Below are 144,179 nucleotides of genomic sequence, written 5' to 3'. Positions count from 1 at the left end.
GTCACGGTACAGGGCAGAGTACAGGTCACGGTACAGCGCAGAGTACAGGTCACGGTACAGGCAGAGTACAGGTCACGGTACAGGGCAGAGTACAGGTCACGGTACAGGGCAGAGTACAGGTCACGGTACAGGGCAGAGTACAGGTCACGGTACAGGGCAGAGTACAGGTCACGGTACAGGGCAGAGTACAGGTCACGGTACAGGGCAGAGTACAGGTCACGGTACAGGGCAGAGTACAGGTCACGGTACAGGGCAGAGTACAGGTCACGGTACAGGGCAGAGTACAGGTCACGGTACAGGGCAGAGTACAGGTCACGGTACAGGGCAGAGTACAGGTCACGGTACAGGGCAGAGTACAGGTCACGGTACAGGGCAGAGTACAGGTCACGGTACAGGGCAGAGTACAGCCCATACTACAGCCCACAGTTCTCACCGGTGCAAGTAGTGGCAGATGAAGGCCCCCAGCAGAATCCGGCTCGCTGCTGTTGCTCCCGCCGCCTCGCTATAGACGAGCAGCTGATACACCGGCACAGCTAAGGACGGCAGCTCCTGGATGAACCAGGCCACGCGCACCGGCACCGGCGGCCCATACGTGGAGCTGGAATAGCGTCCGTACGGCACCTGGATAAACCGGAGAAGAGCGAATGAGAGGACTCCCATCAGGACCATGAAGACAGCCAAGCCCTCCAGCAGCCGCCGCTCATCCTGGAAGTCAGAGACCTGCGGCATGTCGCCTCAGAGCTGCCGCCACCACTTGTACTAGACACCGGGGACAACCGCCGCCACACCACGCGAGCGACCCACACTGGCTGCTGGGTAACAGCCAATCACACATCAGCGGACTGTCAGTTGTCGGCCAATCAGACACGAGACTGACCGCCTGCCCACAAATGAACACACAACTAAAAGATGACATCTCGCCTGTGGCCCCGTGGGGGCGCTGTGCTGATAGTGCCGGCAGTTCTGGAGTCACGTGTGCTGCTGTCATATTATGTAGAGCGTCGCTGACAGCACCGGGCGGGGAGCTTGTACCGTCGGCTCCGGCTGTCACAGGGCCGCCCCTCGGTGTAGTAGTGAGGAAGACTTTCAGTTTGAATAGCCACAGTCATTGAGCCTAGTTCACGTGTTTCCGTGCGTAGAATGAGCAGACACCCCTTCATTACATGGACGTGTCCCCAAAGTGTTTTTTACACCAAGGAAACCCACTAAGACTGTACACAGAGTTTTTGGAGGAGTTTTTGGGGCAGAAGCCACATTTGGAGAAGCCTCTCCCTTTGGCTGTGTGCACACAACAGCTCTAATCTCAGACGAGGCCACGGTTTCCAGGCAGCAGGCCCTTCAGAGGTCACTGTTCATTCCTTTTCTGCCATTTTGTTTCCAGCCATCTCCTCAGGTTTTTCCTATTGTTATGCCAACATTGTTCTTTTGGAAGGTTTTTCACCACTGAGTGTGAAAAAAAATGTTCCGGTCTTTTTTTCACCCCATTGGATAATGAAGAAACCATTAATGCGTTTTTTAAGCGAAAACAATGACAAAAAGCTTCCAGTTATCTTCTTGGCACCTTCCGATTGGAAAAGGCCTGAAGAATGGATCAGTCACTTCTTTTATCTGCTTTTCATTTTTCGAAACCTGAAGTGGAAAAAGATGTTCAAAAACCTGAACAGAAGCACAGCAAGTTGTTTTTCCATAGAAATGCTGAGGTTCATTCTTTTTTGAGTTGTTTTTCCTGGTGGAATCTTCCTGAAATAGATGTTGTGTGCACACATCCAGGTTTTGCTCCAAAACCTCAGTAAAAAGACTTTGTGTGCACAATGAGAGCTGGTTTAATTTCACGACAATTTTGAAATCTGTATGAAAAAAAACTCTTTTATGGCAGTTTTTGCCGGCTACACCAAGAAGGGCATAGCTGAGGCTGGACAGAGGTCCAGCAGGGGCATGATGCCACAGGTCATCTGATTTGTGAGCTGCCAGCAGCAGATCTTGATGATTTGCCTGCCTCACATAAGGACACTGCAACCACCATATTTCACTGTAGACACCATGCATTTAGGAAAAGGAATTTAGAAAATTTCATGGTGCCTACAGTAAAACATGGTGGTGGCAGTGTCCATACAGTTGTGGCCAAAAGTATTGACAGCCCTGCAATTTTATCAGATAATACTCAGTTTCTTCCTGAAAATTATTGCAAACACAAATTCTTTGTTATTATTATCTTCATTTAATTTGTCTTAAATGAAAAAGCACAAAAAGAATTGTCCTAAAGCCAAATTGGATAGAATTCCACACCAAACATAAAAAAGAGGGTGGACAAAAGTATTGGCACTGTTCGAAAAATCATGTGATGCTTCTCTAAATTGTGTAATTAACAGCACCAGTAACTTACCTGTGGCACCTAACAGGTGTTGGCAATAAATAAATCACACTTGCAGCCAGTTGACATGGATTAAAGTTGACTCAACCGCTGTCCTGTTTCCTTGTGTGTACCACGTTGAGCATGGAGAAAAGAAAGAAGACCAAAGAACTGTCTGAGGACTTGAGAAACCAAATTGTGAGGAAGCATGAGCAATCTCAAGGCTACAAGTCCATCTCCAAAGACCTGAATGTTCCTGTGTCTACCGTGCGCAGTGTCATCAAGAAGTTTAAAGACCATGGCACTGTGGCTAACCTCCCTAGATGTGGACGGAAAAGAAAAATTGACAAGAGATTTCAACGCAAGATTGTGTGGATGTTGGATAAAGAACCTCGACTAACATCCAAACAAGTTCAAGCTGCCCTGCAGTCCAAGGGTACAACAGTGTCAACCCGTACTATCCGTCGGCGTCTGAATGAAAAGGGACTGTATGGTAGGAGACCCAGGAAGACCCCACTTCTTACCCCGAGACATAAAAAAGTCAGGCTGGAGTTTGCCAAAACTTACCTGAAAAAGCCTAAAACGTTTTGGAAGAATGTTCTCTGGTCAGATGAGACAAAAGAAGAACTTTTTGGGCAAAGGCATCAACATAGAGTTTACAGGAGAAAAAAGAGGCATTCAAAGAAAAAAAACACGGTCCCTACAGTCAAACATGGCGGAGGTTCCCTGACATTTTGGGGTTGCTTTGCTGCCTCTGGCACTGGACTGCTTGACCGTGTGCATGGCATTATGAAGTCTGAAGACTACCAACAAATTTTGCAGCATAATGTAGGGCCCAGTGTGAGAAAGCTGGGTCTCCCTCAGAGGTCATGGGTCTTGCAGCAGGACAATGACCCAAACCACACTTCAAAACGCACTAGAAAATGGTTTGAGAGAAAGCACTGGAGACTTCTAAGGTGGCCAGCAATGAGTCCAGACCTGAATCCCATAGAACGCCTGTGGAGAGATCTAAAAATGGCAGTTTGGAGAAGGCACCCTTCAAATATCAGGGACCTGGAGCAGTTTGCCAAAGAAGAATGGTCTAAAATTCCAGCAGAGCATTGTAAGAAACTCATTGATGGTTACCGGAAGCGGTTGGTCGCAGTTATTTTGGCTAAAGGTTGTGCAACCAAGTATTAGGCTGAGGGTGCCAATACTTTTGTCTGGCTCATTTTTGGAGTTTTGTGTGAAATGATCAATGTTTTGCTTTTTGCTTCATTCTCTTTTGTGTTTTTTCATTTAAGACAAATTAAATGAAGATAATAATCCCAAAGAATTTGTGATTGCAATCATTTTCAGGAAGAAACTGAGTATTTATCTGACAAAATTGCAGGGGTGTTAATACTTTTGGCCACAACTGTATGTGGGGTTGCATGAGTGCGGCTGGTGTTGTGGAGCAACAATTCATTGATTGTATCATGAACTTAAAGGTGTACAGCTCAATAATGTAAGAGAAGATGCTATCATCACTCTATGTTCTTGGTAGATGTGCACTTATGACACTATGACAGTGAATGAAAACACATATTTAGGCTATGTTCACACTTTCAGTATTTGGTGATTTCTTTAACCTCAGTAATTGTAAGCCAAAACCAGGAGTGGGTGATAAATACAGAAGTGGTGACGTGTTTCTATTATACTTTGCAAGACTAAGAATCAGTGGGCACCACTAATTCATAATTGAACAAAAGGGGTTCTCCTAAAGCATGCTGCATAGCAATGGAGAAAATAGAAGAGAAAAAGATGCATGCTAAAAAAATAGGGAACCCCCAGAAAAATATATAAAATTTGAACTTTATTAATGTAAATAATAACAAATCACGTGCAACAAGACAGACTCATAAAAACATTTAAAAAGCCAAAGACAGGTTCAATAGCTGGTTATGCCCTTGATAAGGCAATTACCCTACCTCCACAGAAATTCACAAAAATCCAAATGGCAGTATATTAGTATATAATACCAGCAGAATAATTTAATATGAACAAAGATTCATGAGAAAACAGAACATTGATATGTACTCTTACTGAATGGTTAAAAACATGAATCCATAGATGCGCAAAAAAAAAATATGCCTTAAGGCATTTCTGAAGAAGAACAGGGAGAAAGTGATACAGTGGCCAAGTATGTCTCCTGATCTGAATCCAACTAATAAACCTCTGGGGAATTCTGAAGAGACAAGATGAGCATTACTCTCCATCCAGTCTGTAAAAGAGGTCGATCTTAAAGAATGGAATAAGGCTGGTTTCACAAGTCCTGATATTTCCGGTACCGGAGATATCAGTGTCCTTGTGTGTAATAGTTGTGGCATATGTGTGGCAACCATGTGACCCATCATTACCAGACGTACCGGCACCAGGAAAGCAGCGGTACAGTAAGCGCTGTTCCCCGGCATCGGGTGCTGAAGATCTCTCTCATCGTTCTCTCCCCTGCTCTGCCGGCGATCAGGGGAGAATGTTGAGAGGTATATTCAACTGATAACAGTGACAGTAGGCAGAGGCTGATGGGACTATTACTCCCATCATCCAACACCTGCTGCCGCTAATAACAGTGAGAGCAGGTGGCGGCTGATGGGAGTGGGTTCCTCTATATTTTTGATAACCAGCCAGGCAAAACTGAGAGCTGCGGGCTGCAACCCTCAGCTGTCAGCTTCAGCAAGGTTGTTTATCAAATATAGAGGGGACCCCACTCTGTTTTTTTTAATTATTTACATAAATAATTTAAAAAAACTGGCGTGGGATTCCCCCATTTTTGACAACCAGCCTTGCTAAAGCAGACAGCTAGGGGCTTGTATTCACAGACTGGTAAGGGGCCATGGATATTGACCCCCTCCTCCTAAAAATAGCAGCCCGAAACCACCCGGAAAAGGCACATGTATTAGATGCGCCAATTCTGGTGCTTTTCCCGGCTCTTCCCACTTGCTTTGTAGCGGTGGCAAGTGGGGTTCATATTTGTGGGGTTGATGTCACCTTTAAAATAACACAGTCATACTCGCCTAACGCCCATTCCACTGAATTTCTCATTTCCTGTAATAAAACAAAAATGAAAAAACAACCATATCCCTAACCTGTCCAACTTTCTATCCCATGCCGTAATCCATGCATGGGGATAAACTGTTTTCATCCTGGTCCGTGCCAAGATGCAACCATCCAGGCTGAGAATTACTGAAGAATGAGCTGTGGTGAGTAGCGATGACCTCAGCACCATGAGAAAAGTCACCGCAGTTCAGTTCAGTGAATTCACCACAGGATTCATATTTTATTGACCGGATACTTCTTGGATCAGAGACACAGACTTTAGGATATTCTATAACTCAACAATGGTGCAATATTTTTGCCCGAGGGCTACACTAGTGGCGCAATATAAAGATCATGGTGCATTGTGACATTGCATCAAATGTTGCTTGCAAACTTACCCCATAGGTCTCATTACAACTCACATATGTGATTTGGTTGATTTTTTTGACAGCCACATCACAGCTGTTGTGCAGCCAGTTTCACCATGTAGCCCTTACTTTAAAAGGATTTTTTGGTAAAAACGTAATAAAAGATAACGTGTTGATAGGTGGGGACCAAGTACGGTGACCCGTATATGTAAGTCAGGGTACTTTGATCCCTCTTAGAAATAAATGTCAGTGCACATGCTTGACCGCCACTCCATTAATTCCCTAAGGGGCCACCGAGTATTGCGCTAGCAGATCCATAAGAAAATGAAGGGTGGACAGACGACTGCTCCATTTTGCATCAGGGTTAAAAAATATCTCAATCTGCCAATTGTTGCGGGTTCTAGTGCTCAAACTCCCACTGATTAACAAGCTATTGCCTATCTTATATTATCCTACCCACTCTAAATGAAATATATTAGAAAGTCCTTTTAATCTGGAAATTTATTAGGGTAATTTCATAGCTCCCAACCTTCCCGAATGCAGTGGGACTATCCCAATTTGAGGCTACTGTCATGGCAGGTTAGGGCTGTGTCCTGACTTAGGCCGGGGTCACACTTGCGAGAAACTCGCTCGAGTCTCGCATCTCAATATCCGGCACTTGGGACCGGAGTGTTCAGCTGCATAGAAATACATGCAGCCGCGCACTCCGGCCCCGAGTGCCGGCGGCAGTGCAGGGTATGGAGATGGAGACTCGTGCGAGTTTCTCGCAAGTGTGACCATGGCCTTACACTCACTCTCTGCGATGTCTTCACTCTTGCAGCCTTCATTGCTCCGTGGCTCCTTCCCCTCGCAGTGCTGAGCCTGCATCTCTACTCTGCACACAACTCCCATTTAATTGAATAAACAACTCACTTTTCTTTTCTTGAGATTTGATCTCACTGAGATTTGAACTCCCACTCTGCATCATTGTAGGCAGCAGCAAAAACTATGAGCCACAACCTGCACTTACAGGTAAGGGAGAATCTTCTATATCCGTTGTTTTGCCGAAAATACAGGCAAATTGTACTGATACATTTGTATATAGCAGTGTATTTCAACACGCCTAGAATTAGAAGGAAAATTAAAGTAATTTTTTTTCTTCCTAAAAAATCACTATAAAATAATTACAATAATAACATTTTTAATGCAATTTAAAAAATAAACATAAATCAGCAGATATCAGATAGATTTCGTGTTCCTGTAATTGTAGCTGCAAGTATAAGGCTATGTGCACACGGTGCGGATCCTCCCGCGGATTTTACTAAATCCACAGGTCAAATCACCTGCATTTTTCCTGCGGATTTCTTCCTTTTTTTTGCGGTTTTCCTGCCGTTTTTCTGTGGTTTTCCACTGCGGTTTTCCACCTGCGGATTTGTAGAATGGAGCAGGTGGAAAACTGCAGCAAAACCGCACAACAGAAGTGACATGCTGTTTTTTTCTTTTTCGCACAAAAGCTGCGCGGAAAAATCCGCAGCATATGCACAGCGTTTTTTTTTTACATAGGCTATAATGGTACTGTACATCACCTGCAGTTCTGCTGCAGATCCGCAGTAGAAACCGCACCGTGTGCACAGACCCTAACCCAACTAACACATTTACGGTGATTGGTAAATGGCGTAAAAAAAACACGGCGTGATTGGTTTTTTTGCTCCACCAAAATGCTGAGGCTGTGTTCACACGTAGCGTAAAAGCAGTGTTTTTTCTACAGGTGTCACACAATAACAATCTTCTCTGATTATTAAGTTTTTGCTGCACTTTTTATGCCTTTTCCTTCCTTATTGGATGCATTTTTCAAGTAGCGTCTTTAATAGTACAGAAAGCTTTGATTCTGCACTTAAAAATGCAACAGTTTTTTATACGTGTTTTTTTCCAAGCTCCCCATAGAAGCATAGAGAAAAAAATGCACTCAAATCACACAGTACAACAGTATGTTTAGACGCCCCGAGAGCTTGGACATTTAGGCCATGTCCACATGTAGCATAAATGCTGCTTATTTTCTGCTGCTGTTTTTTTTTTTTACAGAAATTCTGTTATGTTTAACTGTCTAAGCAAAGTGGATGTGATTTCTTGAAAACTGCGCTCGCTGTCCGACTAAAGACGCTGCTGAGCTGTGCAGTTTTGGTGCTTTTTAAATCTCTATAAGCTTCCACGGCGATCCTGAAAACAATGCATTGAAAAACAAGGTTGCTTTTTTAAGTTCAGAATCAAAGCTTTTTTTGTAGTATAAAAAAACACTTAGACCACGTGTACATATTGAGTATTTGGTGAGTTTTTTACCTCAGTATTTGTAAGCCAAAACCAGGAGTGGGTGATAAACCAGAAGTGGTGACGTGTTTCTATTATACTTTTCCTCTGACTGTTCGACTCCTGGGTCTGGCTTACAAATACTGAGGTAAAAAACTCACCAAACACTGATAGTGTGAACGTGGCCTTTAATTCTTCAAACGAGGCAAAAAGCATTAACCCCGTAAGGACCGAGCCACTTTCACATTAGTGACCGGACCTAATTTTTTACATCTGACTACTGTCCCTTTATGAGGTAACTAGATGGTGGCCCAATTCTATCGCATCGGGTATTCTAGAGTCTCTGTTAAAATAAAAAATAGTGATATACTCACCTCCCGACGGCCCCCGGACTCTTTCTCTCCTCTCACCACGCTCCCGGCATTTTCCGGTCCCAGTAATGCTTAGCGCAAAATGTACTCCAGTTACATTCAGAGCTGCAGTCACTGTTAAGATCTTACCTAATGTATTGTACTCCAGTTACACCCAGAGCTGCATTCCCTTTTCTGCTGTCATCTATTGTATTGTACGCAAGTTACACCAAGAGCTGCAGTCACTGTTCTACTGTTACCTAATTACCTAATGTATTGTACTCCAGAATATGTACAGGACTGTGCCTGTGTAATGAGCAACACAGCAGTGATGCCTTTAATGGCTGTAATGTGCCTGTACAATAAGCAATGCGGCCGTGTTGCCACGACGACTAAGCAACTGTCGCTAATTGGTCGCTGCCTAACTGCCACGACCAATCAGCGTGGTGGGATTTCAATTACAGACAGACAGACAGAATTAGCCAATTATATAGTAGATAACTCTGGAACGCTTCAACAGATTTCAGTGATTCTGAGATTGTTTTTTCGCGACATATTGTACTTCACGATAGTGGTAACATTTTGGTCAATATGATTTGCATTTAAAAATGAAAATATCGAACATTTGACAAAAAAAAATAGAGAATTTTGCAACTTTCAAACTTTACATTTTTATGCCTTTAAATCAGAGCATTATACCACACAAAATAGTTAATAAATAACACTTCCCATCAGCATCATTGCTGAAATATTTTTTTGTTAGGAAGTTATAAGGGTTAAAAGTTGATCAGCGATTTCTCATTTCTCCCACAAAATTTGCAAACAATTTTTTTTAACCCCTTTCTGCTATACCGCTCCCACCTGCTAACACTTTCTCTTCTCCTCCTTACTGCAGGTGATATTTCTCCAAATCCTGGTCCTCCTCAACACATCCTTACAATCATTTCTACCTCCCATCCACACTCTATCACAACTTTCCGTAACCTCTCTAACCTTGTACCCATTTGCCCGGCCCCTCGCTTCCCCAGTCCCACTAACAGGAGCTCTGTGGAACGCTCACTCTGTCTGCAACAAACTTTCCTACATCCATGATCTCCTTATTACTAACAAACTTTCCTTCCTCGCCATCACCGAAACCTGGCTCACCCCCTCTGACACAGCCTCTCCTGCTGCACTTTCATGTGGTGGATTACACCTTCCCCCACAGCAGCAAGCATGGTGGAGGAGTTAGTTTTCTCCTGTCAGATCACTTCTCCTTCACAGCAATCCCACTACCACCCTCTGTTACCCTGCCTTCCTTTGAGGTGCACTCTGTGTGCATCTACTCCCCCTCCAACTGGCTATCATTTACCACCCCCCAGGGCCAGCCACCACCTTCTTTGAGCACTTCACCACCTGGCTACTTCATTTACTCTCCACTGACATCTCCATTGACACTTCCCTCTGCCACTAAGCTTCTATCTCTCACCTCCTCCTTCTTCCTCATTCAATGGTCTTCTGCAGCCACTCACAAGTATGGCCACACACTGGACCTCATCTTCACCCACCTCTGCTCCTTATCTAACTTCTATAACTCACCTCTTCCTATTTCTGACCACAACCTACTTACAATCTCTTCCCTCTCCTCTCCAGGTCCACAATCCCCAATCTTACACACCCTTGCAGAAATCTTAAACACCTCGATCTACGCTCACTGTCTAAATCCCTTCTCCCTCTTACAGACATTAGTTCCCTACACAATGCCGATGCCACAGCAACTTTACATAACACCACAATAGCTGCAGTTCTGGAATCGGTTGCCCCTCTCACACATACCAAATGTTAGGAGTGGCAGAATGCACTAAATAAAAAAATATAAAGTGCGTTCGCCACTCGGGGTCCACCGTGCAGTAGATGTTTAAACCGCTGCTAGGTGGTGGCAGAGAAATCAGGCGGTAGTGTGCACAGGGCTCGATATCACCCAGGTGCACAAAAGCAATCTCTGTTGTACTCAAAGAGCTGCTAGCCCAAATAATAAATATAATTGCGCTGAGCCTGTTAGAAGCACAGAGACTCAGCGGCACATAAGCATTAAATGGTCACCGAAGTAGTTCAAGATGACGGCACTACATCTGACAAGACCTACCGTAAACACTCGTGTGCACAGCGTTGCAACTGCAAACGCACACTAAAGCTACTACAGTAGTGCGGCGTAGGACTTGCCGCCAGATAACACCGCAGTAACGCAGGCGCAATGTTGGACGCTAGCAGGTGTGCTTGTGGAGCGCTGGCGCTAATACTGGCTATAACTCATTCCCTCTCACAGACGTAATATAGGAATGGGGCTTCAAATGAGTCATTCACCAGATAATGCATCCATCAACATACACACAGCAGCAAGTATAACTATACTAGCGCATGGCGGAACAGCCATGCGCACTTTTTATAGCAAACGGGACCTTCCGGAAGTCTCCAGAACTCTGAGCTGAATCAATGGGATTAGGAGCAGGACCTGAGCACCTGACTCCCGAACACCAATGAGGACTCGTTCCACGAGCATGCTCAGAAGATGGAAAGAAGGACTTAGCCTCCGGAGAGAGTTGCTGCAAGGCAATCTCCTCTGCAATATCTTCTGCAGTAGACAATGAGCAGGAGAATGCAGAATGTGAGGGTCTAGATTCCTGCATAGTACGGGCAGAAATCTGACTCCTAACATTACCCCCCCCTCCTAGGGCCCCCTCCTCCCTGAGCCTTCCGACCTACCAACCTATGCACAACTGTGGCATAGGCCTCAGACTCGTCCGAAGATGAGCCTGGTGTCCTGGTAGGTGACACAGACAACCGGGACACACGGAAGGCATTAGGGGAAGCAAGATCACCAGGTTTCAAAAAGGACACCCGGGAGACGATGGGAGCGGGACTTACAGTGGAACGCCGCCGTGTGTCGGCGGCCGTCGCCACATTCCATCTGGGAAAGCTATCCCAAGCACATGAGGTGCATGCCCGACTACATTTTTTTACATCCCGAGCCCTGTGCGGCCACCAATACGACCCAGCCAGAAGTTTCGTGGTCTGTATATAGCCACGATGGCTGTCCGCACCGGACGCGTGTGCCCAGGCGAGAATCTTAGACCTAAGGAGAGGAGGAACAAAGGTCTCGCCGACCGGCACAGACTCTGACCATTGCGGAACGCTGTGATCCCGAGAAGCAGCGTGTAGACAGTGACAACCGCAAATGGAATCTTGAGCCAGGTGTGTCTCAAAAATGGCGCGAGACACCTCCATGGGCTCTGGGGATAGAACCTCTGGCTCGGGCAGCTCTAGAGGCTCAAAAAAATGGGGAGCCGGAGTAACTCTCCGTTTGGAGTGAGCACGCTCCATACCGCGCTCCGAAAAACGGAGGTCAATACGGGTGGAAATGGAAATTAACTACTCCAAACTGGCAGGAATCTCTCTAGTAGAGAGAGCATCCTTTACGTGCTCGGCTAAACCTCTCCAAAAAACAGGGATAAGGGCCTTATCGGACCAGTCCAGCTTGGACGCCAGTGTCCGAAAACGGACGGCGTACTGGCTAACCGAGAGGGATCCCTGGGTTAGAGCAAGCAGCTGCAGAGAGGTGTCGTGTGTGACCCGTGGGCCGAGGAAGACCTGCTTTATGGCTGTTAGCAGGTGAGCTGCGGTCCGAATCTCGGGGTCACCACGCTCCCATAAAGGTGTAGCCCATTCTAAAGCCTTGCCCGACAGTAGGGAAACAATAAATGCCACCTTGGCCCGTTCCGTAGGGAACTGCTCAGCCAGCAGCTCGAGCTGGATTGAGCACTGGCTGATGAAACCTCTACAGGAGGCACCATCACCGGAAAATTTATCGGGCAACGGGAGGCGGGTAACTGTCGGCGCGAGGGAGGACATGGACATGCGACCAACCGCATCTGAGTGCATTTACAGCAGCTTCAGTGGACTGCGCAGCAGAGAGTGCCCTCTCAAGAGTGGCCATGCGACCCTCTAGCTGGCGAATGCACTGTAAGAGTTGCTGCTGTTCTGCCACCACTAGCCAGACCCTGGCGCTAGTATAATGTTAGGAGTGGCGGAATGCACTAAATAAAAAATATAAATAAAGTGCGTTCGCCACTCGGGGTCCACCGTGCAGTAGAGGTTTAAACCGCTGCTAGGTGGTGGCAGAGAAATCAGGCGGTAGTGTGCACAGGGCTCGATATCACCCAGGTGCACAAAAGCAATCTCTGTTGTACTCACAGAGCTGCTAACACAAATAATATAATTGCTCTGAGCCTGTTAGAAGCACAGAGACTCAGCGGCACATAAGCGTTAAATGGTCACCGGAGTAGTTCAAGATGACGGCACTACATCCGACAAGACCTACCGTAAACACTCGTGTGCACAGCGTTGCAACTGCAAACGCACTAAAGCTGCTACAGCAGTGCGGCGTAGGACTTGCCGCCAGATAACACCGCAGTAACGCAGGCGCGATGTTGGACGGTAGCAGGTGTGCTTGTGGAGCAATGGCGCGCTGGCGCTAATACGGGCTATTATAATGAAACTGGGAAACAGAAAAGCGCAATAGGGTCTTATCTGGTGGTAATGAGATAAATATGACAAAGGTCTACTCACCCTTTCCAGGAGAGATATAAGCATATAAAACTGCCGTCAGCCTGCTGCACGCCCGAAGGTCCACTGCGTGACCTCCAATACGGATCCTTATGGATATAATGTTATTCTCGGGCTTACTGTGCGCTGCTTGACCAGAATGAAATCACCACAATATGAGAAATTTGACCATTTATTTCTATTTAAATGGTCAAATTTCTCATATCGTGGTGATTTCATTCTGGTCAAGCAGCGCACAGTAAGCCCGAGAATAACATTATATCCATAAGAATACGGGCTATAACTCATTCCCTCACACAGACATAATATCATAGGAATGGGGTTTCAAATGAATCATTCACCAGATAATGCATCCATCAACATACACACAGCAGCAAGTATAACTATACTAGCGCATGGCGGAACAGCCATGCACACTTTTTATAGCAAACGGGACCTTCCGGAAGTCTCCAGAACTCTAAGCTGAACCAATGGGATTAGGAGCAGGACCTGAGCACCTGACTCCCGAACACCAATGAGGACTTGTTCCACGAGCATGCTCAGAAGATGGAAAGAAGGACTTAGCCTCCGGAGAGAGTTGCTGCAAGGCAATCTCCTCTGCAATATCTTCTGCAGTAGACAATGAGCAGGAGACTGCAGAATGTGAGGGTCTAGATTCCTGCATAGTACAGGCAGAAATCTGACTCCTAACACCAAAGATGGCAAAATCAACAGGCGGCCTTGGCACACCAGCCTGACCAAAGAACTGAGACGGGTGTCCAGGGTTGCTGAGCAGAGAAGGAAAAGATCCCACTCCAACGAGAACTTCATCGCATTCAAACAGTCTCTCACTACTTTTAAGGCCACACTTGTCACAGCTAAACAAACCTATTTCTCATCTCTCATATCCTCCCTGTCTCACAACCCTAAACATCTATTCAACCCCTTCAATTCTCTCCTTCATCCCCAAGCACATCCTCCCTCTCCACTCATCTCAGCTGAAGACTTTGCCTCAATTTTCAAGCAGAATATTGATAACATTAGAGACAGTTTTGGTCGACAACCCCCAGAACCCTTCCTCCTAACTGTGCAGCCCTCCTCCTCCAAAACCAACTTCTCCACCATTACAGAAGATCGACTCTCCACTCTACTCTCAAGATCACATCTTACCACCTGTGCACTTGACCTGATCCCATCCCACTTCATCCCTGACCTCACCACAGTCTTCATCCCAACCCTAAACCATCTCTTCAACCTATCACTAACAACTGGTGTTTTCCCCTCAAGCTTTAAACATGCCTCAATCACACCTATCCTCAAAAAGCCCTCTCATGACCCATCCTCTGTATATAGCTATCACCCTACATCACTTCTCCCCTATGCCTCAAAACTACTGGAACAACACGTCCATCTTGAACTGTCCTCCCACCTCTCTTCTTGCTCCCTCTTCGACCGCTTACAATCTGGCTTCCGGCCGCATCACTCCACTGAAAGAGCCCTAACTAAGGTCAGCAATGACCTATTAACCACCAAGGCCAAGAGACACTACTCTGTCCTCCTCCTCCTGGACCTGTCCTCTACCTTTGACACAGTGGATCATTCCCTATAACTACAGACCCTCTCATTTCTTGGCATCACAGACTTGGCCCTATCTTGAATCGCATCATACCTAACAGACCAGACATTCAGCATTTCTCACTCGCACACCACCTCCTCACCGCGCCCCCTTCTGTCAGAGTCCCGCAAGGTTCAGTCCTAGGGCCCCTGCTCTTCTCCATTTCCACCTTCGGCCTGGGACACCTCATAGAATCCCACAGCTTTCAGTATCACCTCTATGATGATGACACAGAGTTCTACATCTCTGGACCAGATATCACCACCGTACTAACCAGAATCCCACAATGTTTGTCCGCTGTTTCATCCTTCTTCTCCTCTACAGTTGTGGCCAAAAGTATTGACACCCCTGCAATTTTGTCAGATAATACTCAGTTTCTTCCTGAAAGTGATTGCAAACACAAATTCTTTGGTATTATTATCTTCATTTAATTTGTCTTAAAGTAAAAAAACACAAAAAGAATTGTCCTAAAGCCAAATTGGATATAATTCCACACCAAACATAAAAAAGAGGGTGGACAAAAGTATTGGCACTGTTTGAAAAATCATGTGATGCTTCTCTAATTTGTGTAATTAACAGCACCTGTAACTTACCTGTAGCACCTAACAGGTGTTGGCAATAACTAAATCACACTTGCAGCTAGTTGACATGGTTTAAAGTTGACTCAACCTCTGTCCTGTGTCCTTGTGTGTACCACATTGAGCATGGAGAAAAGAAAGAAGACCAAAGAACTGTCTGAGAACTTGAGAAACCAAATTGTGAGGAAGCATGAGCAATCTCAAGGCTACAAGTCCATCTCCAAAGACCTGAATGTTCCTGTGTCTACCGTGCGCAGTGTCATCAAGAAGTTTAAAGCCCATGGCACTGTGGCTAACCTCCCTAGATGTGGACGGAAAAGAAAAATTGACAAGAGATTTCAACGCAAGATTGTGCGGATGTTGGATAAAGAACCTTGACTAACATCCAAACAAGTTCAAGCTGCCCTGCAGTCCAAGGGTACAACAGTGTCAACCCGTACTATCCGTCGGTGTCTGAATGAAAAGGGACTGTATGGTAGGAGACCCAGGAAGACCCCACTTCTTACCCTGAGACATAAAAAAGCCAGGCTGGAGTTTGCCAAAACTTACCTGAAAAAGCCTGAAACGTTTTGGAAGAATGTTCTCTGGTCAGATGAGACACAAGTAGTGCTTTTTGGGCAAAGTCATCAACATAGAGTTTACAGGAGAAAAAAAGAGGCATTCAAAGAAAAAAACACGGCCCCTACAGTCAAACATGGTGGAGATTCCCTGATGTTTTGGGGTTGCTTTGCTGCCTCTGGCACTGGACTGCTTGACCGTGTGCATGGCATTATGAAGTCTGAAGACTACCAACAAATTTTGCAGCATAATGTAGGGCCCAGTGTGTGAAAGCTGGGTCTCCCTCAGAGGTCATGGGTCTTCCAGCAGGACAATGACCCAAAACAAACTTCAAAAAGCACTAGAAAATGGTTTGAGAGAAAGCACTGGAGACTTCCTAGGTGGCCAGCAATGAGTCCAGACCTGAATCCCATAGAACGCCTGTGGAGAGATCTAAAAATGGCAGTTTGGAGAAGGCACTCTTCTAATATCAGGGACCTGGAGCAGTTTGCCAAAGAAGAATGGTCTAAAATTCTAGCAGAGCATTGTAAGAAACTCATTGATGGTTACCGGAAGCGGTTGGTCGCAGTTATTTTGGTTAAAGGTTGTGCAACCAAGTATTAGGCTGAGGGTGCCAATACTTTTGTGTGGCCCATTTTTGGAGTTTTGTGTGAAATGATCAATGTTTTGCTTTTTGCTTAATTCTCTTTTGTGTTTTTTCATTTAAGACAAATTAAATGAAGATAATAATACCAAAGAATTTGTGATTGCAATCATTTTCAGGAAGAAACTGAGTATTATCTGACAAAATTGCAGGGGTGTCAATACTTTTGGCCACAACTGTATATTTCTAAAACTTAATATATACACAAAAGAGAACTCATCATCTTTCCCCCATCTCACTCGACCCCCCCCAACGGACCTATCCATTAAAGTAAACGGCTTCCCACTCTCCCCAGTCCCACAAGCGCGCTGCCTCGGGGTAATCCTTGACACTGATCTCTCTTTCAAACCACATATACAAGCCCTTTCCACTTCCTGCCGACTTCAACTCAAAAATATTTCACGGATCCGTACATTCCTCAACCAAGAATCTGCAAAACCCCTAGTCCATGCCCTCATCATCTCCCACCTTTACTACTGCAACCTCCTGCTCTGTGGCCTCCCCTCTAACACTCTCGCACCCCTCCAATCTATTCTAAACTCTACTGCCCGACTAATCCACCTGTCCCCCCGCTATTCCCCGGCCTCTTCCCTCTGTCAATCCCTGCACTGGCTCCCCATTACCCAAAGACTCCATTTCAAAACCCTAACCATGATATAGAAAACCATCCACAACCTGTGTCCTCCATACATCTGTGACCTTGTCTCCCGGTACTTACCTGCACGCAACCTCCGATATACTCTTATTTCCTCTTCCCACAATCGCATACAAGATTTCTCCTGCGCATCCCCACTACTCTGGAACTCTCTACCACAACATATTAGACTCTCGCCTACCATAGAAACCTTCAAAAAGAACCTGAAGACCTACCTTTTCCGACAAGCCTACAACCTGCAGCCAAGCCACTACACGACCAGCTCTACCATCACCTATTGTATCCTCACCCATGCCTTGCAGATTGTGAGCCCTCGCGGGCAGGATCCTCTCTCCTCCTGTACCATGTCGTGACTTGTACTGTTTAAGAATACTGTACTTGTTTTTATTATGTATACTCCTCCTCACATATAAAGCACCATGGAATAAATGGCACTATAATAATAAATAATAATAATAATACCGTCCATGTAACCCGGCACAATTTGACCATGGATGGTATAGTACGTCATAGTGATCGGCCGCGCACACGGGTGGTGTGCGGCTGATCGCGGCTGAGTGTCACAGCTGACGCCTGGCACTAAGTACTGGAACGGTCACAGACCGCTCCCGGCACTTTAACCCCCGAAATGCTGCGATCGAACACGATCGCAGCATTCCGGAGGCCGGCAGAGGGCTGACAGCCCCTCTGCCTTTGGATTGGAGACCACGCAGCATGACGCGGGGTCCCGATCGCTGCCATGGTAACCCGATATCATCATAACAACATCCAGGTTACCATAACTAAGAATATTTTTGTCAAGCGCAGTGCATGATCAGGAAGTCTCTCAGGTTAGTGTGCACTGACGGCCTGCAAAAAAAGATTGTCCCATAGTGGGACAAAGTGTAAAACTTAGAATAAAGTAAAAAAAAATTAAATAATTGTAAAAATATTAAAAAAATAATAATAAAAAAATCAATATTTATTCTATCACTAAATAATGTAAATATTTGAATGAAAAAAAAAATCTCATCAATAAAAGTACACATATTTGGTATCGCCGCGTCCGTAATGGCCCGACCTATAAAACTGTTCCACTAGTTAACCCCTTTAGTGAACACCATAAAAAAACAAGGTAAATAACAATGCTTTATCATCATACTGCCAAACATAAAGTGGAATAACACGCAATCAAAAAGACAGATATAAATACACATGGTACCGCTGAAAACATCATCTTGTCCTGCAAAAAAAAAGCCGCCAAACAGCTCCATTACTGGAAAAATGAAAAAGTTATAGCTCTCAGAATAAAGCGATGCAAAAATAATTATTCTTTACATAAAATAGTTTTTATTGCATAAAAGCGCCAAAGCATAAAAAAATATAAATGAGGTATTGCTGTAATCGCACTGACCCTAAGAATAAAACTGTCTTACCAATTTTACCACATGTGAAACGGTATAAACGCATCTACCCCCCAAAAGAAGTTCATGAATTGCTGGGTTTTGTTTATTCTGCCTACCAAAAATCAGAATGAAAAGCGATCAAAAAAAGTCATGTGCCGAAAATGGTACCAATAAAAACGTCAGCTTGTCCCGCAAAACACAAGACCTCTGTGGGCCAAAATATGGAAAAATTAAAGCCCTCAAAATGTGATGATGCAAAAACTATTTTTTGCAATAAAAAGCATCTTTTGGTGTGTGACAGCAGCCAAACAGAAAAACCCGCTATAAGGCCTTTTTCACACGTCCTGATATTTCCAGTACCGGAGATGCCAGTGTCTGTGTAATCTTTGCAGCACACGTGTGGCATGCGCTTGCCGCATTAGTACCACACGGACAGGAGCCAGGGAAGAGGCGTTACAGTAAGCGCTGTTCCCCGATGCTGGGTGCTGAACACGGCTCTCATCATTCTCCCCTGCTCTGCCGGAGATTGGCACAAGCAGGAGAGAATGAGGAGAGCCATGTTCAGCACCCGACGCCGGGGAACAGTGCTTACTCTAACAATTCTTCCCCGGCGCCAAGGCGTGTCACATGGATGACATCCATGTGTGTTATGCATATGCACGTGTTTTGTGGCCCGTGCTGACATTAAAAAACGGACATGTCAGCGTGTTTTGCCCACGGACACACGGTCCGTGGAAACACACTGACGTGCTCAGACCCATTCACTTGAATAGGCAAATCGCGCTCCGTTCCTCCCGAGTCTCTCCGCATGGCTGTCCAATGGTATAAAATTCTGTGACACACTCATGGTGTCAATATGATCACTGCACCCCTAGAAAAATTCATTGGGAGACATAGTTCGTAAAATGGGGTCACTTATAGGGGGGGTTCTGCTGTTTTGGCACCTCATGGGCTCTCCCAGTGGGTCATGGCACCTGCAAACCACAACAATAAAATCTGACGCTCCTTCCCTTCTGAGCTGTGCCATGTGCCCAAACAGTGGTTTACCTCTACATATGGGGTGTCAGCGTACTCAGGACAAATTGCACAATAACTCTTGGGGTCCAATTTCTTCTATTACCCTTGGGAAAATAAAAAAAAAATTGGGGGCGAAAAGATAATTTTTGTGGAAAAAATATTATTTTTTATTTTTACAGCTCTACGTTATAAACTTCTGTGAAGCACTTGGGGGTTCAAAGTGCTCACCACACATCTAGATAAGTTCCTTAGGGGATCTACTTTCCAAAATGGTGTCACTTGTGGGGGGTTTCCACTGTTTAGACACATCAGGGGCTCGTCAAACACGACATGGCGTCCAATCTTAATTCCAGCCAATTTGGGGTTGAAAAAGTAAAACGGCGCTCCTTCCCTTCCGAGCTCTGCCATGCGCCCATACATATATGGGGTGTCAGCGTACTTAGGAGAAATTGCACAACAACTTCCAATTTCTCCTGTTACCCTTGGTAAAATAAAAAAATTGGATCTGAAGTAAATTTTTTGTGAATAAAGTTAAATGTTCATTTTTTTAAACATTCCAAAAATTCCTGTGAAGCACCTGAAGGGTTAATAAACTTCTTGAATGTGGTTTTGAGCACCTTAAGGGGTGCAGTTTTTATAATGGAGTCACTATTGAGTAGTTTTCTATCATATAGACCCCTCAAAGTGACTTCAAATGTGATGTGGTTCCAAAAAAAATGGTGTTGTAAAAATGAGAATTCGCTGTTTAACTTTTAGCCCTTCTAACTTCCAAACCCCAAAAAATTTTGGTTCCAAAATTGTGCTGATGTAAAGTAAACATGTGGGAAATGTTACTTATTAAGTATTTTATGTGACATATCTCTGTGATTTAAGGGCATGAAAATTTAAAGTTGGAAAATTGTGAAATTGTCAAAATGTTTGCCCAATTTCCGTTTTTTTTCACAAATAAATGCAAGTTGCCGTATATACTCGCGTATAAGCCAAGATTTTCAGCCCATTTTTTGGGGCTGAAAGTCCCCCTCTCGGCTTATATGCGAGTCATATACCGGGGGTTGGCCGGGAAGTGGGAGCGGGGGGTGTCAGAGATCATACTCACCTCTCCTGGCATGTTTCTGCAGCCCCCCGTGCTTATTCCATCTTCTCTGCGCTGTTCTTCCCGCTTTCAGCGGTCACGTGGTACCGCTCATCACCCTGATGAATATGCGCATATGTAATGAAAGACACCACGTGACCGCTGGAAGAACAGCGCCGAGAAGATGGAACAAGCACGGGGGGCTGCAGAGACATGCCAGGAGAGGTGAGTATAACGGGGGGAGCCATATTCACCTGTCCCCCGTTCCATCGCTCTGCTGTCTTGCTTCCTCTGGCAGTGACGCTCAGGTCAGAGGGTGCCATGACGTAGTTAGCAGGCGCCCTCTGCCTGAACAGTCACTGCAGAGCCAGCAACACTGAGGAGCAGCAGCTGCAGCAGCGACAAGGTGAGTATATAGTTTTTTGGTTTTTTTTAATTGAGGCAGTGGCAGCAGCATTGTAAGGGGCCACTAATCACCCTGCAGCATTGTAAGGGGCCACTAATCACTGTGCAGCATTACAAGGGGCCACTAATCACTGTGCAGCATTATAAGGCAACCACTAATCACTGTGCAGCATTATAAGGGGCCACTAATCACTGTGCAGCATTATAAGGGGCCACCAATCACTGTGCAGCATTATAAGTGGCCACTAATCACAGTGCAGCATTGTAAGGGGCCACTAATCACTGTGCAGCATTATAAGGGGCCACCAATCACTTTGCAGCATCATAAGGGGCCACTCATCACTGTGCAGCAGTATAAGTGGCCACTAATCACCGTGCAGCATTGTAAGGGGCCACTAATCACTGTGCAGCATTATAAGGGGCCACTAATCACTGTGCAGCATTATAAGGGGCCACCAATCACTGTGCAGCATTATAAGGGGCCACCAATCACTGTGCAGCATTATATGGGGCATATGTTATTATGGAGCATGTTATAGGGCCACCATTATTCACTGTGCAGCATTATTAGGCATATTTTTGTATGGAGCATCTTATGGAACCCATCATGAACTTTATGGAGCATTATATGGGGCCATCATGAACTTTATGGAGCATCTTATGGGGCCCATTTTATTTTTGAAATTTACCAGTAGCTTTGGCATTTTCCACCCTAGGCTTATACGTGAGTCAATAAGATTTCCCAGTTTTTTGTGACAAAGTTAGGGGGGTCGGCTTATACAAGGGTCTGCTTATACACGAGTATATACGGTATATCAAAGAAATTTTACCACTATCATGAAGTACAATATGTCACGAGAAAACAGAGTCAGAATCAACAGGATCCGTGGAAGCATTCCAGTGTTATTACCTCATGAAAGGACAGTGTTCAGAATTGTAAAAATTATCCTGGTCATCAATATGCAAACCACCCTTGGGGGTAAAGGGGTTATGGAACCACACTACATTTGAAATGACTTTGAGGGGTCTATATGACAGAGGATACCCAAAAGTGACACCATTCTAAAAACTGCACCCCTCAAAGTACTCAAAACCGCATTCCATTCAAGAAGTTTATTAACCCTTCAGGTGCTTCACAGGAATTAATAGGATGTGGAAGGAAAAATTTACATTTTACATTTTTTTTCTCACAAAAATGTCACTTTAGCCCTCTTTTTATTTTCACAAGGGTAACAGGAGAAAATGGACCTCAAAATTTCTTGTGCAATTTCTCCTGAGTATGCCCATACCCCATATACAGTATGAGGAAAAACTACTGTTTGGATGCACGGCAGGGCTCGGAAGGGAAGGAGCACCGTTTGACTTTTTGATTCAGCTGTCTGGAATCAAAAGCGGATGACATGTTGCATATGGAGAGCACCTGATGTGCCTAAACAGTGGAAACCCCCTACAAGTGACCCAGTTTTAGAAACTAGACCTTTCAAGGAATTTATCTAGAGGTGTGGTGAGCATCGTGAACTTACCGGTGATTCTTGGAATTTTAAAACATTGGACCATGAAATCTTAAAATCACGTATTTTCCCAAGAAATGTTGTTTCAGCCCCAAATTTTTCATTTTCACAAAGTAACATGAGAAAATGGACCCAAACATTTGTTATGCAATGTCTCCTGGATATGGCAATGATCCATATGTGTGTGGTCAAAAACTACTTTTTAGGTACAGTGCAAAGCAGAGAAAGGAATCAGTGCCATATCTAAGTGCAGATTAATTTGGAATGAATTGTGGGTGCCATGTCACATTGGCAAAGTCTCTGAGGTGTCAGGAGAGGAGTACCCCATAAGTGACCCCATTTTATAAACTACACCTCTCAATGAAATCATCTAGTGGTGCAGTGATCATATTGACACCATGGGTGTGTCACACAATTTTATATAATTGAGTGGTGAAAAAAAATAATAAACTTTTACCAATAAAAAGTTATTTTATCCCCAGATTTTACATTTTCACAAGGAGAAATGGGTAAAACTACCACACAATTTGTTACACAATTTCTCGTGAACGAGGCAATAACCCAAATGTAGCTATACAGTATTGTTTGGCCACACGGCGAGACTCCGGAGGGATGAAGCACTAGTTGACTCTTGGAGAACAAATTTTCGCAGAGTAGTTTGCGGAATCGATACACGTACAGAGCCCCTATGCCAAAAGATTAGAATCCCCCCTCAACTGACACCAATTTGGAAGTTACATCCCGAAATGAGTAGCAATGGATGATTCTAACTGAAAATTGCAAATCTGTTAGAGTAGTGCACGGTACAACTATGTACAGTTAACTATTGTGGTCGTTCTGGATGCGGTGGTACCAAATTTGTGTGCGTTTTTTTGTTTTTACATCATGCATTGCAAAGTACAAGAACTGCAAGGCATGAGACCTGTGTAATTACACAGGCAGATCGCATGGTACACCCTGCCTAAGGTTGGGTGTAACGGGTCACTGTGCATGGCACGCCAAGAAGTCATTGTTTGACTTTTAGGGTACCATAACAACCATTGGCTCCCAGTGATTTTGTTGATAGGATGAGAGAGGGAGCCCCTTCCCTCTTACAACCTTCCAAATGTTGCGATTGTGGCATCTGAAGGGTTAATCAGCCATGAGCAGCGCTGGTGCTGTCCCAGGCTGTTATAGCAGTAGCTCGGCTGCTAGCTGTGCTAAGCTTCTGCGGTGATGTCTGGAAGGTTGCTGATATCTCTGCACCTCCTGCGCAATTGGTCAGTCAAACAGACCGATCACAGCGATCTGAGTGCGGTAACTGATGACATGGGTTCCCGCACATCTCCTACTGCACAGCTGTCAGTGACCGCTGTCAACACAGAACTGTCACTGTGTATTTACACCCAATGACAGCTTTAATCCATGATGGACATTGCACGGCACAACGTGGGAACTGACTCCCGCTCATGACAAGCTGGGTCTGTCATTAGTCATAAAGGGGTTAAATAAAACGCAGCTAAAATGCAATAACCAGAGAAGATTGTTATTGTGTAGATTGGGGTGAACACCTGCAGAAAACAAAAACAAAACACAGTATTTCTGCAACGTGTGAACACAGCCTTACACACATGAAAAAGCCAAATGTCATATAGTGAAGCTTACATAAAAATGAATAAGCCATGGCTGGCACAAGCATAAATTAATAAAAGCTGGAATAAAAACAATGAGCAAATAGCTTGCAGTAATTAAATAGATAGTAAAAGGTTGAGAGGTATAGGCATTTCGGCTTCCAGAAAAGCCCTTTAAGCACAGTTTTTCATGTTTGCTCACAGTCTCTCCATTAATGTAGCTATTTCTGCAGTCCACAAATACATGAAACGTGAAAACCTGGAGGCTACAAATCATAAACTGGAAACTCCATAAAGGTGGCCTCATCAAAGATGGCCGCTGCAGGCTCCGTGTCCATTAGTTATGACGTCACTTCTGCGCTGTGGGCCACCGTAGTGACGTCATCAGTGCGGCCAGTTGTGGGAAAGCTCTGACTGCACGTGTTATCCTGTGTGTCACAGGCGCAGTTCGACCACAGCTCGGCACCGAGGACAGTGCCGAGATATTCACACGGCGCTGCTGCCAAGTACTGTGCGGGGTGATGGGGCGCAGAAACAGGCGCAACCGGAAGAGGGATCAGCGCCCCGCAGTGCAGAGGACCCCCGAGGAAGAGGAGGAGAGGCGCAAGGCAAGAGAGCAGGCGGTGAGGAGGAGCAGGGCATGGGCTGCAGTCTGTGTGGTGAGGACTTCCCCTCCCCCAGCCATGTCACCATATTAGGGGCGGCTTGGTCTGGTGGTTGTAGATGTCCCAACAGTAATGGGAAGGACTGGTAAAGTGGTGTGACCAGTCCACTGGTGGGCAACACCTCAGTAGCACAAAGTATAGAAAAGTGCAGCACTCCTGTGACCAATCGGCCTCCACCATTCCTTCAGCGCTGGCTACAGCTGACCAGTGGCCACTTATTGGCTGCAGAATTGTCGTGGCACTGTGACATCATGTGACCGGCGGGGACATCGGAGGAGCGCTGTGTGTGGCAGCAGACTAGAGCATTACTAGCTGTAATATCAGCCCCCACCAATCTGCAGATGTGGGCTGTAGGCGTGGAGGGGTGTGACCTTGTGCTTCAATGACCATACAGTCTCATTGAGGAAGTGATCAGACGTCACCTGTAGATAGGTGGTCATTCTGGAGAAAACCCCTTTAATGAGGACCCGTCTGCTTTACTGACATGTCTGCTTAAATATATGCATTACCTTACTAATGGCAAGTTTTCCTACAACTCTGCATTGTGCTGTTCCTCTTTTACCACTCCTGGAATTGTATAACGATCATGAAAAAGGCGGATACCATTCCTCTTTTCAGCAGGGTCCATGTACAGCTTGGCACTGTCGGCATTGATTGAGTAGTGTCACCCTGCTAAAGCGGGTCTGTCACCAGATTCACTATATATTATTAAATATATCAAACCTGATGAGACTGATTATTATTTATATAGTACCATTGGCTCCATGGTGCTGTTCATGAGAAGGAGTTACATACGAATTACGGATATCACTTACAGTAAACAAACTAACAATCACAGACTGATACAGAGGGGAGAGAGGACCCTGCCCTTTCAGGCTTACATGCTGCAGGATGGTGGGGAAGGAGACAGTAGGTTGGGGGGGTTGCAGCAGCTCCAGTAGTGGTGAGGGGGCAGCGGGGATCATTGCAGGCTGTAGGCTTTCTTGAAGAGGTGGGTTTTCAGGTTCCGTCTGAAGGATCCGAATGTGGTTGATAGTCGGACATGTTGGGGCAGGGAATTCCAGAGAATAGGGGCTATTCAGGAGAAGTCTTGGAGGCGGTTGGGTGAGGAGCGAATAAGTGTGGAGGAGAGAAGGAGGTCTTGGGAGGACCGGAGATTACGTGAGGGAAGGTATCGGGAGATTAGTTCAGAGACATATGGGCGAGACAGGTTATAGATGGCCTTGTACGTCAGTATTAGTAATTTGAACTGGATACGCTGAGGGAATGGGAGCCAGTGAAGAGATTTGCAGAGGGGAGAAGCGGAGGAGTAGCGAGGAGAGAGGTGAATTAGTCAGGCGGACTGGTGTACTTGCTTCGAAAATCCTTGTCAGAATGGCTGTATAATTCTGCTGTCGAACTGAACATTTTGATCTTAGACTTGTCATCTTTCAAAGAGTATGATACAGCCATTCAGGGTAAGTTCTCCTGCCTCGCCAGGTCTATTTAATATTGTATACAGTTTTTATTGTGAAATCTGATGACAGGTCCGCTCTATCATGGGGAAATCGTAATTCAATATGTGATATATTATCTCCATCTCATACAGGTTTTGTGTATTGCTGGAGTAAGCCTTTACATTATGATTGAGGAGAAAGGGGCAACCTCTAGGACCCCCCTACTGATCTTGAGAAGGTAGAAGGAAGGGGCTGTAGCCCTTTCACCGCTTTTACCTGCACAGTCGCAGTTGTGTCCACCCGCCATTCAGTGAACTGCAGGTGCCATCTTTTTACCCCGGCATCTATGTATGATAGGTCATTTGTTGGCTAACCTTGTAGTATTGCCTTTAGTATGTAACATGGACTTTGTGATTGTTTCTAAGGCCTGGGAAAGCGGCTATGCTGAAATCATCAAGGAAAACAAACTGTTTGAGCATTACTACCAGGAGCTGCAGATCGTACCAGAGGGGGAATGGGAGCAGTTCATGTCTGCAATGCGGGAGCCTCTACCAGCCACAATAAGGATCACTGGATATAAGAGGTATGGCATCCTGAGGTCCAATGTGCACTTGCCCCAAAGCCAGTATGGGGTGGGCGCTGACTGTGTTCTGGGTCAGGCTGCACCTCTGAGTTATAGTTTGAGCAGACAGTGAGCTGTGTTTGCCAGTGTCTGTATTTATTTCCCAGGTATGAAGTGTTTGCTTGGTAATCTGCATATTTTCTTGCCTACAAATAAATAGTTTGTTCCATTGAGAAGTACATCTGTGGTAGATAAATGGAATCTGTAACTAGGTTGCTGACACCTAATCTAAGAGCAGCATAATGTAGGTGCAGAGACCCTGATCCCAGCGATGTGTCACTGGGTTGCTTGCTGTCATTTTGATAAAGTCATTGTTTTATCAGCAGCAGATTATGACTGGAGGACTAGTAAACCTGCTGCCAGGTAGTCCTCATGTTTATGAGCGTTATATAAACCCGCCCCCACCACTGATTAGTAGCGCTCTGCCTATGCACAGTGTACGCAAAAAGCCGAGCTCAGCATTCAGAGAACTACTATATTTTATGAAAACCACTGAAAAACAACCCAGTGAGTGATACATCACTGGAATCGGGGTCTCTACATAATGCTGCTCACAGATGGTAGCAAATATCTGCTAAAGGGGTTTCTGTAGCAACTTCAGCAGGGTACAGCAACCTTTTTTTTTTTTTTTTTTTTTTTTTTTTTTTTTTTTTGGGCTTCCGACTGCTTGTATGTATGCGAGTCCATGATTAGTGTCAGCAAGGCTCCAGCTTCTGAGGTCACTCACTGATCCCTAAATGATGGCAATCTGTTCCTTTCTCCTACCCTGTAGATCTCTAGTGCTGTGTTCAGCATTGAACTAGATCCAGCTGTGCCCATCTCATCAGCGCTTTGTGAGCAAAGCGGCACAAATCTCTATACGTAACTTGTATCTAGACCTGATACAATTCTATCCATTTCTCAGCTTTTGTGCATGTATGTTGTTATTGCAAAAGTGGTAAATATCTTAGGAGGACAGTGTGTTTAAGAAAGGTCTTCTAAGTAAACTGAGAGGGGCGGACAGAGAACGATGGTTTAGCGTGTCCTTTACTTTATGAAGGACCCTACCTGTCCTTGCTTTACATTGCATTGATTTCAAAGACAGAGCCGGGAAAGCCAAATTCACCTCACATTCAGTAGTGGCTGGAGTTGGACCTAAGTAAAATATATATTTCAATTCTTTTCTGCCTATAAGGGATGTTCTCTTATTCATTAACCTTGTTTAGTAGTAGATTGTTGCTTTATTATGGTGTTAGTAGAAGCTTTAATGTATCTTTTTATATGAATATATTTGTCCTTTAAATCTGCACTTATAGTCATGCAAAAGAAATCCTGCATTGTTTGAAAGAAAAATACTTTAAGGAGCTGCAGAATATAGAGGTTGATGGCCAGAAGATCGAAGCCCCCCAACCGCTTAACTGGTAAGCCTTCTTTTGCTATGAGATTTGTAGCTTTGGCTATACATAACTAATAAAATGGCAGCACAATGAGATTTCCAGCTTTTACCTTTTCCATAGGATATACAACTCTGTGATCAGCTGGGTTCTGCTCACTGGTGTGCTCCTCCCCGATCAGAACATCAGTATTTCTCCCTCACCTCATTGGGGAACACAGGACCATGGGTGTTATGCTGCTGCCACGAGGAGGAGACTAAGAAGAAGCGCCGTCTTGTTCTGGTACTCTGTGTCATATAGCTGGGGCACGGGCACAGGACCTAGGGAAGCCGGTTCTCTGCGCTTAACCCCTTCACGGTAGCAACCGCTAAGCAGCATCATAATACGGGCACTATGTCACATTCAAGGACATACAAGAAAGCACACACAGTGGTGTATGCCTTAGGTGCCGCTTGTAATGCCCACACTATCACGCAGACGCCATATGTCAATCTGGACAGCCTGCAAACCCCCCATGCATACATGAATCCCCTGCTAATGCGATCCTAGTGGCCTTAGTCCGCCCTAAAGGGCCACGTCTCTGGCATCAAATGAATGGACTAGTACATGGCCTATTTGGCCAAGGCTATAGATCCTCTCGCCTCACGAGAGTCTTTCTCAGGGCTGGACTGCGCCAATGCAACCATGCCTCAGGCGCAGTGTGCCTACAGGTTTTCACATCCACAGTGCAGACTACCTTTCCCAGACCTACTCGTGCCTCGGCACCCGCAATCCTTGTTTCATGTTTCCCCTCACCAGGAGTTTGCACGAACATGACTCGGAATACGAGTCTTATGTGGCTGTAGACCCGGACTCGTTGAGTACCAGGAGTTTCTACATTCTTTAATTGATGTGGTTAATAGTTCCCTGAAAGTATAAGAATCACCCGGTACTGGTCCGGTTCACACCTGTCTTTCAAAAACCAAATAAGAGGCATAGAAGTTGCTCAGACAAGCGCTTTACAGGGCAACAGCCACTGGAAGCCAGGTACCCTTTTTTGCATCAAAGGAGGGGACTAAGTTCCCAGCAATGGATCCACCATATCACTGCGCACTTCCAAAACTATCCTGCCTCTCTCTGATGGCTCGTTCCTTAGTAACCCCTCTATTAGTAACCCCCTCTGATCAACAGACAATCTTGTTCGGTCAGTTTTTCAGCCTGTCGGAGCAGAACTCTTCCCTTCCTTTGCCGCCGCCTAGTGGCAAGGCCTATGGTAGCCTGGGCGAAGCCTCTAGCTAAGACCGGTCCAGACATTAACCTACTTCCAGAAGCGGTCAGTCTAGTTTACAACATTGCCTGAGCCGGGGATTACGTTGTGCATGCCTCCCTAGAGGCAGCTAACTGTGCCGCACTTGTAGCTGCAAACGCCGTTACCGTCAGGAGAGTCCTATGGCTCCGGGAGTACCGAGCACACTTCGCTTCCAAGAAATCTCTAACCTCCCTGCCTTACCAGAGTGGGCATTTGTTCAGGGATAAACTTGACCAAATTATCTTAAACCCTACTGGAGGAACAAGCAAATTCCTCCCTCAACTTAGGCTCAGTCGCCTCCTGTTGGAGCCCGCGCCAGGTTCACTACTGGCCTTATTTTGCAGTACGTTGAGCTGGTCATCCGCAAATGCTTCCTCTACCTCGGCCCGTCTTCTGCTCAGGGATCATAATTCTCTAACTTCATTCAGGCCCGCTCATTCCTGGAGAAACTGACCCTCCCGGTCTGGACACAAAGGTACCTCTCCCCGCAAGTTTTCTGACGGATTGAGCATCCCCCCATTCAAGAACTCCTCCAGCTCTGCTACATCTGGCTAGGAGGATAAGAAGAATGGACTTCGGCGCTGACTTAGGCACTGGAGTTGAGGTATGGGGTTGGGTCCTGCCCCTGGGAGAAGCGCTTACTTAGCGTCAGCGGCAGCGCTCCAGCGCCCCATCGCGGCCCCCCGCGCGCTCAGCATTTTCAGATGGCCCCAGAAATTTAGTCCCCGGCTTTCAATAGCGCCGCCCCACCCCCAGCGCCTACCGGCGGTAGACCAAAAATTGAGCCCCCTGCTTTTCCGGCCTACTAGGCCGCAATTTGAATAGCACCGCCCACGCTATTGCCGCCACCCCCCTCCTCTTGGCGCCTCCCGCTCCTAACGAGACGCGCAATTTTAATCTCGGGGGCCATGTCTGTTACCTCTGCTGCAGTTAACCTTTGCAGGAGCAGCCGAATACCGGGCGACGCCAAAGGGCCACCGGTTTTCCTCCCAGGGGACATAACACAGGACCGAGGGTAAGCTGCATCTGCCCTCAGATTAAAGCTTAACCACTTCCCGGCACATTCTCTGCAGCTGCAGCCAGTGTCTGCCGTTAACCCTTTCTGGAGCGCTATGCATATCTTGAACGAGACTAAACGGGCTGTTAAGAAATACATCGCGTTTTTAACCGTGTGTACCACTTGCAAGTCTGCCCTACCCAGTGCACAATCTAATCCGTTATGCACGGACCGCACGGCCTGCTCCCGACCTGCGCTCCAACGCCCCTCGCAGCGACCGCTGACAGGCTTCCTGCGCTTGGTACACCTGAGTGGGCTGCGCCCTGTCACGGTCGGTGGAGTCTCTGAACCAGGCTATTCTCTCTCCGGGAGGACTATTTAAGTCAGGAGCCATACTCGTCCAAGGGATGGTCAGGTCTCTGAAAAAGCGGACACATGGCGCTTTCCCTAGTCATGTTTGCGCTTCAGCATCAGCGACTCCTGTCTCTCGCTCGCCTCTTCTGAGGTTCACAGTGAGCATGCCTCTGAATTCGTATCTGACGCGTCAGCCCCTCAGAATCCCACAACTGATCAAGAGCCACTTGATTCTCTTACAGAATCAGTCAACAGGATTCTGTAGTTGAACGAGGAAATTATTCCCGCTCCAACACTCAGTCTCGTCTATGGAACAAGCGTGTGCGCTGTTGTTTACCAGCGTCCAGTAACATAGGGATTGGCCACATAAGTGGCTCACTGGGCAAAAGTATGCTCTGGCTAAATACTCCAGACCTATTGAAGTGATATTGATATGGCTAACAGAATGCGTGTGTCGTCATCTCATCTTAATTGTCTGTGGCCGAATTGGATCTCTGGCAGAGATTATACGTGCACGGAGAAAAGAATACACAAGACAAGGTATATCATGTCAAATGATTCTTCCCTACTTTTAATCAGAGATGTACAGTTTTTATAACAGAAATCGAGCTGTCTCATTGTGTTACATCATGGGTTCTTTTCCAAATTACTGTTTACCCCAAATAGCAAATTAGTATTGATCTCATATGATCTCATATGTCCTATATACGCTACATAATTATGCACATAATTATCGTTTTCTGGCCCGGTCCACCCTAGTCCACCCAGTTTCGATGAAGGCTAGGTGGGTTATACAATACAGAAATATGTCTTAGAGAACCAGAAATATCTTAAAGCTACATGATTCTAATATTCAGCAAAACGTCCATATAAACTTATAGGTTTGATTCTTGTATTTATTCATATGCCATGTATTCTCCCTTTAACAGAAGGATTGATTACAGTTCCCTCCGGTGAACCTTCCTGTACCGCGTCTTGCTTCTACAACGCTCCTATCTGTTTTCTGAGGGTGCCTCAGTCAGAAACCCCTCCGATCGTTAAAATTGACTACCTGCCGTTCAATATTTGGAAGCTTCAGGAGCGGCTTTTTCTCCATCCTTCTTGGCAGTTTAGGTCACCACGGCAATGGCCGCTTGGGCAAAAGTCCTGATTATTTCATTCCAGGGCACCAATCTTCTCCGCAGGCAACCACTGTCGCCAGCCAGATGATTCACGCAGCAGTCTTTGTAGTAGACGCTTCTTTTGATACCACCAATTGCGCGGTTCAATCTGCCACTAATGCGATCTCCATTAGAAGAGCCTCAGGGCTCCGCGACTGTTGGGCGCATGCCACAACGAAAAGATCGTTGACTTCTCCCCCCCTTTCAAAAGGGTCGTCCTTTGAAGAGAGACTAGACCAGCTCATTTGTGATTTTACCAGGGGGGAGAAAGTAAATTCCTTCCTCAGTAAAAGGGGCTGTTCGGCTGTTTTGCAACCAACAGCCGACACGTTTTCGATCTTCTCGCATCATTCGGACCTAACCGTTCTTGGAAACCCAGGCCTATGGATTCTGGATCTTGGGAAGCCAGATCTCATAGATCTACCCAATGACGGCAATTGGGTCAGGAGGCTGGTGTTCTTCGGATACAATATAGAATTTCTTCTCCCCCTTCAACCCGGGGGTTTTACTTTCCTTTTCCCCAAAGAGAAAGACAAGAGTCTTCCTTCGGGCTGTTCAGGCTCTGCTAAAGGACGGAGTCATCATTCCGGTCCCCCTTCACGAAAGGTTTAGTATTTTTTATTCAGACCATTTTTTGTGGTTCTAAAAGAAGACAGGACGATGCGACCCATTCTGGATCTCAAATTTGTTAGATCAGTTTCTCAAAGTACGGTGATTCCGAATGGAAGCTCTCCCATCAGTTACCGCTTCTATGGGAAAGGGTTCCTAGCATCCACCGATATCAAGGACGCTTACCTTCACGTTCTGATCTGCCCGTCCCTTCAGGAGTTCCTGCATTTTGCAACTCACGAGAAACACTTCCAGTTCTTGGCTTATCCTTCGGACGAGTTCGCCACCGCTCCCAGGGTTTTTACCAAGGTCATGGCGGCTGTCATGGCCATTCTTCACTCTCCCAGAGTGGTAGTGTTACTGTATCTGGACGCCTGCTCATCAAGGGTCCGTCCCTTCCAGTCCGTGAGGAATCTGTGGATAACAGTAGATACACTTTCTCGCCTAAGGTGGAAGACTGTGAAAGGTCTTTCCCAGGACCGGCTCGCACTTCCCGCGAGTTCACCACCCTCCCTCAGGAGAGACCCAAGCCTTACATCAAGCAGCGTGGTCTCTTTTTCGACCAGATTCTCACTCCATCCGTTTCACCATGGGAGTTCTCGGAAGGATGGTGACAGAGATGGAAGCAGTTCCGTTTTTGACCGTTCCACCTCCGTCCTTTACAACATGCGTTGCTGTTAGCTTGGAACGAGAACCCGTTCTCCCCAGATCGTCGGACTCCTCTGTCCCTGCGGGACAGGCAAGCCTGTTGTGAGTTCATTCTCTGGTTCACCAGTTGAGTTCTCCTTCCAGACTCCCTCTGGTGGTAACAGGAGGTAGTGAGGCTGATTTGATCGGTGGAGATCTGCCACCTGAGAATGAGGATGACGATTGGACCTCAGGAGTCTCAGATTTGATTTAAGACAGCCGACGCCCTATTCAGTTGCTGGTGATTCCTTCTGGCTTGTCAGCTTTTGGTTTTCAGCTCTGTTCCAGTCATCTAAAGCTAAGTTTTTCTGCTAATGTTCACACTTGATTTTGTTGGTCTATTCAGTTTTTTGGTGTGGTCAGCCAGGGCTGTGCTGAATTTCCACTCTTATTTATCAGTGTTTTGCCAATTTGCTTTTTGTCCCTTACTAGTTTGGTCTCTTTTTCCTCTGTCTCAGAATATTTCAGAGTGCTGATATAGTGGGAGAAGTCTAGTGACTTCAGGGTTAATTTTGCTATCAGAAGTTTTGGACATTATTTTTGTAGGGTTTTTTTGCAGGTTGCAGACCATGTCTTTCCTTTCCTTACCTCTCTAGTTAGTTTGGGCCCCATCGTTTGCTCAGCCTATTTTCCTGCCTGTGTTTGTGCCTTCATCTTGTTTCACCGTCAATACATGTGTGGGGGCTGTCTATTCCTTTGGGGTCTGCTCTGGGGCAGTTCGTTTTCCCCTTTTCCCCTTTTCATGTTTCAGGTTTATTTAGTCCTCCGGCTGTGACGAAGCGTCTAGGAACATCGTAGGTACGCTCCACGGCTGCTGCTAGTTGTGTGATAAGATCAGGGATCTGCAATCTGCATAGTTACCAACCTCTCTGGTTTTCTGTGACTTAGCATGTTTTGCTTTTTTCTCCTCGGTGACCCATTCATTATTATGATTATTTGTTATAGCGCCATTTATTCCATGGCGCTTTACTTGTAAGGAGGGGGCACAGGGTCATTGGTCAACCCGAGAGTCACGTCTCCCCATTAACATTTGGTGACGCGAACAATCACATTAGCTCTACGGAGTTTCCACCTCACCCCATCAGGTCTCAATCTGACAACGCCACGGTTGTAGCGTATATCAACCACCAGGGAGGAACCCTGGACAGGATGGCCATGCACGAAGTGAGTTAAATCTTCTATGGGGCCGAGACCAGCCATTCGCCCATCTCAGCAAGCCACATCCTGGGCTTGGAAAATTGGGAGGCAGATTTTCTCAGTCACCAAGGCATTGCCTCGGGGAAGTGATCTCTTCATCTGGAAATCTTTCAGCAGATTTGTCTTCATTGAGGGACCCCGGAGTTGGATCTCATGACCTCAAGACTGAACAACAAGATTCCTCGGTTCATTTCCCGATCGCGCCATCGGAGCGGACGCTCTAGTTCTGCCATGGCACTGTTTCCGGCTCCTGTACATCTTCCCCCCTCTTCCCTTGCTTCTGAGGGTCATCAAGAAGATCAGAGCGGAGGGAGTACCAGTGATCCTAGTCGCGCCAGATTGGCCACGCCGAGCATGATATGCAGAACTAATACAACTGGTCGCCGATGTCCCCTGGCAACTTTCAGATCGTATGGACCTACTCTCGCAAGGCCCGATTAACCACCAGAGCTCCGAGGCCTGGTTTTTGACAGCGTGGCCGTTGAATCCTGGTTTTTAACTCAGGCTGGGTTCTCTCACGTTGTGATCTCCACCATGATTGGTGCAAGGAAGCCTGTGGTCATGCGCATATATCACTGCACCTGGACAAACTTCTTTTTCGTGGGCAAGGTTCATGGTCAATCACCTCTGGTGTTTTCCATTCTGGCCATATTGGAATCCCTTCAATCTGTATTTAGATCAGGCCTCGTGCTTTGCTCACTCAAGGGCAAAATTTCGGCCTTGTCAGTGCTTTCCCAATTTGCCACCAGGCTTCAAGTCAAGACGTTCATTCAAAGAGATTTCCATGTGGTGTCTCCTTATAGAAGGCCACTCATGGGGCCTTAACCTGGTTCTCGGGGCCTTCTTTTTCGGACTGCTGCAGGACATGCCACTGACCGTCCTCTCTTGGAAGGTGGTCTTTCTAGTGGCAACTATGTCAATCAGACGAGTTTCGAAATTGTCAGTCCTGTCCTTCCGTTCTCCTTTTCTGCATTTTCATCAGGAAAAGGTAGTTCTCAGGATGTCCCCGTCCTTCCTGCCCAAGGTCCTCTCCTCTTTCCTTCTCAAAGAGGAATTTATTTTGCCTTCCTTTTGTTCCAGCGCCAGTCCATCGCATCGAGAAGGCCCTCCACACCCTGGATGTGGTTAGGGCGCTGAGACGGTACACCTCGCGGATGGTTCCCTTCCACAAGTCAGTTGCCCTGTTCATGCTCCCAGAGGGGCATAGGAAAGGTCTAGTTACGTCATAAGCAACGCTAACAAGGTAGATTTATCTTGGCGATTCAGGAATCCTACCATGTCAAGAACGCGCCTGTCCCAGCTGGGATTAAGGCGCACTCTACCCAGTCAGTTGGCGCCTCTTCGCCCATTCGGCACCTGGCCTTGGCAGACCAGGTCTGCAAGGCTGCGACTTTGTTCAGTCTGCATACTTTTTACAAGAAATTACAAAATTCATTCTCAGGCCTCTCCGCGAGGCTGCGACTTGGTCCAGTTTGCCTACCTTTACAAACATTGTCTAATTCATTCTCAGGCTTCTGCGGATGCAGCTCTCGGCAGACGCAGCCTGCAATTGGCAGTATCACGGTGTTAACTCAGTGGTACATGGGGTATTAGCAGAAATATGCTCCCTACTAAGGGACTGCTTTAGGACATCCCACGGGGTCTCTGTGTCCCCAATGAGGCGTAGGAGAAATAGGGATTTTTGTGTACTCACCGTAAAATCCTTTTTCTCCGAGCCAATCATTGGGGGACACGGGCACCCACCCTGTTTGGCCTATTGGCTCATTGTAGCATTTTTAGGTTTTGATAGTTATGATTGTCATTCGTTTAATACTCCTACTGCTTTTTTCACCGAACTGGGGAATTCCCAGCCAACGAGAGGGTGTATACTGCAGGGGAGGAGTTAACTTTTTTCTGTGTTTACTTAGTGTCCTCCTATTGGCAAGCAGCATAACACCCACGGTCTCTGTGTCCCCCAATGATTGGCTCGGAGAAAAGGATTTTACGGTGAGTACACAAAAATCCCTATATTCCCCACAAAAGCTTACAGCAGGTTTCTCAGTATGAGACATGACAAACGGTCCTTCTCACTGATCTCATTGCAGAGCTGTGTGTGATTTTTGACGTGCCAGGAGTAGAGAGAAGTGATAACCTACATCTCACAGTAGTGCAACAGAACTGAGCGATGTCTCATTACAAACACTGCTGTCCCCAAAATGACTGACCTGAGGTGAAACCCGACAGTCTGTGTAATCGCACTGATCTGTGCTACCTTCCAGCACTTTGTAGTCATAGCTTTACAGATAGACCAGTCTGTCATTACATGTTTCCCACTGACAAACCTGCTGTAAGCTTTTGTGGTGGTGTTTTCTTTTTCTACTTTTTCTCCTGAATGTTGCTGCCTACTTATGATTGGTCAACTTCATTAAAATCGAATAAAAAACGAATCTGAACTGAGAAAAGCAAGTTAATGTGTATGCACAATGTAGGTGCATATTAACACATGACCATTAACCAGAGAAAACAGAAAGCAAAAAACACAAATATCCTCAACTAAAAAGAAAAAATAAACTGCAAATAATGCATAAAGGTAATAATAAGGGTATTTAGTAAACCTCATTTTGATCAAAATAATGTACAAGCCATCCCGCCACGTCACGGCAACCCTTGTGGGACAGTCCCTACTCTAGTATTTAAAACCTTTTCACTTGCCAAGTGACGTGAATGTGAACAAGGATCGAGCGGCTGAACCGCTAGTAAAAGCTTAGGCCAGACAGGATGGTTTTCCCAGCTCAGAAAGAGGGCGGTCACACCCATATATGCACAATGAAATGAATAAAAAATGAATCTGAACTGAGAAAAGTAAGTTAATGTGTGTGCACAATGTACAGTGGGGAAAAAAAGTATTTAGTCAGTCAGCAATAGTGCAAGTTCCACCACTTAAAAAGATGAGAGGCGTCTGTAATTTACATCATAGGTAGACCTCAACTATGGGAGACAAACTGAGAAAAAAAAAATCCAGAAAATCACATTGTCTGTTTTTTTTTTTCATTTTATTTGCATATTATGGTGGAAAATAAGTATTTGGTCAGAAACAAAATTTCATCTCAATACTTTGTGATATATCCTTTGTTGGCAATGACAGAGGTCAAACGTTTTCTGTAAGTCTTCACAAGGTTGCCACACAATGTTGTTGGTATGTTGGCCCATTCCTCCATGCAGATCTCCTCTAGAGCAGTGATTTTTTTTTTTTGGCTTTTCGCTTGGCAACACGGACTTTCAACTCCCTCCAAAGGTTTTCTATAGGGTTGAGATCTGGAGACTGGCTAGGCCACTCCAGGACCTTGAAATGCTTCTTACGAAGCCACTCCTTCGTTGCCCTGGCGGTGTGCTTTGGATCATTGTCATGTTGAAAGACCCAGCCACGTTTCATCTTCAATGCCCTTGCTGATGGAAGGAGGTTTTCACTCAAAATCTCACGATACATGGCCCCATTCATTCTTTCATGTACCCGGATCAGTCGTCCTGGCCCCTTTGCAGAGAAACAGCCCCAAAGCATGATGTTTCCACCACCATGCTTTACAGTAGGTATGGTGTTTGATGGATGCAACTCAGTATTCTTTTTCCTCCAAACACGACAAGTTGTGTTTCTACCAAACAGTTCCAGTTTGGTTTCATCAGACCATAGGACATTCTCCCAAAACTCCTCTGGATCATCCAAAATCTCTCTAGCAAACTTCAGACGGGCCCGGACATGTACAGGCTTAAGCAGTGGGACACGTCTGGCACTGCAGGATCTGAGTCCATGGTGGCGTAGTGTGTTACTTATGGTAGGCCTTGTTACATTGGTCCCAGCTCTCTGCAGTTCATTCACTAGGTCCCCCCGCGTGGTTCTGGGATTTTTGCTCACCGTTCTTGTGATCATTCTGACCCCACGGGGTGGGATTTTGCGTGGAGCACCAGATCGAGGGAGATTATCAGTGGTCTTGTATGTCTTCCATTTTCTAATTATTGCTCCCACAGTTGATTTCTTCACTCCTCCAAGCTGGTTGGCTATTGCATATTCAGTCTTCCCAGCCTGGTGCAGGGCTACAATTTTGTTTCTGGTGTCCTTTGACAGCTCTTTGGTCTTCACCATAGTGGAGTTTGGAGTCAGACTGTTTGAGGGTGTGCACAGGTGTCTTTTTATACTGATAACAAGTTTAAACAGGTGCCATTACTACAGGTAATGAGTGGAGGAAAGAGGAGACTCTTAAAGAAGTTGTTACAGGTCTGTGAGAGCCAGAAATCTTGATTGCTTGTTTCTGACCAAATACTTATTTTCCACCATAATATGCAAATAAAATGAAAAAAAACAGACAATGTGATTTTCTGGATTTTTTTTTCTCAGTTTGTCTCCCATAGTTGAGGTCTACCTATGATGTAAATTACAGACGCGCCTCATCTTTTTAAGTGGTGGAACTTGCACTATTGCTGACTGACTATATACTTTTTTTCCCCACTGTAAGTGCATATTAACACATGACCATTATAACCAGAGAAAGCAGAAAGCTTTTTTACTTTTTAGTTCAGGATATTTGTGATTTTTGCCTTCTGTTTTCTTTGGTCAACTTCATGCAGTGGAATAATTACTTGTCCCCTAGGAAAAAAAAATCTCTGGTAATGCCCCCATGAGTTTTAACCTATTCTTTACAAGGTAACATCTCTGCAACAGAGAGGAGAACTAAAAACTATGGCTGTGATTCATCAAAACCTTTTACCCCAGAATTGCAAAGTTTTTGCTCTAAAATTTTGCTACTTATGGCCCTTTATGGTTAGCTGCATCAAAGTGGATGAGGCGTGGTGGCCACGGCTCGTCGAATTTGTCATGAGCGGCGGTATTCAATATTCTACAAATCTTACTCCAGCAAGGAATGGAGTAAGATTTGTGGTGGGACGTACACTGAGGTGCACGCCACTCGTCCAACACACCTGACTCTTTGAGGTGTTTGCCTCTTAATGAATCAGGAGCCTTGTTCTCCACATCACCCTCTCATCAGGACTGATGTGAAGATCGCTGGTTTTGATGAATCGGGGTTTGTTTTATTCATTTTTGCAGCCACTATTTCATGATTCAGCCAGTTTAACATGCTTAACCCCTTCACCCCCAAGGGTGGTTTGCACTTTCATGACCGGGCCAATTTTTGCAATTCTGACCACTGTACCTTTATGAGGTCATAACTCTGGAACGCTTCCATGGATCCCGGTGATTCTGACATTGTTTTCTCGTGACATATTGTACTTCATGTTAGTGGTAAAATTTCATTCAAATAACTTGCGTTTATTTGTGAGAAAAACGGAAATTTGGCGAAAATTTTGAAAATTTCGCAATTTTCCAACTTTGAATTTTTATGCCCTTAAATCATAGAGATACGGCACACAAAAAACTTGATAACTAACATTTCCCACATGTTTACTTTACATCAGCACAATTTTGGAACCAAAATTTTTTTTTGTTAGGAAGTTATAAGGGTTAAAAGTTGACCATCGATTTCTCATTTTTACAACACCATTTTATTTTTAGGACCACATCACATTTGAAGCCACTTTGAGGGGTCTATATGATAGAAAATACCCAAAAGTGACACCATTCTAAAAACTGCACCCCTTAAGGTGCTCAAAACCACATTCAAGAAGTTTATTAACCCTTTAGGTGCGTCACAGGAATTTTTTTGAATATTTAAAAAAAAATGAACATCTAACTTTTTTTCATAAAAAAAATACTTAAGGTTACATTTTTTTATTTTACCAAGGGTAACAGGAGAAATTGGACTGCAAAACTTATTGTGCAATTTGTCCTGAGTACGCTGATACCTGATATGTGGGGGGGGAACGACTGTTTCGGCGCATGGCAGAGCTCAGAATGGAAGGAGCGCTGTTTGACTTTTTCAATGCAAAATTGGCTGGAATTCAGATCGGACGCCATGTCACGTTTGGAGAGTCCCTGATGTACCTAAACAGTGGAAACCCCCTACAAGTGACCCCATTTTGGAAACTAGACCCCCCAAGGAACTTAACTAGATATGTGGTGAGAACTTTGAACCCACAAGGGCTTTACAGAAGTTTATAACATACAGCGGTACAATTAAAAAATCATATTTTTTTCCACAAAAATGATCTTTTCACCCCAATTTTTATTTTCCCAAGGGTAACAGGACCCTAAAAGTTTTTGTGCAATTTGTCCTGAGTACGCTGATACCCCACATGTGGGGGTAAACCACTATTTGGGCGCATGGCAGACCTCGGAAGGGAAGCAGCGCGATTTGACGTTTTTGGCTGAAATTGAGATCGGACATCATGTCGCGATTGGAAAACCTCTGATGTACCAAAACAGTGTAAACCCCCCACAAATGACCCCATTTTGGAAACTAGACCCCCTAAGGAACTTTTCTAGATGTGTGGTGAACACTTTGAACCCCCCCAGTGCTTCACAGAAGTTTATAACGCCTGGGCGTGAAAATAAAAAATTCGTATTTTTTCCACAAACATGATCTTTTAGTCACCATTTTTTTTATTTTCCCAAGGGTACCAGGAGAAATTGGACTCCAAAAGTTGTTGTCCAATTTGTCCTGAGTACGCTGACACCCCATATGTGGGAGAAAACTACTGTATGGGCACACGTCGGGGCTCGGAAGGGAAGTAGTGACGTTTTGGAATGCAGACTTTGATGGAATGGTCTGCGGGTGTCATGTTGCCTTTGGAGAGCCCCTAATGTACCTAAACAGTGGAAACCCCCCACAAATGACCCCATTTTGAAAACTAGACCCACTAAGGAACTTATCTAGATGTGAGGTGAGCACTTTGAACCCCCAAAGGCTTCACAGAAGTTTATAATGCCAGGGCATGAAAATAAAAAAATCATTTTTTTCCACAAAAATGATATTTTTGCCCCCAATTTTTTATTTTCCTAAGGGTAACAGGAGAAATTGGACCCCAAAAATTGTTTTTCAATTTGACCTGAGTAGGCTGATACCCTACATGTGGGGGGTAAAACACTGTTTGGGCGCATTGCAGAGCTTGGAAGGGAAGGAGCACCATTTGACTTTTTCAACTCAGAATTGGCTGGAATTGAGATCAGACGCCATGTTGCATTTGGAGAGCCCCTGATGTGCCCAAACAGTGGAAACCCCCAATTCTAACTCCAACCCTAACCCCAACACACCCCTAACCCTAATCTCAGCCCTAACCCTAGCCCTAATGGAAAAATGGAAATAAATACATTTTTTTTATTTTATTATTTTTCCCTAACTAAGGGGGTGATAACGGGGGGTTTGATTTACTATTTATGGCGATTTTTATATTTGGCAGCTGTCGCACGCTAAAAGACGCTTTTTTTTGTAAAAATAGTTTTTGCATCACCACATATTGAGAGCTATAATTTTTCCGTATTTTGACCCACCGAGTCATGTGAGGTCTTATTTTTTGCGGGACGAGTTGACGTTTTTATTGGTACCATTTTCGGGCACGTGACATTTTTTGATCGCTTTTTATTCTGATTTTTGGGACGCAGAATGAACAAAAACCAGCGTTTCATGAATTTCTTTTGGGGGGGTGCGTTTACACCGTTCCGCGTGCGGTAAAATTGATAAAGCGGTTTTATTCTTCGGGTCGGTACGGTTACAGCGATACCTCATTTAGGTCGTTTTTTTATGTTTTGTCGGTTTTATGCAATGAAAACTATTTTATATACAAAATAATTATTTTTGCATCGCTTTATTCTGCGAGCTATAACTTTTTTTATTTTTTCGCTGATGATGCTGTGTGGCGGCTCTTTTTTTGCGGGACAAGATGACGTTTTCAGCGGTACCATGGATATTTATATGCGTCTTTTTGATCGCGCGTTATTACACTTTTTGTTTGGCGGTATGATAATAAATCATTATTTTTTGCTTCGTTTTTTATTTTTTAAGGGGTTCGCTAAAGGGGTTAACTAATGGGATAGTTTTATAGGGCAGGTCGTTACGGACGCGGCGATATCTAATATGTGTACTTTTATTGTTTTGTTTTTTTTATTTCCAAAAAATGGATTTATTGGGGGAATATTTTTTTTTTTTTTTTTTTTTTAATTTATTTTAACACTTTTTTTTTTTTTTTTTTTTTTTTTTAACTTTGTTAAATAGTCCCAGGTGGGACATCACTGTCCTGTGACAGATCGCTGATCTGTCACATCACAGATCACTGTGACAGATCAGCGATCTGTCACAGGCATTGAAGCAGATTTCCTCATGCCTGCGCTTTGCAGGCACTGAGGAAGCCAGCTTCCTGCAGGCCCCCGAAGGTCCCTGTTGCCATCTTGGATCCGGGGACCTGCAGGGAAAGAGCCCCATGCAGCAGCGCTGCACATTTGCGCTGCCGTGGGGGCTCAGGGAAGCACGGAGGGAGCCCCCTCCCTGCCGATGCTTCCCTTTAACCCCCGGTACACCGCGATCGTGTTTGATCGCGGTGTGCAAGGGGTTAACGTGTCGGGGGCGGTCCGTGACCGCCCCTGACACATTGTGCCGGGTGTCAGCTGTGATAATCAGCTGACACCCGGCCGCGATCAGCGGCGCTCACCACGTGGGCGCCGCTGATCGCGGTAGACGTACTATCCCGTCCATGGGCATAGGGGCCCAGGTCCCATGCACGGGATAGTACGTCGGATGTCAGAATTGGGGACTAATTGATCATGTTTGTGGAAAAAATACGATTTTTTTTTATTTTCATGCCCTGGCATTATAAACTTCTGTGAAGCCCTTGGGGGTTCAAAGTGCTCACCTCACATCTAGATACGTTCCTTAGTGGGTCTAGTTTTCAAAATGGTGTCATTTGTGGGGGGTTTCCACTGTTTAGGTACATTAGGGGCTCTCCAAAGGCAACATGACACCCGCAGACCATTCCATCAAAGTCTGCATTCCAAAACGTCACTACTTCCCTTCCGAGCCCCGACGTGTGCCCATACAGTAGTTTTCTCCCACATATGGGGTATCAGCATACTCAGGACAAATTGGACAACAACTTTTGGGGTCCAATTTCTCCTGGTACCCTTGGGAAAATAAAAAAATGGTGACTAAAAGATCATGTTTGTGGAAAAAATACAAATTTTTTATTTTCACGCCCGGGTGTTTATAAACTTCTGTGAAGCACTGGGGGGGTCAAAGTGCTCACCACACATCTAGATAAGTTCCTTAGGGGGTCTAGTTTCCAAAATGGTGTCATTTGTTGGGGGGGTTCCACTGTTTTGGTACATCAGGAGTTTTCCAAACGCGACATGGTGTCCGATCTCAATTCCAGCCCAAAACGTCAAATGGCGCTGCTTCCCTTCCGAGCTCTGCCATGCGCTAAATAGTGGTTTACCCCCACATGTGGGGTATCGGCGTACTCAGGACAAATTGCACAATAACTTTTAGGGTCCTGTTACCCTTGGGAAAATAAAAATTGGGGTGAAAAGATCATTTTTGTGGAAAAAATATGATTTTTTAATTGTACCGCTGTACGTTATAAACTTCTGTAAAGCCCTTGTGGGCTCAAAGTTCTCACCACATATCTAGATAAGTTCCTTGGGGGGTCTAGTTTCCAAAATGGGGTCACTTGTAGGGGGTTTCCACTGTTTAGGTACATCAGGGACTCTCCAAACGTGACATGGCGTCCAATCTGAATTCCAGCCAATTTTGCATTGAAAAAGTCAAACGGCGCTCCTTCCATTCTGAGCTCTGCCATGCGCCGAAACAGTCGTTCCCCCCCCCACATATCAGGTATCTGCGTACTCAGGACAAATTGCACAATAACTTTTGCAGTTCAATTTCTCCTGTTACCCTTGGTAAAATAAAAAAAATTGAACCTGAAGTATTTTTTTTATGAAAAAAAGTTAGATGTTCATTTTTTTTAAATATTCAAAAAAATTCCTGTGACGCACCTAAAGGGTTAATAAACTTCTTGAATGTGGTTTTGAGCACCTTAAGGGGTGCAGTTTTTAGAATGGTGTCACTTTTGGGTATTTTCTATCATATAGACCCCTCAAAGTGGCTTCAAATGTGATGTGGTCCTAAAAATAAAATGGTGTTGTAAAAATGAGAAATCGCTGGTCAACTTTTAACCCTTATAACTTCCTAACAAAAAAAATTTTGATGTAAAGTAAACATGTGGGAAATGTTAGTTATCAAGTTTTTTGTGTGCCGTATCTCTGTGATTTAAGGGCATAAAAATTCAAAGTTGGAAAATCGCGAAATTTTCAAAATTTTCGCCAAATTTCCGTTTTTCTCACAAATAAACGCAAGTTATTTGAATGAAATTTTACCACTAACATGAAGTACAATATGTCACGAGAAAACAATGTCAGAATCACCGGGATCCATGGAAGCGTTCCAGAGTTATGACCTCATAAAGGTACAGTGGTCAGAATTGTAAAAATTGGCCTGGTCATGAACGTGCAAACCACCCTTGGGGGTGAAGGGGTTAAAGAGGATGAACATTCCCCTTTCTTTCGGTGCTGGTCTTAGCAGTCTGACCCCCATCGATCTATAATTTACCACCCCTCCCTCGGGTAGGTGGTTAGTTTTCTTCTCTTCACAATAGAACCCCTTTAACATTATGCTTTTACTATTGTAAATTGAGTTACTGCAAACTACATACTCCTCCTTCGCTAAAAATACTCAAATGCTATATAGGAGCAATTGTACTCTAAAATGTAGCGCGTCTGGTGGATGTCAGTGTATATGTGATGACTAATAACACTTATTGGGAGATATTGAAATTCCATAGTATTGTAGTGAATGGCCTTTAGGTTTAACGCCAGATTCATCGATCAGGTCCACTCTTTTTCCTACACTTTTATGTACTATATGTTCTTGTAGAATGCCGTAATTCTGTAGGTGTTGGTGGTACAGGAGTGTAATGCTGCATTGTGTACCCCATTAGCTCAGACTAAAAGTCCTTTACCCTGCACATAGGTACCCTGATGAGCTTGCCTGGCACACAAACCTGAGCAGAAAGATAATTCGCAAGTCCCCTGAGCTGGAGAAATTTCATCAATTTCTTATTAGCGAGACTGAGTCGGTAAGTTAGTAACCTGGGACCTTTTCTTATTCTGTTGCAGACTTTTTTTTTGTTTTTAAACTTTTAGAATTTTTTCTTTTTCTCATGTACAGCTTTCTCATATATACAAACTTCTTGTCGAGGCTTTAGGGACAGCCTCAACATAGAGATTGTCAAGTCGGATCTTCTAAATGGATTATTTCTATGCAACATCTTGTGTTTTTTAGGGTAATATAAGTCGCCAAGAAGCAGTCAGTATGATACCTCCTGTTCTTCTTGGGGTCCAGCCACATCACAAGGTAAGATGCAGTCAGGAAGAAAATAATGACCTTTCTCCTACGCCTCATTGGGGGACACAGAGACAGTGGGTATTATGCTGCTGCCACTAGGAGGACACTAAGCAAACCAGAAAAAAAGTTAACTCCTCCCCTGCAGTATACACCCTGTAGCTGGATGAGATATCCCCAGTTTATGCTTAGTGTCTGCAGGAGGCACTTGGGTCTGGTTTCAGACCCCACCGTTTTTATTTTATGTTTGAATTTTTCTGTAAATTTTTATTTTTTAATTAACGGAGTGAAGGGGGCTACAGTTCCTTTCTGCGGCCCGCTCTCCCCCGAACCAACAACAGGCAAGCACGTGGAGTAACCCTTCACGTACACTTTCCTGCGACGTTTTGGGGCTGATTCCTCTAGCACTGGCGATGATGCTTGCGTCCGGAGTCCGGTAATCCACGAATATGAGGGCAGGCGCACGTAACGGAGAAGACTGGACAGCGCTTAGGTAGACCCTGAATCAGCCCCATAGCTCTCCATCCCCCTATCATAGGGATGATCGATTGACCATGGCCCCTTTAAGAACTCCTCCAGCTCTGCTACATCAGCCCTGGAGGATGAGAGCCTGCATGAATGGCCGGACAGCGCTGAGCACTGGAGTAGAGGTATGGGGTCGAGCCTGTCCCCCGGGAGAACCGCTGATGTAGCGTCAGCGGTGGTGCACCAGCCCCCCTCCCTCGGCGCTACCGCGGGTAGCCCGAAAAATTTAGTCCCCGGCTTTCCGGCCTGCTAGGCCGCAATTTAAATAGCGCCGCCCCGGCCCGCCCACCAGCGCCTACCTTGGCTAGGCTCAAAAATCTAGCCCCTTTACTTTTCCTGCCTACTAGGCCGCAATTTGAATAGCGCCGCCCCCTCGCCTTGGCACCTCTCATCCTGACAAGACGCACAATCCTAGTCTTGGGGGCCATATCCTTTTACCTCAGCCTGCTCTGGATACGACCTGTGAGGCGAGCATTCTGCCGGATACCGGGTGACACCTCAGGGCCACCGCCATTCCTCCTGGGGGATACAGCATAGGACCAGGTAAGCTGCATCTGCCCTCAGATTAAAGCTTAACCCCTTCTCGTCACGTTCCCTGCAGCTGCATCAGACTCTGCCGTTAACGCTTTCAGGAGCGCTATGTCTCAATCTAAGGAAGCGAAACGGGCTGCTAAAAAGCACACTGTTTTTTACCGTGTGTTCCTCTTGCAAGTGTGCCTTACCTAGTGCACAGACTAATCCGTTATGCACTGACTGCGACCCGGCCTGCGCTCAATCGGGTCTCCTGCGTTTAGTACCCCTGAGTGGGCTGCGTCCCTGTCACGGTCGGTGGAGTCTCTGACCCGGGCTCTTTAAGCCAGAAGGCGTCCTTACCCCCTGAGGAAGGCTCTGGCGTCGAATGGGAACCGTCCACCAGCAGGGGCCGTACTCGTTCAAGGGATGGTCAGGGCTCTAGAAAGCAGACCCATGACGCTTCCCCAGCCCCGTTCGCGCCTCTGCATCTGCGCCTCCTGTCTCTCGCTCTCCCTTTCCTGGAGTTCTGAGCGAGCACGACTCTGAATTTAATTCTGACACGCCTGCCCCTCAGAATCCCCCAACTGATCAAGAGTCGCTTGATTCTCTTATAGAATCAGTTAACAGGATTCTGAAGTTGGATGAGGATAATGTTCCAGCACATCCTATTTCACTTAAGAAAACCAAGCGTGTGCGCAGGTTATTTACCAGCCATCCGGACTTTAAGGAAGTTGTCCAGCAACATAGAGATCGTCCGCATAAGCGGTTCACAGGGCACAAGTCTACTCAGGCTAAATACCCTTTTGACCCAGACCTAATGTAAGATTGGTTACAGTCCCCTCCGGTGGACCCGCCTGTATCGCGTCTGGCTTCAAAAACGCTTCTGTCCGTGTCCGAGGGTTCCTCGATCAGAAACCCCTCCGATTGTCAGATTGACTACCTTGCCTGTTCAATTTTTGAAGCTTCGGGAGCAGCTCTTTTTCCATCTTTCGTGGCAATTTGGGTCATGAAAGCCGCTTGGGCAGAGGTCTTGATTACCTCCTTCCAGGACACCAATCTTTCTCCGGAAGCAACCACGGTCGCCAGGCAGATAATTCACGCAGCGGACTTTGTAGTGGACGCCTCTTTTGATGCCGCCAATTGCGCTGCTCAAACTGCTGCTAACGCGATCTCCATTAGAAGAGCCCTATGGCTCCGCGACTGGCGGGCGGATGCCGCATCTAAAAGATCCTTGACTTCTCTCTCGTTTCAAACGGATCGTCTTTTTGGAGAGAAACTAGGTCAGCTCATTTCTGATGCTACCGGGGAGAAAAGTAAATTCCTCCTTCAACAAATGTGTGTCTAGATCTATTCTTTCGTTTCTTTATTTAACCGGTCAGTGTGATTTTACTGTATTGTAAAAATAGAATAGACGGCTTTTGGTAAAGGACACCGGGTGCGATTTTATCGCAAGTCACACATTTGGTCCGTTTGTCATCCCGATTTTTTTTTTCTCGCCCCCCCCCCCCCATAGACTTGCATTGGCGAGTCCGATCCGAAAATCGGTGACAATCGCAGCATGCTGCGATTGTCTCGGTCCGAGGAACGGATCCGACAAAAAAACGCATGATGGGAGCAGCACCATAGAATAACATTGGGACGAATGCAATGCGATTTTTTTTTTTTTTTTTTTTTTTTTTTTTTTTTTTTTTTTTTTTTATCATCGCATTGCATTCGTCCGATTTAAGCGCTAGTGTGACTCCAGCCTAAGGCGTTCGACAGTGTGGAGTGGAGGTATTTGTGGGCGGTAATGAGAACCATGGGATTTGGTGATCAGTTTGTGAGTTGGGTGCGTTTGCTATATACATCCCCTAGTGCTAAAATACGGGTTAATGGTTTGCTGTCTGAGAATTTCTCCCTATATAGGGGAGCGAGGCAGGGGTGTCCCCTGTCCCCCCTGCTGTTTGCGATTGCGGTAAAGCCGTTAGCGGCAAAGATTCAGGGTACTACGGATATCCAGGGATTCCAATATGGCTGCCACGTAGAGAAAGTGGCTTTATACGCGGATGATGTGCTGCTGTTTCTGGCTGACCCGAGCGACTCCCTGAGTTCGGCTATGGCAGTTATTGGTAAATTCTGCTCTATTTCTGGACTGACTATCAACTGGGATAAATCCGTGCTGCTCCCCTGGCGCTAGACCCTGGGACCCCTTTGAGGGTGGTTAGGGAGTTTAAATATTTGGGCATTGTGGTCTCGGCTAAATTGGAGGAATATGAACGGCTTAGTCTTACCCCCCTTATCAATAAGTTTCAACAAAAAATTGGAGCATGGAAGAAACTCTTCCTGTCTGTGGCAGGTAGAGCAAATTTATTAAAAATGATCCTCATGCCCCAGATCCTATATATACTTCATAATACGCCTGTCTGGTTGGCGCAAAGTAAATTCTACCGGATTGATTCTCTTTTCCGGGACTTGATCTGGAAGGGTAGTAGGGCACGCATTAAACTTGAACATCTACAGAGGTCAAAAGAGGAGGGGGGCCTGGCAATCCCAAACCAGTGGGTTTATTATGTGTCATCCCAATGTCAGCATATGGTGGGGTGGGGGGAGCCAACTCAATCTACATCGGCCGGGAAGATCATTGAGTTTATAGTGGGCAGAGGTCCGCTGCTGGCTAGTCTAGAGGCTGGTAGGTTCCGGGTGAACCCTAAAAGGCTCCCGACGATCGCTATGGTGGACAAGATTTGGCAAAGAGTTAGACAATGGAGGGGCATTACGGAGTTCACACGCTTTTCGTTGGTTTGGTTTGATCCGAGACTGGGGGAGTTATTATGTCTGAGGGGATTTGCTCAATGGAGAAGGGTCGGGATATGGTTTGTGTCACAGCTGTTGGTTGACGGCATGCTTAAGACTTTTGATGAGATCAGGAGGGAGTGCCCTTTGAGTCAATCTCTCTTCTTTCAATATCTGCAGCTGCGGCATGCAGTCGATCGACAGCTTAAAACATCAAGAATAGTGGTGCAATCAGATGTGATGGTGAATCTTATAGGGTCACTGAGGGGCACTAGGGGTTTCATCTCCCTCGTATATAGGGGTTTTTTGGATTCATTCCTAGTAAGGCACCTGGCTAAGTCCAGAGAAAAATGGGAGGATGACGTGGTACAAATCTCGGATTTTCAGTGGGAGAGCGTATTACAATTCATCCCTAAGGTCTCTATGAGCGAAGCCAGGAGAGTCTCACAACTCTATCTAATACATAGGGTATACAGGACCCCGGTCTGGATGAAGAGGGCAGGCCAGAGGGGAGATTCTTGCTGCCTGCGTTGCTTTGAGGATGGGCAGATCTCCTACATATGATGTGGTCCTGCCCTGCCCTACAGAACTTTTGGGTACAAACACTTAATTTGACTCGGGAGGTAATGGGAGTGGATCTTATAAGGAACCCGCTGACGTGTGTATTGGGATGCATGGAGGATATTGCAGTTGATGAGTGGGGGAAGCTGACCATAGCCAGAATCCTATATGCTGCCAGAAAGCTCATTGCCGCCCACTGGTTAGATGACAAACTGCCAGTTAGACAGGAACTGATTATTAAGGTTAACTTTATTATTTTGATGGAACAGTACGTATATGCTAAAATAGGTCAACACATGCAGTTTGAGAATGTGTGGGGTGGCTTGATGGAGCGCCCAGGCCTGGCTTCGGAGGCTCTTATGAGAGAAAGAATGCGTCTACCTATGCGCCCTTGACCCTCTGTGTTGGTACTTTAAACAGGGATCTTAAGTGACTGTCTCAAAAAAAGGTTCAAAATGTGACATGGTGTGTGATAAGTGCAATGATTTAAAGGGATGGGATTAGGGTGGATGGGGGGAGGGTAGGGAATTTAGGATGTAAGTACAGTTATATCGCCTGTCAGGTTGAGCATGGTTTATATTATATATTAAAGTTAAATGTATTGTCAAAGTTTCATGCTGACAACTTTTAAATAAAAATCATCTAATTTTTTAAAAAAAAAAAAAGGGGGAGCTGGTGTCCTCCGGATACAAAATAGAGTTCTCCGCTCCCCCTCCAACTCGCTTTTTCCTTTCCTCTCCGCCCAAGGGAAAGACAAGAGCCTTCCTTCGGGCTGTTCAGGCCCTCTTAAGGGACGGAGTCATCATTCCGGTCCCTCATCACGAGAGCTTCAGAGGATTTTATTCAAACCTTTTTGTGGTTCCAAAGAAAGACGGCACGATGCGACCCATTCTGGATCTCAAACTGTTAAATCAGTTTGTCACGGTTCGGCGATTCCGAATGGAATCTGTTGTGAGCTCATTTTCTCGTTCACCTTTGATGTCCGATGAACTCCCTCTGCTGGTGAAAGGAGGTGGTGAAACTGATTTGGATGGGAGAAACCTGTCACCTGAACAGGTGGATTGCGATTGGACATCCGGAATCTGAGTGGATATAAGGCAGCCGACGCCCTATAGGGTTGGTGGTGATTTCTCTGCTCTGAGCTCTGGCCTCCAATTCAGTTCCTGTCTTCTAAAGCTAAGTTTTGCTCTGTTATTGTTCCATGAGATTTTGTCTGTTTTGCTTAGTTTTGTGTTTTGCCAGCCCCGGCTGGGGCTCTGCTGAATTTCCATTTTTGTCCCTGATCAGTTAAATCTCTCTTGCTCTGTCTTCAGAATATATCGGAGTGTTGATATAGGGATTTTGAAGTCTAATGACTTCAGGGCCGTTTTTCCTATCAGACGTGTTGGGACATTTTTGGTAGGGTTTTTACGGATTGCAGCCAGCATCTTTTCTGTCCTTTCCTATCTAGTTAGTTGGGCCCCATCGTTTGCTCTGCCTGTCTTTCTGTCTGTGTTTGTTTTCATCTGTTTTCACCGACAATACATGTTGGGGGCTGTCTATTGCTTTGGGGTCTGCTCTGGGGCAGTTTAGATTTCCCCTTTCTTTCTTTAGGCTTATTTAGTTTTCCGGCTGTGAAGAGGCGTCTATGACCACAGTAGGAACGCTCCACGGCTACTGTTAGTTGTTGTGAATAGGATCAGGGGTCTGCAATCGGCTAGCTACCAACCTCTCCGGTTTTCTGGACTTAGCTTGCATTTTTGTTTTTTCCTCCTCCGTTGACTCATTCATAACAGGAATCTCTCCGGTCAATGGTCGCTTCCATGGAAAAAGGAGAGTTCCTAGCATTCATCGACATCAAGGAAGCTTACCTTCACATTCTGATCTGCCCGTCTCTCCAGCAGTTCCTGCGTTTTGCAATTCATGAGGAACACTTCCAGTTCGTGGCCTTGCCCTTCGGACTCTCTACTGCCCCCAGGGTCTTTACCAAGGTCATGGCGGCTGTCATGGCCATTCTCCACTCTCGGGGAGTAGTAGTGTTGGCGTATCTCGACGACCTGCTCATCGAGGGTCTGTCCCTTTCAGCCTGCAAAGAATCTGTGGAGATAACAGTAAATACACTTTCACGGCTGGGGTGGAAAATAAACTTTGCAAAGTCTTCCCCGAAACCGGCTCAGCAAATCTCCTTTTTAGGAATGATCTTGGACACTTCCTGCAGGTTGGTCATTCTCCCTCCGGAAAAGACGCAAGCCTTACAACAGGCAGTGCGGACTCTTTCCCGTCCAGCTTCTCACTCCATTCGTTTCAACATGAGAGTTCTCGGGAAAATGGTAGCTGCCATGGAAGCAGTTCCGTTTGCACAGTTCCATCTCCGTCCCTTACAACACGCGTTGCTGTCAGCTTGGGACAAGAACCCGTTCTCCCTGGACCGTCGGATCCTTCTGTCCCTGCGGGTCAGGCAAACCCTCAAGTGGTGGACTCAGGTCCTCCCTGAATCAAGGGAGGTCTTTTCTCCCAGTAAGATGGTTGGTAGTAACCACCGACGCAAGTCTTCTCGGCTGGGGTGCAGTCTTTCGTCGCCACACGGCACAGGGTCGTTGGTCAACCCGAGAATCGCGTCTCTCCATCAACATTTTGGAGATACGAGCGATCAAATTTGCTCTACGGAGTTTCCACCATCTCCTCGCAGGTCACCCTATCAGGATCCAATCAGACACCGCCACGGCTGTAGCGTATATCAACCGCCAGGGAGGTACTCTGAGTAGGATGGCCATGCACAAAGTGAGTCACATCCTCCATTGGTCTGAGACCAATCATTCATCCATCTCAGCAATTCACATCCCCGGCGTAGAAAGTTGGGCGGCAGATTTTCTCAGTCGCCAAGGCATTGCCTCAGGAGAGTGGTCTCTTCATCCAGAAGTCTTTCACCAGATCTGTCTTCGTTGGGGGACTCCGGATGTGGACCTCATGACCTCCAGGCTAAGCAACAAGGTGTCTCGGTTCATTGCCCGATCACGCGATCCATGCGCCATTGGAGCGGACGCCCTAGTTCTGCCATGGTTCCGGCTTCCGTACATCTTTCCCCCTCTTCCCTTGCTTCCGAGGATCATCAAGAAGATCAGAGCAGAGGGGGTACCAGTGATCCTAGTCGCGCCAGATTGGCCGCGCCGAGCATGGTATGCGGAACTAATACAGCTAGTCGCAAACGTCCCCTGGCGACTTCCAGATCGCTCGGATCTGCTTTCTCAGGGCCCGATTTACCACCAGAACTCCGGGGCCCTGTCTTTGACGGCATGGCCGTTGAATCCTGGATTTTAGCACAGGCTGGATTCTCTCTCGACGTCATTTCCACCATGATTAGTGCTAGGAAGCCCGTATCCAGACGCATCTATCACCGCACCTGGAAAATCTTTTTCATAGTGCAAGGATCATGATCGTTACCCTCTGGTGTTCTCCATTCTGGGCATATTGGAGTTTCTTCAATCCGGACTAAAATCAGGCCTCGCGCTTAGCTCGCTCAAAGGCCAAATTTCGGCCTTGTCAGTGCTTTTCCAACAAAGAATTGCCACCAAACCTCGGGTCAAGACGTTTATTCAAGGAGTCTCCCATGTGGTGCCTCCTCATAGAAGGCCATTAGAACCATGGGACCGTAACCTGGTTCTCGGGGCCTTACAAGAGGATCCTTTTGAACCGCTGCAGGACGTGTCATTGACCAACCTCTCTTGGAAGGTGGTCTTTCTAGTAGCAATTATGTCAATCAGACGAGTTTCGGAATTGGCAGCTCTGTCCTGCCGTTCTCCCTTCCTAAATTTTCATCAGGACAAGGTAGTTCTCAGAACGTCCCTGTCCTTCCTGCCCAAGGTCGTTTCCTCTTTCCATCTCAACGAGGAAATTGTTTTGCCTTCCTTTTGTCTGGCGCCAGTCCATCGCATTGAGAAGGCCCTCCACACCCTGGATGTGGTTAGGGCGCTGAGACGGTACATCTCGCTGATGGCCCACAAGTCAGATGCCCTGTTCATACTTCCTGAGGGGCATAGGAAGGGCCTAGCCGCGTCCAAAGCAACACTAGCCAGGTGGATTCGCTCAGCGATTTCAGGAATCCTACCGTGTCAGGAATGCGCCTGTCCCAGCGGGGATTAAGGCGGACTCTACCCGGCCATTCGGCACCAGGCCTCGGCAGAACAGGTCTGCAAGGCTGCGACTTGGTCCAGTGTGCATACCTTTTCAAAACATTACCAAATTCATTCTCAGGCCTCTGCAGATGTAGCTCTCAGCAGACGCATCCTGCAATCGGCAGTACCTCAGTCTTAACTCAGAGATACATGGGGTATTAGCAGATGTATGCTCCCCACCCAGGGACTGCTTTAGGACGTCCCACTGTCTGTGTCCCCCAATGAGGCGTAGGAGAAATAGGGATTTTTGTGTACTCACCGTAAAATCCTTTTCTCCGAGCCATTCATTGGGGGGGGGACAGCACCCGCCCTGTTTAGCCTACTGGCTCATTTGTAGCATTCTTAGGTTTTGACATAGTTCGTTATTGTTGATTGTTTAAGCTCCTACTGCTTTTTTCACTGAACTGGAGATATCTCATCCAGCTACGGGATGTATACTGCAGGGGAGGTGTTAACTTTTTTTCTGGTTTGCTTAGTGTCCTCCTAGTGGCAGCAGCATAACGCCCACTGTCTCTGTGTCCCCCAATGAATGGCACGGAGAAAAGGATTTTACGGTGAGTACACAAAAATCCCTATTTTTCTGCAGGTGCCAATTTTGATCTTGACGACCAAACATCATTTATTAACCTTTTGAATAATTAGTTATTCTCACGCTTTGAATGCTTAGACATTTAAACCAGATTGTCATACCACACAAAAAAAAAAAAAACATTTCCCATATGTTTACTTTACATTAACATCATTTTCAGAACTTTTTTCTTTTAGTTTGTTAGGTATTTGCCATTCAGTTTGAAGTGACTTTGAGGAATATATATATATATATATATATATATATATATATATATATATATATATATATATATATATATATATATATACACACTCACTGGTCACTTTATTAGGTACACCTGTCCAACTGTGTGTTAAGACTTAATTTCTAATCAGCCAATCACATGGCGGCAACTCAGTGCATTTAGGCATGTAGACATGGTCAAGACAATCTCCTGCAGTTCAAACCGAGCATCAGTATGGGGAAGAAAGGTGATTTGAGTGCCTTTGAACGTGGCATGATTGTTGGTGCCAGAAGGGCTGGTCTGAGAATTTCAGAAACTGCTGATCTACTGGGATTTTCACGCACAACCATCTCTAGGGTTTACAGAGAATGGTCCGAAAAAGAAAAAAAATCCAGTGAGCGGCAGTTCTGTGGCCGGAAATGCCATGTTGATGCCAGAGGTCAGAGGAGAATGGGCAGACTGGTTCGAGCTGATAGAAAGGCAACAGTGACTCAAATTGCCACCCGTTACAACCAAGGTAGGCAGAAGAGCATCTCTGAACGCACAGTGCGTCGAACTTTGAGGCAGATGAGCTACAGCAGCAGAAGAACACACTGGGTACCACTCCTCTCAGCTAAGAACAGGAAACTGAGGCTAAAATTTGCACAAGCTCATCGAAATTGGACAGTAGAAGATTGGAAAAACGTTGCCTGGTCTGAAGAGTCTCAATTTCTGCTGCGACATTCGGATGGTAGGGTCAGAATTTGGCGTAAACAACATGAAAGCATGGATCCATCCTGCCTTGTATCAACGGTTCAGGCTGGTGGTGGTGGTGTCATGGTGTGGGGAATTTTTTCTGGGCACTCTTTGGGCCCCTTGGTACCAATTGAGCATCGTTGCAACGCCACAGCCTACCTGAGTATTGTTGCTGACCATGTCCATCCCTTTATGACCACAATGTACCCAACATCTGATGGCTACTTTCAGCAGGATAATGCGCCATGTCATAAAGCTCGAATCATCTCAGATTGGTTTCTTGAACATGACAATGAGTTTACTGTACTCAAATGGCCTCCTCAGTCACCAGATCTCAATCCAATAGAGCATCTTTGGGATGTGGTGGAACGGGAGATTCGCATCAGGGATGTGCAGCCGACAAATCTGCGCCAACTGTGTGATGCCATCATGTCAATATGGGCTAAAATCTCTGAGGAATGCTTCCAGCACCTTGTTGAATCTCTGCCACGAAGAATTGAGGCAGTTCTGAAGGCAAAAGGGGGTCCAACCCCTTACTAGCATGGTGTACCTAATAAAGTGGCCAGTGAGTGTATATATATATATATATATATATATATATATATATATATATATATATATATATATATATATATATATATATATATATAATATTGGAAAATTCTCAGAAGTGATACCATTTCAAATACTGCTCCCCTCAAAGTAATCCAAACTGCTGTGAGGAAAGATTTTAATTCTTCTGGTGCTTCATAGGAATTAACACACAATGGAATGGAAAAAAAACAAACTTACACTTTCCCCAATAAAATGTTGCTTTAGCCCCAGATTTGTTTTATTTTCACAAAGGGTAAATGGATCCCACTATTTTGTTACGCAATTTCTATCGAATGCAGGAAAACTGCATGTGTAGTCAAAAACTGCTGTTTAGGAACATGGCAGAACTCAGAAGAGAAGTGATAAATGTTGCTTTAGCCCCAAATTTTTCATTTTCACAAGGGGTAATAGAAAATAGACCCTACAATTTGTTACCCTATTTCTCCAAATTGCATCAGTACCCCACAAGTGGTGGAGAAACTAATCTTTGGGCATGCGTCAGGGCTCGGAGGAAGGAACACCATTTGACTTTTATATCATAACTAGATGGTGGCCCGATTCTATCGCATCGGGTATTCTAGAGTCTGTGTTAAAATAAAAAAGTTATATACTCACCTTCCGACGGCCCCCGAACTCTCTCTCCTCTCCACGCTCTCGGCATCTAATGCTTTGCGCGAAACACAGCTGATGACGTTGTTCTCTTGCGAGAAGCTAAGCATTACTGGAACCGGAAGATGCCGGGCGCGTGATGAGAGGAGGGACAGCGTCCGGGGGCCGTCGGAAGGTGAGTATATAACTATTTTTTATTTTAACAGAGACTCTAAAATACCCGATGCGATAGAATCGGGCCAACATCTAGTGTATTATACTCCTGTTACACCTGGAGCTGCTGTCACTGTTCTGCTGTTACCTAATGTATTGTACTCCAGTTACAGCCAGAGCTGCAGTCACTGTTCTGCTGTTACCTAATGTATTGTAGTCTAGTTACACCCAGAGCTGCAGTCACCATTCTGCTCTTACCTAATGTATTATACTCCTGTTACAGCCAGAGCTGCAGTCACTGTTCAGATCTTACCAAATGTATTGTACTAAAGTTACACTCAGAGCTGCAGTCACTGTTCGGCTGTTACCTAATGTATTTTACTTCAGTTACACCCAGATCTGCAGTCACTGTTCTCCTGTTACCTAATGTACTCCTGTTACACCCAGAGCTGCAGTCACTGTTCTGCTGTTACCTAATGTAGTGTACTCCAGTTACACCCAGATCTGCAGTCACTGTTCTGCTGTTACCTAATGTACTCCTGTTACACCAAGAGCTGCAGTCTCTGGTCTGCTGTTACCTAATGTACTGTACTCCAGTTACACCCAGAGCTGCAGTCACTTATCTGCTCTTACCTAATGTATTGTACGCAAGTTACACCCAGAGCTGCAGTCACTGTTCTACTGTTACCTAATGTATTGTACTCCAGTTACACCCAGATCTGCAGTCACTGTTCTGCTGTCACCTAATGTACTCCAGTTACACCCAGAGCTGCAGTCACTGTTCTGCTCTTACCTAATGTATTGTATATGTACAGGACTGTGCCTGTGTAATGAGCGACGCAGCAGTGATGCCTTTAACGGCTGCAATGTGCCTGTACAATAAGCGATGCGGCCATGTTGCTGCGACGACTAAGCGACTGTCGCTGATCAGTGACGCAGGATTTCGGTTACAGACAGACATAAGACAAATATATATGTATATATATGTATATATATACACCTTGACCTACACTCATTCTCCGAATCCCTCCTCCCTCTTACAGATATAAGTTCCTTACACAATGCGGATGACGCTGCCGCTCTATATAACACCACAATAGCTGTAGCTTTGGAATCCGCTGCCCCACTTACACATACCAAAACTCGCAAAATCAACAGACAGCCCTGGCACACCAGCCTGACCAAAGAGCTGAGGCGAGCTTCCAGGGCTGCTGAGCGCAGATGGAAAAGATCCCACTCCAACGAGCATTTCATCGCATTCAAACAGTCCCTCACTACTTTCAAGACCACACTCGCCACAGCTAAACAAACCTACTTCTCATCTCTCATATCCTCCCTGTCTCACAACCCTAAACAGTTATTCAACACCTTCAATTCTCTCCTCCGCCCCCAGCACCTCCTCCCTCCCCACTCATCTCTGCTGAAGACTTTGCCTCATTTTTCAAGCAGAAAATTGATAACATCAGGGACAGTTTTGGTCAACAACCCCCAGAGCCCTTCCTCCCGACTTCCCAGCCCTCCACCTTCAAAACCAACTTCTCCACCATTACAGAAGATCGACTCTCCACTCTACTCTCAAGATCACATCTCACCACCTGTGCACTCGACCCGATCCCATCCCACTTCATCCCAAACCTCACCACAGTCTTCATCCCAACCCTAACCCATCTCTTCAACCTATCACTAACAACTGGTGTTTTCCCCTCAAGCTTTAAACATGCCTCCATCACACCTATCCTCAAAAAGCCCTCTCTTGACCCATCCTCTGTATCTAGCTATCGCCCTATATCACTTCTCCCATACGCCTCCAAGCTACTGGAACAACACGTCTACCTTGAACTGTCCTCCCATCTCTCTTCTTGCTCCCTCTTCGACCGCTTACAATCTGGCTTCCGGTCACACCACTCCACTGAAACTGCCCTTACTAAGGTCACCAATGACCTCTTAACTGCCAAGAGCAAGCGACACTACTCTGTCCTCCTCCTCCTGGACCTGTCGGCTGCCTTTGACACAGTGGACCATTCCCTATTATTACAGACCCTCTCATCCCTCGGCATCACAGACTTGGCCCTCTCCTGGATCTCATCATACCTAACAGACCGGACATTCAGCGTCTCCCACTCACACACCACCTCCTCACCTCGCCCCCTATCTGTCGGAGTCCCACAAGGTTCAGTCCTAGGGCCCCTGCTGTTCTCTATTTACACCTTTGGCCTGGGACAGCTCATAGAATCTCATGGCTTTCAGTATCATCTTTATGCTGATGACACACAGATCTACATCTCTGGACCAGATATCACCTCCCTACTAACCAGAATCCCTCAATGTCTGTCCACTATTTCATCCTTCTTCTCCACTAGATATCTGAAACTCAACATGGACAAAACAGAATTCATCATCTTTCCCCCATCTCACGTGACCCCCCCTACGAACCTATCAATTACAGTAAATGACTGCCCACTCTCCCCAGTCCCACAAGCTCGCTGCCTCGGAGTAATCCTTGATGCTGATCTCTCCTTCAAACCACATATCCAAACCCTTTCCACTTCCTGCCGACTTCAACTCAAAAATATTTCACGCATCCGTTCATTCCTCACCCAAGAATCTGCAAAAACCCTAGTCCATGCCCTCATCATCTCTCGCCTTGACTACTGCAACCTCATGCTCTGCGGCCTCCCCTCAAACACTCTCGCACCCCTCCAATCTATTCTAAACTCTGCTGCCCGACTAATCCACCTGTCCCCCCGCTATTCCCCAGCTTCTCCCCTCTGTCAATCCCTTCACTGGCTCCCAATTGCCCAGAGACTCCATTACAAAACCCTAACCATGACATACAAAGCCATCCACAACTTGTCTCCTCCATACATCTGTGACCTCGTCTCCCGGTACTTTCCTGCACGCAACCTCCGATCCTCACAAGATCTCCTTCTCTACTCCCCTCTTATCGCCTCTTCCCACAATCGCATACAAGATTTCTCTCGCGCATCACCCCTACTCTGGAACTCTCTACCACAACATATCAGACTCTCACCTACCATCGAAACCTTCAAAAAGAGCCTGAAGACCCACCTCTTCCGACAAGCCTATAACCTGCAGTAACCACCGATCGACCAAACCGCTGCACGACCAGCTCTACCCTCGCCTACTGTATTATCACCCATCCCTTGAAGATTGTGAGCCCTCGCGGGCAGGGTCCTCTCTCCTCCTGTACCAGTTATGACTTGTATTGTTTAAGATTATTGTACTTGTTTTTATGTATACCCCCCTCACATGTAAAGCGCCATGGAATAAATGGCGCTATAACAATAAATAATAATAATAATAATAATATATATATATATATATATATATATATATATATATATTGATTTGGGCTGGAATAAACTGCAGGGACCAGTTCACTTGTACAGCGCCCCTGAGGTGGCAGAACAGCAGAAAGTCTCCCTACAAGTGACCTATTTCAAACTAAACCTTTTAAGGAGTTTATCTAGTTGTGTGTAGAACATCTGGAACCCACATATGCCTTGCAGAATTGTATACACTGGGCTACAAAACAAAATAAATGCTTTTCCACTAAAATGTTGCTTTAACCCTACATTTTTTTCATTTTCACAAGTGGAAATAGGATAAAATGGACCCCACAATTGTGTTGCTGCATTCAGTAGAAATTGCATATGTAGTTGCACACGGCAGGGCTCCGAAGTGAAAGGCACCAATTTGATAGCTACACTTCTTAAAAATGAATCTAGGTGTATAGTGAGCATTTGAACCCACAGGTGGCTCAAGGGAGTTTAGAATATTGGGTCGAGCTACTCCAAAAATTTTTTTACCACTAAAATGTTATATTAGCTGCATATTTTTTATTCTCAAAAAGGGTAATGGAAGAAAATACCCCACTCAATTTCTTATGCTCACGAGGTGCTGCTGGGGTTAAAGAGGGAGCACCCTAATTTTAACCATCTACTGTATTTGCCTGTCGCTAGTGACAGCAGCATTTAGGGGTTAAAGGGCTATAATTGGTAGTAAAGCCGATTGTGGCCGATGGTTAAGGGTCAGCTAGATTATGCAACTGACACCCGCTACGTTTTCGCTCATCAGGGGGCACAATTTACTATATTTAGCACTGCACTTGTTACTGAGGAATAAGGCTCCTTAAAGGGGATGTCTGCTATTTTCATAAGAGAATGGTGGTTAATGCGTTAAAAACCTCCCTTTTTTTCCATTCTCTCCTATTGGAGGTGGTGTAGTAATTTGACATTTTGACTTAAAGGGGTTGTCTGGTCTAAATCAATAAGTGCAGTCACTTTGTGACTGCAGACTTATGAATCTCCCCAGTGCACGCACTGTGCGCTGGGGGATTTGGCGGTTTTTGAGTCGGGAATGGTGGTGATGTGAGTTTTATATACTCCCGGGAAGAAACTGTAGTGAGCGAGGCGTCGCCCTATCTAGTGACTAGTATGGAGTGAGGCGGTGCTCACTAGACAGGCTCTGGTCGGGAGCATGTATAACGCTACATACCGTCCAGTCCCGGCTCAGAAACCAGCGACTCCCCCTAATGCACAGTACGTTCACTGGGTGGGATTCATAAGTCTGGAGTCAGTGACTGCAGATGTATCGATATAAACCGGACAACACCATTTTAATGTCATTCTATTCTATAACTTGTTGGTACTAATGACTGTTTTTCACTCCTAGATCTTGGACATGTGTGCAGCCCCAGGTTCTAAAACTAAGCAGCTTATTGAACTGTTGCATGCCGACATGGACATTCCTTTCCCTGGTACGCCTAGCCTGCCCATCCTTTATCTTTACTCTACCTTGAGGTTGTTTTCTGAGTTGTATAGTTTAATACCTGCCTTTTCAGCCATTATTCGGTCACATTCCAGACTGTCTTTTAAATGGGAATACTATATGAGAGACTACATGCTGTAAGGAGGAGAATTGGGGAAACATGATTGGCACAGAGCTCATAGCCTCTGCATCCCACCGGGAAGAGCCCATCAAATAGAAATAGGAAGACTTAAGTATGTAAGATGTTGGGGAAAAAAAGATCCAATTAACCATTGTGGCCACAAGCTTTAAAGGGAAAGTGTAGGAAACGTCTATATCACCAAATCATTTATGTGTGTCATGAGTATGTCACGTTCTCCTGGGAGATATGGGGTTAGAAGATCAGTACTTATTGTGAATTGCAGATCTTCCATTTAGCCAGTGTTTTTGTGTCCCATATTAAATGGAATTGGTTTCCTTTGATGCGGAAGAGGTTAACAACACTTTCTAGGCTGGTCAGAAATTTGCAGCTACATTTTCAGTTGCTTCTGATCTGGTCATTACCTCTACCTCTAAAACCTGGCCAGATCGTCTGTCTTGCCAGTGAAAACTCTGTTTCCTAGCTCCATGGAGACGCTCTGCTGAGTAGGAGATCTTTGTTGCTACTGGAGATTGTTGCGTGCTGTTTTTGTATGTATGCTTTCCTCATTGTCCTATTCCCATTGCTTGGTACATTCCTATCCTTCTCTATATACCTATTTACCTTTGGTGAGTGTTTGTATGTTTGTTGCTTTCTATTATCCCTGTTTTCTCCTTGTGTGGTGTTCACATTATATTTCTGTTTCAGGCCTCATAGTGTGGGGGAGGGGGCAGATCAGGGTTTAACAGGAGCATAGTAATGTCAGAGACTTGGGCCACTCTACCTTCAAGAGTACCCCTGAGACAGGGATAGTTGGGGTTCCAGGGACCGTTTGAGGCCTCCTTTCCTTACCGAAGACCATCACAACTTGACAGTATGACCGTGTAGTCCTTTTCAATTATATGCAAGTTAATACTTGTATGACCCCAACGCTATGGTCCAGCAACGAGAAATTGCATTTTGTAGTTGTTTGTGTATATACAGTAATTCAATGCACTTCCAGACACGTATGTACAGAAATTTAAAAACACAATTTATTATTGCTGGAGCATTGCTTTGGTGGTCATAAAAGGATCAATGTACCAATCTTTTAAGGTGAACCTGTCATGTCGCCACACACTTTTATCCTTCAGAAATGGGGTTAATATGCAGGTTGATGGTGTTTTAAAGCTGCCCAGCTACTGCTCTGACTGACAACCAACTCTGTACTGATGCAGTCATGAGCTGGCTGTCAGTCAGTGCCGGGGTGTGATTACAGCTGTTGCTCAATCGGTGACGGAAGCCGCACCAGCTGCGCCTCTACGACTGAAAGACTGAGGCTGCTGTCAGAAGTAAAGTTAATTTGCTCTCTATAGTCAGGTATTCCGTGTGGCATTTACACAGCTTTAGAATGTTGTTAACTCACAGATTAACCCTGTCTGCAGGTTAATAGCATTTGGGAACATAACAGGTACCCTATAAAGGGCTAGACAGTCATATAAATGGTTTGGGGACATAGAAGTTTCTCAGGTTCCCTTTTAACTCCAGACTGTTCAGAAATTGGAAAGCTGGACACCAGTGACTGCCAGCCATGTCTGTATTTCCCATCAGTGTCAGTCACTCGCTACTGAGCGGGGAAGCGTTCTTGCTCATATGCAAGGTAAAATCTCTTAATTGGCAAAAAAAAAGCTATTTGGGGAGTGACCTTTTAAAGACTTTTTTGGTTCTGTATGTATTTTAAAGTGTGGCTTTCTATTTCAGAGGGGTTTGTCATTGCCAATGATGTGGACAACAAGCGGTGTTACCTGTTGGTTCATCAAGCTAAGCGGCTCAATAGTCCTTGTGTCATGGTTGTGAATCACGATGCCTCCAGCATTCCCCGGCTCCTGGTAGAAAATAATGGCGTTCGTGAAGTTTTGTTTTATGACCGAATACTGTGCGATGTACCATGCAGGTATTTCTAGGTTTCTTTTGTATGTCTGTCAGTTCATGTGACCAGTAACTCTGCTCATCAGTGGCATCAGCATTATCTAGATACATCCATGGTTATTCAGCTGCTGTCAGGGCAGTGGCACTGGGAAACCTCTGTGTATACCTGACGTTTCTCTTAGGCATTAATCCCTTGCCTCCACAACCAATTTTCTTTGTTTTTCCTTTTTCCAAAAACAACTTTTATGTTTTTCTGTCACCAAAGCTGTATGAGGGCTGATTTTTTTTTTTTTTGCAGGATGACTTGTAGTTGTATTACACCATTCATTCTACCTTATGCCACATATCTTTCCATCGTCCTAGACCTGTAACATTTCTATATTTCCGTCAATGGAGCTGTATGAGGGCTTGTTTTTACGTGATGAGTTGACAAAAAAAACTGGCATTTTTATTTTTTTTTTTTTTTTTCCCCTCTTTTCAGCTTTTGACATAGAGGCTTAAGTTAACACCAGGAAAGTAGTGCATATTGAAAGAGTGCACAGGAAAGGGTATATAAAAGGCTTAGAAGATACATCCATAAACATCCTTGCACATCCGAAAATTAAACTTTTATTACACAATCAAAGAAAATTAAACAATTAAACTCCCTGAGTTGTATACAGTAAAAGATTATATAGGTAGATATAGAACCAAAAAGAAAAGTATAGGAAAGAAGCGTCCCTGGTTACTCGGCAGGAAGGAAAAAAAAAGAAAAAGGATGTTACGTTACATCTTGTACTTTGTATTTTCTATATACCTTGTTACCCAGTAAGCATAATGCATAAGATTGCATTTCATTGGCCACTATTAAATCTTGGTGGCCATTTGAACATAATACATACAGTATACATGATAGTGAGGACGATTGGCTAGCCACAGGGGGAGGCGCGTAGGTCCGGGTAGCTCGTGTGTGTATATATAGACGGAGTCAGGATGGGGGAGGTAACCCTGATTAAGAAGGACGGAGTCCTTTGAAACGTGTCGGTAGTTTTCTGACCCTCCAGATGCTCCGTAGCAGCAGTGACGTCATGTGCTACCACACGCGGTCGGCCATTTTTTTTCCTTCCTGCCGAGTAACCAGAGACACTACCGGCTGGAGTGACCCTGGCTCTGTTCGGTTGTACACCGGCTCCGTACTCTCCCTCTGCATTGCACCGCGGGGCCAAGAACTGGATTTAAACCTCATCCCCCACATCTGTCGAGTGGGTCCAGACCCTGGAATTGGCAAGCACTGGTAACAGGGTAAGCAGCAAATCACGTTAATGGTACCGACTAATACATGTGCATACTGCTTATATTTGTATATTAAACTGCACACGACTAAGTATTACTGGCACTTAATCATTGTATGCATGAGGTATGCTGCTTACATCCTCAAGTAATATACGCCCTCCCAGTAACCAGCCCTAGTACATGCAAGCAGGTAAGCTTCTTTCCTGTACTTTTCTTCTTTTTTGTTCTATATCCACCTATATAATGTTTTAATGTATACACCCCAGGGAGTTACCTTACCTAAGAACTCAATTGGACAGCGCGGTTTCTTTTTCAGTTACATAATTCTAAGATTTCGTGAGAGTATTTGCACAGAATCTGTCTAGGTACCAGCAGCTACATTTAGTAACAGGGAGCGCCAGTGTGTTATAATATAATTCTGCATATATACAGTATTTTTCGGATTATAAGACACACTTTTTTCGACCCAGATTTGGGGGAAAATGGGGGTGCGTCTTAAAATGCGGATATACCTTACTGGCCGCGGTGGAGCAGGGTCCCAGGGTCGTGGCTGGAGGATGAAGGAGTGGAGCATTGCTGCAGGCTGGGATGATGGAGTGTTTGGATGTGCGGTGCGCCTCTGCTGCTGGGGCTCTGCTGACATTTTGTGAAAGGCCAGAGCTCCCGCAGTTCCATGGTTTCCTATGCGTTGGACTCCGGGAAAATGGCCGCCGGTCGCGGTGCATGCTCAGAAAGAGATCTCATTGCAATGTAATATACCGAAAGTGAAAGTCCCATGATGGGACAAAGTAAAAAAAAAAAACATTTTTTAAAAATATATGTAAAAAAAAAAAAATATTAAAAAAAGAATAAAAAAATCCCCTAAAAATACACATTTTTATGTAAAAAAAAAATAAAATAAAAAGAAATACACATGTTTGGTATCGCCACGTCCGAAAAAATCCCATAAAAAAACCCACAAAAAAGTTGCAAATTATACTTTCTCCAAATGGTATCATCATACAGCTTGGAAAAAGTGCAATAAAGCGTGATCAAAAAGACGGATATAAATAAACATGGTACCGCTAAAAACGTCATCTTGTCCCGCAAAAAACAAGCCACCATACAGCGCCATCAGCAATAAAATAGTTATAGCTCGCAGAATGTGATGCAAAAATAATTTTTTTCTATAAAAGTTTATATTCTGTAAAAAAAAAAAAAAAAAAAAAAAAAAACCAAAAAAAAAACCCAAAACATATAAATGAGTTATCTCTGTAATCGAAGTGACCCGAAGAATTAGGCCGGGGTCACACTGGCGAGGAATACGGCCGAGTGAGAGGCGTTAAAAGCACGCATTAGACACGGACCAATGATTCTCTATGGGGTCCCTCGCACCAGCTGTATATTTCTCATCCGTATTCTACGCTCCGTGCCAATCGCAGCTTGCTGCGATTGTCAGCGTACTACAGCCATAATACGCCAATGCAAGTCTATGGGTGCGCAAAAAATACTGACCGTATTTTGCGTTGGTTAGCGTGACCCCGGCCTTAAGCTTCCATACTAATTTTACCACACGCGGAACGGAGAAGAAAAAAAAAAATTCCTGAATTGCTGGTTTTTGTTCATTCTGCCTCCACAAAAATCAGAATAGAAAACGATCAAAAAACGTTATGTACCCAAAAATGGTACCAATAAAAAACGTCAGCTCGTCCCACAAAAATCAAGCCTGCACATGACTCTGTCGGCTGGAATATGGAAAAATTATAGCTCATTAAAAATCATTTTTGTTGAAAAAAAATGATTTTTTTTTTTTTATTTTCACGGCTCTGCTTTAAACTTCTGTGACGCACTGGGGGGTTCAAAGTGTTCACCACACATCTAGATAAGCTCCTTGTGGGGTCTAGTTTCCAAAATGGGGTCACTTGTGGGGGGGTTTCCACTGTTTAGGCACATCAGGAGCTCTGCAAACGCAACATGACGCCCGCAGACCATTCCATCAAAGTCTACATTCCAAAACGGCGCTCCTTCCCTTTTGAGCTCTGCCATGCGCCCACACATTGGATCCACCCCACATATGGGGTATCGGCGTACTCAGAACAAATTGCACAACAACTTTTGGGGTCCTTTTACCCTTGGACAATAAAAATTGGGGATGAAAAGATCATTTTTGTGGAAAAAATGTATTTTTAATTGTACGGCTCTACGTTATAAACTTCTGTGAAGCCCTTGGGGGTTCAAAGTGCTCACCACACATCTAGATAAGTTCCTTGGGGGGGGTCTAGTTTCCAAAATGGGGTCACTTATGGGGGATTTCCACTGTTTAGGTACATCATGGGCTCTCCAAACGCGACATGGCATCCGATCTCGTTTCCAGCCAATTTGACATTCAAAATCTCAAATGATGCTCCTTCCCTTCTGAGCACTGCTGTGCACCTAAAGATTGGTCTTCCTCCACACATGGGGTATCGGTGTACTCCAGAGAAATTGCACAACAAATATTGTGGTTCATTATGGTGCTTGAACCTCAAGGTTCAAGCAACATATTGTAATCCGATTTCTTATATTTTATTATTTATTCTACTTCTCCGCGTTTTCTGCACTCGGGGCAGAGACCCCGTTCAGGCGGCGTTTCGAAGCCCTTGGTGGGGACAGGTGTGCTATGTATTTTTGGAGTCGATCCGATTTGTAGTTTTTTTTTTTTTTTGTTTTTTTTTAAAAATCGCATTTTAAGCAAAAAATTTTCCCATAGGAATTAATGGCGACCTTTCCATGACCTCCAACTGACATGGATTGAAGCCACAGCGCAGGTGCAGTGACCTTACAAAGATGGCAGCTATGCAAATGCAGCTTCCACACATGACCCGTATTAGTTAATAGAAGCTGACAGATCGCTGATTCAAGGTCTTAAAGGCGCAGCGCGCCAATGGCTTCTGAAAAGCCCCACCCAGTGATGGCTAACCTTGGCACTCCAGCTGTTGTAAAACTACAACTCCCAGCATGCCCTTGCAACCTGCAGCAGTTGAGGCATGCTGGGAGTTGTAGTTCTCCAACAGCTGGAGTGCCAAGGTTCGCCATCACTGCAGTCGGACGCCAAAGTGGCTTTAGAAGCCCAGTGTGCCAAAGTGGCCCCTGAGGGGCCCGGAGCGCCAAAGTGGCCCCCGCGGCAAAGTGGCAGCATGTGTCAACATGGCTAAAGTGGCTACCGAGGTGCTGAATGTGCCAAAGTGGCTATACACAACATTCATATTCTAACTTTACTTTTTTACAGTCGACACCTGATACACTGCTGTAAAGCTGGCAGCGCTGTTCAAGCACCATGTATTTCCTTCAGGAAATGCCCATCTAGTTTTCTCCTGATACCCTTGACAAAATAAAAAAAAATTGTCTGAAGAAAAATTTTTGGGGAAAAAAGTTAAATGTTCATTTTTTCCTTCGACATTGCTTCAATTCTTGTGTGGTTTAGGTACACCTTGAGGGGTGCAGTTTTTAGAATGGTGTCACTTTTGGGTATTTTCTGTCATATTGACTCCTAAGTGACTTCAAATGTGAGATGGACCCTAAAAAAAAATGGTTTTGTAAATTTTGTTGTAAAAATGAGAAATCGCTGGTCAACTTTTAACCCTTATAACTTCCTTACAAAAAAAAAATTTGGTTCCAAAATTGTGCTGATGTAAAGTAGTCATGTGGAAAATGTTATTTAGCATCTATTTTTTGTGACATATCTCTAATTTAAGGGCATAAAAATTAAAAGTTTGAAAATTGCAAAATTATAAAAATTTCTCCTTCGTCTCATTGGGGGACACAGGGACTGTGGGTGTATGCTACTGCCGTCTGGAGGCCGACACTAAGTATACAAAAAACAAGTTAGCTCCTGCTCCGCCACATACACCCTCGCCCTGATAGCGGGCGGAAACCAGTTTTTTGCTTAGTGTCTGATGGAGGCACACGCAGTCTGGATCTCTCCAGACTATTTTTTGTTTTTTATCGCTATGAAGAGGAGACAGGGGCGACGGATCCTATTGAAAGGGTCCGATCTCCCCAAACCATCAACGGGCGAGTATCGCCTCCGCGTGTCCTCTCCCGCACCGAGGGACATCTCTGGGACTTTTCCCCAGACATCTATTTTTATTTTTGAGAAGATGAGACAGGGGCAACGCATCCTATTGAAAGGATCCGATTTCCCCAAACCAACAACGGGTGACCACGTGCGAGTGTCCCTCCACGTTTCCTTTCCCGCGACGTGGGACACTATGCCAGACTTAGCCCTGTCCACCCCTAGGTATTGAAACCATGGGCTTGCACAGAGGTACAAGACTAGTCTGTGCGGCCCCCACTGCTCCACCAGCGCACGACGGCGGTGCTAGATGGCGGCGGACGGTCCATCTCCTTGCCCCTACAGGGCAGGCGGAGTTAGGGTGCCTGCACCGTCCAAAAAGGGATTACCTCATGGCCTCGGCTGAGGGCAGGTATGGATGACTGGGAAGGGCTTCGGGGCAGCGAGAGGCTCCAGGTTAGCGGTACGGCCAGAGGTGGCAGGTTCAGGGGCTAGGGCTCGCACCCCCGGATGGAGGTGATCCAGCAGGCTCCATTACTCTCCCTCATCCTCCCTCCTATACCTGCGTGTAGAGGGCCGCGGACCCCCCAGCGGGGTGAGGAGAGTGCCGGCGGGATCGCCGGGATAGCAGGGCCGCCAGTGCACGGGCGGGCGGGCAGTGACTAAATTTAGCCCGCGGCTTCGGCCCAGGCCGCCGGTGGAAGTCCCACCCCCCCGGCGTGACATCATATCCGGTGCCGCCCCCCATGACCGGGGCGGACGCTGGATAAAATTGAGGCCCCGGCTTCAGAGCAGGGTAGGCCGCGAGCAGGTGAGCACTTGCAGCCTACCCAGAGGAAGGAGCAGGCAGACGCAGGAGCGCGGGAGAGACACGCAGGAGCCGGGTAAGTGCGACCCCCGTCCCGGAGCCACACTAAGGGTTACCCTCCTCCTCCTCATTGCCCCTTCATAAGGAAAAAAAAGGAAGAGAAAATTGGCCTATTTCTGCAGTATGTCTGGGAAAGGAAAAAAGCACACGTTCCTTTATATCGCATGCGTTTCCTGTGGGGTTATGTTCCCACGAGCGCAGACTGTTAAGTTATGTGAAGCCTGTAGTTCCGAACGCGCCCAGGAGCCCTCCCCCGCAACAGAGCCCAGGGGTCTGGATCCCCCGGAATGGGCGTTATCGCTTTCTCGGTCCATGGTTTCACTTACGAAGGCGATTGAGACCCTTCAGGCCCCGGATAGGGGTAGAGACAACAGCTCGCCTGTTTGGGAGGGTTCATCTACCTCACAAGAACCTCCGGTGCGGCGTCTCGCTCACCATGACCATTTTCTGGGTGCGAGCAGAGTTCAGGTGATGACGTGGAGGAATCCTTGGACCTGGATACCCCGGGGTGTCGGGAGATGGTAGACAGTCTCATTGAAGCTGTCAATCAGACTCTAGGTATTGAGGAGGATGTGTCCCTAACCGCAGGGCATAAGATATCCTTCAAAAAGGCCAGGCGACCACATAGAGTGTTTAGCACTCATCCAGAGTGTGAGGACATAGTGCAGCGGCACAGGGAACGTCCAGCAAGCGCTTTTCAGGACAAAAGACGCTAGAAACGAGATACCCGTTTGCACCAGAGCTCTGTAAGAGATGGGCGGAATCGCCGATTGTGGATCCCCCAGTGTCACGCCTGGCCTCAAGATCCCTGTTGTCAGTACCTAGTGGTTCTTCCATTAAGGACCCCACGGATCGGCTCATAGAAGGTTTATCCCGCTCGGTGTATGAGGCATCAGGAGCAACGCTCTCTCCTTCATTTGCGGTAACATGGGTAGCCAAAGCCATGATGTCATGGTCAGATTCTTTGAATAAAGTCCTACAAGATAGAGACTTGGCGACGGAGGTGTCTGAGATAGCAAATCAGATCGCGATGGTGGGTGACTATTTAATGCGTCCTTGGATGCGGCTAATTGCGCGGCACTAGCGGTGGCAAATGCTATCGCCATTAGGAGAGCCTTGTGGCTAAGGCTATGGCGGGCTGTTTCGATTTCTAAGAAATCGTTAACTTCCCTGCAGTATCAGGGTAACCGGCTATTTGGTGAGAAATTAGACAAACTCAGTTCGGATGCCACAGGGGGAAAGAGCAGCTTTCTCCCACGGCAGAAGATTAGACTGCCTTTTCGTCAGCCTCAGGCGCGCTTTCGAGCATTTCGCACCCCCGGATGGGCAACAGCGGCCAGTTCTTCCGCCCCAATTCGCTACAACCAGGACAAGAAGCGTCAGGTCACGTATAGAACCAACCCGCTGGGTAGGATGCGGGGCCGACCGCCCAGGTCAAGGGGGGCCAGGTCCCAGAGGCCCTCAGCAAAATGACTCGGGGCATCAGGTACCTGAAGACAGCAGAGTAGGCGGACGTCTCCTCAGGTTCCGCCACGTCTGGGTCGAAGTGGCACACGACGCATGGGTGGCGGAATTAGTGTCATCCGGGTACAAAATAGAATTTGTCGGGGATCCTCCAAGGCGATTTTTTTCGTTCCCGTCTTCCCAAATCGGAATCCCGGGCAGAGGCATTGCTAGGGGTCATCAGGCTTCTTCAGCGCAACGGGGTCATTGTCCCTGTACCAGAGTGCGAAAGAACACAAGGATTTTATTCCAACCTGTTCGCGGTCCCCAAGAAGAACGGAACAGTAAGGCCGGTTCTGGACCTAAAGCTCCTGAACAGGTTCATCAGAGTCAGGCATTTTCACATGGAATCTCTCCGGTCGGTCATATCGTCCATGGAGCAGGGAGAATATTTGGCCTCGATCGATGTCCAGGATGCCTACCTGCACATCCCTATTTTTCCCCCGCATCAAAGGTTCCTGCGGTTTACAATCGATGGGCAGCATTTCGAATTTGTGGCCCTACCTTTCGGGTTGGCCACGGCCCCCAGGATATTCACGAAAGTGATGGCTGTCATGGCCATTATACATTCTCGGGGCATAGTGGTTTTGCCGTACTTAGACGACCTCTTAGTAAAGGGTCCGTCCTTTCGGGCATGTGAGGAAAATGTCAGTATCACACTGGATACCCTATCTCGCCTAGGATGGTTGGTCAACTGGAAGAAGTCATCCGTTACCCCAGCTCAGAGGATTCTATTCCTAGGGATGATTTTCGACACTTCCCGAGGGTTGGTAATTTCCCTCAGGACAAGGCTCGGGCGCTCCGGCAGGGAGTTCGATGTCTTCAACAACCAGGCCCTCACACTATCCGGTACGGGATGAGGGTTCTAAGGAGGATGGTGGCGGCGATGGAAGCAATTCCGTTTGCTCAATTTCATCTTCGTCCCCTGCAGCATGCTCTCTTAGCGTCTTGGGACAGGAGTCCGTTATCGCTCGATCATCAGTGCAGGTTGTCCTCTCAAGTCCGACGGGCACTTCAATGGTGGACGCGTGACTCCTCTCCATCAGGGGTAGCCCTTTCCCCCAGATCAATGGTTGGTGATCACAACCTATCCGAGTCTTTTTGGTTGGGGGGCAATATTCCGCCATCACACGGCCCAGGGGCAATGGTCGCCTCAGGAGGCACATCTCCCTATCAACTTGTTGGAGATTCGAGCGGTGCGGTTGGCACTGCAGCATTTTCAGCACTGGCTAGCAGGGCGCCCAGTCCGGATTCAATCAGACAGCGCCACAGCAGTGGTGTATGTGAATCACCAGGGAGGCACGCGCAGCAGGGCAACCATGCGCGAGATAGAGCATGTACTCCGTTGGGCCGAGAGTGGAAAATTGGGCAGCAGATTTCCTAAGCCGGCAAGGTGTCGCGGCCGGGGAATGGTCCCTGCACCCCGAGGTCTTCCAGCAGATTTGCCAACGGTGGGGGACTCCGGACGTAGATCTGATGGCCTCCAGGGAGAACGCCAAAGTGGGCACGTTTGTCGCTCGGTCTCAGGACCCGCGAGCAATCGCAGTGGATGCGTTGGTCCTATCATGGAACCAGTTTCGGCTCCCATACCTGTTTCCCCCACTGCTTCTTCTCCCGAGGGTCATCAGAAAGACCAAGACAGAGGGGGTCCCGGCAATTCTGCTGGCCCCAGACTGGCCCCGTCGAGTATGGTACGTGGATCTAGTGCAGCTTCTCGCAGACGTGCCTTGGCATCTGCCGGAACGACCAGACTTACTGTTCCCAGGGGCCGATCTGCCACCCGAACTTATGGGCCCTGTGTTTGACGGCATGGGCGTTGAATCTTGGATTCTGACCCAGGCCGGGGTTTGGGCATGAGGTGGTTGCTACGATGGTTAGCGCCCGGAAGCCGGCCTCGGCGAGGGTTTATCATAACACTTGGAAGGTTTTCTTTCACTGGTGTTGAGAGCACGGGGTTGCACCATTGTCCTTCTCGGTTCCCAACATTTTGACTTTTCTCAAGTCAGGTCTAGACGCAGGTTTGGCCCCGAGTTCCCTGAGGAGACAGATATCGGCCTTGTCTGTCCTTTTCCAGCGAAAGATCGCTACCAATATGCAGGTCAAGACGTTCATTCAGGGGGTCTCTCATTTGGTGCCCCCCTTTAGAGCGCCCATGGACGCCTGGGACCTTAACCTGGTTCTGGGTGTCCTGCAGGAAACTCCTTTTGAGCCGTTACAAGAAATCTCATTGTCATACCTTTCCAGGAAGGTTGTATTCTTGGTAGCCATAACTTCCATTAGGCGGGTCTCGGAGTTGGCAGCCCTATCTTGTAGAGCTCCGTTTCTGACTTTTTTTTTAAGGATAAAGTAGTCCTTAGGCCACCACCGCCCTTTCTGCCGAAGGTCGTGTCCTCTTTCCATATTAATGAGGACCTTGTTCTGCCTTCGTTTTGTCCAGCGCCAGTACACAGAGTGGAAAAGGCGCTCCACACGTTGGACCTGGTAAGAGCTCTTAGGAGGTACGTGTCAAGGACAGCACCTTTTTCGCCAGACAGACTCGTTGTTTGTGATTCCCAAAGGGCGCAGGAAGGGGCCTCACGGTCGACCATAGCCAGATGGATTCGTCTAACTATTCAGGAGGCTTACCGTATCAGAGGCACGCCGATTCCACCTGGAATAGGGGCGCACTCTACTCGGGCAGTGGGCGCCTCTTGGGCGCTTCGGCACCAGGCTTCGGCAGAGCAGGTATGCAAGGCGGCAACCTGGTCAAGCCTGCACACGTTTTCTAAGCATTACAATGTGCATACTCAGGCTTCGTCAGATGCGAGCCTGGGTAGGAAAATTCTCCAGGCAGCAGTGGCACACCTTTAGACAGGAGGGCATGCGGTTTGGATCGGTGAGTTGCTCCCACCCAGGGACTGCTTTAGGATGTCCCACAGTCTCTGTGTGCCCCAATGAGACGAAGGAGAAACATGGATTTTTGTTAGTACTCACCGTAAAATCCTTTTCTCCGAGACGCTCATTGGGGGACACAGCACCCACCCTGATAGCCAGTTGGCTCTTGTTTATTTGATTAGTATAATTCCTTGTTTAATGTAGGGTGGTCCTTTTTCAGACATATGATTTTCTGCGTTAAGGCTAATTTATTGTTATGTTCTCCTACTGCTTTTGCACTAAACTGGTTTCCGCCCGCTATCGGGGCGAGGGTGTATGCGGCGGAGGAGGAGCTCACTTGTTTTTTGTATACTTAGTGTCGGCCTCCAGACGGCAGTAGCATACACCCACAGTCTGTGTCCCCCAATGAGCGTCTCGGAGAAAAGGATTTTACGATGAGTACTCACAAAAATCCATGTTTTCGCCATATCTCCATTTTTTTCATAAATAAACGCAAGTCATATTGAAGAAATTTTACCACTAACATGAAGTACCATATGTCACGAAAAAACAATGTCAGAATCAGCGGGATCCGTTGAAGCGTTCCAGAGTTATAAGCAGATAAAGTGACAGTGGTCCGATTTAAAAATTTAGGCCTGGTCCTTAACCTACAAAATGGCTTGGTCGTTAAGGGGTTACAGCAATTTCTAATTTTTATATTAGCAATACATTCGCATGTAATGAATAATGTAAATGTTCCCAAATATTATTTACGGCAAAAATTGTATAAAAGCGACATTGTACCGTAACTTTTGCTTCTATGCATTTATGGTGTGTCCATTATAGTTTGCATCTCAATTCTATCTGTAAAATCCAGTGTGTCCCTGTGTTCTGTCTTGACATGTGGTAGTGTGATTTAAGGGCCCGTTACACACAGCGATCTCGCTGGCGAGATCGCTGATTTTGTGACACATCAGCGATCTCTCCAGCTAGATCGCTGTGTCTGACATCCAGCAGCGATCGGCCCCCCTGCACGGTATCGCTGATAGTGCTGGATCGTCCTGGCCCGTTTTTTCATCGCTGGTCTCCCGCTGGCCAGCGCGCATCGCTGCGTGTGGCAGCGGGAGCCGGTGATGAGCGACGCTGCACGCTGGTTACCAACGTAAGCATCGGGTTTCTAAGGGCCGTGGGGCCCTTAGAAACCGATGTTTACCCTAGATACCAGCGTACACTGCAGGCAGGGCGGGAGGTGGAGGCAGAGCGGCGCACAGACCGGAGTTGCTCTGCTATCTGCTACTCCAGTCTGTCAGACCGGAGTAGCAGATAGAGCTACGCCAGTCTGTCTGCGCCGCTCTGCCTCCACCTCCCGATCGCTTCACCAGCGATCAGCTATCAATGTCCTAGCGATCCCATCCACGTTGGATCGTTGGTGGGATCGCTGGGACATCGTTATGTGTAATGGTACCCTTATGTGGAAATCTGTTGTGAAGCACTGATCAGTGGGAGATCTGCTTCCCTTCCTGATAATGACATAGCGGATGCTTGTCTGACATTACTCACTATTTGCCCATTTTGTGCAGCTGCTTTTGTCTGTTTGCTCATTCCAAAGCTGTGCAAACCCTGTAAGGTATGTGTTCATTCTTAATTCTACCATGACTGCCACAGTAATTAATCCTTGTGCATTAGGTCTGGCTATTGTCTCAGAGCATTTTCCAAGCCGCGTCTAGTTATTGACGACTTTTTTTGTCTAATGTTCTGTTAAGGCCCCGTCACACACAGCGATCTCGCTAGCGAGATCGCTGATTTTGTGACACCACAGCGATCTCACCAGCAAGATCGCTGTGTGTGACATGGATCAGCGACCGGGCCCCCCTGCCGGTTATCGCTGATCGTGCTCGAGCGGCCTGGGCCGTTTTTCGATCACTGGTCTCCCGCTGGCCAGCACGCATCGCTGCGTGTGGCAGCGAGAGATCAGCGACGCTGGTTTCTAATGTAAATAGCGGGTATACAGGAGCCGCACGGCTCTTAGATACCCGATGTTTACCTTGGAAACCAGCGTGTACGCTGGTTTCCAAGGTTAACAGTGGGTATCCAGGAGACGCAGCTCCTGGATACCCTATGTTTACATTAGAAACCAGCGTCCAGCGTTGCTGGTCCTGATCGCTGGAGGGGCTGTCTTGTGACAGCTCACCAGCGATCCCATCATGTCGGATCGTTGGTGGGATCGCTGGGACATAGTTATATGTAACGGGGCCTTTACTGTACAGCCAGCGAGTAGACCTCCTGCAGTACCCATCCGGTTTTGATAGTGATGCAATCTTTTTATTACAGTGGTGACGGGACTTTGAGGAAGAATATTGATGTTTGGAAGAAATGGACGACCTTAAACAGTTTGCAGCTGCATGGGTAAGTGCTATCTGGAAAAGGTGTAAGGATGTGGTCTTAAAGGGATTGTCCACCACTGCAGACAAATTATTATTTTTTTTTTTATGTGAATACATGCATTTGGGGCTAAAAATCGTTTTTACAATTTGGTTTCATTGAAAATTTTGCACCGTTTATATTTTACACGCGCTCTTGTTTCATTGCACGTTCAACGTTAAGGTGGTCGATGGTCATACATCAGCAGAGACGAGCTCCGTAAAAGACAGATGAGAGTTAGAAACTCTCCCAGTAGACCATCAGAGTGAGCTCACTGATTGCTTCTCAGTTAACTCATTCTGAAGCCACCAGTAGACAAAGCAAAGAGAAAATATAAGGTAACCGCTGTAAAATTATTAATGGAACTCAATTCCAAAAATTATTTTAGTATAAAATACATTTGTTTACGCAAGAAAAAAAATTGTTCCACAATGGAGGACAACCCCTTTAAGGAGAATCCAATCACTCTCTTGACAAGTCATTGTTTGTCCTAAGCATTCTGGAGCATCTCGTCTTAGAACTTGGGGCCCGATTTCATTTTTGTGTTTGTAGATTTTGGTGTTTTTCACTTGTTTCTTATTTAATTTGTGCCTCTAAGTATATTTTCTGAGTTGTTTTTATATGTGCACTATTGTGGAAGGAGTTTGGGGTTTCCAGTTTTTTTTTTTTTTTTTTTCCCAGCTGATTCATCAGTTGAGTTTTTTTTTGCTGTTAGTAGCTTACAAAACAAAGGAAAATAGTGAGAAAATTGAACAACATTTTCTAATTTTCCACAGAATTCATGAACTATAGTCTCCATTTTGAAGAATTTGGAGCAAAAAAACCTCTCTGAATGCTATAAGACAAAAAAGAAATAAAAATGATCAGTCCCTTAGTGCTGTTCCTCTGTTAAATGAGGTTAATGGTAATCTGTGACATATCGCACATGCCTGCCATGTCCTCTCGCTTCCTGGGCATGTGCAGTGGGACAATTCTTCTACCTTCACTGTGCATGCTCAGGAGTGGGCATTAGGAAAGGACATCATGCACATGTGCAGCATTTACAGCGGGAGCGGAAAGACTTGGAGAACTGGGAAAAACTTATTTTAAATTAAAGGGGATGTTTCCAGTGTGAGACCAGCAATGAATGACAGTCTACTCTATTCATCTACATTTCTCACACTGGTATTACCCCTTTCATTTAAAGGGAATCTGTCAACAGGTGTTTGCTACCTTATCTGAAAGTAGCCTGATGTAGGCAAAGAGACCCTGATTCCAACGATGTATCACTTAGTTTACTGGGTGCAGCAGTTGTGACACAATCAAAGTTTTAGATATAGAATGAAGTAGAGCTGAGAAAGCTAGCCCCACCCACACCAGGCTCTGTATGTAAATAGTCTATTGACAGTGAGCTGGTTATCGCAGGAGGGGACAGTCAGGCTACCAAACCTGGCATTGACTATCTCCTAGTAATTAATTCTTCATTGTAAGTAAACGACACACAGACTGATAAGTGACATATTGTTGAATTCAGTGTTTTAACCCCTATTTCATGCTTTCCTCAGATTACATAGCAACTAATTTACATATTAAGAAAAACGTGGATTTTTGTGGAATAAAGCATCAGATTGCAGATATCAATGTATCATTTATTCAACTTACTATGCCCTACATGTGTATATATCTATTCTATCTTTTCTACTCTTAGCATGTCGGTATGATTTTGCTGCATATGAATTGCCGGCTTTTCTAAGGACACCAATGCGTAAATATCGCATGGTGCGAGTGCCGTCTGATTATTATTTTTTGATTTTTATTTTTTCCCCTCACACCCATTGACTTGCATTGGCAAGTCTCGTCTGATATACGCCCTTTTGTTTTTTTTTGTTTTTTTTTCCTTACGTCCCTCCGGACAGCACCATGGAGGACATTCTTCCTTGCCCTATAGTGGGACAGGATCAGAGAGAGGTTAAAAGGCCCCTCCCACCTCCACCCTCCAGTGTTTTTCCTGTCCCAGCAGGGGATGGTTGTATGAGAGGTTGCTATTAGAGTGAAGATAGCCTGTGGACGTTTATGGCTTTCCATTCCCCTGGCAGGCGGTCCGTGGCTGATTCCTCTCTGGGAGAGGTCCCTCAGCCGTCATTCGTTGTACCAGACTGGATTGGGGGTCTCAGCCCTCTCTTCCCCCCTGTCAAGCGGACCGTGGCTGACACCTCTTGGAGAAGTTCCTCAGCCAGCAGCCAGCCTGCATGATGGGCTCAGGGGTATCGTGCGGCGCGTCCAATCCTTCCCCCTGTCAAGGGGCCCAGGGCCGACACTCCCCGGTGGGGAGTCCCTCTGCCCCAAAGACCAGTCGAGCGGACGTGCTCCTGGGTTGAGCCGCTCTGGGAGGAGCGGCTCGGACGCCTGCCGGCAAAATATCGCTACCTCCGGAAAACACGTGGTGGAGAAGGCCATCGCGCCTCCGGTAACGTCAGCATAAGGTCGGCGTGCGTTCCACGGCAGAACGCTGAAGTGCAGAACGAGACTGGCAACAGCCTAGTTTCTTGGATCTCGTGGGGCACAGGAGAGGAAGTCACTGGCAGTAATACAACATTTATGACCGAACGCCACTTCCCTCCATGGTAGGCTCTCGGTGTTACCAGCTCCCCTTGTCTTTCTAGCAGGTGTGGAGCCAGCACAGGTGAGTGCACGCTGGAATGTTGTGTTCAGGGCCTGGCCTCTGGGTTGATACTAACCTCATGCTTTGGTGCCAAAGCTGGGCCTAGAACCTCATGTGCTGAGATGTGTCTTCACATATAAGCAGTTAGGCCTTGGACCTCTAGGCTATAGTAAGGCCATTTGTCCAAGCTACATCTCATAATGGGACCTCAGTTAGTTGCAGGCCATGTCTGCACAGAGCCTTATGGCTGGACACATGGTGGAATGCAGCACATGGTCTCCAGGGAGACTGCCCTCCACCTGCTGCTCATTAATTAGCTCCTTCATGTGGAGCCGGTCTGACAATTGAGTTATACTATCCAGAGCGGAGGTTTATCCGGATCTCTGATTGCTCTCTTGGAGGTAACTGGGGGCCTGGTCTCTCGTTTGGCACCTTGAAGCAGGGCCGTAGTCTGTGCATCATATTACATCATAAGGGGCATCGTATCGCCGCTGATCATCGTATCGCCGCTGTGCGCGAGATATTGCCGCTGTGCGCGAGATACTGCCACCATGCGCCATACCACCATACGGCCGCTGTGCACCATACTGCATCATTTGGCATCAGCGTGCTTCATATGGCATCATTGTGCTTCATATGGCATCGTTGTGCTTCATATTGCATCATTGTGCTTCAGGTTGCATCATTGCGCTTCATAGTACCTTGGTACATCATACTTCATCATATGGCTTCATAGTGCCTTTGTACATCATATGACTTCATAGTTCCCTTGTGCATCAGACTGCATCATGGGGCTGCATAGTGCCTCTGTTCATCATACCGCATCAGGGGGCTTCATGGTGCCTCTGTTCATCATACGGCATCAAATGGCTTCATACGGCCTCTATGCAGCAAATTCCACTATGTGGCTTCATAGTGCCTTTGTGCATCGTATTGCATCATAGCGCTTTATAATGTCTGTGCATCATACTGCATCATATAGCTTCATAGTCCCTTGGTGCATCATATTGCATCTTAAGCCTTCATAAGGCTTCTGTGCGTCATATGGCGTCATAAGCGCCTCGGGGTCATTTGTGGGTCTTAGTACCTCTGTGCTTCATAGTACCTCGGGTGCGGTGGCTTTGAGTCTCTGGCTGTGGGCCTCTGGCTTAGACCTTCTGACTTGTGCCTTTTTGTGGGCCGCACCTTGTATGGTCGGCCTACCACTTCACATTTTGTCTCAGGCCCCAACTCTGGTCTTCGTGTTTCGGGACCCAGACCCAGTTTCTGTTGCTTCATTCTTGGCAACTGGACTTAGCCAGACGAATAGATATGCTTGAATTGGCCTAGTAACTTAGCATTTCTTCTGTTTGGAACAGAACTCTCAAATGCGTTACTGTCTTGAATGCTAAAGGCAGGGCTCCCTCATAGTTGGCTTTTAAAGAGGGACATACGTTTCTGGGATTCATCCTTTAAGTGGACATATTCTGGGTGCAGAAAATCCCATAAGGTGGAAGAAAACAATTCTTCCCGACTCCACATAGAGCAGTCGGACTAGTTTCCTTGATAGATACCCGGTAGGCAGATTCTTGTCCCATAAATCTGTTGTATTATGTTTACCAGGGGTGGCATCACTACTTTTTGTACCTGGTGGCGATTCAGCAGCTCTGCGTCAGGTGGCAGAGGATCCCATACTCGCTGCTCTTACAAGAGTCATGGCTCCTAAGGTAAAGAAGCTGTATCAATGACTCTTGCAGTTGAGAACCCATAGTCCATCTGCCTCGCAGTAGTCAATCCCCTCTGCGATGGGAGGAAACCTACCTCCCTCTAGTTAGAGTTTGGTTCCTCCCACCATAGCAGTATAAATATCTCTAACAAGATTGCCTTTTAGGATATAACATATAAATAAGTTGACACATTTACAGTGTCTGGGCTAATGACTTGTATAGAAGCACACACACACTTGCTCTCCTCAGTTCCAAAGTCCAGACTCCCTGTGTCTAACATCAGTAAAACAGGCGTGAGGATCCACATTTCCCTTTCAATGCTTCTAATGAAAAGCCAATGTTGGTAGTGACAGGAGAGGTTACCTGCCAGATGGAGTATTTCCTTAGTCTTAAATAATATCCAACCCTTTCTTGAGGTTTAGACATGTAAAGGATTCAGAATACACATGATCTCCTGGATGAGTAGGGTACATAACGTCTCAATGCTCCGCTATTTTCCATGTACTGTTATTGCTTTGATCTTCCAGTGGAGCAGGGTCTCTGGCCTGCAGGTTTCCTTGTAGTATGGTAAGCTGGTCTCTAGCTAAGGTTTAAGCCGAGTCCAGGAGGACCGACGAAGGAACTATCCTGTGTGATAAGCACATACAGCGAATTACTGGTCTGTACAGTCCTCTTTGTATTGTGGCTGTGGTTATCACCATACCTTTTGCTGGGTAACAAGGTTGTAAACCTATTTCTGTGACTGCGGTGTTCATAAGTATCTATCACAATAACTGTAATTCACTGCGGTTCATTAGTGGTATTGGGGTGCAACAGGTTGTTCCACTGCAGATCTTGTTTGCCACATTCATACTGAAATTGGCCATTATAGACATATATCAGACACTCACTGCGGTGATTACCTTTGTTAGATCCCTTTCGATATCTATATTTCTTGTCATCTTATAGATAATTTCTATATCTAGCCTGGTTCTTACCTAGAACTTTGATCCTGGGGCTTCTGTACCCACCCTGAGACCTTTCCTTTGGTATTCTCCATGGTGCTGTCCGGAGGGACGTAAGGGAAAAAGTGAATTAGATCTACCGGTAATTCTGTTTCCTGTAGTCCTTCAGGACAGCACCCTTAGTTCCCTCCCTTATGTTTGTCTTTAGGCCTGCTCGGGATCGATCGGCAGATTGTTCATCCATCAGGTCATCGTGGCTCGAGATTGGGATGGAGCTGCTAAAGGGTCTACGCGTTTGTAAGGGCGCGCTTAGACCATTTCCATCCATCCTCGGTGGTACTTTGAAAAAACACTGGATGGTGGAGGTGGGAGGGGCCTTTTAACCTCTCTCTGATCCTGACCCACTATAGGGCAAGGAAGGACGTCCTCCATGGTGCTGTCCTGAGGGACTACAGGAAACAGAATTACCGGTAGGTCTAATTCCCTTTTTTTCTTTTTCTTTTTCTGATTTCAGCTGAGAAAAACATCGCAGATTAGAGGTCACCTATTGAATAACGAGTGCAGTCCGATTTTTTTTTTTTTTTTTTTTTTTTTTTAACGGATTGCACTCGTCCTTATTTCTCACCAGTGAGTTTGAGCCCTAATGCTCAGAATTGACATTTCGTATGCCATCACCTTTTTGTGTTTCAGCTTATTGTAAGTTGAGTTGAGCGAAACGGGTCGGTCAAATTCAAAAGTCGCTGACTTTCGCAAAAGTTGTGTTTCGCCGGGCGAAACCCAACCATAGCGTAAGGTCGGCCATGCGGTCGCCAACCTAAGCGCCAAAGCTGGATTTCCCAGAATGCTTGCACGTGACTTTTTTTTCAGCCACTGAGCAAGGACATACACTGTGGGCAACGAGATGACTTGTGCAGCGTCGAGAAAGAGAGAGAGTTTTCGCGCACTTTAAAAAAGAGGTCCGGCATGTAGGTGTGTTTACTCCACTCCTTGCCAACTTTGCTTTCCATTGACTTGCATTGGGTTTCGTGTTTCAGTCGGACCTTCGACTTTTCACGATAGTCGGCCAATTTCGTTCGACTAGACTTTTGAGAAAGTCGGGTTTCATGAAACCCAACTCAACCCTAAAAAAGGCAAAGTCGCTCATCTCTCACTGTAAGTAAGAACAGCACAAGTCATTGTACTTTTTTTTATTTTTTTACTCATCATCCAAAAGATGAACAGCATGTGAAATTGATTGCCAATCAGTGTTGCTTCCTAAGTGGACAGTTTGATTTCACAGAAGTTTGATTTACTTGGAGTTATATTCTGTTGTTTAAGTGTTCCCATTATTTTTTCAAGCAGTATGTATATATTACACTTTGCCATTATAGAGATTTAGCTCACAATTGATCATTGCAAGGCTCGTCGAGTTACGGAGTTGAAATGGGTCACCCTTCTGTCACAAAAAATGCTCAGAGTGGAATTTAAAGCGAGATCGTATACTAGCTCATAGAAGTAAATGGGAATCCGTCTAGGATTTTTCAGCAGTGTGATTAACTTTAGTGTTGCTTTACATGGGAGAGGATCAGTGATAACACTAGGTGCCCTAATGCTACAAAGTTCTAGTGATCAGTGTGACCCCAAAGGACCAAAAACAAAGATAAAAAGTACATCCTTCTGTTTTACATGCTCTACTCCAAAAGGGAGTTTGTCACCCCTGAAACTTGATTAGCACTACTTATACAATATATGGCAGTCACAACAACATACCTGTAGCATAGAATTCACTTTTTTTAAAACTCATTTTATTTAACTAAAAACCACTATGTGGTTGTGTATATCTATAGAATGACAACTTGGGTAAATTATGACCATTATTTATTAAAATGTCTCAATAGTGTTTCCCATATAGACATCAAGGTTGTAAACATTATGTGCTTTTCAAAAGTGATTCTCAACCAGTGTTAGTAGGTGGTCAGGTAAAACAAGATTGTCTGATAGAGTGGTACCAGGGGAAGCCAACAGGGTCACCTGTTCCTTAGGTACTTGGCTCACCTTTACTGCAATCTCCTGTGAACTAGAAGTTTATGAGAATAGCCTAAGGCCGATCAATAATAAACAAAAAGATATGTCTGATTGGGGCTTGCCAGATAAAATTCAGGATTCGAAGAGGGGAGAAGCCTAAGCCACTGGTTAAAAATTACAGTTGTGCTTCCAAAAAAGACTTTTTTTTTTTTTCCTCTTTCCCCCATGACGGCACCACGGAGAGAGGGGATCCACCCCACGGGGACAGGAAACCTACGATAAAAAGGCGGTACCTTTCTCCCGCATCAGTTGGTTTCCTATCCCCATAGGGAACCTACAGACTTACCAGTTGTCGCGAGGCCGACCAGTCTGGAGGAAGACAGCGGGAGCCCCCTGTCCCAGTTGGGACTGTTACCCAAGGTGCCACCGCTGGGGTCAGCGGGCCTCCAGGGTGTGTGTGTGGGGGGGGGAGAGGCGGCAGAAGTGCTCCAGAAGACCGCCTCTCCTGAAGATAGCGTCCCCCCTCAGAAGCGGGCCTGAAACCAGTATGGCGGCCGGGACGGCCCGGGGCAGGTACCGGAGGCCAGCGGGCGCCGGCAGCACCAGCAGAGATGCCCAAGCTTGGCGCAAGGCATTGCTGGGAGTCGGGACGGCGGCAGTGCGCATGTGCGGGGCGGAGCACCGTCTGGTCTCGTGGGGCGGGGCAAGGCATCACTGGGAAGCCTGGGAGTGTGCGGGGCGGAGCGCCGCCGGGTCACGTGGGGTAGCGCAAGACATCTCTGGGAACAGGCGCTGAGCGCCCAGAGCAGGGGGAAGAGAGAAAAAAATAAAACACCGGCCGCTCGGTTAAAGGGTGCAGTAAGCACAACGCCGAGCTGTTCCTGACAACATGAGTTCGTAGCCACAGGAAGAGCAGCAGCTGCTGGATATGTTCTCTGACGCAGGACCCCAACAGCAACCGCGGCGATCGCCGCAAAGGCACCGCAAGAGGGATCTCACGAGGTGCCATTCACAGCGACGCAGCAGCCGCTCGGAGTCCCAGCGCAGCAAGGAGTCCGGTGAGACAGGGGTCCCAAAAGACAAGCCACTTGCAGATCCGGGAGCCCTTTCAGACTCTGGGAAGAAGTGCACGCAAAAGGCCAACCACAAGATTTGCCCACTTTGTAAAGAGGAGCTTCCCGCAGGGTGGTGGAAAAGACTCTGCTAATCCTGCATTGACCACACTATATGCAAGGAATCCCCAGGTTTCGCCTCTGACCTTAGAAACCTAATGAAACACCAAGTAGAGAACACCCTCAAATCCCTCCGGGGGGGGGGGGGGGGGGGAGTAAAAAGCATAGCCTAAAAGCAGGGATCCCGAGTCAGATGACAAGCGATAGGGAAAGCAAATCTTCTGCATCAGACACAGACAGCCTGTCATCCGACTCCTCGTCCTCTGCCGAGGGGGGTCGCAACTGTTTCCCTATAGAGGAAACGGATAATTTAATAAAGGCAATCAGTCAGAACCACTATGGGACTAGTAGACGCCAGGCCCAAAAGGACCATTCAGGATGCCATGTTCAGTGGGTTAGAGCAGAAGAAAAGGAGGTCATTCCCTATGAACGATAAAATTCAGGCGCTAATACAGAGGGAGTGGAAAAGACTGGAGAAAAAGGCCTCCTAGCCCTCAAAAGAAAATATCCCTTCGAGGACCCAAGCTGTTCATTTTGGGACAAAGCACCAAAGGTGGATGTAGCCATTGCGAAAGCCTCAAAAAAAGTTATCTCTGCCGGTTGAGGACATGGGGACACTGAAAGATCCCATGGACAAAAAAGCGGATACATTCCTGAAGGGTTCCTGGGAGGCAGCCCGGAGGAGGGCTGAAACCTGCCATAGCCGCCACCTGCACAGCTAGAGCCCTTATGGTGTGGTTGGATCAGTTGGAGGACCAGCTAAAAATCAAAACTCAGAGAGGCGCAATTCTAGACTCCGTCCCATTGATGAGAGGAGCGGCGGCCTTTTTAGCCGACGCATCTGCAGATTCAATCAGGCTAGCAGCCAGGGCAGCCTCATTCTCGAACTCAGCTAGAAGGGCCCTATGGCTCAAGTGCTGGACGGGAGACCTGGAAACAAAAACAAAACTTTGCTCCATTCCCTGTGAAGGTGAATTCCTTTTCGGACCTACGATAGTTGATATACTCGACAAAGCGGGGGATAAAAAGAAGTCTTTCCCTAACCCATTCAATTTCCCCTTCAAGCGTTTTCTGAGCAGGAAATTTATCCAGAGGAAGCCACCTAAAAACTCCCAGGAAAAGTGGGAAGATAGAAGAGGCAAAGGAAAGGGGTTCATGTTTGGAAAACCAGCAGACAAGAAGCCACCCCAATGAAGGTGTCTCCCAGGTAGGAGGAAGATTGGCCATCTTCTTCCCAACCTGGGAAAACACATCAAACAGTCAATGGATCTTAAACATCATAAAAACAGGCCTCAAGTTAAATTTTCACACCTCACCAAACCCTCTTTCGTAGTGACCCCACAGAGGCAGTCGGCAGAAGAACAAGCCGTCATTCAACAGGAGATTCAGACCCTGGTGAAGAAATCCGTATTGCAAGAGCTCCCTCGCCAAGAAAGAGGCGAAGGCTTCTATTCCCCTATCTTCCTAAGGAGGAAGCCAGATGGGACATTCAGGACAATAATAAACCTGAAAAAATTAAACAAGTGCCTGATAATTCACCCATTCAAAATAGAAACAATAAAATCGGCAGTGAAAATGCTGTTTCCGTCCTGTTACATGACTGTACTCGACCTAAAAGACGCGTACTAAAACATCCCCATACACGTGGACTATCGGCAATTTCTCAAGATAGCAGTAACTGTGGGGGGAGAGATAAAACACTGTCAAATCAAAGCTCTCCCGTTTGGGCTGGCCCTCGCCCCGAGGGTGTTCACAAAAATCATAGCAGAGGTCATGGCACATCTAAGGGGAGCAGGACGTCCTAATAGTCCCATACTTGGATGAATTCCTAGTAATAGGCAGCTCCCCGTCCCACTGCAGGGACCAGTTGAGCAGGACTATGAATTCTCTGACCAGCCTTGGTTGCATGCTAAATCTACCAAAATCCCGGATGGTCCCGAGCCAAGTACAAGAGTATTTGGGCATAACCATAGATTCCCTCAGGCAGGAGTGTCGACTCCCGAAAGGGAAAATGCTACACATAAAACAAATAGCATGAGGAGCAATAACTCACACAGTAACAACACCGAAGAAGGCCATGTCCCTGCTCAGGTCAATGACTGCCTGTATGCCAGCCGTGCAGTGGGCCCAAGCTCACACAAGGGATCTCCAATGGGAAACACTAGCGGCAGAAATTTCCCTTCACGGAAATTTAGAAGGGCGGCTAGACATATCAACCGAAACAGCTCGCTCACTAGAGTGGTGGACGGAATCATCCAATCTATCCAGGAGGGTCCCTTGGGTGATACCGGTATCTCGAGTCCTTACTACAGACGCCCCGGGGGGGGGGGGATGTGGCTCACTTGGACAATCAGCTAATTCAGGGGGTCTGGACATAGGACGAAAAGGCAGCCTCCTCGAACATGCAAGGAGCTGCTAGCGGTAAAGCTCACCCTCCTGTATTGTGTGGAATCCCTCAGAACCCACCACATAAGGGTGTTTTCTGACAACCACACAGTAGTTGCTTAAACCATCGGGGGGTACAAGATCCCGCACCCTAATGACAGTGACAAGATCAATCCTCCAGTTTGCAGAGGAAAAACTAGACTCAGTGACAGCACTCCACATAAAAGGGGCAGACAATGTCACAGCGGACTTTCTAAGTTGCACACAGCTGAGACAGGGCGAGTGGGAGTTGAACCAGGAAATTTTCAACCAGATCACGGTACTATGGGGGAAACCCGATATAGACCTGTTCGCCAACAGGACTAATCAGAAGGTGAAAACCTTCTGCTCCATAGACCCCGCCGGGAATCCAGTAGCCCTGGACGCCATCATGATCCCCTGGCATTTTGCCCTTGCTTATGCGTTTCCACCAATAACTCTAATTCCATCAGTTCTGAGGAAGATATGGGAGGACAAAGCAAGGGTAATATTAATAGCAAATCCAAAGGAAAAAAGAGGGGGTCTCCTGCACCAAAATTAGTGAAAAAAGATAAAACTCACATTTATTAGGAAGGTTTTAAAATCATATTAATAAGCCACCATGACAGGCAATGCTACCTCAATCCGTAAGAATTTTATTCCATTCAGTCATAAATGACTCTGGAAAAGGATATGTTGGTATTTCCCTGATTCTTAGACCTCTAGGGATCATTGATGTATCAACATATTTTTGCAAAATAGTTGAATCCCACCAGGTCCTCAGTTTTTGTAGCATAGTTTTTTCCAGATCAAAGAAAATATTATCCAAATCTGTGCCAGCTGAATAATCAGAATTATATTTGTTGGAGAACATAGAATCCAGTTTAAGTCTATCCTCATTATTAAACAAAACCTGGATTTAACCACGAAGGTTTTGTTTAATAATGAGGATAGACTTAAAAAAAAATGGATTTGGATAATATTTTCTTTGATCTGGAAAAACTATGCTACAAAAACTGAGGACCTGGTGGGATTCAACTATTTTGCAAAAATATGTTGATAGATCAATGATCCCTAGAGGTCTAAGTATCAGGAAAATACCAACATATCCTTTTACAGAGTCATTTATGACTGAATGGAATAAAATTCTTACGGATTGAGGTAGCATTGCCTGTCATGGTGGCTTATTAATATGATTTTAAAACCTTCCTAATAAATGTGAGTTTTATCTTTTTTCACTAATTTTGGTACAGAGACCCCCTCTTTTTTCCTTTGGATTTATAGCGCCAGTTGAACCGCACTGGACATCTCCTGGCATCAGACCGCTTATGGACTATATGGACACTGATGTACGGTAGGCTGAATATGTGTTTCTCTTTTTATTAATAGCCCCCTTCTGGCCGAGAAGGATGTGGTTCTCTTGGTTGAGAATGTCCATCTCCAACCCTTGGGTCCTCCCTGATATCCCGAACTTACTCTCTCAAGGCCCAGTACTGCACCCCCAGGTGGAGAACCTACAATTGATGGCCTGGAATTTGAAAGGGCTCTATTAAGCAACAGAGGCTTCTCCCAAAATTTAGTATCCACTCTACTACGAAGTAGAAAACCGATAACCACTAAACAGTACGTGAGCGTCTGGAGGAAGTTTCTTTCAGTATCAAGAGCCAGTCAGTCCAAAGGGGAAGGGACCCATACCAAAGATCTTAAGAGTTCCTACAAAAGGGCTTAGAACAAGGTCTAGCTACCAGCACATTATAGGTTCAAGTGGCGGCCATTGGGGCCCTATACAGCTGTGACTTGGCAGGGAATCGTTGGGTGTTTAGATTCATTATGGTAGCCAGTAGATCCAGGCCTATGTCTTCCCTAAACACTCCTCCCTGGGATCTAAACGTGGTGCTCTCTGCCCTGACCAAGCCTCTCTTTGAGCCTTTACAAGAACCACCACTAAAATTAATCTCTTAAGACTAAGACCTCCCTCTTGATAGCCCTGACATTGGCCCGTAGAATTAGTGACATCCAGGCCCTGTCAGCCTTCCCTCCATTTACACAGATCTTGGATGACAGGGTGGTACTTAGGACAGACCCAGCCTATCTGCCGAAGGTAGCGTCTCGATTACACAGAACTCAAGAAATCTCCCTCCCCTCCTTTTGCCCCAATCCCAAAAACAAAGGAGAAGAGACCCTACACACGTTAGATGTTAGGAGATGCCTAATGAATACCTAGCGGCCACCAGGGAGTGTAGAAAGGATAGGTCTTTTTATCTGCTTCCAGGGGCCAAGAAAGGGGCGAAAGGCATCAAAGAGCACGCTGGCGAGCTGGATAAGAGACGCCATCACCTTGTCGTACTCGTCACAGGGTGCGGACATTCCAGGCAGAATAACAGCCCATTCCACAAGAGCGGTATCAACTTCCTGGGCAGAGAGAGCAGGCGTCTCCATTGAGCAGATATGTAGAGCCGCCACTTGGTCCTCTCCTTCTACGTTTTTCAACCACTGTTGGCTGGACCTAGCCACCTCCTCAGCTCTAACCTTTGGTAGAAGGGTGCTGGAGGCAGTGGTCCCCCCCCCCATTGCTAGTCTCTGCAATTCTCTCCGTGGTGTCGTCATGGGGGAAAGAGAAAAGCGTAGTTACTTACCGTTAACGTTATTTCTCTGAGCCCATGACGGCACCCGTATGTTCCCTCCCTACACGCGTGGGGTGCGCACTTATTGTAAATACAGTTTAGTCAAAAAGTCACGTGGTGTCTCCTTTATGCATTTTAATGATTATAGAAATTTTTTCTTAAAGTTGTTGTGTTAGTATTAGGCTGAAGTTCCGTTAATGCTCTGTAAAACAACTGATGCGGGAGAGAGGTACCGCCTTTTTATCTGTAGGTTTCCTGTCCCCGTGGGGTGGATCCCCTCTCTCTGTGGTGCCGTCATGGGCTCAGAGAAATACCGTTAACGGTAAGTAACTATATGCTTTTTTTAACTCTACAGAAAATGTTTTAATTGTGTGTGCATGACCAAAGAGTGCTCGCACTGTTCTACCCCTCCATCAATATGCCACGCATCTCTCATTAGTATGATTGGCTGCACTCACTGGTCCAGAACCGGTGTTCCTGAATTGACTCGGACTCTGCGGGAGCTGTTTGAGTGCGCAGGCTTGCTCTCATCCCTCTCTCCTCTTGTGTGACGCAGAGATCGCAAATCAGCTGGTTTGTCGGTGACAATTTTGACACTGTTCACCCTTTCTCTTGGCTGGCAAAGCCAGGTCTGTGCGAAAAAATAATTTGGAAAATGTAACATTGGAAATATTGGGTTAGTTAGTGTTGGACCCACTCTTAAAGATAGAGGAGGACTAGTGATGCGCGAATGTGCTCAGATAAGGTGTTATCCGAGCATGCTTGTGTGCTAAAAGAGTGACCACGGCATGCTCGAAAAATATGTTCTACTTCCCACACCTGCATGTCTTGTAGCTGTTTGAGAGCTGCAGCACATGCAGGGATAACGTAACAGCCTTGAGACATGCAGGGATTGCCTAACAGCCGCAAGATATATAGGCACAGGGATCGAACATATTTTTTCAAGCATGCCAAAGTCACGCGGGTTAGCACATGAGCATACTCTGATAACACCTTTTCCAACCACGTTCGCTCATCACTAAAGAGGTCTCGTGATTTCCCCCTTTTGTGTTAACAATTATGTGCTTATTTTTTATGGATAGATGACTTGGATATGTCATCGCTGTACCTGGAAAGGTGTAAGATGACTTTCTGCACAGCGGTTTTCCAGAATAGCCCTGTACAAAAGAATTGCGAACAGACATTTGCTTTGTTCTTATAGCTATTTGAGTGTTCTTATTATTTTGAATAGTTGTATAGAAAATGTAAAATGTCATCTTACTATGTATACGGCAAACATGGAGTTAGACAGTTTTAATGTGATCCGTAACTGCACTAGAAATTAATGTTTCAAACTTTATTGCATTGTTTTCCCATTTTTTTTTAATCTTTATGGGTTTAATTCCCTCTTGTTGATGGGAAGTGTTAATGTATTAATTCATTCAGTTGATGTCAGTGGATAAGTCTTGCAGCCTGCAGTGCTGTTCTGCAAAAATCTTTTGAAATCTGCTTTAAGTTGTTGTTAACCTTCATTTTCCTTTTTCTAGGTTGCAGATTAGGATTGCTACCCGTGGTGTTGAACAGCTGGCAGAAGGGGGAAGGATGGTGTATTCAACGTGCTCTCTGAATCCCATTGAAGATGAAGCAGTTATTGCTTCCCTGCTGGAGAAAAGCGAAGGCAAGGCCAAACACCCTCCGTCTTGTAAAACAAAAATACCTCATAATGACTGCAAAATGTGCTGAGGAGATGGCTCAAGCCATTAGCCGGAGTACAGAATGTTACCCTTGAAATATTAGAGGATGTTGTAGTTTCTGAAGGCCATGTTATGGGCTGAAAATTATTTAAATTCACTTTTCCGCATCCACAGTCATTTTAAGCAGGTCCCGAGATTCTTCTAAATCCAACACACTTGCAGCGTCAGTATACAGATGCAAAATATCAGTGGTGTTCAGCTGCACTACTTAATTCGATAATATCTTGGACAGCAATAACATTATAAAAATAACCAGTGGATGACTACCGTTGTTTTGGGCGCACTAGAAAAGACGTCACAGTTAACTCTTTAGTAGGATCTGCATTTTAGTATTTAAAGGGAATCTGCCACAAAGTATTTGCTCCCCATCTAAGAGAAGTGTGAGGTAGTGGCAGAGACCCTGATGCCTGCGAGGTCTCACTTACTGGGCTGCCTGCTCTGGTTTTGATAAAAAAAAAATATCACTGTTTTATATACTCCAGATCTACCAGTTCTTTAATGCTGAGCTTTGTATAACCCCTCCCACATCACGGATTGACATCTTTGTGTGTAAGCTGCCAGTCTGTGTGGGTACGAGGTTTTCTTTATCACTCCATTGGAGGAAACAGGTAACCGTGGGTGTATGCTGCTGTCGCTAGGAGGCTGACACTAGGCAAAAAAAGGAAAATGGCTCCTCCTCAGCAGTGTACACCCACCGACAGGCACCAAGCACCTCATTTTAAGCTTAGTGTCTGTAGGAGGCGGACCTGGATCTGATCCCAGATCCATAGTTTTTCCTTTTCAGGTCACCTGTTCTGTTTTATTAACCTTTTTCCTTTGTCTTTCAGGCTCATCTTCAGGGTGAAAGGGTGTAATTTCTCACCGTTTTCCCACTTTCATGTGACCAAGGGAGCAGTGTGGTGTCACCCACATTGCCCACACTCGGGCCCACAAGGCAGTACCTAATCCCCTGTCACCTTTACAGTTGTTTCAGGGTGATTCCCGTTGGCCGATCCTTTGCCTTTTCCCCACCCCACCCCTCTCGGAGGGGGCTGGGAGGAAGACGGTGGTCACCAGCGGTGGCCTTCCCCCTTCTTGAGAGAGGTTGACGCTGTCGGGAATGAGGATTTACCATACCAGTGACCCCCATCCATCTGGGAGCTCCTGATGACATCCTCATTGGTGACGAGGACCGGGGCTCACCTTGCAGGTATGTATGATTCCCTCCCTGTAGCGCGACAAGTCTGGGTAGCAGGGCGACTATAATTCTTTAACGCCTTGCATAGCGATGGCCATAGCATCACTGTTATGGGGCAGGACGGCTATAATTTTGTATAGCCCTGTATAGCGGCGGCCATTTCTTCCGGGCTGGCCTCAGAATCAGTGGCCCACTTCCCCTCTCCTTCCATGGCCATGCCTCCTCCCGGCTTCCTTTGGCCACTCACCACTGCGCGTTTGAATCGCACACCCTTCTCAGACCAATAGAACTGCTTGCCTTGGCTGCAGACTTGTCCACGCCCCCCGCTCCATAGCAGGCGTCTTTCTAGCACGCTTTTTCTCTATCACGGAACTTCCTCTCCCTGCTGGTACACGCCCCCGGCGATTCAGCCAATCGGATGGGTACTTTCGCTTTCCTCACCGGCCAGCGTTTCAGACACGCCCTCCGCAGTGCATCGTGCTTGCTGGGACTCAGCACAGCTGATACTCCGTTTCTAGCTTGTGCCTTGCAAAGGAATACGTGGATTTCGTCCGGCTGCCTAAATGATGAAATTCCAGAAGGTTAATAAAGTTTGACAGTGGTTTATTCTACGCGTTAAGGTTTTTTGCAACCTCTTCTTCAGGAAATACCACATGAAGCATACATAGATGGTGCATTAAGTACAGAAAAAAAAAAAAGAGCTCCAAACAGTCAGATGACAGTCAGATGACACATGTCAAAGTTCATAGTTAGCAGACAGTATAAAAATTCATAGTAATAGTTAGAAGCTGTTCTTATATTGACATGTCTATTTTAATTTCACAGGTTGTTGAACAAAAGGAAAAAAATAAGGAAAATTAAAAAACACATATATACTGAGCAAGAAAAGCAAATCTCGGACACGAACTCCTAAAGAAATGCCTCAGTTTCCTCCAGATCTGCCACCTGACAATTTGACCACTCGCCTATGCTAACAAGTTCCTGCAAGCGGAGTGGTCAAATTGTCAGGTGGCAGATCTGGAGGAAACTGAGGCATTTCTTTAGGAGTTCGTGTCCGAGATTTGCTTTTCTTGCTCAGTATATATGTGTGTTTTAATTTTCCTTATTTTTTTCCTTTTGTTCAACAACCTGTGAAATTAAAAGACATGTCAATATAAGAACAGCTTCTAACTATTACTATGAATTTTTATACGGTCTGCTAACTATGAACTTTGACATGTGTCATCTGACTGTTTGGAGCTCTTTTTTTTTTTCTGTGTGTACTTAATGCACCACCTATGTATGCTTCATGTGGTATTTCCTTAAGAAGAGGTTGTAAAAAACCTTGAAACGTGTAGAATAAACCACTGTCAAACTTTATCAACCTTCTGGAATTTCATCATTTGGACAGCGCGGACGAAATTCACGTATTCCTTTGCAGAGTTCTGTTTCACATAGTCGGTGACCGACTTGTGGATCTGCAGCAGCCCTTATCTATACATGCTTTGAATACCTACTACCAGGTGAGCAGTTTTCTGTCAAACCGCATACTTTATTTGTGGGATAAGACCCTATATTGCGCTTGTGTCTCCCTCTTTCCTCACAATACTAGTAGCTTGTGCCTTGGCAGATAGGATTGACGCTGCAGTTGTCTGCTCATTGTAGACTCTCCACGCCTGCTACAGGGGGACACAGGCAGCCACACAGTCACCGCTGGTCATCGCTGATATCGGGTAGGCTCTACCCTCTCTCTTCCTCTCTTCTATCCCAAATAACCCTTCCCAGCAGTATTAACAAGGCTTAACGTATGCCCAACCCTAGAGAGGTTTCTCTTTGCCCCTCTAAATCAGCTTTGAACCTTTACGCCTGTGCCCTCTGCAAAAGAAAGTGGTCCTCAGGTCAGCCTTCCCCTTTCTGCCTGTCCTGCATCACTTCCACCATGTCTGCCTCACAGGAGCACACTAATGCCTGAGATGAGAGCACACCCCTCCCTCCGCAGTGGGCTGTTGCCATGTCACAGTCGGTCTCTGAACTGACAAAAGTATCACAGTCCCTGGTCCAGGTCCTGGAGCGTCTTCCACATCTATCTGCCTTCACAGTAATTTGCACGCACCTGACCATGACCTTCGCAGGGACAGATCGGGTACAAAGCAAAGGAATCGGGCTCTTTCCAGTTCTTCCTCCAGTTCCCTGGGTCCCTCTGCATCCTCTAGGATGCCCTCCTCTCTCCCCATGCCCCCTCCCCGGAGGCGGCTTTTGGGTTGGATAAGGATTTCCAGTCTGAGTTTGATTCGGACCAGGTCTCAAAAGTTCAAGATATGGTCAATAACCTTATCTTGGCAGTTACCCAAACTCTGAATCTAAAGGAGGACAAGGCACTTGCTCAGGAGCATTCCGATTCCTTCAAGTGGGTAAAATGTCTTTCCCGGACTTTTTCCAATCACAGGGAATTTGAAGCGATTATGGCTAAACACTGGGAACATCCTGAAAGCGCTTCCTGGGAAGTAAGCAGCTAGACATTCTTTATCCCTTTAGCCCTGACCTCGTCGGTAGATGGGCAGAGTCCCCTAATGTGGACCCGCCGATTTCTCGACTGTCTTCCCAGACAGTCTTGTCTCTGCCGGACGGTGCGTCTCTTAAAGACTCTACGGATAGGCATTTGGAGTATTTTGCTAATTCAGCCTTTCGAGCAGATGGCACCTCCCTCTGTTCCATCTTTGCCTCCACCTGGGTGGCAAAGTCCATGTCCGGCTGGGCAAGAATGCTTCGCAAGGGCATCCTGGCGGCAGCACTTCCGCATGAGATGGCAGATTTGACAGACCAGATTTCCCATCCCGGTAAGTATCTTATGACCGCCTCTTTGGATGCGGACATTTGTTCCGCCAGGGCAAACAGCAACATCATTGCTATACGATGCATCCTCTGGTTGAAGGCATGGAATGCATATCCACCCTCAAAAAAGTTTCTCACTAACCTTGCCTTTCAAGGTTCTAGGCTTTTCGGGTCCAAACTGGATCAGATCATTTCGGATGCTACCCGCGTAAAAAGCACCTCTCTTCCCCAGTCCAGGCCTAACCGTCCTTTCAATAGTTAGGTCTCTTCATTTTCATTCTTTTCGGCCTTTCTGTTCTTCAGGGACTTCCTCACAGCATGGCCGCTCAAGGGGAAAGGAAGAAGCCGTCCTTCAAACCTCACTGACGGCCAAAGGGTCACTCCTCCAAACCCTCTGGGTCCCACAACAACAAGTTCTCAACAGGTTCTCCAGGGTGGGAGGCCGACTTCTTCTCTTCCAGCTTGTTGGTGGTCGACGCTGCCTGGGTCAGAGAGATAGTTACGTCCGTTACAAAATTGATGTTTTTTTTCTGTCTCGCCCGCCAAGACTCCCATCTCAGGCCCCAGGTATTCTTCATGCCGTCTCTTCCCTACTACACACAGGAGTAATCGTATCCATTCCCTGGAACGAACGGTTTTCAGGCTTCTACACCAATCTTTTCATAGTCCCGTAGAAAGACGGCTCTGTCTGATTTTGGACGTCAAGCCATTGAACGTCACATTCGGATTTGTCATTTCAGGATGGACTCCCTACGTTTTGGTAATCGCCTCCATGGAACCAGAGGAATTTCTCTGCTCTGTAAACATTCAGGATGCTTATCTTCACATTCCTGTTTGTGTTCAGCATCAGAGATTCATACGGTTTGCGATCCAGGAGGACCATTATCAGTTCACGGCTCTTCCCTTCGGCCTGGCCTCTGCCCCCAGAGTATTCACGATGGGGCCGTCCTGCCGAGACTGCGACCTTGGACACTTTGGCCCGTCTCAGCTGGTTTGTCAACAGAGAGGAGTCCTCCCTGACCCCAGCTCAGCACCTTGTGTTTCTGTGAATAAGGTTCGACACGGCACAAGCCCATGTCTTCCTCCCAAAGGAGAAGTTTTTATCTCTCGAAAGCGACTAGCTCCTCTCCCCCTACGGTCCTGCATGAGAGTTCTGGGGAAGATGATTGCCTCTATGCAGGCAGTACCCTTCGCCCAGTTCCATACCCGTCCTCTTCAGCTGGCACTCTTGTCTGCTTGGGTCAAGAGGACCGCTTCCCTGGACTGGCCCATTCTACTGCCTCTCAGGCAGTCCCTGACCTGGTGGATGCTATTAGCGTCAGTCTTACGAGGGAAGTCCTTCCCTCCTCTACGGGGGCAGGTCATCACCACCGATACCTGTCTCCTCGGTTGGGGAGCCATCTTTCTTCACAGGGTCACTGGAACGCCCTAGAAGCCGCTCTCCCAATCAGTCTCCTGGAGATCAGGGCACTTTTTCTTGCCCTTTGCTGCTGGCAGTCCTTCCTCGCAGGCCAGCCGGTCCATATACAATCAGACAACACCACTGCCATGGCTAACTTAAACCATCAAGGAGGGACTCACAGCAAATGGGTGATGGCAGAGGTAACAAGGATTCTGCGATGGGCGGAGCATCATGGTCCCACCATATCGACTGTACACTTTCCAGGGGTGGAAAATCGGGCAGCCGATTTTCTTAGTTGTCAGGGTCTCGCTTCTGGTGAGTGGTCTCTCAATCTCGCCATTTTCAATCAAAATGCCAGATATGGGGCACTCTAGACGTCGACCTGAAGGCATCTCTGATGAATCACAAGGTTCCTCAGTTCGTAGCATAGGTCCCGGGATCCGCTAGCCATCAGTTGCGATACCCTAGTGTTAACCGTGGTCCCAATTCCAGCTGCCTTATTTTTTTACCGCCTCTCCCCTTGATTCTGAGAGTCGTGAAGAAGATAGACGGACAGAATTCACGTAATCCTGGTAGCTCCAGACTGGCCAAGAAGGGTCTGGTATTTGGAACTGGTGAACATGCTCATGGATGCTCCCTGGAGTCTTCCAGATCTTCTCACAAGGCCCCCTCTTCCACTAGAGTTCACAGTCTGAGTTTAACGGCATGGCCGTTGAGGCAGCAGTCCTGATTGAGGCCAGTTTTTCCCATCAGGTCATTCAGACCATGATTAGGGCAAGAAAGCCAGCATCCTCGCGTATCTACCACAGATACTGGAAGGCCTTCTTTCGGGGGAGTGAGGACAACAATTTGGTCTGTCTTTTTCCTTTCCTGCCATCCTGAAGTTTTCTTCTAGCGGGTCTTGACTCTGACCTATTACTCGGTACCCTTAAGGTTCAAGTTTCCACTCTCTGTCAATTCTTTTCCAACAAAATCTAGTCTCGTAACCAGGTAAAGACTTTTTCTTCAAGGAGTCGCCCACCTGGCACCTCTTTATCGTCCTCCGATAGATCCATGGGATCTTAACCTTTTCCTGGGCGCACTCCAGCACGCTCCTTTTGAGCCCATACAAGTCATTCCCTTTTCCTTCCTTTCATGGAAAGTTGCCTTCTTGGTTGCCATTACGTCCATCAGGAGAGTTTGCGTTAGCGGCATTGGCCTGCTGTTCTCCTTTTCTGATTCTTCATCACGACCGACAAGGTACTACTCAGACCCATTCCCTCCTTCTTGCATAAGGTGGTTTCTTCATTTCACATTAATGAAGAAATTGTCCTTCCCTCTCTATGTCCCTCTCTGGTTTATCCCCTGGAGAAGTCCCTCCACAATCTGGATCTGGTCAGAGCTATCCCAGTCTACCTCTCAAGGACTGCTTCCTTTAGCCTCTCTGATGCCCTATTTTGTCATTTCTGAAGGTCGACGTAAGGGGTTCCCAGCTTCCAAATCCACTGTTGCCCATTGGATTTGTTCGGCAATATTGAAGGCGTACTGCGTTCAGGGCCTCCGGGGGTAAAGGCTCTCTCCACCTGGGCGGTGGGAGCTTCCTAGGCAGTTCATCACCAGGCTTCGGCTTTACAGATTTGTAAGGCTGCGACCTGGTCATCTTTGCATGTTTCGCAAGGTTCTACAGGGTTCATACCCATGTCTCATCTGATGCAGGCCTGGGAAGGATGGTGCTGCAGGCGGATGTTACGCACTGGCCGACCTAAGTCTGTTTTCTTTGCATTCTTTCTGTTTCCCACCCTTGGGACTTCTTTGGGACGTCCCATGGTTACCTGTGTTCCCCAATGAAGCGATAAAGAAAGTGGGATTTTTTGTACTCACCATAAAATCTCTTTCTTGGAGCTTTCATTGGGGGACACAGCACCCTCCCTAACTGGTTGTACCGCTTTTGGGCCTACGTGCCTTTGTTCTTGGATTGGTACATATATTGAATTTTTTGTTGCTTCTCCTTCTGCTTTAACATTAACTGAGGTGCGGTGGGTGTATACTGCTGAAGAGGAGCTAGTTTTTTTTTGCCTAGTGTCAGCCTCCTAGCTAAAGCAGCATAAACCCATGGTTACCTGTGTCCTCCAATGAAGGCTCCAAGAAAGAGATTTTACGGTGAGTGCCAAAAATCCCTCTATACGGGGCTCATGATATGGAGGATCACATGTGAGCACTTTTTACAAGTCCCCTAGTGATAATCTGCTGCTCATAAAACAGTGATTTTATCAAAGCTACATCAAGCAGCCTAGTAAGTGACACATTGTTAGAATTGGGATCTTTCAGTGATAATTCTATTAAAGGGTTATTCTCATATTATCGGATAGTACTTGTAAATATAAGCAATTTTGTAATTTATTGCTTTTATTAAAATTTGCAGCCATTCTTGAAATGACTTGGAAACTGACCACCACTGCTAGATGGCAGAACATGTCCAGTGCTTACAAGCTCTTTTTCTATTGAGCTTCTAAGCACTGTTTTGAAGCTGGCCAGAATCGCTGGAGCTCGCTGTTACCTCTTAATCCTGGCCAGTTTCAGCGCATTGCCTACAAGCTTGAATACAGCAGTGGTTGGTTTCCTGTAAGAAATAATGTTAATATTTAAAGAATGTCTGTAAATTTTAATAAGTGATTCTTTGCATAATTGATTTTATGTCTACAAAGATGGGAATAACCTTTGTATAAAGGGATTGTGCACTACTCAGCCAACCCCTTTTGAAACTTTATGTAAAATAAAATAATGGCACTTATAATCACCGACGGTGCCGACCCTGTTCCAGCGGTGTAGGCACTGACACCCTGGGGGCTTGCATGACATTATTTCACGCAATCCTTGCTTCTATTTTTAGCTGGCTTCTCTTTCCTCTCCAACAGACATAATTGACATATTGGAGGATTGCAGGTGCTCTCACTTCCTCTGGTTTTCTTGATTTGTCTGTAGGAAATGAGTGAAGTCAGCACTGGCCGCAGGGATTGCGTGACATAACAATATCACGTAATTTCTGAGAGAGCCAGCGCCAACGCCTTTCCAGGGGTGTGTGAGTAGTATTGGTGATATTATTTTACTGGGGGAGAAACATGAGTGTTCAGAAGTGGTTGTCTGAGTAGTGGATAACCCCTTTACTATATCAATGTAATCTAAATTTAGTAAAAATTATTGCTATGGTCTTATTTGTTTAGGATCTCTTGAGCTTGCTGATGTATCCTCTGAGATTCCTGGTTTAAAGTGGATGCCTGGGATAACCCATTGGAAGGCAAGTGGTTTTAGTTTCATGTGAATCTGTGTGTGCTTATGTAATACGACGTATGTTCTGCAACCCGTGTACACAGACTAGGGTTCCACTTTACTTTGACTGCTAATCCTCTCTTCATATCCCATTTATTTGCCCCTCTGCCCTATGGGGCCATCAGCTCTGTTCTGCTAAAAGGTTTTTGCTGTTAGTTGCCATCCGCACTGGTACAATAGAAGTGCTCATTCTGGGGCTACAATAGAAGGGATTTTGGGTGGTCACATCTGCTTGTTTGGTGGTAGAAAGCCTACAGACTCATTGCGGCACTTGGAAAGCTTCCATGGCTATCCATAAGTGAGTCTGAACGGGAAAATGTCAGCTGTCACTATACCAGTAATATAATGAAGACACAAACCCCTCTCTCAACAGGTAATGACAAAGGAAGGTCAGTGGTTTGACAGGTGGGAAGATGTACCCACAAGCAGACATACCCAGATCCGACCTACGATGTTTCCTAGGGATGAAATGAAGATGAAAGAAATGAACTTGCATCGTTGGTACGTAGCCGTCATTGCATTACTAGTAATAGCATTAAACCTTTCAAGCTATCATTGTTTTTTGACCCCACCCAAGAGCCAGAGCTTTTTTTTTTTTTTGGTTTTTTTATTAGTGTTATTTTGAGATAAATTACTTTTTTTATATAATTTTTTGAGGTGACGGACATGGCACCCTTGGGGGCCTCCATTAGACAGAGTAGCTGTCGTGATTATTGTCCAGGGCACCAATTGGTTTAAATCCAATTCTGGTCATTTATCTCCAGTCCCAGCAATTCGGGATGCACCATCTGTATTTGCTGCACTTTTGAGCCCACTCTGTATGTTTTATCTGACTTCTGGCATACAAATATTGCAAATATTGGGAAGGGGGCTAAAGATAGATCATTAATGAGAAATCAGTGGGCACAGACACCTGAAAACACAGCAACCCCATAAATTACTTTTTGGCTGATGCCGAGTGCTTCTGTATTAATCAAGTGAATAGAGATAAAGCTCTGTTAACTGCCTCAGCCATTAAGCAGTGTCTGGGGCTACTGTGTACAACCCCATACATCGCTTATATCTGTAGCATGTTAAGTCCTGGACAACCCCATTAATAATCTTCTGTGAAAATGTATGTTTTTTGCATGTGTGAATTGATATTGGATGCTAACCAGTTGTGAGTGCTGTGAACTGTTGTTACAAAGCTGGGAATTTCTTATTTCTCTATAGCTTTTACCAAGTGGAAGTTCTTCTATCTCCATTATGTTGTAGTTCTTGGTTGAGTAGAACCACTGAGGATCCAGATGTTGTTCTGAACCCAAAACCATTAAAGGGATATGCTGATCTTTGTAAGGCCTCGGTTAGGGGGAGTTGAGTGGGTCAGCTGGTTATGCATCACCATACTTGGTTGTCCTTTTCGTAAGTCTTCTGCTCTGGTCACAAAAGTCCCCCATTTTGGAAATTAATAGGGGGACCCACACCAGTCTAACATTGATCACCTCTTTGGTGGATATATAGTAATTTATCTAGAATGGAATACATTTTTATAAGAAACTTGTCACCTTTAAAAAAAAAAAAAATAAATAAATAACAAAAAATCCTTAGACTACTATAAGAGAGACTTCTTCCAAAGATGTCATTATCATGTCTGAATTCACTTTCACGCCTCTGCAGTATACCCTCAAACATCCATGCTATGTATGCCAATGAATCATCTAGGTGTCTAGGTACAAAACCTAGACCTGCCAGCTTAAGGCCCTTTTACATTTAGCGATGCACCAGCGATCCAACCAGCGATCCGACCCGGTCAGGATCGCTGGTGCATCGCTAAATGATCGCTAGTGAGCTTTCATACAGAAAGATCTCACAGCGATGCAGCAGCGACGCAGCGCACGGTACTTACCATTCACACACAGCGATCCTGCGTCCTCCCGCCCGCGTCCAGCGTCGCTCGTCGTCTCAGCAGGAAGCGCCCGACGAGAAATGGAGCCGGACATTCTCGCGCGATCAGCGATGGACAGCGGGGGAGCCGGTCGTTGGTAAGTATCACACATAGCGATATCGCTAGCAATATCGCTATAACGTCACAAAACCAGTGACGTTTTAGCGATATTGCTAGCGATATCGCTTAGTGTTAAACCCCCTATACTCTGGTGGTGAAAGCGGGTTCACACTTACTAATTGCATTGTTTCTACAGCACCCAGGGGGGTATTTAATGATGATAGATTTTCTTTAAACTCTGGAAGAAAACACTGAATGAAGTCTCACTATTTCTTTGTCTTCAAAATCCACCTTGAAGGGTAGTAGTAATCTTATTTCCATAGCTCCAACATATTCCACAGCACTTCACAATTCAAAGGGTACATGTACAGACATTATCAGACATTACAGAGTAGCACATAATTCTACAATTTAAAGAAAGTGAGGACCCCCTGATCACAGGAGCTTAAAATCTATAACGAAATGGGGGAGACCCAGAAGGTAAAAAGTGCTTGTCTTGTATGGTCCAGCCATTATAAAAAAAAAAAAATATGGTTCCTCAAGTAGAGCTGCGCAAGCTGGTCAGGAGCCAGTATCTTGCATGTCCAGATAAAAAGCGCTACTGATTGCATGGAGAGTGTGGGAACAGATTATAGGACCAGATGAGGAGAATTTAAAAAGGGAGAACAGGGAACAGTTAGATAGGTGAGGTGATAGGCCTGTCTAAAGTTATGTGTTTTTAAGACACACTTAAAACCCTGGATACTTGACACTAACTGGATTGTCTGGGGTAGCGCATTCCAGAGAATTGGCGCAACGCAAGAAATGTCTTTGAAACAAGCGTGGTTAAGTTCGGATTATAGAGCATGCTAATCCTAGATCATTAGCAGAATGGAAAGCAGTGGCGACAGACAGGAGATGTTGGGCGGAGTAAAACTACAGAGAGCTTTGTGGTGTGAGAAGTTTGTTATATACTAAAGCAGTCGGACAACCAGGGCAATGACTGGCACAGGGTGGAGCAGCTAGGCAGAAATCTAACCCTGGCCTGCTGCATTCAGGATAGATTGGCAAGGGAACAGTTTAATAAAAGGGAGACGATTTATTAGAGTTGAAGTAGTCCAGATAGAATGAATCCGATCAACAATAGTTTTTGCAGTTTCAAAGGTGAAGGGCAGAATTTGAGATGTTTTAGAGGTGCAGATGTAGGAAGTGAAGGAAGGATCGGAGTCAAATATATCCCCAAGGTAGCATGAGCGTGCGGCCTGGGAGATTTTGTGTTTGCAACTTCACTTCATTGTGAGATAATCTGGGGGTCCAGAAGTTTAAATGAGCTAAACCGGGATATGATACATGATCAGACATGCCAAATTGTTGTGTCAAGAAATATTTACCAAAACAAATTAAGGGAATATGTTTTATCACTATTCTGCTGCCAAGAAGTTACCTTTTTGGTTTCCTTTCTCAGCCTTAGGATATTGCCACATCATCAGAACACTGGTGGGTTTTTTGTAGCAGTGCTAATAAAGAAGGCTCCTATGCCTTGGAACAGAAGGCAGCCCAAGGTGAGCCATAATAAAATATTGTCAACCTATGTTTTTAGAATTTTGTTGATTTTAGCTGAACATTTGTGTGTGTATTGGTATTTTTCAAAATTGACAACAGGAACCGCTGATCATTTGTTTGCCACTTCTGAATTTAAGGGGTTGTCTGGACAAAAATTAAAACATTGCCCAGAGAACTGGATATGTAAAAAAAGAAAGAAAAAAATAACAAAGTTTGTCATACTTACCTACTGGCTCCCACCTGGATCTCACACAGACCTCTGTCGTATGTGCTGAGACATAAAGTGCTAAAGTCACGGATTCATCTGCCGCTGGACTACTCTGGCCTGTGATTGCCTGCAGCATTCTGGCGCCTGGTGGAACGGTGACGTCACAGAACAGCCTATGTTGGATCTAGGTGGATACTGGTTGGGGGAGTATGACAGAGTTTGAAATTCTTTACATATCCAGTCCTCTAGGCAAATTGTATATGTGCCAGGACTATCCCTTTTAAGCTGTGTTCATACTTTATATGTACCAGGAAAGTGCATATGCCAAACCCATACATACTGAACCACTGACCTAGCTGATACGCTGTGTGTCATTCCATACAGAGTAAAACTGTAATATAAAAGTATACCACACAAGATTAACGGAGTTGAAATTTACAACTGATATGGTGACAGTTCTTGTCAGCTCTCCAATCGCATCTGCCGCAATAAAAATTGGTAATGTTTCTGTAAACCAATATAATGAAGCCAATTTTACACCTCCATATTTCGCTTTCCAAGTATTGCCAGTCCATGCATCGAACAGCGAAACATAATGTGTGAAAAGAGGTGTACTAAGCTATTGCTATTTCTGTGCCTTACTATTGGCCAATTCTAACATTTTGGGTGGATTTTTGTGTTTCTTAAATTATAACATGTTAAAGGGACTCTGTCGGCCTCAAAACAAATAAGCTAACCACATGGACATGGCTATATATATTACACAGCCCCTATAAAAATCACACTTTTTATTAGTAATCTGCTTCTCCTTACTAAAGGGACTAGTGATGACAATTAAGGCAGCGAGGCATGCAAAGGCAATGGCACTTAATAGCTTGGCCATGCCAGTGGTGCACCGGAAAAAGATGATTTCCAGCAAAACTGAGGGACAAATTTCAAGACGAAATGTATATTTATATGCACAAGTAACCTACATGACAGTAAGGTTACAGGAGGGCTAATTTTGCAAATGCATTGAGCCTGGTCTTGATTTACAGTCTCATACAGCTTTCATCTGGGTCTTCGTTTTGTCAAACTGCAGGAGTCTAAGGGCTCGTTTAGACAAGCATGTTATACAGACGTGCGACCTCTGATTAAAAATCAGACAACTCACTGACCAAGGTTGTTCTATTTGGCTGCTCAGATGAGTTTCTTCAGAGTATTGAATGAGAATCACACATTCAAGTAGGAGTGTTGAAAAAATAAAATCGCACCCCATACAGATCATCTATGTAGCATCCGATTCTTATGAATACATTGCCATTATTAACCTAGGAAACTGAACTCGATCATATGTTATAAAATGGACTTGCATACATGTGGTCACTTGCCGACTAGACTGTATCCAGCCTTGATCAGTGCAAGTGTATTGACCATGGCAGGATACCTGTTATTTGGAATGTGACCGGAAGTATACAAATCGCATAGTTGTGGTCATATAATTGCTCCTGGTCTGCATTGGAGAATCCTTACCACGTGTATGATGCGAGGATTCACAAGTCTGCGGTCACACAGTGTCTACAGAATTGTAATTTTTAGACCGGACAACCCCTTTAATACATGCATATCTTTGAAGACCATTTTATGTATCCTTGAGATAATGTCCGCATAATAAATGTTACTGCTCTACCCTAGATAACCTGTGATACAGATTATTAACCCATCTATTGTAGTGATGCTGTAATCTGATAAATAGTTATAAGTTATAAACCTGGCACTCAACTTTAGGATATTCAGAAGAATATTTATTGTAGTACGTAAAAAACGTTTCGGTCAAATTTTGACCTTCAGTTACTACAAAATCAAATGCATAGACATAAGAGATAAATAAACATAAAAAACATAAAAAAAAATCCAATTAACAAAAAATGAACAGAAACAAGGTATGTACATAGTACATGGTCATACATATAGCAACATCATTAAATGCAGTCAAATCTAAGCAGAAACCCCTTCTTAAGTGCAGTGAATGCTATGCCTAGCCAGACATGCAGTGGATACTGTGTCTGGAGGTACGTCCTGTCTTATCTACTGGCTGACATAAGGTAACAAAATACCCCTCCATATACTTTTATAGTTATATATCGCGGTATGCAGGTTCTTTCTCTGATACTTTAGTGATGGCCCCTTTTTTGCATAATCTTTAATAGGCTGTGGGACGGATCTCCCCAGTAAACAGCATACGTGCATATGTTGCCTCATCTACTGGCCTCTATAAGGTAACCTGGCGTCTCTGTGATTACACACAGTGGTATATGCATATCTTTTTGCTCATCTTACTCATGGCCCCATATATGTATCTAGCATACTACAACAGGCAGTGGGACGGACCACCCCAGTGAGTAGCATTCACATGCCATAACTGCACCCTCTACCTGCCACTACTGAGACTCACTCTCTTATTAATCCTCTCTTCAATAGATTAAGAGCACATGAATCTTCACAGTAGGTTTAATGCCTTCTACCACGTATTTGGTACAGTACGGTACGTCACATTCCCCATTGGGGATACTTACCTTTCTTTTCCTCTTCTTATCAATCCTAGGGTTGATTGAGCGCGGTTTCTGGTTAGGTTTGACTGCATTTAATGATGTTGCTATATGTATGACCATATACTACTGTATGTACATACCTTGTTTCTGTTGATTTTTTGTTAATTGGATTAATTTTTATGTTTTTTATGTTTATTTCTCATGTTTAAGCATTTGATTTTGTAGTAACTGAAGAAGGTCAAAATTTGACCGAAACGTTTTTTTACGTACTACAATAAATATTCTTCTGAATATCCTAAAGTTAAGTGCTAGGTTTATAACTTATAACTACTTGGTTTGGGAACCTAACCTTTAGCACCATTACTTAAGTTGTGCTCACGGTGTTTTTCCCTTCTACGTAATCTGATAAATGACTTGAAACGATGACTTGCTTTCTTGTAGGCGCTGCGGCGGGCTCCTACTGCCGTGCCAGATGTACCAGTAGTTGCTGAAGTTCCTGCGAATGTCACAGAAAAAGCTTCTGAACCAGCAGCAGAAACAGGCGATGGTGAGAAGGAAGGAACCAAACCTGATGGCTGTGCGGAGACTGATTCTGTTACAAAAGACAGTGTGTGCGGGTGAGTTATTAAAGGCACAGGTTGTGACCCCAGGTGTTAATAGAACAAGATGCAGGACAGGTGCTGTTACCATCTGCAGCTGTGTATTATACATAAATTGCCTTCATTTACTGCCAGGAACAATTCGGATAACTATAGAAAAATCGTAATATTTAAATGTAAAGGATTATCCAAGAATAATCTCTGTAAAGTAATCCAGCCGTGTCTTCAGATACTCATTGGCATGACCTGGGCAGAGCTGATTGAGGACACATCAGCATGGCCAAACAAATTAGTTTATTGTATCCAATTAGAATGTATTAATACACTGTGTTCCAAATTATTATGCAAAAAATATTTCCTCATATTTTCTCTAAATTACCTATATGAATTGCAGTCATTGTTATTTTCCAGTCATCTAATATCCTAGTATAATTGCAATGTTTTTGAACAAACTGCCTATGAAAACAGTATATTTTTAAAAATAAGAAACACTCAAAATGCATGTTCCAAATTATTATGCACAGCAGAGTTTTCAACCTTTTTATTTTGAACAAAAAAATGGTCAATTGTGAAATTATAAGCATTATCAGCTTATTACAAAATGAAATCAAACAGTTTTCAAGTCAAAACTTTATTCTAGGTGATGTTACATTTGCACATAGGACCCCTTGTTGGAAAGAAGCTTCTGAACTCTCTCGTCCATTGAATTTGTCAGTTTTTGGATGGTTTGTGCTTCAATTGTTTTGCATGTGGACAGAATACCCTCCCAGAGCTGTTGCTTAGATGTGAACTGCCTCCCGCCATCATAGACACTCCTTTTGATGATGCTCCAGAGGTTCTCAATGGGGTTGAGGTCAGGGGAAGATGGTGGCCACACCATAAGTTTGTCCTCTTTTATGCCCATAGCAGCCAGAGATGCAAATGTGTTATTTGCAGCATGAGACGGTGCATTATCATGCATGAAAATGATCTTGCTGCGGAAAGCACGGTTCTTCCTCTTGAACCATGGCAGGAAGTGCTGTTTTAGAAACTCCACATAGATTATGGCGTTCATCTTTACCCTTTCAGGGATCCTAAAGGGCCGACAATCTCTCTCCCCATGATTCCAGCCCAAAACATTACTCCTCTTCCTCCTTGTTGGCGCCTTCGCCGTGTTTTCATGGGGTGTCCATCAACCAACCATCCTCCACTCCATCCATCTGGACCATCGAGCGTTGCACGGCACTCATCGGTGAACAAAACAGTTCGGAAGTCAGTCTTCATGTATCGTTTGGCCCACTGGAGCCGTTTCTGCTTGTGTGCAGTGGATAGAGGTGGTCGACAGGATGGCTTACGCACAGCTGCAAACCTCTGAAGGACCCTGCATCTTGTTGTTCGGGGGACATTGGAGGCACCAGCAGCTTCAAAAACTTGTCTGCTGCTATGACAAGGCATTTTTGCAGCTGCTCTTTTAACCTGACGCAATTGCCTGTTGGAAAGAGTCCTTAATTTTTCCTGATCAGCACACACACGTGTGTGCTGGGAATCAGCTACATACTTCTTGTGCAATGATCATGATGAAGTGTCTTGGCAATGTTGATTGTAGTCATGCCTTGACCTAAATACTCCACAATTTGTTGCTTCTCAGCAGCCGACACATCCTTTTTCTTTCCCATTTTGGCAAAAAATGTAGGCTGCTTAATAATGTGGAACAGCCTTCTTAAGTAGTCTTGCCTTTATCTGGACACACCCGCCAAACTAATTTGCACAGGTATTTGCAATTGCTTTCAGTGATATAAAGAGCCCTGACACACATCACCATCAATGAGTTTAAATGACAAACAAAAAAATTCTAACCTTATCACTCCTAAACTCTTTTTGCATAATAATTTGGAACACAGTTTAGTTATCAATAAATGTAATCCTTTTCTGTCTCCACCATCACCATCAATTTGTGTGCGCCCACATATTTATTACTGCAAAGGATAGGAGAAGCTATGTAATTTATTTATCCATCCGTGAAAAGCACTGATGGCAAAAGCGGACACAAAAACCGTGCCCTTGATGAGACACTGATCACACTGGAACTATTTTTTCATGTCCGTGTTTAAAAACGGATGTTTGAATGAAGCCTAAGACTGCTGGAAAAATAGTCGGTATCTGCTAAGCCTGTGCGACCTGACAGAAAAGAACTACAGGACCTATCTATGGTCAACCATGTAGAGAAAAGCTTTTGACATGCTGATCTTCAGAGGTTGATCTGGAGCAGCGAACTTCTTTTGGAAATTGATCAGATTTGACTAGCTTAATGAACATCTTTCATTATAGAAAAGCTTTACCACCATATAGCCACAATACAATGGCCCAATAGTTGTCCTTTAAACTACAATTGGAAATATTTTGTTATATTTAAGCTCAAACATGTATTATTTTCCTGTGTACAGGCCCCCTCCGTCCAAAAAGATGAAGTTATTTGGATTCAAGGAAGATCCCTTTGTTTTTCTGTCAGCGGATGATCCAGTCTTCCCTCCTATACAGTAAGTCATTGTTTTTGTGTTTTTACAGCAGATTTTTCATACAAAAAGGGAAGCTAAATGTGGGCTACTAGATGTCCCCCTGTCTCCGTGTGCAGCTAGATGTCCCTCCCTTCCTAGATGTACCCCCCTTCCTGTGTGCCGCTAGATGTACCCGCCTCCTGTGTGCCGCTAGATGTACCCCCCTTCCTGTGTGCCGCTAGATGTACCCGCCTCCTGTGTGCCGCTAGATGTACCCCCCTTCCTGTGTGCCGCTAGATGTACCCCCCTTCCTGTGTGCCGCTAGATGTACCCCCCTTCCTGTGTGCCGCTAGATGTACCCCCCTTCCTGTGTGCCGCTAGATGTACCCCCCTTCCTGTGTGCCGCTAGATGTACCCCCCTTCCTGTGTGCCGCTAGATGTACCCCCCTTCCTGTGTGCCGCTAGATGTACCCCCCTTCCTGTGTGCCGCTAGATGTACCCTCCTTCCTGTGTGCCGCTAGATGTACCCTCCTTCCTGTGTGCCGTTTGGTACCCTCCTTCCTGTGTGCCGCTAGATGTACCATCCTTCCTGTGTGCCGCTAGATGTACCCCCCTTCCTGTGTGCCGCTAGATGTACCCCCCTTCCTGTGTGCCGCTAGATGTACCCCCCTTCCTGTGTGCCGCTAGATGTACACCCCTTCCTGTGTGCCGCTAGATGTACCCCCCTTCCTGTGTGCTGCTAGATGTACCCTCCTTCCTGTGTGCCGCTAGATGTACCCCCCTTCCTGTGTGCCGCTAGATGTACCCTCCTTCCTGTGTGCCGTTAGGTACCCTCCTTCCTGTGTGCCGCTAGATTTACCCTCCTTCCTGTGTGCCGCTAGATTTACCCTCCTTCCTGTGTGCCGCTAGATTTACCCTCCTTCCTGTGTGCCGCTAGATGCACCCTCCTTCCTGTGTGCCGCTAGATGTACCCCCCTTCCTGTGTGCCGCTAGATGTACCCCCCTTCCTGTGTGCCGCTAGATGTACCCCCCTTCCTGTGTGCCGCTAGATGTACCCCCCTTCCTGTGTGCCGCTAGATGTACCCCCCTTCCTGTGTGCCGCTAGATGTACCCTCCTTCCTGTGTGCCGCTAGATGTACCCTCCTTCCTGTGTGCCGTTTGGTACCCTCCTTCCTGTGTGCCGCTAGATGTACCATCCTTCCTGTGTGCCGCTAGATGTACCCCCCTTCCTGTGTGCCGCTAGATGTACCCCCCTTCCTGTGTGCCGCTAGATGTACCCCCCTTCCTGTGTGCCGCTAGATGTACCCCCCTTCCTGTGTGCCGCTAGATGTACCCCCCTTCCTGTGTGCTGCTAGATGTACCCTCCTTCCTGTGTGCCGCTAGATGTACCCCCCTTCCTGTGTGCCGCTAGATGTACCCTCCTTCCTGTGTGCCGTTAGGTACCCTCCTTCCTGTGTGCCGCTAGATTTACCCTCCTTCCTGTGTGCCGCTAGATTTACCCTCCTTCCTGTGTGCCGCTAGATTTACCCTCCTTCCTGTGTGCCGCTAGATGCACCCTCCTTCCTGTGTGCCGCTAGATGTACCCGCCTCCTGTGTACCGCTAGATGTAATCATTGCAGCTACTCTTAGCCCATTCGTGGCAAGTTCTTTCCTAGCGCAGGCTTCAATATACAAAGCCTTCTGGACCACATCCACCAAAAAATCTTTTAAGGAACTGGTTCCAGTTCACATTCTGCAGAATTTTCTGTATGTCTCTTCCTGTGCAGTATATGTCTACCCCAGCAGTGTGTACCTGCGTAGGAGTATGACAGATTGGGAAGCGAATGTGTGTTGTGTGGGTGTTCTGTCATCACATTACATTGCATAATTGTTTTATTTCCATAGGGCAGTAAAACTACCATGCCATTTTAAACCGGTTTATGCATTTTTTTTTTTTTTCCATTTTTATTTTTTTGGTGGCACCTAATTAAATTTCTATTGGCAGGAAATTCTATGCCCTTGATCCATCTTTTCCACAGCAGAATCTCTTGACTCGTACCCTAGAAGGGAAGAAGAAACAACTGTATATGGTCTCCAAGGAACTAAGAAATGTGCTGCTCCATAATAGTGAGAAGATGAAGGTATTTCTTTCATATTTCTCCCTTAGAGGAGGCTTGCTTTAGTTTAATCTTTAAGAAAAGGTGAAAACTCTTCTCTTGAAGCAGTCGCCCCTAATCTGCAGTGTTGTGGGAGAATTCTGGACAGGGCCCTCCAATGTGAGAGATTACATTTACTCTGCTGTGGCTAATAGAGGAGAGGGAGGTCATCCAGTGCGCACATTTGCATCACAAATTAATTTTGATCATGTCTGTCATTGGTAAAAAATAAAGAACCTTTGCAAAAAATAAAAATTCCCTGACAGAATGGAGGTTAATCACATTGAAATCGCTTATGACCAGGCCAATTTTTACAATTCTGGCCACTGTCGCTTTTTGAGGTCATAACTCTGGAACGATTCAACGGATCCTGGTGATTGAGATTTTCTCGTGACATATTGTACTTTATAATAGTGGTAAACTTTAATTGATATGACTTGCGTTTATTTGTGAAAAAAAAAACAGAAATTTGGTGAAAATTTTTGAAAATTTTGAAACTTTTAATTTTTGTGCCCTTAAATCAGTCATATCACACAAAATAGTTAATAACATTTTCCACAAGTCTACTTTACATCCGCACAATTTTGGAAACATTTTTCTTTGGAAGTTATGTAAGGGTTAAAAGTTGACCAGCGATTTCTCATTTTTACAACAACATTTCCAAAACCATTTTTTTATGGACCACCTCACACTTGAAGTGACTTTGAGGGGTCTATATGACAAAATACACAAAAATGACACTAGCGAAAAAACTACACCCCTCAAGGTACTCTAAACCACATTTAAGAAGCTTATTAACCCTTCAGGTGCTTCACAGGAATTTTTGGAAATGTGGAAGGAAAAAATAAAAATTAGATCTAAAGGAAAATTTTTGTGAAAGAAAAGTAATTTTTTTTTTTTTTTTTTTTAAACTTTCACAAGGGTAACAGGAGAAATTGCTCTATACAACTTGTACAATTTCTCCTGAGTACGCCGATACCCCATATGTGGGGGAATAGTACTGTTTGGGCGCACGCAGGGCTTGGAAGGGAAGGAGCGCCATTTGACTTTTTGAATGCAAAAATTTTATGGAATAATTAGCGATGCCATGTCGCGTTTGAAGAGCCCCTGATGTGCCTAAACAGTGGAAACCCCCCACAAGTGACATCATTTTGGAAACTAGACCCCTTAGGCTGTGTGCCCACGTTGCTTTTTTTAAGCGTTTTTGAAGCGTTTGTGCCGGATCAGACGCTTCAGAAACACTTAAAATAAGCTTCCCATTCATTTTAATGCATTTTGGCCTTTGTGCCAATTGATACGTTTTTTTCCGCATAGGAAACTCTTAGCGGCTAAAAACGCAGCATGTTCATTGTTTTCCGCTTAAGTCCGCATTTTTAGCTGTTTCCTACGAGTCCATAAGACGCGCGGAAAAAAACGCACAGTTTTTAAGCAAAAACGCGCGGAAAAAAACGCTCGTTTTCTGGGAAGGAGATCGGTTTTATGTCAGGTTTTAAACGCTAACGTGGGCACATAGCCTTAGGGAACTTATCTAGATGTGTGTCTTGAAACCCCCATGTGCTTCACAGAAGTTTATAACGTAGAGCCGTGGAAATAAAAAAATCTAATTTTTCCCACAAAAATCTTCTTTAGCTACAAATTTTGTATTTTCACAAGGGCAAAAGGAGAAAATGGACCCCAAAGTTTGTTGTGCAATTTCTCCTGAGTTTACTGATACCCCATATGTGGTTGAAAACAACTTTTAAAATGGGTAACAGTGGATGTTGGTGAGTGACAATTGCAAACTGCTGTTGTAGTGACCAGTATGTTGCAGTCACCAGTACATTATGCCCAGCTCATGCTTCTAGAGACACACACCTGTATATTAGGCAGGCTCTCATCACCACAGAAATGCCAAACTTGTGGGCGCTATATGTGGTTTATACACACTGGGGCTCAGAAGGTGAGGGTGCTTTTGGATTTTGAAACGGAGAATTTGATGAATTTCTTTCGGCGGGTATGGAGCCATTTTTTTCCCATTAAAATGTAGTTTGGGCCCAAAAGATTTCATTTCACAAGGAATAATTAAAGAACAATCGTGTCACAATTTGTTACAGAAGTTCTGACAAGTATGGCAATATCCTATATGTGGTCATACTCTACTCTTTGGGGGGATAGCGCAGAAGACCATTGTCATATGGCTTTTGTAGTACAAATTTTAGCTGGATTGGTTTTAGTTTGCCATATTACATTTGCAGATCTCCTCGGGGTATTGGCCCAAATGAAATTTTCCTCCCATACCCCTCTTCGCTCACACAATGATTTCTGGCACGCTCACTGTACTTCCTTGTGTAGCGGATGCAAATTAGCTTAAGCAGGTGTTGACTGGGCTCCTCCAGTGTATGAGCGCGGGTGAAGGGATTGGAGTTTAGGCAAGCCAGCACTGTCAGTCAAGATCAGGGACCATATTGGATATGCAAATTGGAGGGGCTAACGGTGCACTGATCTCCTGGCAACACCAAAGGTGCTCTGACGCGCCCTCATTTACATGTGAGATAAGTCAGGTTATCTACAACTATAAAGCCGGTTGCACACGATCTGGAAGTAGCAGCGCTTTGGATGCAGCGCAGGTGAATTCGCATGTGTTCACTGAACCGTGCAGCTTCACCGTATCAAATATGTTCTATTGGTGAACTTTATCTTGCTGAGACTAGCGTCTCCACAAGAGAAATTGACATACTACTGTCTGGAAAGACGCCCCGCATATCCGTCTCGGTGGGTGATCCGCGGGCATTTGTGGGCGCATAGTGGACATGGGATTTCTTGAAATCCAATCCACCATGCTGTAACATTTGGACGCTTCATAAGTATGCAGCATCCAACCGCCAGCAACTCCGGATCGTGGGCACATACCCTATTTCTAAATTATATATTACTGGTATGGTTTTAGGAACCCCAAAGCAAATGTTTAAGAAGCTGAATTTGCATTTTGGGGGTGACACTCTTAAGTGCGTACATTACGGCTGCATATTTGCTATAGAAATTCCACAGCAAATATGGCCCATTTGGTCACACCCTGACGGATGAATAAATCACAATATTCATGAAGACTGTGAGCTTCTGCGTTTCCTTTTGGGGTTATCGTTATGTGTTTGGTCATGAGTCAGACCCTTAAAATTTTAATGGAAATGTAATTGTTATTGTGCTTTTCCTTTCCTATATGGATGTGAACAAAGGCTCCGTAGTTGACAGTTTGTTTATTTTGAAATGTCTTTTTAAAAAAATGTTCCCATGTTGTAGTAGGGGGGTCCTCTGTTTTTGTATTCTTATTCACTGGCCAGAGTGGGCATAAAGAACATCTCGTGTTCTAGAGGACCTGTCCTGCATTGCACAAATGACCCATTGATATGAATGAACGCTGTGTAATGTCTAATTTTCCCTGTGGTGTGGACTTTAAAGAATCAACAAAGTGGCACAGAGCTTTCCTGGCATAAGAGCACATCACAATATGCTCAAAAGGCAAATCCATTAAAGTAATCTTGTTCATTTTCAGCATTTTTAAGGTTTTTAGTGCAGTGCATCTGATCTGCTATTTTCTTCAAGTAATTTATGTATCCCATACCATAACGCTATACAGTGTAGAACAAAACCGGTAAAGGCATAATAATAATAATCTTTATATAGCGCCAACATATTCCGCAGCGATTTACAGTTTAACAGTTTCAAAACACAAGTCATAAGTAACAGCGTTAAATACAATAATTAAAGCAAAATAAGACGACCCTGCTCGTGAGAGCTTACAATCTACAATGAATGAGGTGGGGGAGATACAAAGTACAGGTGTGTATTTACAATGATGGTCCAGCCATCTTGAGAGAGTGAGGGATGGATGGAGATAGTGAATGGGCTACACACGCACACTTACACATCGAATGACTTTGATTAGTGAACGTGATAGGCCGCTCTGAACAAATGTGTTTTGAGGGTGTGCCTGAAACTATGCAAATTGTGGAAAGTCCTAATTTCTTGGGGTAGAGCATTCCAGGGGATTGGCACAGCGCGGGAGAAGTTTTGGAGTCGGGAGTGGGAGGTACGGATTAGTGAAGAGGTTAGTTGAAAGTCGTTTGCAGAGCGCAGCGGTCGGTTAGGCCGATAGACAGAAATGAGGGAGGAGATGTAAGGGGGTGCTGCACTGTGGAGAGCTTTGTGGGTGAGAACAAGTACTGTGAATTGGTGAAAATTGAAATATAGTCGGAAATAACAATATGAGTTTACCATCTTAAATACACTTCATTCTTTTCCAGGTAATTAATACTGGTATAAAAGTGCTTTGTCGTAATAATGATGGCGAGCAGTATGGCTGTGCTTACAGACTTGCACAAGAGGTAAATGGAAAGAACAACGTATTGAAATCTGACATATGTCTCCTATTAAAGGAAACCTGTCACCTGGTTGACTGATATAAGATACGGCCATCACCTTTCAGGGCTTATATACAGCATTCTGTAATGCTGTATATCTGCCCCCCAACCCGACCTGTAAGAGTAGAAAAATAACTTTTATTGTACTCACCTGCGGGGGGGCGGTCTGGTCTTAGGGGTGTTTCTCTTCTCGATCTGACGCCTCCCATCTTCTTGCGATTCCGCCATCCTGCTTACTTCAAATGGATGACGCATCCTTGCGTCATCTACACAGTCTCCCCGACACAGTGCTCCAGCACAGGCGTACTTATCTGCCATGTTGAGGGCAGATCAAAGTACTGCAGTGACAGAGAAGTGCAACTGCTCAGGAGCGTGATGTCGAGCAGACTGTAGATGATGCAGGCACACGTCATCCACACGAAGCCAGCAGGAGGGCGGCATCACAAGATAGGAGATGCCGGATCAAGACCAGCGACATCCCTCTGATCGGACCACCCCGCAGGTGAGTATAATAAAAGTTATTTTTTCTTCTTACAGGTCGGGTTGGGGGCAGATATACTGCATTATAGAATGCTGTATATCAGCCCTGAAAGATGGTGGCCATATCTCATATCTGCCAAACCTGGTGAACAGGTTTCCTTTAAAATAGATACATATATTGCTATAGAGTAACCTGTCTAGATTTTGCATTATGTCGGTGGTATATGCTCTGAAATGTGTGCTCTTATGAGTGGTGAGCAGGACTGGTTATGTTCTCTTCTTTCTTCTTCCATTTTCAGGGAATATATACAATTTATCCATTCATTAAGTCAAGAGTTGTAATGGTTTCTGTAGATGATATCAAGATTCTTCTCACTCAGGAAAATCCTTTCTTGAGTAAATTCAGCAGTGAAACTCAAAAGCAGACTAAGGATTTGGGTGAGTAATTTTTGCAGTACTCTTGTATTCTTATTATTTGAGGATTTCTGTATCTATAATACTCAGATATTATAGTGACAGACTGGTATGGAGAGAGAGCACTCTGCCCTCTCTCACAGTCTTACAATGTACATGGGAATGCGGAGAGAGGCAGTAGGTCTGGAGGTGACACTGCTCCGGTGGTCATGAGGTGGCTGTGGGATTATTTATTTTCTGGTTGTGTCTGGGAGACAATCGGACATGCTGAACACTGAATTCCAGAGGATGGACGATGTTTTGGAAAATCTTGGTAGGCAATTTGGTGAGGAACATAAGAGAGAGAGAGAAGGGTGGCTTGTGAGGATTGGAGATTACATATCGGGAGATTAGTTTAGAGTTGTATACAGGAGACAGATTATGGACAGCCTCTTAAGTGACCGTTAGTGGTTTCATTTAGGTTTGCTGGGGAATTGGAAGCCAATGAAGAGATTTGCAGAGAAGCATTGAGGGGAGAGGTGAATAAATTGGGCAGTGGAGTCAATAACTGACTGAAGAAGGTGCGAGGGATTTAGATGAGGGGACACAGGAATATATTGCAATAGTTGAGATGGAGATGATGAGGACATGTACAAACCTTTTAGTTGATTCAGTGTTGAGCAAAGGACGGATTGTGGAAATATAAGTGGCAGGAGGAGGTTACCTCTTGGATATGGAGGACACAGCAGAGTCAAATGTAACACCCAGGCCATGCACTTGTGAGACAGGGGAAAACCTTGTGTCATTTATGGTTGTCTACAAATATCTAAAGGGCTGTCACATTGTAGAAGGATCAACTTTATTCTCATTTGCACAAGGAAAGACTAGAAGCAATGGGATGAAACTGAATGGGAGGAGACACAGATTAGATATTAGAAAAAACTTTTTGACAGAGTGATCAATGAGTGGAACAGGCTGCCACGAGAAGTGGTGAGTTCACCTTCAATGGAAGTCTTCAAACAGAGGCTGGACAGACATATGACTGGGATGATTTAGCGAATCCTGCTTTGAGCAGGGGGTTGGACCAGATGGCCCAGGAGGTCCCTTCCAACTCTATGATTCTATGACTACAATGGAGGAAAGATGATGAGTTCAATTTTGTCCTTTTTATTAAGTTTTAGAAAATTTGATATGGAGTCGGATATGACTCACTAGATGGAGGCTCGATGCTATCGCATCGGGAGGGCGGTAATGTCACGATGGGGGCAGGCTTTGCAGCGTTAAGAATTTCCCCCCCATGTGCCCACCCACCTATCCACTCTCTCTTTCCCCATGTGCTGACTTCTCCTGTCTGTGCTCTTTTTTGACCTGTCTACCCCATGTGCTATCCCCCTTGTCTGCTGTCTCTCTCCTTCCTGTGCTGTGTTCTCCCCTCATGTGCTGTCCCGTTTGAGCTGTCTCCCCCCTGTGCTCTCTCTCACCCCTGTGTCTGTCCATGTACAGAACATACCACAGCTCCTGGGTAGGGGAGGAAGCAAAAGACAATACTGACCTTACAGCAGGGGATCGCAGAGGATACATTTTGTGAGGTAAAATATTGTTTAAAAACAGTCAGTGAAATATTTTACCTCACAAAACGAATCCTCTGTGATTCCCCTGCTGTAATGTCAGTATTGTCTGTTGCTTCCTCCCTTGCCCAGGACATGTGGTATGCTCCGTACATGGTCAGACACAGACAATTTTTAAAATAAACTTTCATTCGTGGGAAAATCCTTTTAATGTGACCGGCTTCCTCTGCTTGTAGACACGTCGCGCATCTGCTGACAGGATCAGCCGAATGATTCACTGTGCCTGCGACGGTGTTCCGCTGGTGGTACCGCGCAAGAGGTTGTGTGAGATTGTGTGTGGTGCGACGGTGTTCCTCTGGTGGTACCGCGCAATAGGTTGGTACCAGCAGCAGTTTCCATATTGAGACACCCATCACGAGTGTGCCAATATGGCGGTCTGTGAACTTCCTCCACTTGGAATTCTGGGATACGGTGACATCTGGACAGAACAGTAAATGAAAACATCACAAGGCAGTTATATAAATAGATAGGCACTCTGGGATTCTGGACAGCAGAGAGGATACATATGGACCAGATGTGATATGTGCACTATTGTTCTTTCCATTGTCTGGGAGACTGCAGTGTTAGCTAAGTGCTGTACTTGAATATGGGACTTTAATTGGCAATGAAAGGAGTTTGTGTATCTGTAGATCCATCATTCCAATCCATCGGGGCTCTAGGACCCTCAGTGTGGATAGGTGGGAAGTCCTTTAATATATATTTATAGCAGGCATGGAGGTAATTGGAGCACTCGCATTTTTTTCCCCTCAAAACAACAATTTTCCATGTATCGGTCTTTGCCGGTGGCATCTGGTGCTATATACGTTTGGAACTTGGTCATTGGGCAGTGCAGAGAGGCATTGCATGGTTAGCATTGCAGCATGGTGATCTTCAGTGTGAGGCAATACTGTCATTACTATGTTTCTATGTTCTCACTGATTTTCTTCCCACAAGGAAATGAAATGAACGTATTGTGCAAGGGTTTAAAGGTTTTTTGTTTTTTTTTGCAGACTCTTAGTTCAGTCTGTCTTGGCTGTTGAGTAACACAATTGTGTTTGAGAGCTTAACAGCTCTGCAGCAGAAGGCTGTGGGATTAGTAAGGCCAAATCTGTTTGATTTTCGACTGCATGCCACATGCAGCATTTCTTCTCAAGCGTTGTCAGCGTGCCAATCTCTATTTGGTAACCACAATGCTCGCTAATTGCAGTTTAACGTATCTTTTCATGTTCTGTATCCTTCCCACAATACTTGTTTAGAGCACTTTAATCCTCCAGCACTTAATAGTTTGCGTTGGCTAGAACAGAATAGAACTGGACTATAAATATGTATCTTGATAATTAACTTTTTTTTTTTTTTTCATTTTTGTAGCAATGGGAAGTATCATCCTAAAATATGAGCCAGATCCACAGTAAGTAAATGCCAATTGTATTGAATGTAGGAATTTTTTATGTTTTTATTATTATTTCTCTTGCCCATTTTACAGCTGTTACTTTGGGTCACAAGTCCATAATAGAGACAAAAATATGACTATTATGTGGTTATGTATAGCTGTGAAAAAAAATTAATACTTGAAAACAGCCCATACCAAGAAATTCTGGAATTTGAACAAACGAAAAGAGCAAACAAAAAGAAAAAAACAAAACTGAGAAAATATCGTACGTGAAAAATGCCACCAAAAATCCCCACAAATTTTGTTTTGCTATTTAGAATCTGGGCACAAGCGTGGTTTTTTTTTTTTTTTGGACACAAAAATTGAAAAACACAGCATTCATCTTTAAAAAAACAAAACAAAAAAAAAACTTGCACTATTGAAGTTGGTGTCTGTTCTTAAACTACAAGTCTGCAGTCACTCTAAGACTTGTGAATCCTTACAGTACGCAGTGCACACGCTGTGAGGATTCACAAGTCTGCAGTGAGCAGCAATGTGTTACCGCAAATATGCGATTTGCATATGCTTGGTCACGTTTCGAGTAGACTGTATGCGTCCTCACCCAAAACATCTTCATTGAGCAAGGCCGGATACAGTCTAGTTGGCACGTTAGCACATGTATGCAATCACATTCTTACGGTCACGTCCCCTCCTCTTCTGGTGCCAGCAACAGAGCATTCTCACAGCGTAATGTGAGGATTCACAAGTCTGCAGTCACATAGTAACCAAACAGTCCCCTTATGTTTTGCTGATTGTATCAGTAATAATAGGTAAATTATCTTTCATGACTTTATTTTCGTCCATTCAATACATTCTGTTTGTACCTTTTTTTTTTTTTCTTAACTAAATCTACTGTCTTCCACTGTTTATTTAGGAAACCAGAGACTCTTCAGTGCCCCATCGTTCTTTGCGGGTGGCGAGGTAAAACATCAATTCGTTCCTTTGTACCCAAAAATGAGAGAATGCATTATTTGAGAATGATGGGAGTGGAAGTTTTCAAGAACCAGGAAACTACAGGAAATGCATCAGCAGAACCTGAAGGCCAGCAGGAACCTGAAGATATGGATATTGGATGCTTGAAGGAAGAGGAACAACTGTCAGGAGATGGGGATCAAGGACCTGACAATGTTGATGGCAGTGATCTGAAGAAAGATGATGCCTCAGTATGTACAGATAAGTCTACGGCCAACGGCACATGTAGTGAAAATCATTAAAAACATGAACAGTCAGTCCAGTGGACCAAGTCACCATTTCATAGTTGTGACTATTACTTTTATGTAAGAAATCTATTTTCTGTTAGTATTGTTTTTAAATTTTCCCTTGTGAGGCTAAAACCTGCTTGTATCAATTTTAAGTTTGGTCAGATCCATTTCTTTAAAAATAAAATTCTCAAGTCCTAATCATTTTCCATAAACATTAATTGCTAAGTTGTTTAAGGTATGCCTGGAAAAAGGTTGGAAAAAATTGCATTTAGTGAAGATGCCGTGTAGCCATCATATAAGATTAGAACCTGGTTAACTACATTCACAAGTTTTTTGTGTAGGTTTTGATGACTGAGACATGAAAAATGTACAGAGTATACAGTTAGCATATTGCCGTTCTATCCTAGAAAGAAGCCCTGGATGAATGAGAATGGACATTAACCCGCATTAGCCCCTTAACGACCGCCTATACGCCTTTTAATGGTGCTGAGAAATAAGGCTATAGTTTGCCCCAAACCCCCACCCCCCGGGTCGGAAATTCTCCGCGTTCTCGGCTACCGGGTGGTAGCTGAGACCCCGGAGAACATGATTCGGGCTGGGTTTTACCTACCCCAGTATTGCGATCACCGTTATCTCTCTCCTCTGATACGATCTAGCACAGGAGAGAGAAATGGGGTCCTCCGAGCCCCCCTCCTTTCCCGATACCTCCGGTGTCCCTGGACCCTCCTGCATCCCCCAGTCCTGTTCCCCGGCTGTCGGCGACTTCTTCCGGGAAGAAAATGGCGGGCGCATGCGCAGTGCACTCGCCGAGATCTGCCACCCGGCAACAATAGGAAATTTTTTCTATTGGTTCATTTTGATCACTGTGATAGACCCTATCGCAGTGATCAAAACAAAAAAATAGTAAATCAAACCCCCCTTTATCACCCCCTTAGGTAAAAATAATAAAATTAAAAAAATCTATTTCCATTTTTGCATTAGTGTTATGGTTGGGCTAGGGTTTGTCTAGGGTTAGTGTTGAGCTGGGGTTAAGGTTGGGGCTAGGGTTAGAGTTGGGGTTGGGCTAGGGTTACGGTTGGGGCTATGGTTTGGCTTACGGTTGGGGCTATGGTTTGCTTACGGTTGGGGCTATGGTTAGGGTTAGGATTGGGGCTAGGGCTTGGGTTAGTGTTGGGGCTAGGGTTAGTGTTGTCACTAGGCATAGACTAAGGTTGTGCTAGGGTTACGTTTGGGGCTAGGGATAGGGTAGGGTTGGGGTTGAGTTATGGTTGTGCTAGGGTTAAGGTTGGGCTAGGGTTGGGGCTGGGGTTAGTGTTGGGGTTGGGCTTGGACTAGGGTTGGGCTAAGGTTACGGTTGGGGCTAGAGTTAGGGTAGGGTAATGCTAGGGTAATGGTTGAGATTAGGGTTGGACGTGTGCTAGGGTTGGAGTTAGAATTAGGGGGGTTCCATTGTTTAGGTGTATCAGGGGGTCTCCAAACGTGACATAGCGCCTGCCATTGATTCCAGCCAATTTTACGTAGAAAGAAAATGGTTTTGTAAATTTTGTTGGAAAAATGAGATCGCTGGTCAACTTTTAACCCTTATAATGTCCTAACAAAACAAAAAGTTTCCAAAATTGTGCTGTTAAGTTGGTATGTGGGAAATGTTATTTATTAACTATTTTGTGTGACACCACTCTGATTTAAGGGTAATAAAATGAAAGTTTGAAAATTGCAAAATTTAAAAAAAAACTTTGACAAATTTCCATTTTTTCATAAATAAACTTAAGTTATATTGAAGATATGTTACCACTAACACGGATTACAATATGTCAGGAAAAAACATTGTCAGAATCCGTGTGAATGTGTTGAAGCATTCCCGAGCGATAACCTCATAAAGTGACAGTGATCAGAATTGTCAAAATTGGCTTGGTAATTAAGGACCAAATTACTTTTTTTTTTCTCCCTCTCTAAACCTGTGTATTTAACATTCTTCAGTGTCCAGCTCCAGTCCTGTCCTCTTCTAAGTCAGGATAATTCCGACTCTCTAGGTCACACTGTGTTCTGTGTGACAAGGAAGTGTCTTTTACAGTGTTAAATCTATGGAGAGTCAGAACAATGATCCATAAGCTTACAGTGTAAGGCCACGTTCACACTTTCTGTATTTGGTCAGTATTTTACATCAGTATTTGTAAACCAAATTTAGGAGTGGAACAATTAGAGGGAAAGTATAATAGAAAAACTTGCATTACTTCTACATTTTTCTCCCATTCCAGTATTTGGTCACTATTTTACATCAGTATTTGTAAGCCAAAACCAGAATGTGCGAACGTGGCCTTAAAGATACTTTTGGCTCATGTTTAAACCCCAATGTGATCTAGAGAGTCAGAATTGCTGTCACACAATTTTTAAGAAGAAGGCAACGGTGATGGATATCGGAGCAGGTAACGATCGGTGAGTATATTATCACACTGACGCTACACTACTCTGACATTTGCACAGGTTTTGGGGGAAAAATGGTTAATGAGTGCTTCTTAAGGGCTCATTCACATGTCCGTCCAAATCTGTCGAAGATCTGAACTCAATGAACGGGCTGACTGTGACTGTCCCGACCTGAGCGTGACAGCCACGTAGAAATACAAGACGCTCTAGTCTGAAAACTTGCAGCTAGTCTATGCATTAGCAGTCTGTGCTCAGACTAATTTGTATGGACTTCTGAATGAGCACTTGAAAGAGGTTTCCCCACAGCTGGAAGTTCTTCCCTTTGCGTAGAATATGGCATAACTTTCTGATAGTTGGCTAGTGATCCCGACAACAGGGCTGTGGATCCTGAGAATGGGACTCCTCAGAACCATCTATTCATTGTACAGGTGCTTGTCACAAAAATGGAGTATCATCAAGAAGTTAATTTATTTCAGTTCTTCAATACAAAAAGTGAAGCTCATACTGTTTGTAATGACTATAATATATTTCAAGTGTTTATTTCTGTTAATTTTGATGATTATGGCTTACAGCCAATGAAAGCTCAAGTCATTATCTTAGTAAATTAGAATAGCAAAAACACCTGTAAAGACTTCCTAATCGTTTAAAAAGGTCTCTTAGGGTATGTGCACACGCTGCGGATTCTGCTGCGTTTCCGCAGCGTTTTTGGCTCTGCAGAAACGCAGCAGATTTTGCTGCGTTGTACAGTACCTTTATTTCCTATGGAAATAAAAAAAAGCTGTGCACATGCTGCGTTTTTTTCCGCGCGGTTTTGCTGCGGTTTACAATCCGCAGCATGTCAATTGTTTGGTGCAGAAACGCTGCGGTTTTACACCTCATCCATTATGAGGTGTAAAACCGCAGGGCAAAACCGCAGAAAAAACGCAGATAATCCGCAGATAAACCGCAGCACTTTGTCCTGCGGATTTCCTGCGGTTTTCTCTACAAAATCCGCAGAGACTAAAAACTACGTGTGCACATACCCTTAGTCTGTTGCAGTAGCTCCACAATCATGAGGAAGGCTACTGACTTGACAGATGTCCAGAAGGCAGTCATTGACACAGAGAGTAAGCCACAAAAGGTTATTGCTAAAGAAGCTGACTGTTCAGAGTGCTGTGTCCAAGCCTATTAATGGAAAGTTGAGTGGAAGGAAAAGGTGTGGTAGAAAAAGGTGCACAAGCAACTGGGATAACCGCAACCTTGAAAGAATTGTTAACAAAAGGCCATTCAAAAATTTTGGGGAGACTTGCAAGGAGTGGACTGCTGATAGTCATTGACTTATCCAGGGCAAGGTGCTACAAGTGTCTTATTCCTTGTGTTAAGCCACTCATGACTAATAGACAACGCCAGAAGCATCTTACCTGGGTGAAGGAGAAAAAGAACTGGACTGTTGCTCAGTGGTCCAAGGCATCACTTGCCACCGCTACAGGGCAGGTGCAGCCCCTAGCTGTGAGTTTTGCCTGGCTGGTTAGCAAAAATATAGGTGAACCCACGCTGTTTTTATTTTTTTGTTTATTTACAGTGCAGGAGCCGGCTAATGCATACTCCCACCAGCCACTCCTGCTCTCACTGTTACTAGCGGCAGAAGGCATCGGATGATGGGAGCAGTGGTCCCATCAGCTGACACCAGTGACCGGAGGTAAACTTTATACCTCCGATCACAGCTGAGCGCTTACACTGTCTTTTGACAGTGTGGGAACTGCAGCTCTCTGACCGGCGGGGATGATTTCACCGCCGATCAAAAGCGGTGTTTGCCGCGCTGTCATGCAAATGACAGCGTGACAAACACCTGGTGTTCAGGCAGCCGAACCCAAACAGTGACATGGACTTCCTGGTGAAGTCAGTGTTCGGTGTCCATGCCTGAACAGTAGGTGTTCGGTACGGATGACGAACTTTACTAAGAATCTATGGGGTATTGTCAAGAGGAAGATGAGATACCAGAAAGAACACTGCAGAGCTGAAGGCTGATATCAAAGCAACCTGGGCTTCCATAACACCTCAGCAGTGCCGCGGGCTGATCGCCTGGACATGCCACGTCACATTGATGTAGTAATTGATGCAACAGGAGCCCTGACCAAGTATTGAGTGCATTTACTGAACATAATTTCAGTAGGGCAACATTTTGGATTTTAAAATCATTTTTCAAGCTGATGTTACAAAGTATTCTAATTTACTGAGATAATGACTTTATAGCTTACAGACAATGAAAACTCAAATCTAAACACTTGAAATAGATCACTCTGATTATAGTGACTCTCTATAATGAGTTTTACTTTTTGTATTGAAGAACTGAAATAAATTAACTTTTTAATGATATTCTAATTTTTTGAGAAGCACCTGTATATGGGAGTGGCAGAAAATGGAGTACAGCGCTTCGCTATATCCGAAGGTCCCATAGACTTAAGAATAGGGCAGGGGTTGAGCCATGTGTCCATTCATGGTGTTTCCAGGTTCTAGGACCTTGTTCTTTGGATTGTTTAGGGGGGAACCTATCGGTTAAACCACCAGCAATCTGTAAGCTATGAAGACCTACATATCTACACCCATTACCCCAAGGAAATTCGTCCCCTTGAGTTTGATATATCTGTAAGTGAACATGCAAATAACTTATTTTCTAAGAAGGCTTTACTGTATGCGAAACCAACAGCAAAACTAATTGAACTAGAACAGTGTTTCTGAATTTGTGGTCCTTGTAGCATTGGGGGTTACCGGTTAGTCAGGAAAAAAAGAGAAAACACCCTGCTCTGTTGCTGATTGCTAGACTACTGGGGAGTGAGCAGACATAAGCATGTCTGCTTCCAAGGCCCGCCATACTACTGAACCTTTTCCTCCCATCTACTGCATCAGAATTTACACGTTGTCAAACTAGAATTTCCATGAAGTATTTTGCTGGCTGGCAATGTGTGCAGAGGAAGGAGAATGAAGTGTGTGGGTAAAGGCTTAGTAAGTTAGTCTTGAAGAGAGCTTTGGTCCCTGGTACTAGTAGCTCCTGCTTTGAGCCTCGCTGCACATATGGAAGCTATGAGATGTTTGATCAACGGGAATGTTGTGTGACTTACTGCATTTACCAGAACTTGCACCATTGTCTCATGCAATGTGCCTGAAATTAAAGATATGCCAGGTGTGGAGAGTAGAAGAGTTTGCCAAAGCACTTCCACTGAAGACCCCAAGACTTCAAGAAAGCCAGGTCTACAATCACCATCTTTGCAGTCTCCACTTCTGATAATCAAGTTTTAGGGGTCAATTTTCTCTTGTTATTCTTTGACCTTGCAGCCAGTATAGGCACACACGTAGTCATGATCTGTGACACGTCTGTTTTCTCTACTGCGTCATCATGTTGATATCCTAAAGATCGTTTATGCCAATACCTGCATGGTAGCAGAAATCTGCAGGCCATTTTGCGCCGGCATACATAAGGTGGTTGTTACAGTTCATGTGTTGTGGGAATGTATACTGGTGGAGATTGTATCTTTTGGGGCATGGCATAAAAAGAAATATGTTTTGTGGTAACCGTCTTTCATTTACCCTCTTTAGTGAGGAATCCTTGGCACTGTATCAATCATCATTGCCATCCAACCCACGAACCCACGAACCTCATTAAAGGATTATTCCCATGTTCTTAGAGGGATATTGTTGCTTATTAAGTTTTTTTAGTCTTTCTGGAGTTAATCCTTTTTCCCCCCCTTCATTGTCTAGAAGACTGACTACTGCTGCTGTCTAGCTGCTAAGCACTGTGCATGTTGGCTGCTAGACAAGGCAACGAGTTATAAAGAAGAGCCTTAATCGCTGAAGAATGGCTAGAAATTTTAATAAACAATAAATTGCTGAAGAAATTGTACCTATAAACAAACAATCCCCATATATGAACACCTTTAACTTACACAGCCTATGTAGTAAAGACGTCATTTCTGTAGCAATGTCCATATTGCATATGTGTAAGGCTCTGCTGGTCATAAGATGGAGAAAAATTGCAGAATTTTAAAATAAAATGCTTGTACATTTTGCAAGTTATTCTCCTCGGATCAATCTTACAAATTACGGTTGCAGCTTTAATACCTGCGTGTATCAGAAAGTAACCACAGCGGTCACGAAATCTACCAGCGTGATGCTGCATTGTTCAGTCCCAAGCATTAGGGGGCAGCATTGCTGCACTGACTAGATTACGTCTCATTGAGCATTCTGAAGGTGTTCCAGCCCTGGAATGAGACATATAAGGATTTTACTCTACGTCAGTGTAATTATATGTTTTCTATTAAATGTGATCCTTGATTTGATGGTTTTCTTTGTGCTTGCAATGTAAAACACAACATCGCTATTAAAGAAACGGCCTCAATAAATTGTTAATAAGACAATTCAATCTTCATGTTTACCATGCAGATGGTGATGACTTGCTTTATAAGATGATTGCATACATGCTGGTGCTTCCAACATCTATTATGAGACAAAGAAAATTAGAAGGAAGACTTCATCCAGCAATGTTCAAATTGACCTTTCTTGTAGATCTCCAATTATCCGCCACGTGCTCCCAGATCTGCCACAACCACTTTCCACGCAGAAAACAACTTGAGTACTGTTTATCATATGACCTTGATATGATACAGTAGATTTCTATATACATTTTTCAGAGCTCACGCTTTGACGAGTCGCTTTATATTCTGCTGGGCTGAAAATGAAAATTTAGAAAAAAAAAAAAAAAATTCCGAAAATTATTCCGGTAGTGGAAGATAATGTGATGTATTGTAAAAAGCAAATAGCCTATACATTTTGACAAAAATAGATATCACTATGTTAAATAACATAGAATCCATTAGACCAGACAGTCACAAGTTTCAAGTCCTCGTACTGTCAATCGTTTGTTTTACACAGTTTACAATAAACTAATTGTCAGAACTGATCGGACATCAATTCATTATAAGTCTGCACCAATATAAGAATATTGATAGTAAGGAAGGGGGGAAAGAAGAATAAAGCATGTGAATAGAATATAACTTTTATTATCTAGTATAAAATCTAATAGTAAAGTATCCTACACCCACAGGGAGTGCATATTGGATCACTGCTGTGTATATATTATTTATAGTGGCGCTTTACATGTGAAAAGGGGTATACATAAATACAAGTACAGCAATCTTAATACAAGTCACGACTGGTACAGGATGAGAACGGACCCTGCCCGCGAGGGCTCACAGTCTACAAGGGATGGGTGAGGATACAGTAGGCGAGGGTAGAGCTGGTCGTGCAGCGGTTTGGTGGATCGGTGGTTACTGCAGGTTGTAGGCTTGTCGGAAGAGGTAGGTATTATAAATTAAAAAGCTGTGATCCCCTTGAGTTCCGAAATTGTGCCCAGGTGTGAATATATATAAACTATAAGTTCCTGACCAATGTCCCTTACAATTGAAAGGTCAGGACTTTTATATAACAAAATGTTTTAATATTAATGGTATGGAGTCATGTAAATTAAATGACTGAGAGGGTTATAACTCATGTCAGAAATAGAAGACCTAAATAAACTTAGACTGTTAACCGGTTCATGCAGCATTACATGAACTCCCGATTCTTACACTATGGCTGGTCTGAACAAAAAAAGCAATTGTTACCACCCACCTTTCGTGTCTCCCCCTTTTTCCTCATAGACTGTAAGCTTGCGAGCAGGGCCCTCATTCCTCTTGGTATCTGTTATGATCTATGTGTTTATTGTTATGCTGTAATGTCTATTGTCTGTACAAGTCCCCTCTGAAATGTAAAGTGCTGCGGAATATGTCGGCGCTATAGAAATAACATTTTTATTATATCATTAGTATGTCTTTCAATTTTGCAGCTTCTATAAATCCACAACTTTTCCTTCATGTTTAAATTTCAATGTTAAAGAATGTATATTTTATAGAAATCACGTCCCTTACATCATCACAACATATGAGAGGATATAGCAACTAACCCACAGGGAGAAACTTCCTGCACAGATCTTAGAATTGTCTGCCAAAGGAGGTTTTGTCTATTGATCTTACACAAAGCTGTATCCAAAGTAATAAAAGTAGAAATCTTAGCACAATTTTCATGTAGAGTGTACAATTCCAAACAGCTCAGAATTGGTAGCTCATTTATCTTCTTGTGAAGTTTAGCTAAGGTGATTTTCTGCCAGAACCAGTGTGATCCCATAAGGGGACAGGTTGACCTGTGTCTGGTGAATATAGGTACAAGAGTATTCTGGGGGAAAGAGACAAAGCAAATAACGCGGTAATTTACCTTGAACAAGAGAAGGACTAGAAAACTCTTCAAAACTTTCATATTAGACAGGCAGATTGTAAAATCTGTGAAAAAATTACCTTTACTCCTGGAGGAAACTTTATTGGTAGCAGGCATTTATTTATCAGACGTAAGACATTACTTGAATATCAGTAGTTGACTACTGTTAGCATCACCCTGGGTCTCTGCTCTGACAGGCAGGGTCTCCGGCGTGTCACTTCACTCACCAACACTGCGGTCGGTTCCCCCCTTCCTCATGATTTGCATGCTTCCAGCCATGTCCTTAGGACAGGCGCGGGTGCTCCGTCCCTGTTAAAGGGCCAGCGCGTGCACTTGCTATTTCCTCCCTAGCCAGTGGCTGAGAGGTATTATGTATATATTTCTTCCTCCCCACTAGGGAGGTGCCTGAGCAACCTTCCTGCTTGCTGTCTATGTTGTGTAAGGTTACATACCAGTCCCTGCTGCACTCCGATGCAGACCCTGTCTACTGCACTCTGATACAAACTCTGCCTTCTGCACACTGATACAAACTCTGCCTGCTACTCCATCCAGTCTGTCCTCTGGGACCAGCAGCTGGGTGTCCGTTGGTCTGTCCTGGAGTAGCACCTGGCGTTCATTGTGAGCCAAGTCTAACCTCACCATCAGAGACTCGAGTGGACAGAGAAACACGTGAGAAAAAAAAATTAGTTTCTCTCGGTTGGTAAAACTCACATAGATGTGTGAATGTAGCTGTCACGGACATGGTTTGTGGAACCACTGTGCCACGAATCGTGGAGAACCTGGAGGGGTGTGACTAAGCGAACACCTGACTTGGTTCCTGGGTCACATACTGTAAATGCCACCGTCTCAGGAGGATAGCACCATGCACCAGGTTAACAACCGCAGGCAGAGCTTCGTTCACCTCATGGCTGTAAGACGCTGGCGTCTTAAAGACTTTGTGTGCTCATCCCCTTAGGCTACATGCACATGGGTCTTTTTGCTGAGTTTTTGGAGCAGAAGCTGAGTGAAAATGCAATGTTTTTGAGAAGTTTTGAGATATGGAGAAATTCAGCACAGTTTCTGCTCCAAATATTATTTGAAAAACTCCATGTGCATATGGTCAAAGAGTATGTTCACACTGAGTTTTTGATACGTCTTTAGAGTAAAAACTGAATGAAAACTTTCTGAATCCTCCCCAAAAACATGGGGTTTCTGCTTCAAAAACCCAGCAAAAAGATTCAGTGTAGCCATACCCAAACCTGCAAGACTTTAGTTTTATAGATGTTAGTGCACTATGTACTATTTAATTCTCCTATTGGTGAGTCTGGAAGAGACCCATACTTATTAGATAGATGATTGGGCTGAAAACCAGCCATCCTGAATTTCCCAGGTACTTGCATATTTTGCTGAAGTTGCATGTTTTTCTTTCTGTATTGTTTTTAATGGTGGACACCTTTCTGTGAGAGTGATGTACAAATTCACTGACTTCCTATTGAGTCTGCACACTGGTCTGTGCACACACTATAGTATAGGTTCAGTAATTCGAAATCAAATATGTCAAACTCTGCCCCACAGGCCAAATCTGGCCTGCGGGGTGAATATATTTTTCCCATGACACAGGGCGAGTCACCCTTGGATCACTGACTTAAGGCCCCGTTACATTTAGCGATGCACCAGCAATCCCGACAACGATACGACGCGGTCAGGATCGCTGGTGCATCGCTAAATGGTCGCTAGTAAGCTGCCACACAGGCAGATCTCACCAGTGATGCAGCGGCGGTCGTACTTACCTGTCACATGCAGCGAGGGTGACGTCTTCCGCCTGCGTCCATGGAGTCGCTCGTCCGCGCCAGCAGGAAGCCGGCGGCGAGAAACGGACCAGGCTGATCTCGCGCGATTAGCGATATTCAGTGTGGAGCCGGTCAGAGGTAAGTGTCACATGTAGCGAGATCACTAGCTATCTCGCTGTTGCGTCACAAAATCGGTGACGCTTTAGCGATATCGCTAGCGATCTCGCTATGTGTGAAGGGGGCTTTAGGTGGACGCTGTAAATTATACCTTTTAGTGTAAATAACACAACCTAATACAAGTAAAAATTAATAAGAAACTTGTTAATGTGCACAGTCAATCTTTAATAATATTAGTATCCAATTCTGACCCATAAGGATAGAGTGGATAAGACTGCAAATTAGTACGGTGGTTATCAATTTTAATAAGGGTTATTAATAAAGGTTATATTTTAATTTAGAAAGTCCACTTAAGCCAGTGATTCATTTAAATTTATTAGGCTCCTCTTTCAAGTCTTAAGCTCCTCTTCCAGTGATCTGGTCACCCTTGGTCACCATCTCGGATGCTGATGCAGTTGAAAGGAATGATGGGGGAAGGGCTCCCTCTCCTGTCATTCTCCCTCTGTGTCTAAAGTCTCAGAACAATGGGTGGGCACGGTGACACCATTACAATGCGCCTGCTGTGCTGATATGTTCAGAGGATCAGAAGACTGGAGAGTATTTATTCATTTTTAATGTGGGGCCCATTATACTGTATGAAGCACTTTTTGAGGCTTTTATACTGTAAGGATCACTATGTATACTGTGTGATGCACTGTGGCCATTATACTGTATGGCGCATTATGTGAGTCCCATTATACTGTATGGAGCGCTATGTGGGGCCATTATACTGTGTGGAGGGCTGTGTGAGGATTACAATTGGGGAATCCTGCATTGAGTGGTTGAGGTGGGTACAGTAGGGTCATCATAGTGTGTATATGTGGAGGGTACTGTGGAGAAATTCACTTTGTGGGTACTCCACTAATTAGCTATTATAAATAGTGATAAGCCACTGCTTGATACTTGATTAAGCATTGAGGTGCTCGGGCACGATTATTACTTGATCGAGCATCATGGATGCTGGAGTGCCATTCTTGAATACCCGCCCCGCATGTTTGGCATCGATTAGACAGCCAATTATCATGCGATGATTGCCTGTCATACACGGTAATGTCGTAGCCATGTTGGATACTGCCGTTACTGTGGTTGGCTGACTGCATCGTGTCATTAGCTTTTATATAAGTCGCAGTGACGCGATGCTTGGCACACTCTTCCTGCCCACACACTGCCCAGCCACATATATTCGGGCCAGCACCATCTACATTGGTCTATTCATCAATTTTACCCAGGTAAAAAATATTTTTAGGGGGCATTTCTGAGCCTTATTTAAGATGAAATAGCCTCTAATTAGAGTTGAGCGAAATGGGTCGGTCAAATTCAAAAATAGCCAACTAGCTAAAATCAGGTTTTGCCGATCGAAACCCGACCATAGCGTGAGGTCGGCCATGAGATCGCCGATCAGCGCCAAAGTCGCGTTTCAAATAATGCTACCAGCGCCTTTTCTCAGCCAATGATGGAGGACGCACACTGTGGGAAACGCGATGACATGGGCAGCGGCCACCACCATCTTAGAGAAGGACATTGAAGTGATTGGCTGGCTTTGTGTGGCGTCACAGTGGGTATAAAAGGCTGTGACCGCCGACCGCTATCTTACTTCTGCCGATCTTAGAATAGGGAGAGGTGCTGCTGCTGATTCTGAACAGGGAGAGCGTTAGGCAGGGAAGAAGAAAAAAAAAACTGCTTCTGCTGATAGCGCTTTTTACTGTACAGTTAGTGTGCAGTGAAACGGGAGGATTTTTGTTGTGTGCAGCAGTGCTGGTGGTGGTTAGGCTGCCTTTTAAGGCTAGCTGCATTGCTGTGTGCACACTGCTGTTCAAACTGCTTTTTTCAAAGCACTCCAACTTTTATTATTTTGTCCTGGTGAGTTACTGAGCGTTCATTTTTTCACACACCGTATAGCGGTGTACGCTCCTCACACACTACCGTGTACCGCCTTGTATCATGGACAAATAGAAGCAGTGTGTGACTCTGGAAAAAAAAGCCGAGGAGTTATTCCAGAACTACACCTCAGAGTGCTGTCCGCTTTTCAAACAGTTTCGTATATCTGCTGTTTGATTATGGTCAAAACTAGACAGAGACAGCGTGTGTCAGTTCCTATACAAATAGACGGAGATTGACAATTTTCCATACACACACCGTATAGAGCAGTCCGATTCTCAAACAGTATTGTATGTCTGCCGTTCGCATTACAGTCACATCTATACAGAGTCAGCGTGTGTGTGTGACACTCGGTAAATACATATACGGAGATTGTTAGTTACACAAAAAATGTATACAGCTGTACACTTCTGATACAGTTCCGTATATCTGCTTGTTGGGTTATGGTCCAATACATACTGTGAGAGCGTCTGTGACTAACAAAATATATACGTAGATTTAATTTTTTTTAATACACCTTACACAGCTGGACGCTCCTCATACAGTGCCATCTCTCTGCTGGTATTTTTGGTACATTTTCCCAAACATGAGGAAGTATGGTGGAAGAGGCCGTGGACGTGGACAGGGGGGCGCAGCTGGTACTGATGGGGGTGGTGCATTGCCTGGTTCTGGCAAAAGCACAATAGCAGCTAAGGCAGGAGGTGTTGAGCCTGCGTCATCGTCTGGCCCAAGAAGGCCTGTAAGGTTGCCTTTTCTTGGAGTTGGAAAACTGCTTTTAAAGCCGGAGCATCAGGAACAGGTTTTTGCGTACATTGCCGAAACAGCCACCAGCTCTATTGCCTCCTCTTCTGAACGCTCGAAACCTGCAAGCACGGAGTCGTCAGTGCAGGGTTCTGGTCAGGAAAAACACCTTTCCTTGTGTCCTTCACCCCCACCAAAAGTTAAGGATGCGGCAGCCCACACTTCAGATTACTCTATGGAGCTCTTTTCACATACCATGCCTGGGTTATCAAGTCAAATCCAGAATTCCCCAGTCCAAGATGAATCTGACATGGAGTGCACTGATGCACAGCTACTGCTAGATGATTCTGCTGGTACATTGACCCAGAGCTCTACATTGCCCTCGCAGTCTATTGAGCCAGAATATGACCCTGATGAAACTCAGGTGCCCCTTCCCGCATACTATACCACCTTACACGGTGACACAGAGGAAGGTAAAGAGGAAGGTGCAGATGACTTTGAAGAGGAGGTGATGGATGACCCAGTTCTTGACCCGGATTGGCATCCATTGGGGGAGGAGGGTGGCGCTGGCAATAGTTCAGATGAGAAGGATCCGCAGCAGGCATTGACATCACAGCAGCGGTTATCTGGCAGGCCCGTAGCTGTCCAAAAATGTGGACCAAAAACTAAAAGAGTTGCAGGACAGCTTGGCCAGACGGTCAACTTAGCACAGCGTGCAAGGCCAGAAAATGTATACCATAGTAGGAAGAGTGCAGTGTGGCACGTCTTTGTCCAAAATCCTACTGATGAGGCAAAGGTTACCTGTAAGAAGTGCGGAAGGACCTTTAGCCAAGGTAAACAACTCAGAAATTTGAATACCAGTTACATGCTTAGACATTTAATCAACATGCACTTGCAAGCGTGGACGGACTACAAAACCTCAGGTAGCACATGTGCACCTGCTCCGACTGAAGGTAGCCAGCAACGCTCCATCGCTTCCCCTGCTGTAAGACCACCACCACCAATAAGCACACCACCAGCACTAAATGTGGAGGAGTCGTCGCAAGGCCAAAGCACTCAGGGAATCACAATGGTTTTGCAACACAACACTGAATCTAGGCCATCACCACCAATACCATCATCAACCCCCTCTCACTCCATCCAGTCCACCACTACTTCCCCCATATGCAGCTCTCCAGTCCAGCTCACCCTACCAGACACTCTGAGTAGGACAAGAAAGTACTCATCCTCTCATCCGCGTACACTTTGTTTGAACGCCTACATTGCCAAACTAATCTCATTAGAGATGATGCCCTACCGTTTGGTTGAAAACAAAGCTTTCCGCAACCTCATGGCCTACGCTGTCCCACGCTATGACCTACCCACAGAGTACAGTCGCACGAGCACTCCATCCGCAGCTGTCAGTGTTGCACATGAGGTGTCCCACTATCGAACAGCTAGTGGTAAGCGTCAGCAGACTGTGTTAAAGAAGATGTCTTTGGGCGACAACAGACACACCGCGGAGGTACTGGCCGACTACTTGCAGCGACACACTGAGTCATGGCTGGGCAGTCTACATCTTGAGGCAGGTAAAGTAGTCAATGATAACGGCTGTAATTTTGTGGCAGCCACAGCCCTTGCACAACTCACACACATACCTTGCCTGGCTCACACTTTGAACCTGGTGGTGCAGTGCTTCCTTAATAATTATCCAGAGTTAACATCCCTGCTCCATAAGGTGTGAAGACTGTGCTCGCCCATCTGTCGCTCAAATGTCCACTCCACTTGTATGCAGATGCTGCAGCGATTGCTCCACCTCCCCAAGCACCGCCTAATCATAGACGTTGCAACAAGGTGGAACTCCACCCTGCACATGGTTGAGAGGCTGTGTGAACAGAGGCAGGCTGTAGTGCATTTGTGGGAGGATACACGGGCAGGCAGTTTGAGGGAAGACATGGAATTGTCGGGTGTGCAGTGGTCAAAGCTGAAAGACCTCTGTAAAGTCCTTCAGTGTTTTGAGGAATGCACATGGCTGGTAAGCGCAGACGACGCCATCATAAGCATGAGCATCCCACTTATGCGTCTGCTCATGCAAAGTTTGACGCACATTAAAGATCAGGCGTCTGCAGCGGAGGAGGCGGGAAGCCTTGATGACAGTCAGCCATTGTCTGGTCAGGGAACTGTGCTGGACGAGGTGGAGGAAGAAGAGGAGGAGGATGAGGGGGATGATTATTTTGGGCAGGAGGATGCTTCTCGGGGCAAGAGAAAATGTTGGTGTTCCAAGGTCAGGTACAGGGTTTGTGCATGACTGTAGGGATGTGGATTTGCCAGAAAGTGCTCCTCCACCCACCACTGGCAGTGCATCATTGACACCTGGAACATTGGCTCACATGTGCGATTATGCCTTGTGGATCCTAAAAAGAGACCCCCGCATAGCCAAAATGATGAGGGATGACGACTACTGGCTGGCCAGCATCCTCGATCCACGCTACAAAGGCAAATTACACAACATCATGCCTCAGGAGAACCTAGAGATAATATTGGCTAACAAACAAGCAACTCTGGTAAACTGTTTGTTTGAGGCTTTCCCAGCACACAGCAGCGGTGCTCTCAAGTACCGCTCACACGACTGCTAATACTGCATCGATTAAAAGTGACAGGAGACAGCAGTTGTCAACTATGGTTACAAACTACTTCTCCTCCCATATCGATGTTCTCCCTCACAGGTCATTCCCCTTTGACTATTGGGCCTCTAAACTGGAGGCCTGGCCTGAATTGACACAATATGCCTTACAGGAGCTCGCTTACCCTGCTGCTAGTGTGTTATCTGAAAGAGTCTTCAGTGCTGCTGGATCAATCCTGACAGGAAAAAGGACCCGTCTGTCTACCCAAAATGTTGATGATCTAACCTTCATTAAAATGAACCATGCATGGGTTTCAAAGGATTTTGTCCCACCTTCCCCTGATGACACATAGGTTGCCAGAAAACTGCCTCACTTTTGTCCTCATCTTCCTCGGACTTGCCCAATTCTGCCCTTTGCAGCAGCTGAATGTCCAGCCAACACATCAACATATGCCATTTTTTAAACCTCCCTAAGTGGGCTGCCCTCCCCCCAATGGCTGGGGTCAACACCTGGCACACCCGGGCAAGTGCCATTGCTCTGAACAGGTGGATGGGCCCACAGATGGCCGACGGCACAGGCACAGGGCCCCTCATACTACAATACAGTGTCTCTGACGGTGGGGGGGCCCACTCGCCATCAGACACACCAGCGTACTATGAGGGGCCCTGTGCCAGTACCGTCGACCACGATTGTGCCCCCCTGCTTGGTCATGGCCACTAGCACTTGCAAGTTGCAATACTTACCTCTCCCTGCTTCACCGCTGTGTAGTCTGGGCAGTTAAATCCTTCACAGGGACGGCCACTAGAAATTTGGTGTATTGATCGATGATGGTTAAGAAGTAGCTATGCCCTGTCCTGCTGACCTCTACCTTCAGATGATCAATGGCTACCATTTGTAATGGACGTCAACTTACAAGCGGATGCATTGGTGCTTTATGATCACCTTTCACAGTTGTGATAGTCACAGACGTGTGACATTCCTGCCACCATTTTTCAATGTCTCCTCTCATGCTAATCCAATAGAATCGCCTACGGTCTGTGGCTTCTGTCTTTTGCACTCCAAAATGACCAGACACATCATGATAGGCAGTGAGGACCATGTCTACAGCTCTCCCTGTGATCACAATTTGATGGAGACGAGTAATGGTGATGTGATCCACGCTACTGTGATAAAGCAATCCTTTCTTCACAAAGAACCATTTTCACTGTCTCCACAGACACAGTAATTGAGGGTCTGCATCGCCTCTGCAACATCTACCTGGAGGTTTTCCCGCGATGAGTAATTCCCAAATTTCTGCTAACACTCGTCTTTCCGTCTGTACTTGTATCCATGTAGTTTACAATAGCGGAGAGTCTGGACAGGCTTACTGAGATTGAAATATATACAAAGATTTAAAAGTACCACAACACTGTATACTGTTGTACGCTTCGACTATCTTTCCCTTTTTCTACTTGTTAAATTCTGGTGTTATACATACTGAGCCTGTGAGTGTCTGTGTCTGACTCCGGAAGTATAGACGGAAATTTACAATTACCCCTAGATTGGATACACCTGGTATGTGCTGATATCATCCATAGTGAGTGAGCATGTGTGGTTTACGCCTTCTATATACACGGTGAATCGGAGATAACAATTTTTACCCTATACTCGTTACAGCTTGTATCTTGTTATACAGTACCTTTGTTCAACATTTAGTATTATTGTCAAATCCATACTGAGTAAGCATCTGAGACTAACTATGGGACTATGTATATGGAGATTTCAATTGTACCCTATAATATATATACTTGCTATCTTGTTATCCAGTACCTTTTTAACAACATTTTTTATTATGGTCAAACCCAGACTGAGTGAGCGTCTGAGGGTGACTCCGGAAATATATACCGAGATTTCAAATTTGGCCAACACTGTATACAGCTGTACGCTTGTGTTACATTACCCATTTACAGCTTTTCATATTCTTGTGTAATCCATACTGAGCCTGAGAGCGTTTGTGTCTACCTCCTGAAATGTTTACGAAGATTCAGAATGTTTACACTATACTATATATACCTTGTATCTGGTGATACTGTACCCTTTTACACCTTTTTATTTTATTGGGTAATCCATACTGAGCCTGTGAGTGTCTATGTATGACTCATGAAATATTTACGGAGATTTACTGTTATCCTTAGACTGTATAGAGCTGTACGCTTCTGATACAGTACCATATATCTGCTGGTATTTTGGGTCAATTTTCTAAAACTTGAGGAAGTATGGTGGAAGAAGACGCGGACGTGGGTGTGGGTGGCCATCTGGTACTGATGGTGGTTGTGGTGCATCTGCTGGTAGTGCCAAAAACACAATAGCAGCTAAGGCAGGAGGTGTTGAGCCTGCGTCATGGTGTAGCTGTGGAAGGCCTGTAAGGCTCCATTTTCTGGGAGTAGGTAGACTGCTTTTAAAGCCAGAGCATCAGGAACTGTTTTTGGCTTACACTGCTGAAACAGCTTCCAGCTCTATCGCCTCCTCTTCTGAAGTTTAAAAAAATGCAAGCACTGAGTCGTAAGTGCAGGCTTCTGGTCAGGAGCAACCACTTTCCTTGTGTCCTTCACCCACACCAAAACTGAAGGATGCAGCACACACTTCAGATTACTCCATGTAGCTCTTTTCACATACCATGCCTGGGTTAATTAAAAATGGGGCCCATCATATACTGGAGCATTCAAAAAGGGAGACATCTGACACTGGAGCATCATCCATGAGGCCCATCGTACAGTTGTGGCCAAAAGTATTGACACCCCTGAAATTCTGTCAGATAATACTCAGTTTCTGTGGCAAAATTTGCAATGAAAATTCTCAATTGATGAATCATTTGAAAACATCTGGAAACCCCAAACTCCGCTCACAATAGCAAAAATAAAAACTAAACAAAACCAGCAACTTTAAAAGAATGTGCAAATTAACGGAAGACTAAGGCGTAAAACAAATACTGTGTCATGATTCAATATTAGATTTGTGGCAGCTCTGGTTATGTTATAATTTAAATGTTGCTTTTTTCCTTTTGGTCCAGCAAGGGTTAATGTCGGTATCCTTGCTGGCGGCTGCTTTTTGGCTGGTCAGCTAATATTAGGTGGTGACAACTCCCACCATCCTTTAAACAGTCACATGATGCATCAGCTGACTGTCGGTAATAGAGTTAATCTATGAAGACCAGCCTGGAGTGAGGAGCTCATTTGTATTGGTGGTGTTTCTTCTGCTGTTGGAGTTCAGAATCCTGGTGCTGTATTCTTTGCGGCTGTTGTGCCTAAAGCTGAGTATTTTGTTCCGTTTTCTTTGTCTGTCCCGTATTTGTCACTTCCCTTGTATTTTTACCATCTGCAGTGGTGGAGCTGGTGTCCTTCCCAGCCAGTGCACTAGGCAGGGTATATTGAGGTGACAATCAGGGACTAGGCACATGACGGTGGTGGGGGGACTCTAACTTCCTGTATGCTTTTGTTCTTTTTTTACTTCCAATTACATTTTTTTGAGAATCCCAGTGCATTTTGGGATATTCACAAGGGACATCATCAGGGGGCAGAGGCTGCGGTCACTGCCACAGCTGCTTTCCCCACCATGAAAAGAAGCATCATCTGTTTCAGAGACTGGACTGGTCCCTGCCGGGTCATCACTTCTCCTTAGAGCCAGCAAGGGAGCGCACTGTCACTGTGCATTTAAACGAATAAAGCACAGAAAACTCATACTGAGTATGCGTCAGAATTTACGAACAGCGCATTATCAGGTGAGCAGGACTAGCCGAGCCTCCAAAACAGACAACACTGATGCTGCCTCATTTCAGAGAGGGCGTAGAGGCTGCGGCAGTGACCGCAGCTTTTGCCCACTGATGACGGCTCATTCGAGTATCCCAGCATGTGCACTGGTGAATCTCAAACAAAATGTCATGGGACGTTATAAAAAGCAACAAAAAGACAGGAAGTCAGAATGTAGAGGGTACGTTAGGGAATTTTTCATTGAAGTATATTAGAAGACAATATTAGATTATCACACTGATTAGATATACATTTAATATGAAATTCACCATTGGTTTCAGACTGCCCCTTTAAGTTCAGCCGATTGGTTCGGCCCTCGACAGCAGTGCCAGTTTCTCATGTGGCCCCTTAGGAAAATTAATTGCCCACCCCTGCTGTAGCACCATCAAGTCTTCGCCGTCTTTGACCTTTTACAAAAAAAGAATCAGGATAGGTTGAAGATGTGTCTATAAGAATTAAGTAAGCCTGTGTTGGCCACCTACTATATTCCCAAAAGATGTAATATGGGCATGTTTAGTGAGGATTAACACATTAATCTGTTCAAAGCAAAAAAGGGCATTGCTATCAGTAAATCATAGGAAACATAACTTAATAGAACTCAAGTCATGCTATACTTCATGTAAGGATGTGCTATCAGAGGTTTCAAAAATAAAGTTTTGAGGTGATTAAAATATATTTTCTTACATTCTGTATTATTGAAACTTTATTTGAAAAGTAAAAAGTCTCTATACTCACTCACTAGTTAATAGGTGCCCTAGACAAGAACAGGGAGGCTGGCCACAGTGTGAATGCACACCTATGCACTTACAGGTAAATTGTTGGCCCCCATTGTTGCAGAAAATGAAGTATTTCTCCCAGAAAATTATTGCTCTTATACATGTTTTGTTATACACATGTTTATTTCCCTTGTGTGTATTGCAACAATGCAAAAAAACAAAGAAAAAAAGGCAAAGCAGACATAATTTTAGCACAAATCCCCAAAAATTGGAATCTGTCACCACTTTAGATGTGATCACTAATAACTGTTATCACTGTACAGTTGTGGCCAAAAGTATTGACACCCCTGAAATTCTGTCAGTTAATACTCAGTTTCTTCCTGAAAATGATTGCAAACACAAATTCTTTGGTATTATTATCTTCATTTAATTTGTCTTAAATGAAAAAAACACAAAAGAGAATGAAACAAAAAGTAAAACATTGATCATTTCACACAAAACTCCAAAAATGGGCCAGACAAAAGTATTGGCACCCTCAGCCTAATACTTGGTTGCACAACCTTAGCCAAAATAACTGCGACCAACTGCTTCCGGTAACCATCAATGAGTTTCTTACAATGCTTTGCTGGAATTTTAGACCATTCTTCTTTGGCAAACTGCTCCAGGTCCCTGATATTTGAGGGGTGCCTTCTCCAAACTGCCATTTTTAGATCTCTCCACAGGTGTTCTATGGGATTCAGGTCTGGACTCATTGCTGGCCACCTTAGAAGTCTCCAGTGCTTTCTCTCAAACCATTTTCTAGTGCTTTTTGAAGTGTGTTTTGGGTCATTGTCCTGCTGGAAGACCCATAACCTCTGAGGGAGATCCAGCTTTCTCACACTGGGCCCTACATTATGCTGCAAAATTTGTTGGTAGTCTTCAGATTTCATAATGCCATGCACACGGTCAAGCAGTCCAGTGCCAGAGGCAGCAAAGCAACCCCAAAACATCAGGAAACATCCACCATGTTTGACTGTAGGGACCGTGTTTTTTTCTTTGAATGCCTCTTTTTTTCTCCTGTAAACTCTATGTTGATGCCTTTGCCCAAAAAGCTCTACTTTTGTCTCATCTGACCAGAGAATATTCTTCCAAAACATTTTAGGCTTTTTCAGGTAAGTTTTGGCAAACACCAGCCTGGCTTTTTTATGTCTCGGGGTAAGAAGTGGGGTCTTCCTGGGTCTCCTACCATACAGTCCCTTTTCATTCAGATGCCGATGGATAGTACGGGTTGACACTGTTGTACCCTCGGACTGCAGGGCAGCTTGAACTTGTTTGGATGTTAGTCGAGGTTCTTTATCCAACATCCGCACAATCTTGGGTTGAAATCTCTTGTCAATTTTTCTTTTCCGTCCACATCTAGGGAGGTTAGCCACAGTGCCATGGGCTTTAAACTTCTTGATGACACTGCGCACGATAGACACAGGAACATTCAGGTCTTTGGAGATGGACTTGTAGCCTTGAGATTGCTCATGCTTCCTCACAATTTGGTTTCTCAAGTCCTCAGACAGTTCTTTGGTCTTCTTTCTTTTCTCCATGCTCAATGTGGTACACACAAGGACACAGGACAGAGGTTGAGTCAACTTTAATCCATGTCAACTGGCTGCAAGTGTGATTTAGTTATTGCCAACACCTGTTAGGTGCCACAGGTAAGTTACAGGTGCTGTTAATTACACAAATTAGAGAAGCATCACATGATTTTTCGAACAGTGCCAATACTTTTGTCCACCCTCTTTTTTATGTTTGGTGTGGAATTATATCCAATTTGGCTTTAGGACAATTCTTTTTGTGTTTTTTCATTTAAGACAAATTAAATGAAGATAATAATACCAAAGAATTTGTGTTTGCAATCATTTTCAGGAAGAAACTGAGTATTATCTGACAGAATTGCAGGGGTGTCAATACTTTTGGCCACAACTGTATATTGAGCATTATTAGGGCCCATCATACACTGGAGCATCATCCATGAGGCCCAT

At 45.2% G+C, this 144,179-nt stretch overlaps 1 protein-coding gene across 1 annotated transcript; it reads left to right on the top strand.

Annotated features, from left to right (window-relative positions):
• Positions 1-24,350: 24,350 nt before the first annotated feature.
• Positions 24,351-122,014, top strand: NSUN2 (NOP2/Sun RNA methyltransferase 2). The gene is made up of 19 exons (XM_073587869.1): positions 24,351-24,658; positions 26,562-26,719; positions 28,054-28,158; positions 45,367-45,472; positions 45,679-45,750; positions 61,841-61,925; positions 63,795-63,987; positions 76,823-76,897; positions 91,933-92,063; positions 100,730-100,803; positions 101,209-101,336; positions 104,264-104,360; positions 107,542-107,717; positions 110,123-110,215; positions 112,158-112,293; positions 116,589-116,669; positions 117,485-117,623; positions 120,554-120,593; positions 121,489-122,014. Exons 1-19 carry the CDS (start codon positions 24,557-24,559, stop codon positions 121,826-121,828), a joined length of 2,331 nt encoding a protein of 776 aa, XP_073443970.1. The 5' UTR covers positions 24,351-24,556; the 3' UTR covers positions 121,829-122,014.
• The last annotated feature ends 22,165 nt before the right edge of the window (positions 122,015-144,179 follow it).

This window comes from Dendrobates tinctorius, unplaced genomic scaffold (assembly GCF_039654945.1).
Source record: "Dendrobates tinctorius isolate UK_male_01 unplaced genomic scaffold, ASM3965494v1 ptg000102l, whole genome shotgun sequence".
Classification (NCBI taxonomy): domain Eukaryota; kingdom Metazoa; phylum Chordata; class Amphibia; order Anura; family Dendrobatidae; genus Dendrobates; species Dendrobates tinctorius.
Note: the sequence above shows the minus strand (reverse complement) of the source record. Positions and strands in the feature narration are given on the sequence as shown.

Bases quoted from the DNA above. Each gene is read 5' to 3' on its own strand.
- NSUN2 (XM_073587869.1), top strand. From the start codon at position 24,557: ATGGGGCGCAGAAACAGGCGCAACCGGAAGAGGGATCAGCGCCCCGCA. The intron at 76,898-91,932 runs GTAAGTGCTATC...TCCTTTTTCTAG, and splicing joins AACAGTTTGCAGCTGCATGG to GTTGCAGATTAGGATTGCTA. The intron at 117,624-120,553 runs GTGAGTAATTTT...TCATTTTTGTAG, and splicing joins AAAGCAGACTAAGGATTTGG to CAATGGGAAGTATCATCCTA.